This window comes from Salvia splendens, chromosome 19 (genome assembly GCF_004379255.2).
Source record: "Salvia splendens isolate huo1 chromosome 19, SspV2, whole genome shotgun sequence".
Taxonomy (NCBI): Eukaryota; Viridiplantae; Streptophyta; class Magnoliopsida; order Lamiales; family Lamiaceae; genus Salvia; species Salvia splendens.
The window spans coordinates 4,367,174-4,511,352 of NC_056050.1; the positions used below are offsets into that span (position 1 = coordinate 4,367,174).

General features: G+C 39.3%; 14 protein-coding genes and 1 long non-coding RNA gene across 26 annotated transcripts in view; 8 read left to right on the forward strand and 7 right to left on the reverse strand.

Annotated features, from left to right (window-relative positions):
• LOC121778480 overlaps positions 1 to 2,058 on the reverse strand; it is a 5,704-nt gene extending 3,646 nt beyond the window's left edge. The window contains exons 1-2 of one of the 3 annotated variants that reach the window (XM_042175839.1): positions 2,044 to 2,058; positions 1 to 785 (exon numbers count right to left, since the gene is read on the reverse strand). The exon at positions 1 to 785 is cut by the window's left edge and continues 3,646 nt beyond it. In XM_042175839.1, coding sequence (XP_042031773.1) covers positions 1 to 558 — 558 coding nt within the window. In that variant the 5' untranslated portion in view covers positions 559 to 785; positions 2,044 to 2,058. Of the gene's footprint in view, positions 786 to 1,947 lie in introns of all 3 variants that reach the window. The other 2 variants (XM_042175840.1, XM_042175838.1) reach the window with 2 other exon arrangements.
• A 3,682-nt stretch (positions 2,059 to 5,740) lies between these two features.
• LOC121780369 (F-box protein CPR1-like) lies at positions 5,741 to 7,661 on the forward strand. The gene is made up of 2 exons (XM_042177958.1): positions 5,741 to 5,868; positions 6,321 to 7,661. The coding sequence occupies exon 2, from the start codon at positions 6,329 to 6,331 to the stop codon at positions 7,460 to 7,462; it is 1,134 nt and encodes a 377-aa protein (XP_042033892.1). The 5' UTR covers positions 5,741 to 5,868; positions 6,321 to 6,328; the 3' UTR covers positions 7,463 to 7,661.
• Positions 7,662 to 19,570: 11,909 nt separating this feature from the next.
• Positions 19,571 to 20,701, forward strand: LOC121778875 (putative F-box protein At3g10240). Its single transcript, XM_042176266.1, has one exon. It carries the CDS (start codon positions 19,571 to 19,573, stop codon positions 20,699 to 20,701), a length of 1,131 nt encoding a protein of 376 aa, XP_042032200.1.
• A 2,070-nt stretch (positions 20,702 to 22,771) lies between these two features.
• LOC121778876 (F-box protein At3g07870-like) lies at positions 22,772 to 23,884 on the forward strand. The gene has a single exon (XM_042176267.1). It carries the CDS (start codon positions 22,772 to 22,774, stop codon positions 23,882 to 23,884), a length of 1,113 nt encoding a protein of 370 aa, XP_042032201.1.
• A 3,131-nt stretch (positions 23,885 to 27,015) lies between these two features.
• Positions 27,016 to 31,167, reverse strand: LOC121778877. The gene is made up of 4 exons (XM_042176269.1): positions 30,739 to 31,167; positions 30,119 to 30,604; positions 27,119 to 27,238; positions 27,016 to 27,030 (listed from the first exon to the last, which is right to left on the reverse strand). The coding sequence occupies exons 1-4, from the start codon at positions 31,165 to 31,167 to the stop codon at positions 27,016 to 27,018; spliced, it is 1,050 nt and encodes a 349-aa protein (XP_042032203.1).
• A 111-nt stretch (positions 31,168 to 31,278) lies between these two features.
• On the reverse strand, positions 31,279 to 31,710 carry LOC121778878 (zinc finger MYM-type protein 1-like). Its single transcript, XM_042176270.1, has one exon. It carries the CDS (start codon positions 31,708 to 31,710, stop codon positions 31,279 to 31,281), a length of 432 nt encoding a protein of 143 aa, XP_042032204.1.
• A 236-nt stretch (positions 31,711 to 31,946) lies between these two features.
• LOC121778879 lies at positions 31,947 to 32,552 on the reverse strand. Its single transcript, XM_042176271.1, has one exon. The coding sequence runs from the start codon at positions 32,550 to 32,552 to the stop codon at positions 31,947 to 31,949; it is 606 nt and encodes a 201-aa protein (XP_042032205.1).
• A 5,779-nt stretch (positions 32,553 to 38,331) lies between these two features.
• LOC121778880 (probable LRR receptor-like serine/threonine-protein kinase At3g47570) lies at positions 38,332 to 39,778 on the forward strand. The gene is made up of 2 exons (XM_042176272.1): positions 38,332 to 38,671; positions 39,141 to 39,778. The coding sequence occupies exons 1-2, from the start codon at positions 38,332 to 38,334 to the stop codon at positions 39,776 to 39,778; spliced, it is 978 nt and encodes a 325-aa protein (XP_042032206.1).
• A 1,145-nt stretch (positions 39,779 to 40,923) lies between these two features.
• Positions 40,924 to 41,544, forward strand: LOC121778882 (probable LRR receptor-like serine/threonine-protein kinase At3g47570). The gene has a single exon (XM_042176273.1). The coding sequence runs from the start codon at positions 40,924 to 40,926 to the stop codon at positions 41,542 to 41,544; it is 621 nt and encodes a 206-aa protein (XP_042032207.1).
• Positions 41,545 to 58,958: 17,414 nt separating this feature from the next.
• On the forward strand, positions 58,959 to 60,266 carry LOC121778344 (F-box protein CPR1-like). The gene is made up of 2 exons (XM_042175672.1): positions 58,959 to 59,432; positions 59,538 to 60,266. The coding sequence occupies exons 1-2, from the start codon at positions 59,012 to 59,014 to the stop codon at positions 60,128 to 60,130; spliced, it is 1,014 nt and encodes a 337-aa protein (XP_042031606.1). The 5' UTR covers positions 58,959 to 59,011; the 3' UTR covers positions 60,131 to 60,266.
• Positions 60,267 to 81,249: 20,983 nt separating this feature from the next.
• Positions 81,250 to 83,024, forward strand: LOC121779321. 2 transcript variants are annotated; one of them, XM_042176643.1, is made up of 2 exons: positions 81,250 to 81,762; positions 82,325 to 83,024. In XM_042176643.1, the coding sequence occupies exons 1-2, from the start codon at positions 81,379 to 81,381 to the stop codon at positions 82,385 to 82,387; spliced, it is 447 nt and encodes a 148-aa protein (XP_042032577.1). In that variant the 5' UTR covers positions 81,250 to 81,378; the 3' UTR covers positions 82,388 to 83,024. The 2 variants fall into 2 exon arrangements, with proteins under 2 accessions (XP_042032577.1, XP_042032576.1); XM_042176642.1 differs by having other exon boundaries at positions 81,268 to 81,762; positions 82,464 to 83,024.
• Positions 83,025 to 89,425: 6,401 nt separating this feature from the next.
• On the reverse strand, positions 89,426 to 100,376 carry LOC121779312 (probable disease resistance protein At4g27220). 9 transcript variants are annotated; one of them, XR_006045776.1, is made up of 3 exons: positions 100,241 to 100,376; positions 99,863 to 99,957; positions 89,426 to 89,697 (listed from the first exon to the last, which is right to left on the reverse strand). XR_006045776.1 is itself a non-coding variant. In XM_042176624.1 (3 exons), the coding sequence occupies exon 3, from the start codon at positions 97,014 to 97,016 to the stop codon at positions 94,008 to 94,010; it is 3,009 nt and encodes a 1,002-aa protein (XP_042032558.1). In that variant the 5' UTR covers positions 97,017 to 97,362; positions 99,863 to 99,957; positions 100,241 to 100,376; the 3' UTR covers positions 93,617 to 94,007. The 9 variants fall into 9 exon arrangements, 7 of the variants coding, with proteins under 7 accessions (XP_042032558.1, XP_042032557.1, XP_042032559.1 ...); XR_006045775.1 differs by having other exon boundaries at positions 89,457 to 89,730; positions 97,317 to 99,957; XM_042176624.1 differs by lacking the exon at positions 89,426 to 89,697 and adding an exon at positions 93,617 to 97,362.
• Positions 100,377 to 100,573: 197 nt separating this feature from the next.
• Positions 100,574 to 102,841, forward strand: LOC121779320. The gene is made up of 3 exons (XM_042176641.1): positions 100,574 to 100,687; positions 101,335 to 101,852; positions 101,961 to 102,841. Exons 2-3 carry the CDS (start codon positions 101,481 to 101,483, stop codon positions 102,342 to 102,344), a joined length of 756 nt encoding a protein of 251 aa, XP_042032575.1. The 5' UTR covers positions 100,574 to 100,687; positions 101,335 to 101,480; the 3' UTR covers positions 102,345 to 102,841.
• Positions 102,842 to 104,452: 1,611 nt separating this feature from the next.
• On the reverse strand, positions 104,453 to 105,854 carry LOC121779330. The gene is made up of 3 exons (XR_006045782.1): positions 105,219 to 105,854; positions 104,889 to 105,114; positions 104,453 to 104,778 (listed from the first exon to the last, which is right to left on the reverse strand). It is a non-coding gene; the product is annotated as an uncharacterized LOC121779330 (long non-coding RNA).
• A 20,669-nt stretch (positions 105,855 to 126,523) lies between these two features.
• LOC121778883 lies at positions 126,524 to 128,014 on the reverse strand. Its single transcript, XM_042176274.1, has 3 exons — positions 127,496 to 128,014; positions 126,986 to 127,349; positions 126,524 to 126,645 (listed from the first exon to the last, which is right to left on the reverse strand). Exons 1-3 carry the CDS (start codon positions 128,012 to 128,014, stop codon positions 126,524 to 126,526), a joined length of 1,005 nt encoding a protein of 334 aa, XP_042032208.1.
• Between the last annotated feature and the right edge of the window lie 16,165 nt (positions 128,015 to 144,179).

Sequence of the window (144,179 nt, forward strand, 5' to 3'; positions counted from 1 at the left end):
GAGCCCCTGATCCAATGATTCACCCGGTCTGTTGTTTGAGTTATTGTGGAATGAAGCTTTCAACTCTTTCCCGGACCTAATGGTGATCTGATCAAGATTCTCCACTCTTGGTGGTTGCGCTTGAGCAGAAATTCCTCCACCATTCCCACGCATATCATTGATGGATGTCGCCAATTGTGCCATTTGGCATGCAAGATGATCAAGACTAATCATTTGCTCATATTGTTCGTCTTGCATCTCATGCACCACATTGTAATTGGATTGCAAATTGTTTTGCATGAGTTGCTGGGATGCGATTAGATCCTCCATCATTTCTTCTAAGCACTTGGTCGGCATTGGCGGATGATTTGATTGGAGTTGGACGAATTCTTGTGGCTGGAAACACGGAGTGAATTCCTCTTGATCGGGAGGCCAATAAACATGATTTTCGTCTGACCCTTGGAAAGCTTGGTGGTGTCCTTGTGGTGGTGGACCTTGATATTGTTGGTTTGGATTGGTCCATTCAAAATAGGAGTAATCATCCCATCCATGATCGTAAGGATCTGTAAAATGATCCATGATTTCCCTTTAATGGCGCACCACTCTTGTCATTGCCGCTTGAATTGGTTTCCTCTTCGGTTCACTCCGAACCTTCTAACTCTTCAAACTGGACAGTCTGGTGAACTGGGCAATTCGAAGAACTGCCCTGCTTATCTTTGCAAACCGGCTTCCTCCCGCAGCCTCTTCGTCGTTTTCACAATTTCAATATCAAACAGCAGCCTTGGAGAAGAGGACCTGCTCATAAACTAAAAATAAAATAAAGAGAAAAAAGAAAAACAACAACAAAAAACAAGTCAAAACTATATACAATAAGTGTAGAAAAGCATAACAAGACAACAACACCGTTCCCCGGCAACGGCGCCATTTGAAAGGAAGGAATTTTGCACGCGTATCGTAGGCACGTGTTCTTCCTATTCAACAATATTTTACGTTCCCACTTCCCAAAATACTATTAATTAGTATGTGGTAAGTCGGATGTCGATCCCACGAGGAACGGTCGTATCTGTTATGTATTTCAACACTTAAGAGTTTGGCGATGCCGCCACGCTTTAATTTGGGGTTGGGAATTAAACTACGAAATATAAACAAGACTTAAACTAATGTGGGAACTACGAGGGAAATAACATGCAAATAAAAGAAAGCATTTAAACTGGAACGCAGACTGGGCAAGTTGATAAACTGGGCAGTTTGGCAGCAAGATCATAACAGTGGCGAGAACTCTGTAAAATAACATTTTCGAGAATAAAAGGAACAAGAGGAAAGAAACCAGCTTTTGTCACGAAAATTACTAAGTAAAAGAAGCAAAAGGAACTAAGTAGAAGGCTGCTAAACACTTAACTATGCTAGAGAAACACAAGATCAACAAGTTAACTACCTAATTATGCCTTGAAAACACCAAATGAAAAGCTGAAAACTTTAACACTTAAACAAGATGAAATAAGCTTCAAGAACACTTACACATGGTGAAGAAAAATCTAGAAGAACAAAATCAACAAGATCATACAAAGACATGCAAAAAGAAACCAACTAGACGACGAAAATCACACAACCACCGACTACTTGTACATACTTTTACTTCTCTTTTTTGGAACGTTTTTCAACCATGAATACCCCTTAAAATGACTCCTAACATGCTTAGATAACTTAAATAAACAAGGAAATACACCTCAAGAAAGTAGCTTAATACAAACCTAATTTAGCAAACTTGAAAATAAGATTTTTGAACTAAACAAGCAAGAACATCAACAACCAAACATAAATACTAAACACTTAGAGAATTAAATACACCAAAAGCTCTTTAAGATCAGCCCAACAACCTTAACTAGAGAGTTAAGATGTTGGAAAATGAGTACAACAAGGAACTAGATCATTCAAAGCATTAAAACACTACATCACTACAAGCTTCACCTCATGATGAGCAAAAGTGGCAATGGCTGCCTATGGTTCGAAATTTGCTTCAAGGATGAGAGAAAACTAAGCTTAGAGAGACAAAATAAAACTTACTAAAGCTAGCTAAAAGTGGGGTGGTTCAAAAGTGGTTGAAAAGTTAAGCCAAAAGATAAGTTTTGTTGATTTTGTTACACATCTTCCAACCAATCTGATGTGGAAGTCTTATCCACTCCCCATGATGGTAGTTGGCTTCTTTTGCCTTCAAAAGTGTCGCTTGTGGGCGTTGGTAGCACAAAGACTCGTCAACTTTGCTTTGAAATGCGACTTTGAAGAGCTGTCAACATTGCTCGGACACTGGCCAATCCATCAAACTGGGCAGTTTATGTCTTGTGGATTCCTTCCTTCTCAAACTACTGAATTTGCATCCAATTTGTCTCTACTTTTGCATGTAATCCAGAATCCATTCCATTAGCATGCTAGTCGGACCATTCCATTCATTTCCTGCCAAAAAGCATCTTTTTCATGCAAATATTCAACTAATAAGTGCGAAAAAGTGATCGTTTCCGAGTGATGAAAACTAGCCTATCAGATGTCGGTGGTGATTTCTGATGGCAAAATTCGGAAGAAATTACTTCCCATTAGTGGAGAACTCAAACACATGGTAGAAACGGCATAGCAGCGTTTATTTATGAATAAGAATTTGAGCTTTATTAAACATAACTTTTTAGTAAAAAGGATACGCAGTTTATAAAATTTCAAAAGTTAATTGAAAAGCTAGATTAAAATTCTAAAATTGAAAAAGCAAAGGATAAAAATTAAATTAAAAAAAGCAAAATATAAAAGAGTGATTTTATAGCTCCTTTGCTTAATTGCTTCAGATCTTTTCTTATGTTGATCTTTCCTTAGTTTAAATATTTCCTTTTATTCACCATATATTTAATACAAAAACCAAACTTTTTCCCTTTCCTCCGTTTAATATTTGATTTTCTTCCATGGTTCAATTTTTTATGGTATGCTTTGAATCTCATGTAACTTAGAATTTGGATGACAACATAGATTATAAAATTGTGAATTTTACCTTGTTTAATGAAAAATGCATGTGAACTTTTGTGTTTCAAAGTTGAATTACTGCTTACTACGCTTCCGTGTGAGTTTTATATGAAAAGTTTTAAGTGTTATTGTGTTTATCTAACCATAAGATCTGTCAGCTTTGAGAAGTTAGTCAGCTAACTATAAGATTCGTCAGCTTGAAGTTAGTCTAGTATTTACTATGCTTCACAATGCACGTCCCATGTCCGTCTCCTTAGCAAGGCATCCCATAACTATCCTATTCTCTGGGACATCATGGAAGGCAAATCGAGTCAACCATCGATCGTTTCACGATCAAATAGATCGATTTTTCCCATTCAAGAAGTCTTAAATATTCGATCTGATATTTAAAATGTTGGATATTTTTTGTTTGATTTTAGATAATATCCATTGAGTTAAAGTGAAATGGTCTGATCTGGATGAAAAAAGAATTGAAATTCATGCTAGTGTGCCGTGTTACTATTGACACTAGTGGTGTGGTGTGGTGTAATGCCCAATTGCATTAACTTTTGTGGAAATAAAATTGTTATAGCATCGATTTTTAACCTTTTTTTCTGTAGGAATAATTATGTTTGATCTATTTTTATTAATTTAATCAATTAAGTTTTAAAATTTTAAAAAATATAGTATAAAATATTATCTATTAATGATTTTAATAATACAGTTCTACTCTTTGTACTTTAAAATTAAATAGAAGTAATGATCAATGATTAGGGATGTCAATCGGGCCGGCCCGTCGGGTTTCGGGCCAACCCTACTCGGGTGCGGGCTAATCGGGTTGTGATTTTTTTCGGGTTATAAAAGCTCAACCCTAACCCTAAAAGCTCGGATTTCGGGCTAGCCCAGCGGGTTAATCGGGTTGCTACCGATAATATTAACACGCAATCAATGACAATCCAATAAATAATGATTAAAATTACTAATATTCATACAATGTAAAACATTTAATTATGATATATTTGGGATATATGCTTAAACTCAGTCATAAACATGATCAAATACTAATATTTGAGATATTTCGTAGAATGTTAATGCATGTTTTAGAAATTTAAATATTTTTTTTGTGAATTTGAAGTTTTTCATTTATTTATCAATTATTATATTAATAAAATTCAATATATAATTTGTATATTTAATATAAAATTGAAAGTTATTTTTTAAGTTAAAATTAATCAATGAAATGTCGAATTAGGAGTAAAAAAAATAGAACAATAGAAATTTTATCGGGTTTTCAGGTCTGGCCCTAATGGGTTGCGGGTTAATCGGGTGCGGGCTAATCGGGTTTTGATTTTATCGGGCTAGAAATTTCCAGCCCTAACCCATATAAATTTGGCGGGCTATTCGGGCCAGCCCACGGGTTACGGGCTATATTGACATCCCTATCAATGATAACAATGTTTAGATTTGGATAATCAAGTTAAATCAAATCCAAATGTTAAACTGGGTCCATTTTTTATAAGCTTTTTTCTTTATTTCAACTCAAAATTACGTTAGTAGCAAAATTTAAATTATATGATCATTTTGTTGGTAAAGGCTAGCAGTTTCTGGCACAATACAATTATCCGACATGAATCCGCACGAAATTATTGGGTTTGGGTCAAACCTTATTAGGTTCATGTTCTTATCGGGTTGGCCTGTTAAGTACCCGATAATTTCGGGTTGGGTTCGGGTTGAATGCGGATAATTCATTAAGAAATATTGTTAGTATTATTTTTATTACTATTTACAAAAATATATTTTACTTTAATTTTTAAATTTCTTATAAATCAGGTTCAAATCGTATAAAACAAATTTTAATCATGTAAATTAGGTTGAAAAAAATTTTAATCGTGTACTTTTAGATTTAATCGTGTAATAACAGGTTGTTATCGTGTAATACCATGTCCAGATCGTTATTGTGTCGTGTCAACTCAAATTATATCGTGTCATTAACGGGTTTGTGTCAGATGCAAGTCGTCTTTGGATTTGAAGGTAGTAAGTTGGGTTCGTGTTCGAGTTTAGAGTTTTCTTAAGAGCACTAGCAATGGTGACCTATCTCTGGAGCCCATCTGAGAGCCTATCTACATTTTTTTCTATCATGTCAGCAGGCCCATCTCAGAGTCTATCTCCATGCAATGAGAGTCTATCCCGGAGCCTATCACATTTCCACATCATCACTATTTTTATATTTTATTTTTAAATGTTAGTCTGAAATAAATTTTATAACATAGCAAGAAAAATAAATTAAAGACAACTCAATAAAAAAATTCATTAAAAAAATATCCTACATTTATAAAAAATACAAAAAAATATTAATCAAAAAGAGAAGTAAAATGTAGAGTGAGATAAAATAAAATAAAATGGGATTAAATGTGAATAATTGGTGGGGAATGGAGTATATATGGAATATAAAAAATGAATAAAATAAAAAAAAGAATCAGCCTAGCCGATACATCGGCCGAGGCGTGGTGGCCGAAAAGAGTGGCCATCGGCTCCCAGAGCCGATGGGGGAGCCGATCGATCCGCCTCCATTGCTACTGCTCTAACAAGTTGAGTTCGGATTAAATCTTATTGGATTGAGTCGGGTTGACCCGATATAGATCCAATGAGCACAATTTGCCACCATACATTCAATAATATTCTTTCTACACATGAGTTTTTATATTATACGTATACGTATATGGTACTCGTAAAATTTAATACTCCTAAAATTTAATTTTATTTAATTAACAAAACGGATCGTGTGCATAGCACTACTATACGGTAGTTCTAGGGTTTGTTCTCTCTTGCTCTCCACCGCCAAACTGTCGCCACCATAGTCCAGCGGCCGTCGTCGCTTTCCTCCCTCGCCATCCTTCCGCCGCGAAATAGGTATCTATAATTTCCATATTTCGGTTTATTATCTCCGAATATCATGTCAATTTCTATTTTTCTTTAAAATCCAGATCCACCATTTGTGCAGCTCCACTATTCATTCACCGTCATTTTCAGTCATAGAGAGGAGTTTTAAGCGTTGTTTCGCTTTGTCATTTTAAGGCTGTGATATTTATAGGATTGTGTGTGTGATATTTATAGGCTTTGTCATTTCAGCTCCCGCATCTTAGCAAATCAGTGTTTGTGTGTGTGATTTCTGTTACCTTTCCCCGACTGGGAGAAGTAAGCTTTGTTAGCTTTGTCATTTTAAGATTATGTATTCACCAATTAGGGTTGCCCAATTTTAATTTGGTATTCACCACTCTTAGATAGAATCAATTTGGAGTTAGAAATTGATGATGTTGGATTTCTTTTATTAACATTCTAATACAACGTGTCTGTTCTTTTAGGTAGAGAAATGACGAGAGGATTCTTCGTGAATTTACCGACAGAAAACACGATTAATATCCTCTCAAGGATCTCCGTCCGAGACGTTCTGAGCTGCAAGTGTGTTTGCAAGTCGGGGCTCGAGTTACTCAACTCTCGCGAGTTTGTCAAGTCTCATCTTTCTAAATCAGTGTCGGGGTTGGCTGTGGTACGCTCTGGTGTGGAGTCTAACTCGTACGAAATCTTTGAATTTCAAGACAGCCTTGACCTTGAGCACCATAATCTCCGCTACAGTTTGGTCACCAAGTTTGTTTTTCCTCGTGCTGAAGCGCTTCGGGGTTCAGCTAATGGGTTGGTTTTTATGACGGGTGACAAACCTTGTGATCTTTATGTATGCAACCCTGTAACACGAGACTTTATAAAGCTTTGTCCGTATTCTGTCTCTCTCGACTCTTCGTCTAATATAGTTGCATTTGGATTTGGAGTGACCAAAATGACTGGTCAACATAAGGTGGTTCGGGTTGTCTGTGACTATGAGTTAGCAGAGAATTCGTTTAGAATTACAGTTACCAGATCTCACTGTGAGGTGTACACTCTTGGGACACGAACATGGAGAAGTATCGTACCCGGTGACAAGCTAATGTATGATTCGTATGGGGTATTTCTTCATGGAAATCTTCACTGGTTGGTGGTAGATCCACAAGCCCCATCACGAATTTCTTGCTTTGATCTTGAAACAGAGCGTTTCAGCACCTTCTCCCATCCTCCTCTGTTGACCAAAGGTGGGTCTGTTGGGAGCTTGTCGGTTTTGGAGGGTCGTCTATGCTTATGTGATAATTCATCTGAAGGAAAAATCATCATCTGGGTGTTGAGGGAATATGGGGTGGCGAAGTCTTGGACAAAGGAATATGTCATCAACAAAGATGCCGAGCTTTGTGGAGATTACGTGCTTGTTTCCCCTATTAAGGTTTTCAAGAATGGTGACATCTTGTTTAAATGTGATGAGTCCTTGCTGTTCCACTACAATGGCAGGACAAAATCGTTGCAGAAGATTGAGATGTTTGATGCTCATGGTGGAGATCAATCTCGTGTAGATGCAATACCCCACACCTCAAGCTTTCCATCCCTGAGAAATTTTGGAATGGAAGACTTATATTCGTTCTGACCGCGAAGCTTCTTCTTGTTGGACCGATTTCCGTAGCACTATGAGCTTTTAACTTAATGTAGGTAGTATATTTGCTTTATATGTTTATGCTCTAATATGCTCAGACTTCGTGCTGCTGCTAGATGCTTTTTTTAGTTTTAATGTAGCAGATCAACTCTCTAATGTAGCCTGGTTTACTATTACTGTCTTGTGAGATATATGTCCGTGCGAAGTAGCTTTTTTTTTCATGAAACGACGTCGTTGCAATAAGATGGAAGTTCATATTTTTCTTTCCATCTCATTCAAACGACATCGTCTCATCCACTTTGGATGCCATGTGTCATCTCTGACTGTCAGTTGACACTGTTGCCTATGTATTGAACTTAAATTTTGTGGAAGTGAACAAGGAAGAAGTTAAATTGATTTACTGATATAGTAGTAATAAAGTAGTAGAACATAACAAAGATATAATGCTTGTGGGACATAAGCTAAAAGACTAAAAGTAGTTTGTTAAAGATAGTGTGTACACAAAGATGCTTTAGGAAAGTAGATTGCTTTTTCTTTTGTTTCCACTAACCAAATTTGGAAATTAAATGATTGTCTTCGTCTTCATCTTCATTTGAGCTTTCGAAAGATTCAAGCTAATAATGGAGACTTCTTCCCCTCACTTCTCTCTCGCTCTTTTGATCTTGACATTAACCAGCGTTACACTGATCACCTCCTCCTTCCCGTTTGCCAACTCAACTACTGATCGAGACGCTCTCTTCAAAAACGCAATCAATTTGGAGTCCGATTCCATCCTGATCAGCAACTGGTCCGCTAATGCTTCCATCTGTAGCTGGACTGGTGTCTCATGCAGCCTCGCCCACCAAAGGGTCACGGCCCTCAATTTCTGCGGCTTCCTCCTCCACGGAACCATCCCTCCACAACTTGGAAACTTAACGTTCCTTCAGTCTCTGGACATGAGCTCCAACAATTTCACATGTCAATACCCTCAGAGCTGTCCAATATCCAAAGGCTGCACACGTTGAACTTAGCGAGTAATCAGCTTGTTGGTGGTCTACCGAGTGGCATCTTCACCAACATGTCTGTGTTGGTAGAGATCAACCTCAGGTATAACAACCTATCGGGCGAGCTCCCAAGTGATATATGCAGCAATACTCTGAAACTCAAGATATTACTTCTGACCGGAAATAAAATTGATGGAAAATTCCCGAAGAGTATATGCAAGTGCGGAGAGATGGGAGATTTGCGAATATCCTATAACCAACAGTAACAGCCCATGTATCGCCCAAGATCAAAGCAATTGACAGCTATGCTACCTGATCTCACAAATGACAAATGTTTCTGTTTTGCAAGGGGACAAATCTCACACAGAGAGGCAGTTTTATGTGTGAAATGAAGTATATCAGACATTGATTTTAATTTTTCATAGGATAAATGTCCCAATCTTTTGTGCCATACATCAATTCCAGTGACAATATTTGCACAAGGAATTACATAATAGGTTGAAACAGAAATTGAAGAAACAGAAGAAGGAATTGAAAAACCTTGATTCTTTTCTGGATCAGAATTCTCTAGTGTATAGGTTCCCTATTCGGCTACCCCTCCCAATCACAGTTGCCTGAGAAGCTCCTTGAATTTCAAAGGAGTTATGAGTGAAGACAAGTGCATTGAAGTGAGGAAGTTAGAGAACTAATATAGATCAGATTGAAAGTGAAGCTAGGAACACAGAGAACAGATAGGAGAGTTATGGATGAGTTCAAGATGATGGAGCCAATATCTGTGACTGGGGCAGTTGCACCATTAGGAAGGTGCACAACAACGTTGTTGGAGAGAGCATCCTTATCACAAGCATCAAAGCTATTCTCCACATAGTTGACAGATTTTGAGAAACTGCTATCCTTAGCATTGAACTTTCCTTTTCCCTTGCCAAAGCTAGGTGGAAATCCATGCAAAACAAAACACTTATCCACTGACTGATTAGTTTTACCACAATGAGAGCATAATCTGCTTCTGTTGTAGGATTGAGTAGCATTGGCAGAGTATAATTGTTCCCTCCTTGAAGGAGTGGCAATTGAGGTGTAGGATGTATTGCCATCGATGGTACGTTGCATTTCCTCCTGCAAAACAAGAGAGAAAACCTTGGATAAAGGAGGTAAAGGAATCATAGATAGGATGCTCGATCGAATCTATGAAAAACATGAGTTCAGTCTGATCAAGAATTGCATGTCGCACTCTTCTTCTTGATATGTATGCCACTTAGATGTACTATTGCATCGACATGTGCCGCAAACACACCACGTAATAGGTTAAGAATGCCTACATTCATCCCAAAGTATCCTCACATTGGTGAAATATGTGTTTGTAAAAAATCATGGATTAAATATGCCCGGTCAATGGATTTTGACCAAATAATAAATGTGACGAGACATTTAATTTTGTGAAATTAAATGACATAGCGTCGATCTACATTTTACGTAGGTAAATGTAGTATATTCACTTTCTCAAATCCGATTTCCGGTGAGTGAGAAATAGTGGATTAAAGTTGGGCATAATTAGCTTTTAATTAAAGCTTGGAGATGGAGCTTAGGGAATAATTAACTAGTGTTAATTATCCCACATTGGAGGATTAACACATCTTTAATGTGTATAAATTAAGTGACTTTATGTTACTTAATAATTATAGTGGACCAAGATGGGTGAAAGAGCCCACACGCGCGCACACGCGCGCGCCGCCGCCGCCCGCCCGCCCGAGCCCGAGCCCGTGCCCGTGCCCGTGCCCGTGCCCGTGCCCGTGCCTGTGCTCGTGCTCGTGCTCGTGCTCGCGGGCGCGGGCCTCGGGCCCGGGCCCGGGCCCGATCCCGATCCCGATCCCGATCCCGATCTCGATCTCGATCTTGGACTTGGATCTTGGATCTTGGCAATTGGTCTTTGGGCTTGGTGCTTGGCCCAAACTATTCTTTTTGGACCACCGCCGAGTCAGCAATCCAAGTGGCTTGACACGTCGTCAAGCGAGGCACAGTCACGGTTGCCACGTGAGAAATCCACACGCTCCACACACGGATGGCACACTCCTGCCACACGTCTGTAACCGACGTCGGTTACGAATTGCCATGATGACAGCCATCATGGCTGTTGACCCCCTGCAGTGGACTGAGCCTATAAATAGGCCAGCCATTCCATGCATCACTACACAATTCAAAAAGCATTCTGCATCATAAGCTCTCTCCCTCTCCCTGCATAGTTTTTTCTGTCGAAGCTCTGCCCTCTCCTCCATCCAGTTCGCCGGAGCTCTGTTGATTGCGGTGCTGCATCAATAGAGACGTAGCCGTTTTACCTTTGGGGACGACACGCCAAACAGAAGAGCAATACCGGGGCGTATCTCGTCTTGCGGGAAGAGGCCTCCTCGACTCGGCTGTCATAGCATACTGGTTTAGTTGTTTCATTTTCGTTGTAACTTCAGTTCTTTTTTGTATTCCTTCTTTTGGGTTGTATTACGCCCGGTTTTGTTATCTTGTAATCCCAGAAACCAACAATCGCAAGACGAGATAGCTTGCCTTTGAAGGAATTTGAACTTCTAAACTGAACTAAAACTTTCGAAATATTAAACACCTTTGCTGGAGATGTCTACCGACTCCAACACCGCCGCTGCCACCACCGCCGCCGCCATTCCCTCCACCATGGCGACCACTGGACCGGTCAACACTTCATCGGCTCCCTCGATGATGCCAACTCCCGGCTTCCCAGCTGCCTCATCCACCGTCCCTTGGGTTTGGGACAACCCCTTCGGGGCGTCCACTGGTTCCACCTTTGGTGGTTCGGTTGGTTCCACTTTTAGTGGTTCCTTCGGATCCTTTAATGGATCGAGTGTTGGTGCCTTCGGGCTCAATACTAGTGTTGGATCTTTCGGGATCAACACGAATGCTGGGGCCTTCGGGTCTCATGCGGGTGCTAGTCCCTTCGGGGCTGGTACGACCATGGCGGGCTCTATGCCCAACATGAATGGTGGGGGCTCTATGCCCAACCAAGTTGTTGGCTCCTTCGGGGGCAACGGAATTGGTTCCTTCCAAGGACCAACTGCGGCACCTTTGGCACCAAGAATGATGCCACCTGCCGAGAAGCCACCAAAGTTTGGAGGATCTGACTTCAAGCGGTGGTACCAGAAGATGTTGTTCTACTTGACAACATTGGGCGTCGCCAACTTCCTCACGGAGAACGAGCCGCCCGCGCCAAGCGACCAAGAGACTAGGCTCGAAGTCATGGCGGACTATGAAGCTTGGAGAAAAGGGGATTATCTATGTAAAAACTTTATTTTAAGTGCATTAGATGATAGCCTCTATAATGTATACTCCAATGTAACCACATCTAAACAAATGTGGGAAAGCCTAGAGAAGAAATATAGCATAGACAATGCTGCAGGGACTGAACAGGTTGTAGCATCCAAGTTTATGGACTACAAGATGGTCGACTCTCGACCCATCATGGAGCAAGTCCAAGAGCTCCAAATGATCATCCACTCCTTAGTGGCTGAAGGGATGACCTTGCCCGATAAGTTCCTAAGGTGCACGATCATTGACAAGCTCCCTCCAAGTTGGAAGGACTTCAAGAGTTATCTCAAGCACAAGCGAAAGCAGATGACCCTTGAAGACTTGATCGTGAAGTTGCGCATTGAGGCCGACGTGCGCAAAAGTGATCAAAAGGCTAAGGGCTTCACCCCAAATGAAGCCAAAGCCAACCTGTTGGAGCGGGGCGGTCCCTCCAACAAACGCCCTCGCCCAAACCGTCCAAACGACAAAGGGAAGGGAAAGCAGCCTTCAAAGAAGTTTGAAGGCGACTGCTACAAATGTGGCAAACCGGGCCACTTTGCCAAAGACTGCCGCAGCAAGAAGAAGAAGCCGGCAGCCCACGTCGTTGAGAAGGAGTTCAAGGACTGGGATGAGAACGACCTCATTGCAGTGGTCACTGAAGAGGTTAACCTTGTTGATAACAAGGGAGGCTGGTACATCGACACCGGCGCTACTGCTCATGTTTGCTCCGACAGGAGCAAGTTTGCCTCCTACACTGCTGTTGAAGGGAGGAAGATCAACATGGGGAATCAAGCATCGTCAGAAGTCCTCGGCGTTGGCAACGTGATTCTCATGATGACGTCTGGCCTAACTATCACTTTGAAGGATGTGCTGCATGTCCCGGACATCCGCAAGAACCTAGTGTCAGGATCAATACTAGTTAATAAAGGGTTTAAACTTGTATTTGAGTCCGATAGGTTTGTCTTGTATAAGTTTGGAAAATCCATCGGAAAAGGTTATGTAACCGATGGGCTTTTCAAGCTTAGTGTAGCAACTCGAAGTGTTGCGAAGCCATTGGCCAATAAGAATAAAGCATCTACTTCCTCTTATTTGATTGAGTCTTCAAATTTGTGGCATTGTAGATTGGGACATGTAAATTCAAAAGCCATTAAAAGATTAGTAAATTTAGATTTACTAAAGGCTAATGAATTGGATATCCAAGATAAATGTGAAATTTGTCTTGAAGCAAAAATGACTAAGTTGCCGTTTCACTCGGTTGAACGAAGCACAAAACCCCTTGAATTAATTCACACGGATGTATGTGATTTAAAGATGTTGCAAACTAGAGGTGGTAAAAAGTACTTTATCACTTTCATAGATGATTGCACAAGATATTGCTACATTTATCTTTTAAGAAGCAAAGATGAAGCAATAGAGGCGTTCAAAAATTATAAGAACGAAGTTGAGAATCAACTTGGTTGTAAAATCAAAATGATTCGAAGCGATAGAGGAGGCGAATATGTAGCCCCGTTTGAGGAGTTATGCAACGCAAGTGGTATAATTCATCAAACAACTGCTCCATATTCACCACAATCTAATGGTGTTGCAGAACGCAAGAATCGAACTCTAAAAGAGATGATGAATGCACTGCTACTCAGTTCAGGATTACCACATAACATGTGGGGGGAAGCTGTTTTGACAGCAAACTATATCTTGAATAAAATCCCTCTCAAAGGAAAAGATGTTACTCCTTATGAGTTGTGGAAGGGAAGGAAGCCATCCTACAAATACCTCAAAGTGTGGGGGTGTTTGGCAAAGGTGATGGTTCCTCCGCCCAAAGAAGTTACAATCGGACCTAAGACGGTTGATTGCATCTTCATTGGATATGCACTTAACAGTAGTGCATATCGATTTGTTGTTCACAAGTCTGAAATATCGACTATCACAGTAGGAACAACAATTGAGTCGAGGAATGCTGTATTTCTCGAAAATACCTTTCCTTGCAAAGATAAGGAAAAGGTATCAACCAATTCTGAGACAAGAATTGAAGAAGCCACTAGTTCTAAACAAGTGGAAGAAGAAGCCACTAGTTCTAAATCAACAGATGCGGAACCTGAATCGCGCAAGCGTGCAAGGCTCGATCCAAAAGATACAGTACTAAGACGTGGTAATAGAGTCAGAACACCAAAAACTTTTGGTCCTGACTACATTGCTTTCATGTTGGATGAAGAACCAACATCGATAAAAGTAGCCTTTGCTGGCCCAGACGGGCTGCATTGGAGAGAAGCTGTTCAAAGCGAAATTGATTCAATTTTGCTAAACCACACATGGGTGTTGGTTGATTTGCCCGAAGGTGCTAAACCTTTAGGATGCAAATGGGTTCTTAAAAGAAAGTTTAAGGCCGATGGAACAGTTGATAAGTATAAAGCCCGATTAGTAGTAAAGGGTTTTAAACAAAAAGAAGGACATGACTTCTTCGATACCTATTCACCTGTAACAAGGATTACATCTATCCGGGTGCTTCTCGCTATTGCTGCATTGCACAATCTCGAGATTCATCAAATGGATGTAAAGACCGCGTTTCTGAATGGTGAACTAGAAGACGAAATCTACATGGAACAACCCGAAGGGTTTGTAGTACCTGGACAAGAGAAAAAGGTATGCAAGCTCGTGAAATCCCTATATGGATTGAAACAAGCGCCATTGCAATGGCACTTGAAGTTTGATAATGTGATGTTATCAAATGGGTTTAAAATCAACGAGTGCGACAAATGTGTCTACATCAAGAGCACTAATAACGGTCATGTTATAGTGTGTCTCTACGTTGATGATATGTTAATCTTGGGTAGCAACACTCAAGTAATTAACGATACAAAGGCCATGTTAAAGAGAAACTTTGACATGAAAGACATGGGTCTAGCCGATGTAATTCTTGGAATGAAGATTCTAAGAACGAATGATGGAATCATCTTAACACAATCACATTATGTTGAGAAGATATTGAATAAATTCAAAGCCTATGATGGCGCGCCGGTTAAGACTCCAATTGAACTCGACGTTCACTTGAGCAAAAACAAAGGCGAGCCCGTTGCACAAGAAGAGTATGCACGGGTCATCGGGTGCATTATGTACTTGACTAATTGCACTCGACCTGACATTGCTTGTGCCGTGAACAAGTTAAGTCGTTACACGAGCAATCCAAGCAAAGAGCATTGGAGAGCTCTTGTGAGGGTTTTGAGATATTTAAAACACACTCAAAATCTTGGGCTACACTTCTCGAGATACCCCCCGGTGCTTGAAGGGTACTGTGATGCCAATTGGATATCCGATAATAGAGACTCACTTTCAACAAGTGGATATGTCTTTACTATTGGGGGTGGTGCTGTATCGTGGAAATCCACAAAACAGACCTGTATAGCCCGATCAACAATGGAATCGGAGTTCATTGCCTTGGATAAGGCTGGTGAGGAAGCCGAGTGGCTTAAGAACTTCCTTGAAGACATTCCATGTTGGTCTAAGCCAGTGCCACCAGTGCTGATTCACTGCGATAGCCAAGCGGCTATTGGAAGGGCAAACAATGGTTTCTATAACGGTAAGTCTCGACATATACGTCGACGACATAACACCGTGAGACATCTGATCACAACAGGGGTGATTACAATTGACTATGTGAAGTCAATAGATAATCTAGCGGATCCGCTAACCAAAGGGTTAAACCGTGATCAAATGAATAAGTTGCTAGAGGGAATGGGTTTGAAATCCACAAACTAAAGAATTGTCATAGTGGTAACCCAACCATGATGACTGGAGATCCCAAGAACTTGGTTCAAAGGGACAACTAAGCTATGAGAGTTCATGGAAAAACACTCAAACTATATCTATTCCCTAGAGAGCAATAGAGTGTTGGAGAACTTGCCTCGTGGTAAAGGCTAAGTCTATGACTTTTAATGGTTCTTAAGGATCTCAAAGAGATGGAATTCTCAAAGAGACCAAGTATGGCAAGGTACTTGACTAAGAATCACCTACGTAAGTGCGAAGTGTGGTCGCTTCATAAAAAAACGCACTTATGAATCCAAAGTGGTGTCCAAGACCGCAATGGACACAAAACGTGAGAACGGATGAGGTTGAGGTGTTTAAGTGTTAACACCATTGTCTCGGTGCACGCCGTGGGGGATTAGTTCAAAGCATCGCGCTACTAAGCCGCCTGTGTATCCGATGGTGTCGACTATGGAGGGTTCAAAGTCAACAACTACCTATCCTTATGCTTATATACCTCGCGAGGGTTGAGCTTGTGTCAGCATGCATATGCATTCGGCTATTTCCACTCATGTGGGGGATTGTAAAAAATCATGGATTAAATATGCCCGGTCAATGGATTTTGACCAAATAATAAATGTGACGAGACATTTAATTTTGTGAAATTAAATGACATAGCGTCGATCTACATTTTACGTAGGTAAATGTAGTATATTCACTTTCTCAAATCCGATTTCCGGTGAGTGAGAAATAGTGGATTAAAGTTGGGCATAATTAGCTTTTAATTAAAGCTTGGAGATGGAGCTTAGGGAATAATTAACTAGTGTTAATTATCCCACATTGGAGGATTAACACATCTTTAATGTGTATAAATTAAGTGACTTTATGTTACTTAATAATTATAGTGGACCAAGATGGGTGAAAGAGCCCACACGCGCGCACACGCGCGCGCCGCCGCCGCCCGCCCGCCCGAGCCCGAGCCCGTGCCCGTGCCCGTGCCCGTGCCCGTGCACGTGCTCGTGCTCGTGCTCGTGCTCGTGGTCGCGGGCGCGGGCCGCGAGCCCGATCCCGATCCCGATCTCGATCTCGATCTCGATCTTGATCTTGGACTTGGACTTGGACTTGGATCTTGGCAATTGGTCTTTGGGTGGTCTTTGGGCTTGGTGCTTGGCCCAAACTATTCTTTTTGGACCACCGCCGAGTCAGCAATCCAAGTGGCTTGACACGTCGTCAAGCGAGGCACAGTCACGGTTGCCACGTGAGAAATCCACACGCTCCACACACGGATGGCACACTCCTGCCACACGTCTGTAACCGACGTCGGTTACGAATTGCCATGATGACAGCCATCATGGCTGTTGACCCCCTGCAGTGGACTGAGCCTATAAATAGGCCAGCCATTCCATGCATCACTACACAATTCAAAAAGCATTCTGCATCATAAGCTCTCTCCCTCTCCCTGCATAGTTTTTTCTGTCGAAGCTCTGCCCTCTCCTCCATCCAGTTCGCCGGAGCTCTGTTGATTGCGGTGCTGCATCAATAGAGACGTAGCCGTTTTACCTTTGGGGACGACACGCCAAACCGAAGAGCACTACCGGGGCGTATCTCGTCTTGCGGGAAGAGGCCTCCTCGACTCGGCTGTCATAGCATACTGGTTTAGTTGTTTCATTTTCGTTGTAACTTCAGTTCTTTTTTGTATTCCTTCTTTTGGGTTGTATTACGCCCGGTTTTGTTATCTTGTAATCCCAGAAACCAACAGTGTTAATATCGTCATTTCCCTGCGTGAGCGACATGATTCTCTGCCGCAATTGATAAGCTCTGGTTGTATCCAATTGAGAAAACCGATCACGTAGATCAGACCAGATCTCATGTGCATTGTCGATGTACATGATGCTGGAGCAGATCAGGGGCGAAATAGAGTTCCTGAGCCACGATACAACCATGCTATTGCACCGAAGCCACGCCGGAAACAATAGATCATCATCAGCCAGCCGAAGAAGAGCGCCATTGACAAAAACAAGCTTGTTCTTCGCCAGAAATGTCGTGGTGATTGATCTACTCCAATTGATGTAGTTAGAACCGATTAGAACTTGAGGAACCAACTGGAAACTTGGATTATCACTTGGATGAAGATAATACGGACTCGAGCTATCCTCCATTGGAGGAATCTGAGCCGCATTAACACCACGAGGATTCCGAACCATTCCCGAGAAGAAGAAGATAAGCGGAATCAATTTGTTTGTATGAGCTCTGGTACCATGTGAAAATCATAAATCTGCATTCATACGATCCATTTTGGATGACAAAGATAGAGAGAAAAGAAGATTTTATTTATGAAAAATTCGATCAATACACAAAGACTCACAAGCTAGCTATTTATACTACAATCAAGATATTTTGGTTTAGCAACTAACTCCTAACAACCTTCCTAACTAACTCTATGCTGACTAGATGATGAGTCAGCATTTGCATGCTTCATAACGGCCAAATTCCACGTCCAATTTGTCCTATGCATCTCATGCAACAAGGCTCGATTGATCAAGCCATCTCCTTGAACTCGCTAGATCAAGTCATCGCACTTGATCACCGATGACTTGATCAAGTCATCGGCTTGATTGATCAAGCCATCATCGGCTTGGTTGATCTTCACTCTCCATCTCATGCATGAACTTTCCCCTTGCATTTCTATTCACATTGGCCCCACACGCACTATATGTCATTATGATCCACTTATTTTCTATATCTCAATTACTCGGTTAACTAATCCTCTCTCCTACTTTTGATAAATATACTCTCATCAAAAATCACCATCTCTTTATTGTTTGTATACACTATTCATTGCTTAACAATTTGTGGAATTCAATCTATTAATCTTGGTAAAGAGGAATTATTTAATGGACTACTCCTACGAATTCTTAATTAGGAAGGTAAATCAACTTATAAATAAACAAGGAAATAAATCTTCAAATATGAACATGACTCTTATGATAATCTACATACAAATGAAAATAATTTTAAGAAATAATAGAGATACCAATATTGATCTCTATGAGGATTTGATTTTAACATGTTGTATTATTATCTTGTCGGCCTAGTATATATATCGTGGGGGTATTTGTCTATAAATTGAAAAAGATTTATTTTTATGTACTCCACATGTTAAGATTTTGATTAGGGGAGTCCAAACTACTAATAATAATCAGTGCATATTTTTAGTGTCAATAATGTCAGAAACAATTCCGATACCAACAATATGAAATTGATAGATATGGAAAAAGAGAGATAATTGTGAGAATGAGCAATATAAATTAAAGATACATATTGCGATAGTGTCAACGTTGAAATAAATGTAGAATATATTTTTTTTAAATAAAAAGCATACCTTTAAAATTAAATTTACTAGTATTATATATATAGTATATTCATATTTATGGGACTTGAGAATAATATTTTGTTCTTAGATTATAAAGATCATCATTACTTTATGATCTTAGCCTAACAATATTTATACAAATAAAAAATAAACATAAATTCCACAAGATTACTAGTTAAAAATAAAAATAAAAGCAATGAATTTACCTTAAAGATTAACTACTAATCCACTAGCTAATGAATTAGTAATCAGAATTGAGCAAACGAATTAATCTAGGTATAAGAAATTATAGCAATGTGAGAAAAAATACATATTTTAAATTATTAAAGCAAACGAATTTAATATAGCTATATAGCTGTGAGAAAATAAAAATGCTATTCAAAACTATTAAAGCAAATGAATTTATATAGAGAAAATCGAATGAACTCTTTCCCAGATCAAAATGTATATTCAGTCCTTCGCTTCTCTCTCTCTCTCTAGTTTTGGAACGGAAAATGTTTAGGAAATATCTAAAATAAAGGAAAGATATCAAGCTATAAAATCCCTCTTTATGTTTTTTTAATTAACTTTTATGTTTTGCACTTTCAATTTTAGATTTGTAAGTATCTTTTCGTTTATATTTTTGCAATTTTATTAAGATATCTTTAAGACTAGATTTCTAAAAAAAAAAAAAATTATTATCATTAGTACGTGAGTTTGAGTTTTCCATTAATGGGGCGTGATTTCTTCCAAATTCTGCCATCAGAATTAACGTCCAGCATCCTCTCACGCCTCCCATTCCGAAGGGCTGCAATCAGCAAATGTGTTTGCAAATCATGGCTCAATCTGCTCGATTCCGACTATTTCGATATAAAAACCCCTCCCGCCCTAGTTTGCTTGAAGAGTAACCCATCTCATTTCACGATTTTCGAAATTGAAGACGAAGCCGATTTGGAGAGTCACGATCTTCACTATGTTCAGCTAACGAATTTCCACAGCCCTCACGGATGCGAACCAACGGGATGTACCGCTGCGAATGGATTGCTTCTTCTATACACAGAAAGAAGGGATGTTGAAAATCCGGTTTACATATGCAATCCTCTCACTCGTCAATATATCGTGCTCTGCCATCCTAAGAAATACGCCTTCGATGAAACTGTGTTTTATTTTGATTTTTGTGTGAGCGAAATAAGTGGGCAATATAAGGTGGTCTGTATCACTCAGGCCGGTGGATCCCACTATTGTCATGTATACACTCTTGGAACAGGAATATGGAGGCGCGTTGAAACTGGCGTTGCTTCTGGTTTCACATTCTGTTATCTTGTTCAACATGCTGCATGTAATGGCAACCTCCATTGGACGGTAGATCTTATGGATAGACCTTGCTTTCGGATCTGTGGTTTTGATGTTGAAACAGAATGTTTTAGCATCTTCTCTCCTCCTTCAGCTCTAACTCTTCTTGAAGATAGAGTTGATGATTTATATTTAATGCTTAATGTTGTTAGGGACTGCTTGTGTTTTTGTTACACAGAGGATTATGAAATTATCATCTGGCTGATGAAAGAATACAGAGTTGAGGAATCTTGGTCCATAGAGTACAAGTTGAGTACTATTGGTTTTGATATCGAAGGTGGTTGGGTTAACAATTTTGTTTGTCCGATCAAAGTTTTCAAAGATGGTGACGTTTTGATGATACTGGATGGAGAAGACCTTATCTACTACTCCCACAAAACAAGAACTATTCAGCAAGTATGTATGTTTAATGATGCAGATGAGGAGGATTATGCTAACGTTGCCACGATTTTCACTCCTAGCCTTTTCAACCTAAAGAGTTTCGGATTAGAGAATGTGATCTCGTTCTAGATCATAATTTTAGTCTACATTTGTGTTTTTGCCTTATTTACATTATGTCATTATGATCCACATATTTTATTAGCTTCACTTCCTTCATTAATTCTCTCTCCCACTTACTTACATATATACTCTCATAAAAAATTACCATATCTTTCTTATTTTTGTATTATCTATTCTAGGGGTGTCGAAACGGGTACCCGCGGATACCCATACCCGGCGAACCGGGTACCCGTACCCGTTTGTAGTCAAAATCTTTGTCCCGTTACCCGACCCGCACAGTGACGGGTACCCGCCTTGTCGGGTACGGGTATCCCGTACCCGACAAGCGGGTACCCGTACCCGACCCGTTTAAAATATATTGTTCAGTAAAATATTATATAAAGCCAACGTGATGAATATTATTTAGATTGTGTGACCATATTTAGATATGGAGTAAAATATACCTATAAAATCAAATGCAAAGGCAAATGCAAACAAATTCAAACTCCAAATCACCATTCAAAAGTCTAAATATGAAACCAAAACCAATTAACCTAGTCCAAGAGTAACCAACAATGCAGCCAAAAGTCTTAACAAATATCCAAAGTCTAAATATAAAATAAGTAAATAAATGGTTAATTGATCAAGCAATCATCCTTCATTTGGCATGATCGTCACCCTTGCATTCGTTGGAGCCATGGCTTCAATCTTGGTTAAGACTAAACAAATAAATAAAAATAAATAAGAATTCTACTTCTTATAATATGAAAAGGAAATATAAATTATATAAAAATTAGAATTATACTTACCACCATGATATTCCTTTTCTTGTTCTTCGTCATCAACGTCTTCCTCCTCTTTTTAAAAAATTTTAATACAATATTTGTATTTAAACGGGTATATAAGCGGGTATCGGGTATACCCGATACCCGCAAAACCCTGAAACTCAATACCCGTACCCGAACCCGTTCCCGCTTATGTCGGGTAGCGGGTACCCAATACCCGACGGGTAACGGGTCGGGTGTGCGGGTACCCAATACCCGCTACCCGTTTCGACACCCCTAATCTATTCGTTGCTAATTTTGCTTTAACATTTCTGTATTAGTATAATATTCGTTGCTAAGAGTCACACTTTTCCATTTTGGCCCGTCCCCAATTAAGAGTCACACTTCATTTTTACCATAAATGGTCTCACATTCCACTAACTCACTTCACTCACATTTTATTATAAAACCAATATAAAAAAGTGGGTCCCACATTCCACTAACTTTTTCAACCAACTTTTCTTTACATTTCTTAAAACCCGTGTCCGGTCAAAGTGTGACTCTTAATTGGGGACGGAGGGAGTATTATATTGTGTTTGCATATGAACCATTTGTGTTGAATGTTCGTGTGGTGTTCAAATATTACCAATTGTGCATTAAAATCAGTACGATTTCAAATGTTGTTGTCAAAAGGAGTACATATTTAGGCGTGATTTGGTGATATTAGTCATGATTTTATGATATTTATTTTCTAAATCTTAAATAAATCTCCAAAATATTTTCCACATGATATTAGACGTGAGTTAGGCGTAATGAAAATATCCTAAATCTTTCCATACAATATCAGACGTGATTTAGGAGTAATATTTATTTTCTAAATCTTAATTAATTCCTAAATAAAATCATGTAATATTTTTTTTTATATAATATCTTAAATTCACCCTATAATCTTAATCAAATCACGGTTATAATAGTTTTATAGATAAATTTCTAAATCTTTTTCATATACTCCATTATTTGTTTTATTAAATATTCCTTCCAATTTTGATTAAATTTCTAAAATTTTTATGTATATTTTTTGAAATATATCCTACAAACTAATACTCAATACTCCTATAAAAAAAACCACGTCACTATATCCAAATCTTTTAAATAATTTACTCAAGATTTGATTAAGATTTAAGAAAGAAATATCATTACATCAAGCCAATAATATCACCAAATCATGTAGCTAAATCATGCCTAATATTGTGTTTGAGTTTGTGTTATAAAAAAAAGTGGCCTATTTTCGGAAGAGAAGAACCCTGATTCTTAATTTTCTTAATTTCTGTTGTTAATGGAGCTTAATTACTTCACAAATCTACCATCAGAAATCACCACCGAAATCCTGTCACGCCTCTCTATCCGAAGCCTTGCTATCAGCAAATCCGTTTGCAAACCATGGCGCGATCTTTTAAAATCTGATGATTTCGTCGTATCCAAAATCAAAACCCCGCCCGCCCTAGTTCGATTGACGTCGAGCAGATGGTGTAATTCAACTCGTTGCACGATTTTCGAGATTGAAGATGTAGACAATTTGGAGAGCCATGATCTTCACTACCATCCGCTCACAGATTTCAAGATCAAAGGACTAATGGAAGGCTACAGAGTGCGAAAGCACTGTGTCGCCGCTAATGGATTGCTTCTTATTTACTCAAGATTTAGCACTCCTTTTTACATATGCAATCCGATCACTCGTGAGTATACCAAGCTGTACTGCCCTGTGAGACCGGATCATGTGATGCGATTTGGATTTGGTGTCAGCGAAATAAGTGGGCAGTATAAGGTGGTCTGTATCAATTCGTTCCCTAAATCCAACCTTCATTATGTGTACACCCTCGGAACAGGAACATGGAGGCGCCTTGAAGGCGGCAGGATTTCTGGTTTTGAATTCTATCCAGTTGGGTGCACAGTATGTAATGGCAACCTCCATTGGATAGTAGTTGACTCGAGTCATATGCAATGGATTTGTGGTTTTGACCTTGAAACAGAACGTTTTAGCGTCTTCTCCCTACCTCTTGTAGGAATTAGTGAAGGGGAATTATCTGTTTTGAGAGACTGCCTGTGTTATTCTTATTACAACGAATGCCAAGATGAAATTCTCATATGGATGATGAAGAAATACCAAGTCAATGAATCTTGGACCATAGAGTACAAGATGAGTACTACTACTTTTGGTACTAGTTTTTATAGGTATACACCTGTTGAAGCAATCAAACTTTTTAAAGATGGTGATGTTTTGATGTTGCTGGCCAGATCTAGTCTATTCTACTACTCCAATAGGACAAGAACTCTTCAACAAGTTGATATGTTGAAGGATGCAAATGAAAAAAAGGGTTATCCCTTGATTTTCAACCCTAGCCTTCTCTCACTCAAGAATTTCGGATTCGAGAATGTGATCTCGTTTTAGTCCATAATTTTAGTCTCCATTTGTGTGTTTGTGTCGAAGGTCTGTTTGTTTTTGTAGTTTTTGGGTTGTAAGGTTTCTTTGTCTTTCGCGTTTGGCCTTGTCGTGTCGAATAGTAATTGTAGTTTAATTTATCCATTTGAATGAATTCATTGCGATATCATACACAGAGTTGTTACATTAGTGGAATTATCAGACTTCTATTTCTTTTTCTATGAGTCGTTATAAGTAAATTGTCACCCCCGCATTTTCTAAGGATAGAAAACACGATTGATCGCGACTAGGGGAAGATTAAAGAAGCGGGGAAGAAAGGGGAAACAAAAGATGAACGACCAACACAATTGAATTGCAAAACTTGGTAACGATAAAGTACTATGTCGACATATACTAACTAAAAAGAACGAAGACCTAAAGACAAACAATCCAAGAAAATATAGATTTCTAGCGGAAGCGTCAAGACACGGTGCCGAGTATGAAGACACGACACCACCAATATTACTAAATCAGATTTATTCTTCCAAGACTTTGCTCAACATCCAACATGTCCGTCGCCGCCGCTCAATCTGCTTATTAAGAAAAAACAATATGCAGGACTGAGTACTTGATTATTAAGAAAAAACAATATGCAGGACTGAGTACTTGATGCACTCAGTAGACACATGCCAAAAATTCATTTTGTCAAGCCATAACAAGTGATCTTGGGGGTTTTAATTGAAAAGAACCCAAGTACACTAAAAAGCATTTCACATAAAAAGTCGGTTGCGCAACCATTTTCCATCCACATCCACATCCACCATCACCATATCTGAACATACATGACAAGGAACGTGGCCACGAACTAAGTCACTAGACCGGCCAACTCCAAAGAGATAGCACACGATCTACGGGGTGTACACTAGTCCAAGCAGGGTTTGCAGCCTTACTGGGACCCGAATTCGATTAAACATACATGGCATAGCCACTTCAGATAGGTTCATCAAAACACAAAACATGGCAAGACAAACATTTTCCACCTCCTTTCACATAAAAATATATTTAGGACATAGTTCTTATTTAAAAAGAAAGTCCACCTCAAATGCTTAACTCTTCAACACCTTCTTGTTCCAACCACAACAACGTGCACAAGTTCGCCATTTCGAAATAACATGATATGCAAAATTAGACTTTGCAAAATAAATAAATTTATCAATGCATGCATACTAAGTGTGTGCTCCATTTATCCCTTTCGCTTTTCTTAGCATAACCTCATATCTCATACTCGTTCCAATGTCAACTCAAAATTTCAGAACTCGGACTCATCAATTAATCAAAACAGCATCAACAAAATTATACTTCCATCCGTCGGCATTAACTTAACATAGCTCAAAATAAATATCCCATAGCAATCAATTTACTGGCCAACCCCGATCATATGCAAGCAAAATAAAGGAACAAGAAATACAAATTATACTCCCTCACAGTACACGTTTATACTCCCAATCCAACACAAAATGAATAAATAATAACAATCCAAAAGAATTGAACTTAGATACTCCCACAGAAAAGAGGAAAACTTAAAAAGTACTCCAAGCCAACTCATCTCCCTCTTTCTACCTCAGCCAAAACAGACTCCCTATTCTTCACCTTGCAAAATAATTTAAAAAGGTTCACTCATTTAAACCCAAAAAGGAAGGAGATAAGGTACTCTCAACAATATACTTCTTTCTCCTTAAATCGAACAGAAGCTCCCTCTTTCTCTGGTTCTCAAAATTTTCGTCCAAAATCACAAATAGGAAGTACCCATCTCTCTCTTCTAAAACTCACGTCTCTCTCTCTCCCTGCCATTCTCCTACAAATTCACAGAACAGATCCTCTCCTCTTTTTCCCAAGTCCCAATCTTTTACTAAAAATTCTAGTTGTTCGTTTAAAATAGTATGGGCAGGCAGAAGAATTTAGGAATCAGAATTGAAGAGAAACTAAAAAGGCACATTCTAAGTATTAAAGATCGAAGCTTTAGGAGGGAGCATCATTCAACAGTTCCAAGAATTTCAAAAGGAATTTTTTCCCGTGTGTGATTATGCTTACGGAGTTGTATTTGGGCATGAACAACTTTCAAGGTATAACATCTATTTTCATTTTCTTATGTTATTTTATTGCAGTATTGAAACATGCATCTGTTTTATTATTGGAATTCACTTTCATAAAACAGGCAATTCTTATAATTATAATGATGATTAATTGTAGAATTTCGTTGATATGTTATATAAATAACACAATTTCAGGAGGAATTCCCGCTGAAATAGGAAAGCTTTCACGACTAGAGATATTAGACACTGGAAACGCATCTCTAACGGGAAATATCCCCTCTTCCATTTTCAACCTGTCTTCTTTGTCACTCGTGAACTTGGGCTACAACTTATTTGGGAATTATCAATTTTTTTGAACACACGGATGCTATATATATACTCATTTTCAAACTACATTTGTAATTTGTTAAACTCAATTTTGAAAAATTCTGCCTCAACTGTGAGGAACTGTGAGGGAACATAGAGAGTATACTTTTTTAGGATGGAGAGAGTATTTTACGATAGAACAATGACTTAGTAGGTATGTGTTTAATTTTTTACTTTGCATACGATTTCTTCATATTAATTTTATATACCCAATTAGATTTTTTAACATCATTTAGCTTATCACTGTAATGACCACGATGTAATTCCCTTAACGTTATATAATAATTAAAGAAACGCAAAGCGAATGCCTTGTTCTAATTGTTTTGAATACAAAAAAATACACGAGGTTTTCATTCGGTTGCTTGAGTAATGGCGAATAACGATCTAGAAATTAAAGGAAAGAACAAGAATTTAATAAAAAGGAAACATGACCGTTTATGCCTTACATAAATAAGATACAACGTGCTACCACCAGAACTATGTCCTAACTTACAAAATGAATGTTATTAGGAATGAACCAAAAAGGAAATGCATTCTAACTTTACAAAATGATTAGTACATTTTGAGAGAAAAGAAAGCTTGGAAAGGCACAACCCTTTACATTTTAGAATGCTAAGTTTCAGCCCCTTCCATAGACCCGAATTGCGGCTCAATCTTTGACGATCCGTCGGGCCGAACCAAAGAGACGGCAGCCAGAGGAGATCAGCCTCCTTGTCCCTGCCAAATACTAACAATTAGACTAGAATACATAAGAAAATGGAGGGGGTTTAACAGCCTACACTCAAAAGGGAAAGGGGAACATTACCTTTCCAACTATGAAGAAGAGCCTGGCTAAAAGGAAGCAAGGCCAGCCGGTACCACTCACCCCAGCAGCGGCAGATACCCTGCAACGCTGCCATTGACCATCCTGTACCGTGTTGAGCACCTGCCATAACAAACAAACCCCATTACTAGCCGAGTACTAGGCTTTTCATGTGGCAACAAGATAGAGTGAGTGATAACACCAAAATGCCTTAAATGAAAGGCTGCAAGAGGATCAAGGACTGAGTGTACTGCGCATAGAAACAAAGAATTCAGCCTTTATATTTCCCTCATAAGGCCATCCATAATAAGAATAGCCTAGCAATAGCTCAGCCATAGCCTAACCACAAACTCCTCCTGCCACATCATCAACACTAAAAATCCTCCTGCCACATCATCAATAGCCCAGCCATAGCCTAGCCACATCATAAATAGCTCAACCACATCAATAGTCACATCACTAATAACAATTATATAAAAATGAAATAATTAACAATCACATAATATACGGAATTTAATTTACGAGACATATACAAGAAACATTAATAATACTATTAAAATTTTAAAAAGTACAATAATTTTAAAAAAGTACAATAATTTAAAAAATTACAATAATTAAAAAAAAAAGTACAATAATTCACTCCTCGCCTCCGTCGTCGTCTTCTTCGCCGCTGTCGCCACCATCGCCTTCGCCTCCGTCGCCACCATCGTCTCCGCCTCCGTCGCTGCCGCCTCTACTCCCGGCGGCTTCCCTCCGTGCCTCCTCCAAATCCTCCTGCATGCTCAGGAGCAATGTTTGAAGCAAACTCTTCTCCACCGCCGCCCGCCATTCGGCCATCGTCTTGACCATCTGAGCGCGCGTTTGTTGACGCACGAAGAATTTGAGATCCGCTGTGGATTGGCCAAGGGGGGATGCCGACTAGACCTCCTGGGAACCCCCAGCGACCCCCCTCGCCTCCCGTTGAGCCCGCTTGTGCCCAACCGGGTGATTTCGGCGAGCGAACGAACGAGGGGTCGGGACCTCCTGGGCCGTCTCGGGGAGGTCGTGGGAACAACCGCTACTGCCGCTGAAATCACCGGAATAGTTCAGCCGTTGCTTCTTCGGCCAGCCAGAGTCGACTCCTACTCGGAACTTCTCGGAGTCGTTCAGCACAAAATAGCAGTTCCAGTAGGTGAAGTCCTTGTACACCCCCTTCAGGGGAAGGCTTTCTCCGCTATCCTCCTGTCGTTCTCCGTTTGCCTACTGCTCATCATGCGGAGGGCGTGGGTGTACAAGCCCAAAAATCGGGAGACCGCAACCCTGATTCGGTCTCACCCCTTCCGGCAATCCTCCCCAGTGCGTGGCCTCCCCTCCGGGCAAAACCTCTGGTAGGCTGCTGCTATCTTGCCCCACAAGTTGACGATCCTCTGGTTATTCGAAACGAGAGGATCGTCGCAAACACTCACCCATGCCTTGGACAGCGCGACGTTCTCCGCGTCCGTTCACCTCCTCCGTACCGAGCTGTCGTCCTCACCCGGCTGCGAGGACTCGCCGACCCTCTTTCCCTTGCCTTTCTTCTTTGGGGGGCCCCGACCCCGCTCTGCGCCCCCCGTTTGAACGGGAGCATCCGTAACACCGGAAAGATCTAACCCCAAGTCATCGAAGGAGAAAGTGTCAAACTGGGCCGGAGGCTGCACCTCCGTTGGCGTCAATGTGTGCGACGAACCAGTCATAAAATCAAAACTGGGGCGATAGACGTCCCCCGGCGTCCCCTGTGTCGCGGGCGTCCCCTGCATCGCCGGTACCCCCCGGGCATCATCTGCATCCCGGGTGCCCACCCCGGCATCTGGACACTGGGTGCCCACCCCGACATCGCTGGAAACGCCCCCGGCAGACTCCCCCCCGCTGGCATCCCGGGCATCATCTGCTGCCACGGGTACATGTTGTAGTATAGGGGCATCTGACTCCATCCACCTCCCACGGGGATCGGGGGAGTTTGAGACCCGCTACTCCCCGAAGTAGGCTCGTTGTTGAGATCCATTTACCGTTGTTGATCTTGTACAGAAATTTAGATAGGGAGAGTACTCGTTAATACAAGTGGTGCAAATGAAAATGACGTGCAAGTCGCGTATATATAGTGTTTTGAAAAAAAAATTAAAAATTCGCGCTAGGCGGTGCGCTAGGCGATCCGGACGCTGCAATAGCGCCTAGGGGATCGCCTAGCGCTCCGCCTAGCGCCACGGAACCGCCGAGCGCTAGGCGGTTTTTTTTCGCGAAATCCGCTAGGCGGCTGCAATAGATCGCCTAGCGCACCGCCTAGCGCCGGCGCTCGGCTAGGCGGTGCGCTAGGCGCTATTGTGGATGGCCTAAGCACAAACTTGGCCTATAAGAAGAACCTCCATGCACATCAAAGTTCTCCCTACCACACACACTACATTCCAGCCGCACATAGTGAAGCAGGTGGAGCATTAGCGAGCAACAACTAGGCAGCCTCGTTTCATCAATCACAAGAGGTAACCCATCAAAACCATACTTGCATCATGTAGAATGAGGCAATAGATAGCCGAGACCCGAGATTCACAATGAACCCCTCACATCAATAACAAGAAACAAGCATCACATAGGTAGAATCCCGACATGATAAGTAGCAGCCACTAGGATTCGGACAATGCTCAAAACAACCATGGTGTATTGACCTAGCTAGTGGCAGTGTCAAACGAGGATCCAAAGGGCTAAATTCACCCCAGCGAACAACTAAATCTATCTCAACAATACAAAGATCTTCCAAATAGCAAGTTAACATATTCAACTACTTAATCCACACCCAGTGGTGTATACAGGATTTTTGATCTGGGGGTACGAATAAATAAATATATAACATGACAAAAAAAACTAATGAAAATACTATAGTATTCTGAAACAATGTTTAGTTTTAAATCTTTACAATTCAAAATATAAAAGAAAAATACATAACATCTAGTTTATTTTTCGACGTGTCTTCATTACTTCAAAACGTTTGACTACAGCGTCATCAGAAACATATAGAAATATATCTTTCTCAATGAAAGTGACCAAACAATCATTCAAAGATTGATCACCAATCCTATTTCGCAACTTATTCTTCACAAACGTCATTCCGGAAAACACTCTCTCTACACTTGCAGTAGCAACCGGAAGAATCAAAATCAACTTTATAAGCAAAAACACATGAGGATAAGCGACATCTCTCTTTGTTTCAACAAGTTTCATCAGAAGAGAACCAATATCTTGTAAATTTTGAAAGTCACTATCATTTTTCATATCTTCGATGAATATATCAAGTTGGCACTCAATAGCCATCAATTCACAGTTTGAAAAGTCGGAAGGATAAAAAGTGGCAAGTTTAAGTACCTTTTCCTTGTCAAAAGAAGAGAAGTTATTTTTAGGATTGAAGCAAGCCATGCACCTAATCAACTCCATATTGACCTCATCAAATCGGTTATCAAGTTCTTGAAGTAATAAATCAATTACCTTCATAAACACATCAACCCGAAAATGATGGAGATACAAACAACTTGAACAAAACGCTTTGATCTTCCTTGAGGGATATATTGAGCTTCCATATCTGGAACAACAATGCCAAGATTGTTGCAAATTGAGATTACCTTATTCAGTTGAATCTCCCATCTGACATCCCTCATTTTCTGTAACTGGTCCTTGGTTAAAGTGACGAGCCTCATAGCATTAATAATATCTTGATCCCTTCTTTGTAAAGCAAGACACAAATCATTAGTGTACCCAAATATAGTGGTCATTAGCTGTGCCATAAAATTAAAATCAAATGACTCTATTGAGTATAAAACGCCTTGAGCTTTTGCCTTATCATCTGAAGAACCCTTCTTCCCAATTATCACTAGAACGTTAAAAATTGCAGAAAACAAGTCCATGATATTCAAAAGAGTCTTGTAGTGAGAACTCCAACGAGTGTCTCCAGGCCTTTTCAAACCCCGTCCCTGTTTCAACCCCGTCCCTGTTTCAAGTTCGTCATTCTCTAAGGCTTTAGCGATTTTTTGTGCTTGAATTTCACGAATCATTTCCCTTCTCTTACAAGAAACTCCAATTACGTTCAACAAAATTGCAATAGTATCAAAAAGCCAAATACACTCATCGTTCCTTTTGGAAATGGCTACAAGAGTTAGTTGAAGCTAATGCGCAAAGCAGTGGATGTAGTAAGCACTTGGAGTATCTTCCATAATCAAAGTCTTAAGTCCATGTATCTCACCCTTCATATTACTAGCCCCATCATATCCTTGTCCTCGAATATTAGATGGACTCAGTGAATGTTCAGAAAGCAAAGCCAAAATTGCACTTCTAAGAGACAAAGCTGTTGTATCAGCGACATGCACAAGACCAATGAATCGTTCAACTACATTTCCACTTTTTTTTTCAACATAGCGCATGCAAAGGGATAATTGTTCCTTTTGCAACACATCGCTTGATTCATCGGCTAATATAGCAAAGCAATCCTCACCAAGATCATCCACAATTCGCTTAGTTGTTTCTTTAGCACAACAATTGATAATATCCTTTTGAATAATTGGAGATATCAATTGACAATTTCCAGGTGCATTTTCCATAGTCACTTTTGAAATAATATCATTATGTGTCCTCAACCATTTCAAGAGTTCAAGAAAATTTCCCCTGTTAAGGGATTCTTCACTTTCTCTATGCCCACGAAATGCCAAGCCTTGTCGCAATAGATAACGTAAACAAGAAATTGAAGCCCTCAAGCGAATATCGTACTCTCTTTTAATCACATCACTGACATTATCTAAAGAAACAAGAATCGATTTTTTTTTGCAATCCCTTAGGTTCACATATTTCTCATAAGCACGATTATGAGCACTTCTGACCCACCAATATGTTTAATAAATCTATCTGGCTTATTCCATGACTTAAATCCTTTATTCACAAACGCGTCTCCCCCCGCATTAAGTCCAACTTCATTCTTGAACAAGTAGCAAACAAAACAAAATGCAGCATCTTCTTCCATGCTATATTCAAGCCAATCCCATTTATCATACCATGAAGTCATAAATCGACGTGAACCTCCAATTTCTTTTCGGGGAAATTTATGATTTTTTGGCTGACAAGGTTTTCTAAGAATATAGGCTCTTCTAACTGCATCTCGCTCATGTGGAGGATACTCCATTATGTCTTTTCTTTTCCCAGGATCTTGAGGAACGTATTCAACATCATAAATCAATTCTTTCTCGCGAGATGGCACACTAGCATTTGAAGGAGACACATTATCAATTAAAGCAGGAGTGCTTGAAGCTGGAGTGTTTGAAGCTGGAGGATTTGCTGCAGAGTTTGAAGCAGGAGGGTTTGCGGCTCGAAAGCTAGAAGTCGGAGAGCTTATGTCACGAGATTTTCTCTTTTTGGAGATAAATTGTCGAAGATCGGATTGTTTCCTCATTATTAATAATTTTCTGCAAATATATTCAGAATCATTATAAACTAAACTTATAAATAATTGAAGCACAAGTATTAACATTACAAAACAATACAATTAAGCTTTAAATTGAAACTGTATTGTAGTAAATTCTAATATTCTACTCTCTAAAATAATACTACTAAAGAATTGAGAATTACATTCTTATATAGTAAATCACGGCTGTTTACATTCCCTAGACAATAAAAAATAGCTTTAATCTCAATTCTCAAATAATTTGACATTATTGAACTACTATATATAATTGTATTTGGATCAATTTTTCTTGGAAACTGAAATTGATATCGAAAGTCGAAACAATCAAACAAACTTAATAAATTCACCCTCTTTAATACCCATTAATTTACTAACCTTCTTAGTATCTCTCCTGTCTTTGGAGAACCGAGGAGAGAGAAAAAATTCTCAAATACTCAACTGGCGACTCAGCAATTGAAGTAGACCGGAGAGGCGGAGACGACGAACGCTACACTGCACGCAGTCAAAGCGGCGACGCAGAGGAGAAAGCTTTTGCCAAACGCAGTCAAAGCGGCGACCCGGAGGAGAAAGCTTTTGTCAAGGAACTCAATCGACTCTGGAGGTTTTAATTTGGGCGAAATTAATAGGGCTTGATTTTTTAATTTCAATTTTTTTACCTTATGTATTTATTTCCTTCTACAAATTTAATTTAAATCCGAATATCTTTTGAATTTGATTTCTTCTTTTACCTTTGTGTCATTTTTATTTCCTTCTATCTCTTCTGAAATATTAATAGTATATTAATAATTTTTTCCCCAAATATTTAGGGGTACAATATCGATATATAATTAACAAAAATAAGGGATATGTATAATACTAGTATTAAAAAAAATATTTTGGGGGTACGGTTGTACCTCTTGTATCTTACTGTATACGCCACTGTCCATGGCTAAATTTCAAGAATGTACGTCATGGGAGATGATATCCGCCATTTGTACCCGGAAAAAAAACATTTCCAGTGATGGGAAAGACGCGTGAGCCTCTCGCATCTTTGATAACCAAACACGCGAGAGGCTCTTGCGTGTTTAATGATACACGCATTAGGCAAATGCGTGTTTGGTTATCACATCCTCAACAAAATTCCTACTCAGCCGCCAACACTACAATGCAGGCTTCCATGTCTCTCCTCATGGGGAAGGAACAACATCACATCAATCTTGGAAAGGGAGGCTGCTCACCAACGCAGCATGGTGCTGCATGCACCGACTCTATCATGATGGAGGAGTCTATCCTCGAGAAGTGTTCAGCCGCCAAGATCCTTGCCTATACTTGCATGGGGAGTGAGGAAAGTTTAATTAAAATGGCTGAATCTTCATCATTGGGTAGTACACCAAATCAAGAAAGTAACCCTTATTTTATGGAAAAGGAGCAGCAATTGACAGATGGGTATGGGTTTTGTGTCCAAAACAAACACGCATTTGCCTAATGAATGTATCATTAAACACGCAACAGCCTCTCGCGTGTTTGGTTATCAAAGACGCGTGAGCCTCACACGTCTTTCCTATCACTGGAAATGTTTTTTTTTCGGGTACAAATGGCGGATATCATCTCACATGACGTACATTCGTGGAATTTAGCCCACTGTCCACACTCAGTGAAACGCCAAACACGAAACCTCAATACCAATAACATGAAAACACCGAATGTCACATAATCAAACGAATAGAGGAAAGGGAATTAGCTTCGAAATGAGAGATATTCGATAGAAGTTGAACTAGGAAAGCTCACAAGCGACGGCACCGAGATGAGCGGAGGTCAGGTCCGCTTGAGCCCTCGTCGACCGGGCTGGGACACAACAGAAAATATTGGTGGCGCTGCCTCGTGAGGAAGACGGCGGCTGGTGGTAGCACCGCGAGCCGTGCGCGACGGTGGAAGAACGAGACGGAGAGAGCGTGACGCAGCGACCACGGCGGATTCGGGAGCCGCAACATAAGCAGCGACGGAGCGCGACGAGCACACTACAACGTCGGCAACGATGCCGGCTATTTGTTATCTCGAGTGGCGGCGCTTCGTCGAGGGAGGAGGGAGGAGAGTTTAAGGATTTTTCCCTCGATTTGAAAGTTAGTGAATGGAAAGGAGATTGAAGTGTGAAGAAGGTTGAGTACTAGTGTTAGCGGTACACCGGCGACCCAGTGGCTGCGTGTCTCCGAGAGGCCGAGGATGGAGGATGGAGCTAGGGTTAGACGATTTGGGGGAAAGATGGAGAAAAGAAAGGAAAAATTCTTTTTTTGGTAGACCTTTAATGGAATTCCATTTTAATGAAGAGGATTATTTGAATTCCGCCTTAGGGAGTGACGCACAAGGGTTATGCGTCGTTAACAGAGAGACGCATAACCATTATGCGTCGCTAGTGAAAGACGCATAACCATTATGCGTTGTTACGCATAACCATTAGTGACGCATAACCATTATGCGTCACTAACTAACGACACATAATGGTTATGCGTCTTTCGCTAGCGACACATAATGGTTATGCGTCGTGTCATCCGTCGCGTTTTAAAACGGGCAGAAGGTAGAATGAGATAGAAACGAACGACGAAGAAGCAGCAGCCGAAACCAAGCGACGATCCAAAGCAATTTCCGACGAATCCGAGCAATTTCCGGCGAATTTCCACCCTCTTTCAACCATATTCCGGTAATTGTTCTTCAATTTGGCTAAATACATCCTTTAATGCTTAATTTGGGCAGATATTCCGTAATTTAGTAAAAGTAGGGTTTATGATGAAATTGATGGATTTTTGGTATATTTGTATTGTTTTGTTGCATATAATTAGGGATTATGATGAAAGTAGGGGTTATGATGAAAAGTATGGAATTTTTGGTCAAATTTTCGTAATTTGTGTATTTCATATGGATATAATTTAGCAAAATTAGGGTTTATGATGAAATTGATGGATTTTTTGGTCGATTTTATGTAATTTGGGTATTTCGTATGCATATAATTGAATGGGTAGAAGCAAATGATTAAGTTTTTGTAATTGTTTTGTTGGGTGATTTTCCGTAAATTGGGTATTTCATATGCATATATTGCGCCCCTAAGTTGCAATTTAGTTAGATTGTTGAGTTGTTATGAAAAAATTGAATCTTGGGTGAATGTTTTGAAGTAGATGGCATCTGCAAGTTCCGAACAACAGTTATGCTATGGACCTGAGGATCCATCATTACTATTTCATCAGAACGAACACATTTCAGCCTCCTTGTTGGGGAATGGCACAACAAATGTGTTGAGAGGTCGTAGGACGGAGAGTAAGGTTTGGGCATTGCCAATACATGAAAATGTGATGTATTGACTTGATGTATGGGGGTTCAGATTAACACACCAAATCTGTCTTGAATATCAGCTATTATTGAGAAGACCTTGAAATCGGCACATTGTCGCACATGATGTCGAATCAACAGAGCTATCATTGGGGATGAAAAGTTAGCATGATCTCTATTAGCACGATGGCCTATACAAGTATGTCGAGCCTTCCACTTCCTAACTTCCCACATGCGTCATGCGACCTTTGTGTAACTGAAACCTCCCACTTACATTCCCTCGCCTTTTCAGAGTCGGTGGTGCTGATGATGCCTGCCCCTGTTACTGTCGTTCCTGCTGGAAATTTGCATACAGCATGCCACCTTCTTAATTTGCTCTCGACAACCTTAAACTGTTTTTCATTCCACAAACTCCACATAGTTATAGCAGTCTTCACGTGTAGCTTGGAATCAAATTTTGTTCCCAACACAATCCGATGCGGCTCATTCTCATTCCAATACAAAAGGCTGTGTTCATTACCACCCACATCATCCGATACTCCAGAAGGACGACTTGGTAATTCACGAAAGAATCTAAACCCACTAGGATTGTATTCCGGAAGTGGTTGTTCACCTTGCATAACAGGTTTACATGTTACTATCTTATCATCAGAACTACCACCGACATCATCAGCACCATCACCATCACTGAGATCGGGGTCTGGCTCTGTCTCAGATAGTGGCCGTGGCTCATCAAGATCATCTGCAACATCTACCTCATCTACCTCATCATTCAATCCAACACCAACATCAGCAACACCTACAACATCTACAACATCTCTCTGCTCATTCATACTACGATCAAAACTCATTTGGTCCACCCTCGCAGATGATCCAATACCACAGTCAAAACTCATTTGTTCAAACCTCGCAGATGATCCAATACCATAATCAACAACTGGTGGGATTTCTACACTCCTTACCGGTGCATACTCAACAAATAATTCAATACACCCACTTGAATTTTGAGCATTGTTGAACATAAACATTACACTTTCATCATTGCAAATCACAGAACATGTATAACTCATACCGGAAGCAAAGACTATACATTGTCTCCATAATAATTCAATTATGTGTTGGTTCATATCTATTCTCATCGCATCACAGATCATTGCTACCAATTCAGAATAGGAAACACCTGAATTTAATATGATGGAGCTCCTCGGACGAGGTGGTTCATAACCAATACCCATATGTGGTAGTTGAACTACCTACCACCCCAATACAAACTCACAAATACATGCATGATTTCTGCATCAAAAACATTTAAAACAACGACAATTATGGACATTTTTCCTACAACTACCACATATGAAAGCAAAATAAACATGAATAATGATGAATGCAGCTAAATTGATGAACAAATTACCGGATCTCATGGAGAAATCACCGGAAATCGCCTGAAATCGCCGAGAGATGAAGTGAAAGTGTGTTCTGTGCGCTGCGTCTGCCTGCAGGGGGTTAAAAGCCGACTTAACGACGCATAAGGGTTATGCGTCATTAAGGTAAGACGCATAACCCTTATGCGTCGTTAAACGACGCATAACCCTTGTGCGTCACTAAAGAACGACGAATAAGGATTGTGCGTTTCATTAATAACGACGCACAACCATTATGTGTCACTCCCTCATTCAGAATAAATCTATTCTCCTTCATTAAATTGGAACGCATGGGACTGTGTGCTAGCTTTCGAGTTGGCCGGTCCAGTGACCGTCGTGGAATTTGGCCACATTCCCAGTTCACATAAGTTCATATATGGTATTATGTTATGTTATGTGACTGCGCAGTCAAATTTATGAAATGATAAAGGATTTAGTGACCGGGGATTTATTTCTAACAAAAAAAAAACCTCGCTCTCACTCAACTATGGCTGACAACTAAATGAGAACTGTTTTTTGCACTAAGTTCACTAAGTATATCAAGTACTCAGTCCTGCATGTTTCTTTCCTAACGTGCAGGTTGAACATGAATGAGGAGGCGAAGATGTTGGGAAAAGACTATTAATAAGTAGTTAGGTAACCCAAAATAGTATGTCTTCATGCGTACTATTTTGTCTTGGACTCTTCCGCTGCAATAGAATGATGTTCTAGAAACTTATGAATTTGGTCTTGATACTCTGATTCTATTTTGACTATGTTCCATTTGCCTTCGAAACTATTCCCTCAAATCGATTAATTTCCTCTATGTTGAGCCCATGATTGATGAGAATACTTTAGTTACGATATAGCTACGCTCACTAGTACTAGGGAGTTGTGGTCGTGACAATCACCAACTTTCATTTGCCCCTTATTCACTTTCAACATGTTCTTATGATATCTTCACAAATACTACAACCCAAAATGAGATTATATTTTAACTCTTCCATATTCAACCCTTGAAAAAATAAAATATTTCATTCAATGATTGTTTAGGTACCTTTCCTTCAAATATGGGCATTTCACTTCCCAATCTTGAATGGCTTTATTTGGGTTATAATAGACTTGACGGTCCGATTCCAAGCTCCATCAACGATCTCTCTAAACTCATCATGTTGGACTTGGGTGTTAACTCATTCATCGGCTCCATTCCGGACTTTGGTAACTTGAAGCACTCGCAATCCATATATCTCCATCAAAATCATTTGACTGCAGATAAATCCCAAACTCAGGAGTTGACATTTCTCTCTTCGTTAACTAAATGTCGCAATTTGAAGTACTTGGCATTAGCAGACATTTCATTGAATGGTATCCTACCTGCTTCAATTGGGGACTTTTCCTCGTCTCTTCAAAGTATGTGGCTACATAACAGCCACGTCATGGGTGCCATTCCTTCTGAAATCAGAAATTTAAGTAGTTTGTTGTTGATAAATCTACGAGAGAATCAATTGCGTGGACACATTCCACCAACAATTGGGAATTTGAAGAAACTTCAAAGAATGTTTCTTAATGGAAATAAGTTGGGAAGGTCTATCCCTAGTGACATTTGCAAAATGAATAATTTGGGATTGGTGGGGTTTGTACCTTCATAAAAACATGCTTGTGGGCCCAATACCTGAATGTTTGGGTGAAGTTAAATTCATGAGATTCCTTGACTTAGGATACAATCAGTTGAATTCCACTATCCCTTCTAGCTTCTGGAATCTTACAGACCTCTTGGAATTGAGCTTGTTCTCAAACTATTTGAATGGCCAATTGTCATCACGAATCGGAAATTTAAAGTCAATCAACTTTCTAGACTTGTCCTGTAATCAATTTTCAGGTGGTATCCCCAGCTCAATTGGTGGTTGCCTGTCATTGGAGCATTTCTACTTATCAAATAATTCATTGGAGGGTTCTATTCCCCAATCCTTAGGAAGTGTTAGAAATTTGATAACAATATATTTATCTTACAATAATCTTTCTGGATCTATACCCAAGTCATTAGAAGACCTTCATTTCCTTGAGTATTTCAATGTTTCTAACAACAAATTGGTGGGGGAGATTCCAGAAGGGGGTTGTTTTGGTAACTTGAGTAATAAGTCTTTTTCCAACGATCATGCCCTTTGTGGTCTAATAAGATTTGAAGTTCCACTTTGCATAGAAAATCATCATGGATCAAGAAGATTGAAAAAATTTATGGTGCCTTCAGGGGTTTTAGTTGTGACTATGGTGGTGATTGTCATCCTTGTGTTTACAAAGAAATGCAAACCGAAGAAATCACCACTGCTTCCTACTGCTATTTCACCGATGACTGAATATAGAAGAGTTTCTTACGTAGAACTAGAGTGTGGAACAAGTGGTATTAGCGAGAGCAACCTTCTTGGAAAAGGAAGTTTTGGTTCAGTATTTGAAGCAACTCTTTCTGATGGGTTGAAAGCTGCAGTAAAAGTTTTCAATTTGCAATTACAAGGGGGTTGAAAGGAGCTTTGATACTGAAACAGAGATCTTGCCTACTTGTCATTATCTGGAAACTTATTTAGTGGCTTCATACCTGACTTTGGGAATTTGAAACTCCTCCAAGGACTTGGCCTTGCGAAAAATAACTTGAGTGGAGCTGAATTTCCAACTCATGAATTGACATTTTTTTCGTCACTAACTAATTGTCCAAATTTGAAGATCTTGGAAGTATCAGGAAATCCACTGAATGGTTTCCTACCCACTTCAATAGGAAACTTTTCCTCATCTCTTGAGAGTTTTGTAGCAGTATACAACAACATCATTGGTGTTATTCCGCCAGAAATAGGAAACTTAAGCACTTTGCTATTACTATATTTGGGTAGTAATGAGCTAAGAGGACTCATTCCACCAACAATTGGTGAAATGAAGCAACTCCAAAGAATTGATCTAAGTGGCAATCAATTGGAAGGGTCTATCCCAAACGATCTTTGCCAAATAAATCATTTAGTGAGTTGAGCCTTCCTGGTAACATGTTTGTGGGTACAATACCTGAATGTTTGGGTGAAGTTAAATCCTTACGAGTCATCAACTTAGATTCCAACCAATTGAATTCAACCATCCCCACCAAATTATGGACTCTCACAGACCTTGTGACTTTGAGTTTGTCCTCCAATCACTTGAGCGGTCGATTGTCATTTCAGATTGGAAATTTGAAATTAATCAACTCTTTAGATTTGTCATCTAATCAATTTTATGGTGATATTCCCAGCTTAATTGATCGTTGCGAAACATTAGCTTTTCTCAACTTATCCAATAATTTTCTTAGCGGGATCCATTCCTCAATCCTTGGGAAAGGTTAAAGGTCTGATAGCATTGGATTTGTCTCACAATAATCTTTCAGGGTCAATACCCAAGTTCTTAGAAGCGAAGACCTTCACTTTCTTGTAAGTTTTAATGTTTCCAATAACAAATTGGAAGGGAAAATTCCAGATGAGGGCCGTTTCCCTAACTTCACTGCTCAGTCTTTTTCCCACAACTTAGCTCTTTGTGGTGCTATAAGATTTCATGTCCCGCCCTGCCCAAAATATCGTCATAGATCATGGTTAAAGAAACTCTTGGTGCCATCTGTGATTTTAGTTGTGATTGCTGTGCTTGTTCTTATAAGAATGCGTAGAAAGAAAAAAGTAGCACTCTCCACTGATATCTCACCACCAACTACTGAGTACAAAAGAATTTCTTATAGAGAACTTGAACAAGGGACTTGTTCATTTAGTGAAACCAACCTTCTCGGAAGAGGTAGTTTTGGTTCTGTATTCGAAGCAACACTTTCGGATGGGCTGAAAGTTGCAGTAAAAGTGTTCAACATGGAACTGCAAGGAGCAATAAGGAGCTTTGAGGTTGAAACTACTATACTGAGTAGCATTCGGCACAGAAACTTAGTTCGCATTGTTGGATGTTGTTGTGACAGTGAGTTTAAAGCATTGATTATGACATACATGCCAAATGGAAGCTTGGAGAAATGGCTACACTTGGACATGAATCGTCTAGATCTTATAAAGAGATTGAAGATAGCAATAGATGTTGCAGCAGCCTTGGAATATCTTCACCATGGCCATACATTCCCCGTTGTCCATTGTGATATAAAGCCAAACAATGTGTTGCTCGATCAAGATATGACTGCTCATGTTGCTGATTTTGGTATTTCCAAGCTTTTTGATGAAGGGGAAACTGTCATCCAAACACAAACGGTGGGAACCATCGGTTACGCAGCACCAGGTGATGCATGATTCTTGTTTTTTAAAGTTATATATCAGCATATTATAAATTTTTTAACTGATCTTGGTGATATACTGAATGCATGTTATACAATTAAGAGTTTGGAATGGAAGGTATAGTGTCAACAAAAGGGGATGTATTCAGTTTTGGGATACTGCTGCTAGAGATGTTCACTGGAAAAAGGCCAACCCATAATATGTTCAGTGAAGAAGGGAGCATAAAAGAGTGGGTAAGTGAAGCATTAGAGAAAAATACAGCGACTGAATTGGTGGCAGTGGCACCTGCCCTATTATCAAGTGAAGATCAACATTTATCTGCAAATGAGCAATGTGTCGTATCAATATTCGAATTAGCAATGAAATGTTCGGCTTTCTCAATGGATGAAAGAATCAACATGATTGAAGCAGCCGCAACTCTGCACAAAATATATGCTACAATTGCAGCAGGTACAGAAGGACGTCGTCCACGATATGCTTTTCCAGTGAGTATTCGCAGTAACGCGGTTTGATCCGACATCCACCACGTCCTCCACTGGTCCTCTCACGCCTCAAGGAACCATACCAAGCTGGAATCGGATCCGTCGAACTATCACAAGGCACACAAAGTCTTGAGACTATTTATGTAAGGAAAGGCCGCGATGCATGTAGAATAGTATTTTGAAAGGATATGGGCTACATTAGATTAATATGGATTAACTAATTATAGTTGGGCTACAATTATAATAGTCCATAAGCCCAACAATCATGGAACCCTAGTGACTCACAATCTATATAATGGTTATTTATTCTCCATTGTGGGAGAGGAAAGATAGCGTAACATTAGAGAGAAAATACGTAAAGCTTTGTAGAGAGAATTCCTAACTTTCTTCTACGGAGCAATTGTACCGAGGGATCGTTCCTGCATCGGATCAGAATACACGTGGACCTCGATAGTAGTGGATTTAACTTGCAGGACACAATCATAGAAGAAAACAACACAACAAGTAAGATTTAGTTCCGTTGTGTATTACGTGCTCAACTTGCAATATGATTATGAATCTAGATCTGTTATTCTTATCTGCAATTTCCGCTGCGATCATTAGATGAATACAAGAATTCCTAACAATGGTATCAGAGCCCAGGGCTCGATTCTTAATCAATTTTGTTATCTAATTAATTGTGGAATAATTTTAGAAATCAGAATTGTGTGATTGGTCTGCTTTGAATTTGATTTCAAAATTATAAGAACTGGTTTCGTAATTGTTTGGAAGTTGAAATTAGATTTCAATTCATTCAAAAGAATTTTGTGAAAATTACCCAAAATTGCAAACTGATTTTGGAGTTTGACTTCAAAATTTTCGAATCGTTTGGAAAATAAAAACTAAATAGATTTCAATGGTAAAATCCTTTTAAACCATGATTTGTCAATGTTTTTCAAAAACGTAAATTTGTTGGGAGTTTTAGATTCAGAAATCTCCTCTTAGTGTTTTCGAAAATTTATGTTTAAAATCCAAAATTCAAACTTCATCTTCTTCTACACGTCTTATCGACGCTCAATGACTGGGCGTTGGGTTATTCTCATTCGCTGCGCGATGCACCGACACGGAGTTTTGCTTGGCATAACACCGGGACGGCGTGAGTAGCATCCCGGAGACGTTGCTGGGAGACATGGGAGGGTAAAACCCTCTGGCACGCTGCTGCTAGGCAGCAACGGCGATGGTGAGGCGGCGATGGTGAGGCAGTGTAGGGAGGCTCTGGACGTACTGGGTAACGTGTGGAAGAAGATAACTCAAAAGACGAAAGTGGCTTGGCCATGATTTCAGTTTTCTAATAACCTAAATTTTAAATGACGTGCCTATTTCGTTTGGCTATAAGTTTTAATATTTTATTAGTTTAGAACTAATAGTAATAAAATTCCAATTACATAAATGAGCTTATTATTTGATTAGTAAGTCGTACTGCGTTTATCACTTTGGTAATGATAACAGTACATGAGCATTTAATATTAATTTTGAATTATTAATAAATATATATTATATTAATTTAGAATTAGTATAATTATTAAATCCACATTTAATTAGAAAATAAAATTTGATTTTATTTGTTGAGCATTATTTGATATCCTATGTGATAAGCATGCTATTTGATTTATGCTTATTTTATTTAACTATAGTAGTTAGAGACCGTGTTATATTATGTCTGGGTAGGCGGCGCCCAGTATGTGTAGTCCGTGTTATACTGGTAGGCGGCGCCCAGTATTTGTAGTCCGTGTTATACTATGTCTGGGTAGGCGGCGCCCAGTAATTGTTTGAAATTTAATATCAGATATTATATTCACAGAACTAGTATCACACTTTTCCCATAAAATATAAGTCTTGTTTTGAAACAAACGCATCGTCCATCATAATTGTTTGATGTTCCTAGCCTTTTCGACCACGAGTTTTACGCCAAAGTGTTTACTCTAAATCTACAAGGCCTAGGCTCATTCATAGATGCATGGTTGACATCGTGTGATGGGGTTGACTTGCTTAAATTGTTTAGTGACGCCAAAGCGACCTAAATAGTTTATGGATGCATATTAATTGGACTAATAAACCAAGAATTGCAAAATAGTTGTTGCAATTGGCTTGGAGGCCCACCTTGTGATATTATTGTAGTGATCAGCCAAAGCAGGGGCTGCAATAATATAGACTTGGATCTTGGACCACTAAAATTTATATTTGATATAAATTCGTATTTTATGTTTGGGGAACATAATATATGTTAAAATTAGTGGGAGTTAATCAATACAATAAACCTTTGTTTGATTAGTGATACAAATGTGATCTTTACATGCTTTTCTAATTTGCTTTTCGTTTTATTTTTTGTTCAGATAATATGTCAAACTCATCTTATGAATGTATGGTGGAAACAAACAAATTGACTAGGTCAAATTTCACGGAGTGGCAGAGAGACTGCCCAAAACTTAAGGCACAAGGTGCAATGAGTGGGAGTTCAGCTATGTTTTTCATTGAGATAAATATGTCTATGAATAACTCACAATCCTGGGTATTGGATACCGCTTGTGGTTCACACATTTGTAATAATGTGCAAGGTTTAATTGACAGCAGGAAGGTGAGGCCTGGGGAAGTAGACCTATGTGTTGGAAATGGAGCAAAAGTTGCTGCCGAACGCGTGGGAACTTATAGATTAGATCTTCCCTCAGGATATAGATTAGATTTACATAATTGTTATTTTGTTCCAGTTATTTCAAAGAATATTATTTCCATTCCGATGTTGGACATCGAAGGTTTTTCCTTCCATTTTGCAAACAGCAGATGCTCGTTTTCTAATAATGGATTGTTTTATGGAAATGCCTCTTTGGAGAATGAACTATATATGCTTGAATGCAAACGGGATATTCTCAATGTGCAAAATAAAAGACTTAAGCTATGTAATACAGATAATGCTACTTATCTTTGGCATTGTAGACTTGGTCATATCAATGAGAAAATGATAGCAAAATTGAGAAAGTTAGACTATCTAAATTCAATTGATTTTGAATCATATGGTGCTTGTGAATTCTGTCTCAAAGGAAATATGACTAATAAGTCACTTTCTGGGAAAGGGGTGCGTGCTAATGATGTGCTAGAGTTGATCCACACAGATGTGTGCAGACCGTTTCCAACTCAAGCAAAAGGTGGTTATTCGTACTTCATTACTTTCACTGATGATTTGACAAGGTATGGATATGTGTATCTTATGAAACACAAATCTGAGGCCTTTGAGAAATTTATAGAGTTTAAGTGTGAAGTTGAGAAACAACTTGGGAAAAGTATCAAAACTCTTCGATCAGATCGGGGAGGGGAATACTTGAGCCGAGAATTTCTTGATTACTTGAAATCGCATGGAATTCAGTCAGACTGGACACCTCCTGGTACACCACAAATGAATGGAGTATCTGAAAGGAGAAACCGAACATTATTAGATATGGTTCGATCCATGATGAGTTTAGCTAGTCTTCCTTTATTTCTCTGGGTCATGCTTTACTAACGGCTATTTACATTCTAAATAGGGTTCCTTCTAAATCAGTCGAGAAAACATTATATGAGTTATGGTGTGGCAAGAAAGCAAGTCTTAACCATATTCGGACCCGGGGTTGTCCAGCTTTTGTTAAGAAAATGATGACTGATAAATTGGAAACTAAAAGTGAGAAATGTTATTTTGTGGGATATCCTAAAGAAACTAAAGGGTACGATTTCTACTGTCCTGAAAATCACAAGGGGATAACATCAAGGAATGTGACGTTCCTTGAAGACAGTTATGTCTACAAGGAACAAGGTCAAAATACAGTAGATCTTGAAGAAATTCAAGAACCACAAGTTAACAATGAGGATGATGTATTATCCACTGGATTGGACAATAACTCAGTGGGAGTTTTTGATGATCTATTGGGAGGGGAAATTACTCTTAGAGATGACCTTAGAGAGACTCTCGAAGGACCACCTCAAGACAATGAGATGCATCAAAGACAAGATGATACAATAGTTGCATCATCTCTACCTCAAGAAGATCATAGTGATATTCCTGAACCAGAGCAAAACCAACTCAATAGGCCTAGAAGGATTCGTCGTGCACCTGAGAGACTGAATCTAATGGTTGAGAACCAAGATGATGAAGTTGATTTAGATGATGATGAGCCTAAGACCTATACCGAGGCGGTGTCAGACACCGATCGAGAGAAGTGGCTTGAAGCCTTGATATCTGAAATAGACTCGATGTACTTCAACTTAGTCTGGGAACTAGTTGACTTGCCAGATGGGGTTTACCCTATAGGTTGCAAATGGATATTCAAAAAGAAGAGAGATGCAGATGGCAAAGTACAAACCTACAAGGCTAGGTTAGTGGCAAAGGGTTATAGTCAAATCGAAGGCATTGACTATGATGAAACCTTTTCGCCAGTTGCTAAGATCAAGTCCATTAGGATATTACTTGCAATAGCTGCATACTACAACTTTGATATTTGGCAAATGGATGTCAAAACCGCATTTCTCAATGGGGAATTAGAAGGCGATGTCTATATGACACAGCCTGAAGGTTTTGTATCGAAAGAAAGGCCGAATGCAGTGTGCAAGCTAAAGAAGTCCATCTATGGACTTAAGCAAGCTTCGAGGAGTTGGAATATTTGTTTTGACAGAACATTCAAATCGTTTGGTTTTGTCAGAAGCAAAGAGGACCCATGTGTTTATAGTAAACGCGAGAATGGAAAAGTTGTTTTCCTCATCATATATGTTGATGACATCTTAGTTATGGGAAACGATCGTTCCATGATGCAATCCGTGAAAGAGTGGTTGTCTAGTTCTTTTATGATGAAGGATCTAGGTGATGCTTCCTATATCCTTGGAATTAAGATATATCGAGATAGACCTAATAGGATGTTAGGATTATCACAATCCACTTGCATAGACAAGTTGCTAAGGCGCTTCTCAATGGAGAATTCTAAGAAATGTTTTCTTCATATGGGACATGGCATTGTATTGTCAAAGAAGGATTGTCCTTCTAATGACAAAGAAAGAGACAACATGAAAAGGATCTCGTATGCTTCGGTTATAGGATCTATTATGTATGCCATGATTTCTACTAGGCCAGATGTGGCCTATGCGCTTAGCATGACAGGCAGATTTCATCAAAATCCCGGTGTGGAACATTGGAAAACTATTAAGACTATTCTTAAGTACCTTAGAAGGACTAAAGAATATTTCTTAGTCAATGGTGGACAACCAGAGTTATCAGTTACTAGGTACACTGATGCTAGTTTCCAAACAGACCATGACGACTATAAGTCTCAGTCTGGATATGTTTTGTCCTCAATGGTGGAGCAGTGAGTTGGAATAGTTCCAAACAAGGTATAACTCCCGATTCCACCACCGAAGCCGAGTATATTGCTGCATCTGAAGCTGCCAAAGAAGCTATTGCTTTGTTAGAGTTCGTTAAAGAACTGAGTGTCATTCCGAGTGCCAATAGTACAATACCTTTGTATTGTGACAACACCGGTGTTGTTGCATAAGCAAAAGAACCCAGAGCTACGAACAGGAACAAGCATGTTCCCAGAAGATATCATCTGATTAGAGAAATAATTGAAAGATGCGACATAAAATTAGAAAGAGTACCCACTGATGATAATTTGGCTGATCCTTTCACCAAACCGTTATGTATAGCAAAACACAACAAGCACTTTGAGAGCTTAGGTGTTAAGCATGTTGGTAGATGGCTTTGAATCAGTGGGAGTTACAGTTTTATACTCCCTCCGTCCCGCACTACTCGCACGTATTTCTTTTTTGGGCGTCCCAAGTTACTTGCACTCTTTCCATTTTTAGTAAAAATTTTCACCTACAGCCGTCATTTTTGACTTTCCTATACACTCATGCCTTAATCTCCGTGCCGAAAAGGAAATGAGCGAGTAGCTCGGGACGGAGGGAGTATGTCTTAGAAACATTTTGTGTTGAGACAATATTACTTGATCACATTATATGAAAATATCATTTCCTATGGGTTTTGTGCACTTATTGGAATAATTGTTTAAAATGTTTGTATTTATTCTAAATATTTGTTCCCTTGAATTATGACGGTCGTTAATGGTGTGAGACATTAATGATATAGTATAATTCTAAAATAGCTCTAACCAATGATTATCAAGAATGGGATATTGATGATATGTTATAGGTTAGCATGGGGTTTGCATCACATTCTTCGAGAATGTAGTTGTTCTCACAACTATGAGATATTAGATACTCGTGATGGACACATGGTATACTTTGGAGAGTATTGGTATACCCTACTATTAAACTGTTTTGTTACCCTACTATTAAACTGTATTGTTAAGTGTCTACAGTTTATTAGTACATGAAGTATGTAATAGTCCTTGGATCTAAGGTCATTACACATTTTGTTTGTTGAGTGGTGTGCTTTGATCTTGTCCAACGCTTTGCCTCCCAAAGGAGGATTGAGACACGGACTTGTGTTGAGTATATCATAAGATAAATGGAAATGGTAGTTGAGCCAAGAATGAGATTCATTCCTCAATTAGAATTTCGAGAGAACACTCAAATTCTCTATATTACTTGACCATTAAGTCATTGGCCAATGCAAAGACATATTCAATTAAAGTAATTGAATATGATCGAATGGGTCATTTAATAAAGATGAGATAAAGTGATTGAGCTATTTGGATGACACATGACAAATCTTAAGCTCAATCGGGTGGTTCGTGAATGAAAGGATATTACTATAAACTTTGTGTGAAGGTTGTTTAACGAATTCACGTAAACGTCCTTCATATATCGAGCTACGTTGCCAACGCAGTCTAGGAGTTTTGTGCAGACTTCGATTATATCGTCGTCGATAATGAGGGCCTAAAGGGTCACATTATATGTGTATTTTGATCCGCTCAAGGGTACAAAGTTGGAACTGCGTATTATATCTAATGCAAGTCCAAGTGGGAGATTAAAAGGATATGGGTTAGATTAGATTAATATGGATTAACTAATTATAGTTGGGCTACAATTATAATAGTCCATAAGCCCAAAAATCATGGAACCCTAGTGACTCACCATCTATATAATGGTTATTTATTCTCCATTGTGGGAGAGGAAAAATAGCGTAACATTAGAGAGAAAATACGTAAAGCTTTGTAGAGAGAATTCCTAGCTTTCTTCTACGGAGCAATTGTACCGAGGGATCGTTCCTGCATCGGATCAGAATACACGTGGACCTCGATAGTAGTGGATTCAACTTGCAGGACACAATCGTAGAAGAAAACAACACAACAAGTAAGATTTAGTTCCGTTGTGTATTACGTGCTCAACTTGTAATATAATTATGAATCTAGATCTGTTATTCTTGTCTGCAATTTCCGCTGCGCTCATTAGATGAATACAACAATTCCTAACAGTTTTTCATTTTTCTAAATTATATCTTTGCAATCTCCAATAATATCGAGTCTTTATCGATTCCTTCTCTTTTCAGGGTTTCTTTCGGAATTCTTTACTGAGTCTACCAAGAGAGTCGAACCGCATATGATTTTAGAATCCTTTGAATAAAATTCTTGTAGCTATAAAACATTGAGAAATAATAATACATATTTTCTTTATCTTTTTGGAACCATTTTTCATAACCCTTTTAGGAAAGTATTCATAAGTAACACATGTTTATTGGATTTCAATTAAATTCTTTATTATATCTAGACATGGTTGATAAGGCTAATTTCATGCATAGGTCTAGGGGATAAATTATTGTAATTACGGGGTCTAACACACGTCTTAAGCCAGGTGTGTAGAAGAATTTCGCCAGGTCCAGGAAAGAAAGAGGACAATGACATGGTCCGAGGAAACTGGCGAAAAAGTGAGCATTGTGGAGGAAATTGCAAGACGGAGGAAATCTCGGAGCTGAAGGGTAGAATGGAGAATTCTACGAAGGCTTCTGGAAGATTATGTCTGCGCTTATATAAGGAAGGAAGCATGCATTCTAGAGGGACTTTCTCGGTGGAGGCCTCGTTACTGATTGCAGCAAGGAGCTCACTATTCTTTTACACACTTGGGGTTTTTTTTGGGAAATTTAGGGGTTCACGTCTGGGTTCGCTTCCTATTTACTTTAGTTCCATTTGGGTATAACACCGTCCTGTCGAGGGCGAAGAAATAATTTCCAGTTTATTTCTCGTTATTTTGTGGATTTCACCGAGCTTCGCTGTTCGAAGCTCGGCACTCTGTTACCATTTATTTTGAGGGTTTATTCAAGTTATTTTCCATGTTGTTGATGATGTTTGTTTCAGCCTTAATTACTATGTTGTTCTGGAGTTTGTGCTAGTACTTGTTTTGGATGCTTTTCGCATTTGTTCACTGAATCTGTGGAGAATCGTTTGAATTGGTTGTTGATCGGAGTAGATCTTTAGAATCGGAAGTTATGGGGATGAGTTTGGTTGTTGCAGGATTCGGATCGCTTGGATCCGGAGTGGATTAAGCATCCGGCGAGAGATCTGAACATAGTCGGTTTAATTTGATGCCTAACCTTCGTGTTTTCATTTCGCGTTGTCTAGTAAATGTAGATCTGTGTTATTTCCAGTTTGTTGCAAGTTTCCGACGACCAAACTTTTATATTTTGTTCGAATCAGGGTATGTGCTCTGTTTCCTTCATTTTCGTGTTTGATTATGTTAGAGAAGTGCATGTCGTTGTTAGTTAAATTTCCAGTTTGTTATTTGCAGCTTTATGTCGTACCTACTATTTCTGGAATTATGGTCCCACTGTTATTCGTTTTCTGTCTAGCTAAATTTGGTAGTCGTTTACACGGTCTAGGAAGTGAATCTAATATCTATCAGTCATGAGGACGATTGATCTCAGCATGTTTACAGCTTTCTAGGTCTAGGGTTACATTTCCTGCCTAGGTCTAGTAGTAATTATACCTCAACCCAATTTGTGTGGCAGCAGCCGCCTTTGTCAAGAGTCTCTAAATGCTTTCTACGTGTCCGTCTTCATGGGATCGACCCTTGTTTCTCTATACTAATCTATAGTATTCGGGTTGAGGGATCTTTGAAGGGGAGTCTGTGTGTACAACGACAGAGTATTCCATGTTCCATTGAGTTCCCGGACCAAGTGATCTAGTGGATTCATAGAACTTTGCATCTCGACCTAGCATAGCACATCGCATTTTCACAACACAAACACACACCTCTCTCATTCCCTTCAATGGTCAATGCAAATAATCAAATATTAATGCATGGGAATCGTCTATCTTACTATTAGGGATATCAATCAAGCTAGTTCATTAGAGTTAGGATAAGTCTTATAATTAAAGTAGGCTGAGAATAAAGTACGAGAGAAGATTTTTTGCTAAAAAAGGAAATGACTCACTCATGATGAGGCATCCCAAAAAGGAATACGACTCGATCGCTTATCTTGGGACGGAGGGATTATTAATTTTATAATAAAATGCTAGTTGGAATGAGTTAGTGGAAAATGTGGTCCATTATAAAAAATGGTAAAAAATGAAATGCGACAAATTTTGTGGAACAGACAGAAATGGAAAAATGTGACAAAATTTAAGGGATCGAGAGAGTATGAATATATCCAATAGTAAAATTAAAATTAAAGGGTAGAGACCATGACATTCAAAGCAAGAAAGAGAAAACAAACTAAGAGAGAAATGAAAAATAGTACTATAAAATTAACTCCACTTATAAGCAAACTAAAATGAATATACAACTTTTTCGAGAAGTCCTCATGTTGTACTCTTTCTGAATATTACTACCACAAATTATAAATACTCTAGAAAGTAAAAGAATATTACTACCACAAATTATAAATACTCTAGAAAGTAAAAGCTTTAAAACAAGCAATAATTGACATGATAAAACAACATGATACTATTACCACAGTCTAGAAATTGTAAAACAAGCTATGCTTGACATGATAAAACAACATTAAAAGTCTTCAGACAAGAAGAACAACGTCCCTTGTTCCATCACCGTGAGACCAACATCAAGCACCTTCTCTCCAAAGGAGGGCTTTGGCGCCATAAACATGTTTCCAAAACTATACAAAATATTAAGCTTCCCATCCCCGGCCCCATCCACGGTCTAGGTCAACACATTTTCAACCCTAGGTCCGTAGTCGAAGAGACCCTTGACCGATATATTGACCTCACCGATATACCTCTCTCTCAGAGTCCTCTCACTATTGAGCTTCAACCCAACCACCAGTCTCGGATTCCGGAGAGAGGCCTCCTCAATCATGTATTCGAGAGGGAAGTTCCATCTAGGGTTTGTCTCTCCGTCCGTGTCCACAGTGGTAAGCCTGCTTGTGTCGGGTTCTCTATTGATGGATACCTCCGCGTAGACTTTCATCCTCCCAAAGCTCCGGACGTCTGGAAGATTGTCGGCCGAAACAATGATTATTTCGAATTTCTGCACTCCATCAAAATATGTTGCTTGTATTTTGTGGGATTTGTGTTGTGCTTGCTTCTTCATGGATGTAGCAGGATTAGCGTTAGCCTATGGGATGGGCGTCGCTATTGTGGATGCTCTAAATATTAGAGTGTTGATCTTTCACCAATTTTGGGTTCCCTCATGTAAGAAGAAAAAAAGAGAGAATTGGCCCACAAATAATTGAATCTGGGTTAGGCTTCTATTTTCACTGGCCCTCTATACGTATTTGGATTTTGAGCTCTCCTTTTATTAAAAAAAAGTGGCTGACTATTTAATTCTTATGGGCTGTTTTCTTTTATTTAAGTCTTGGACTCTTAAAATTTCATTGCTTAGACTAGGATTGTTTATCCCTATGTAACAAACTTTTCTAGTTTAATTATGTTGTTAATTGCCTGATTAATTATTTCATTGTGTTTAAATCTCCAAAATTAGGTTATTAATTAACTAGATGAAAATAAATCTTCTGACATAATGAATTCTAAAGTGATTAAATCTCCCGATTTAACTAAGTCCCGAGTCCATGTTATCAACTAAGGTGTGATATAATTTTTATTGCCCGTTATTTTTTAGCATTAGATTCTCCCTCTCTCTATTCCCCTCTTTTTAAATCAATCCTTAGTTGCGGTTTCTTTGATTGTTTTATGAATGGAGTTATTAATTGCCTGATTAATTATTTGTGTTGTGTTTACGTCTCCAAATTAGGTACTTAAGTCTATGAAATCAAATCTTTTGACTTAATTGAACCCAAAATGATCAAATCTTTCGATTTAATTAAGTCTCGAGTCCATATCATCGAGTACGTTTTGATATAAGGCCATGTTTGGTTGCCAGGATTCTGTTTGGGAAAGTAATTTGATTTCTTAAATTTTAAATTCCTGTGTTTGTTTTCGTTTTTAATCAAACTAGGAAAGTAATCAAAATCCTGAAACAAGGAAAGTTAGTACAACTTTCTAGGATTCTGAATCCTAACTTTTCTTAGGTATTCTTTTTTCCAGTTTTAGGATTCTTACATATTTAATGAAATATAGTACAGTTTATTATTATTATTATTATTATTATTATGATCATCATCATCATTATTATTATTGTTATTATTTATTATAATGTTTTAAAAATAATTTAAAAGTATAAACCATACTTAATTTCAGGATAATAAATAACTATAATTCAAATTATCATAATTATAACTATATTATTAATATTTATTTTTATTTTTATTAACATAATAATAATAATAATAATTTATTAAATAATTAAATATAATTATAATAATAAGATAAATATTAATTTATAAATTAGTAATTAACAATAAAATTGTAGTGAAATTTTAAATTATAAAATTTATTCAATTAAAAATTGAGTAAATATAATGATAATAATAATAATAATAATAATAATAATAATCTTATTTATTATTATATTATTATATATTATGATGTTTGATCCATATTTAAACTATCCATCGTAATAATAAATAAAATAATATAATTATTATAATTTGTAATTAATAATTTATTAAATAATATAAATTATTAATTTTTATAAATAAAAAATGATAAGTATATTTTTAGTTTAGTGTTTAAATCAAATATATACTTTCAAATCTTGATATTTTCCAAACACGGGAAAGTAAAGTTATTAGAAATCATATTCACGGGATTCATTTTCCCATGAATCATTTTCCTTTCCAACTTTACTTTCCCGCCAACCAAACTTGGCCTAAGTTCTATTACCCGGTATTGTTAGGTTGTTTGAACATTAAATTCTCCCTCTTTATCCTTCTAGGGACCAGAATTAGAAAAAATATCCCCACAAAATATATAAAAAAATGGAAAATATTTAGTTAACTCCTTATTTTCCAGTAAAGTTGTCATTTTAAATTAAATTAACTCCAGTTTCCAATAAATTTATTGGAAATTTATTGAAAATATCCACACAAATTAACTCTTTAATTTACAGTAAATTTATTATTTTAAATTAAATGTCACATATACCCATAATGCAATAGGAATTTAGCAAACTTAAGAACATCTGCAATAGCGGACATCAGCGCGGACATAAGCATGGACTAGCCATAGGCTAGCGGGAAGGGCGTGGGGGATTTATTTTTACCACATTAATTCCGCTCATGGATTTGGAAATCCCTCACGGAAACATAGCAATAATGGAAGGTATCACTGCTAATGGATTGCGCATTGATAAGACTCATTTCATGCATCGGTTTAAGGGTAAAATGTAAGCTGCTCGATCGGTTTATCGCGCAAAACAAGTGTTAAATGTGCAGGAATGCCGCTTGACCAAAGCAGCAAGGCCAAACCGATCAAGCAAGTACAAAAGGCGATAAAAGGCCAAGAATCGGGGGAGTTGATCAAGGGGGAGCGATCAAGCAGTTAGGCAGGGACCGCTGGCTTCTAGAAGAAGAACACGTGAGGAAATGAGCTGGATATGGCGCACCATTCTGTTATCCAGGACGACGTTCTAGAAGGGGACACGTGCTAGCTTATGTGATGCAAGGACGGAGCTGAGTCATGAATCTGTTACTCAAAAGCGTCGTCATTTTAGAAGAAAGGCACGTAGCAATCAGTGAATCACTCATTCTCAGCATGAGCGAATATTCCCTGTCAAGATCGTTATCCAGCTGGAGGCCGAATCGAGCTTATAAATAGAGGGTGTGCCACCACAAGAAAGGGATCCGAGACTTTACTTTCCGTCTAGTTTAGCTTAGCTTAGTTATCTAGTTTAGTTCAGCTCTCTAGCTTAGTTTAGTTCAGTTCTCTAGCTTAATAATAATTAAAATTATATTTAATTATTATAATAATATTATTTTTAAAATAACAAAACTATTAGTAATTAATAAATAATTATAGCATAATTATTTGAATTAAGAATTATATAATTTTATATAATAATAGTAATAATAATAATAATTATTATTATTATTATATTATATTCAATTAATAACTAATCAATATAGTCTTAATAAAAATTTAAAATTATGAATTGTATTCAACTATTCATAATGATATAAAGAGTTGAATATTTTTAGTTAGGTATTCTAAAATGCGTATAAAATAATTTAATAAAAAATATTTAATTGATTTAATTATTTTGAATAATTAATTAAATTAAGTGTTTTGTTCTTGATTTATATTATGAATGCAATTAGATGTATGTATAAAACACTAAAAAGAAAGAAGAAAAATAAAAAAGAGGAAACATAAACTAAGGAGAAAAAAGAAAGAAGAAGGAAGATAAAATACTATAATGAAAGAAGAAAATGAAGAAAAAATAAAGAAGAAAAAACTAAAGAAGAAAAAAAAGAAATAAAAAAGGAAGAAAAAATATCACATTTTTTGTAACGCCCGACTTTTCCCTATTCCTTTAAGTTGCTTTTGGATTATTGTCGAATTTTTTTAGCCAACTATCGTTCCGTTTTATTTTGAGAGCCTATGGAATTTATTTTTTTAAGAAGCCGAAATATTAAATAAAGATTCTATAGAGATTTTCCTCCTCCGTGATCTGCAAATAAATACTCCCTCCGTCCCGCACTACTTGCACTTATTTCCTTTCTGGGCGTCCCAAGTTATTTGCACTCTTTCCATTTTTAGTAACAATTTATACCTACAGCCGTAATTGTTGACTTTGTCTATCACTCATTCCTTAATCTCTGTGCCCAAAAGGAAAGGTGCGAGTAGTGCGGGACGGAGGGAGTATCAAACAAATCCAAATTTATCAAAAAAATATATATAAAAAAAGAAGAATTCGAATTCTGCTTCCCATCAACCACGATTAAAATCGTTTCCCCTCACCCCTAAATCTCTCCCATATCTTTAACCACCCACCCACTATATTATGCACTCCCCAATCTATCTCTCTTCTAATCGTTCGCTGCAAACAAAAAAAACAACAAGGCAATTCTTCTCAACTTTAATCAAGGTAATTCTGCAGAATCTCCCTCGATGTTACACGTTTCTTCTTGAAATCAACTCATCTAATATTTCCCGGCAGAAACCGTGAAACAGGACTCGGAAGACGGAGCTAGCGGTTGTTTCCTCAAACTCTGTTCAAGGTATATTTTTTTCTCTCAACCAAATTTTCGAACCTCATGACCGTATCATATCATGATCATCTTACATCACTCCCACACGTAACTCATTCAACAATCAATCGAAGATCACGAATTGAACATCAATATGCGAATACACAACTCTACAATAAATCGAAAGCTGTGAAAGAACATAACGGAATGTAAAGAACTTATCTAATCGGGGCTGGTTAGGGGTTGTGCGGGGCTGTTCGGGTTGGTTTCGGGATGTTTCGGGGTTGGTTCGGTGATGAATGATGGCTGGAATGGACCGACGACGGATTCAAGTAGCAGAAACAGCGGGGGTGGCTGCCATGTTTAGCTTGTTTGGAGACGCGACTGATAGACTATGCGGCGCGTTAGGAGACGTGCTATAGTGCCTGCGTTGCATCAGAAGTTTGTGGCTGCTTGAGAACAGCAGCGACGATCTCGCGGTGTTCAGTCCGAGCGACGAGAAGTTGGAGAAATTCTCAATTTTGTCGAGAGAGAGAAGTAAAGAGAGAGAGGGAAAGAAGGAGGCGTGAAGGATGGTAGAGTATAGGTTGGTTAGTTGTTTTTATTTCACGGAACGTACTTTTCCAAATGAACTAATTAATTAATTAGTTAGTTAATTATTATAAGAAGAAAAATTATTACTTTTAAATTCATGGTTCGGAAGAAGAAATGGGAAGTTTTGATGGGATCATCAATGGTTATATTGTAAGTATTAAGATATAATTAGTAAGTAATTTAGTTATGCGTTTGTATAATTTTTGAGAATTTATTCCGACATCGTGGTGGAAATACGAGGAGCCAACGGAGGATCGCGGCCGCCGAATAACCAAAAACCGAGAAACGAGATAAACGATTTTAATTAAGGTGCATGCATCTTATTTATTTACTTGATTCATTGTGTTCATTTATGTGTTATTTAAATGCTAAAGGTGATTCCTTGCAAGCGAGACGTGATATCAAGGGAAATGAAATAATTTCGGATTAAGAACTTGAGGTGGGCTTTCTTTATAAATAAGGGCAATGCCCAAAGTATATTTTTATGTGAAAATGATATGAATATTTGTCATACCATATTTTGTTTTATTCTATGGAACCTATCTGATGTGGCTTTTGCCATCAATGGATAATCGAATTCGGGTCTGTCTAGGGAGTGAGTCCCTATTCAGGCTAGTGTACACCTATGGAAATCATGAGCCGTCTTTTGGGTCGGCCGGTCTAGGGACTTGGAATGTGGCCACATTCCTTGACATCAATGGATCAGATATGGTAGCCATCTATGGGAAAATGACTGATCAGTCACGAGTTTTACGATGAAAATGATTTTAGTGTCTTGAGCGATTTCTAAAGTTAAAACCCCATGGTCACTCAATGGTGCCATGATAAATACTTTTTATAAAAATGTTTTCGGCATGAGTCCATTGAGTGCATCAAGTACTCAGCCCTGCTTTTCTTTTAAAAAATTGCAGGTTGAGCGTGACGGTGCGGTGGGTGTTGAGCAAGACCGTTGAAGAAATTAAGTGTTTAGAATGTGTCATGTCTTCACACGTGGCATATTCCTTCTCTCAAATGCTTCCGCTAAGTAGTTGTCCTTCTTTTGAGTTCTTGTATCGTTGAGATACTCTGATTTTTATTCGAGTTATTCCCATTTGTTTCGAGCTATGGTCGAGTTGCGTTGTTTTCCCGTTTCTTCCCCGCTTCTTTAATCCTCCCCTAGTCGCGATAAACCGTGTTTTCTATCCTTAGAAAATGCGGGCGTGACATTTTTGGTACTATTTAATTGAAAAAATATCACATTTTTGGTACTATTTAATTGAAATATCCAAAAATATCCTCCATAAATCACATATTTGGTACATAGGGTTATTTTTGTCACGGGGTACAAAAAATATATAAAATAAAGATCAGGTAGCATTTATGTGCGAAAGTGAAAGATTATGTACCATAACATAGTTCACTCAAACAAGAAAGATAGAGGAAAAAAATGATGGAAGTAATATTAGTGAATTATGGAGTTCATAATGAGTATGGCTAGTATTTATTTTAAACTTTTTATATTTAGAATTAGTAATTTTAGTGGATAGCTCATAATATTAAAATTAATTGATTATTGTGGATGGAAGTATCCCCACAAATATATATTTACCCTTCTAGGGACCTGAATTACAAAGTATCCCCACAAATATATTAAAAATGAAAAATATCAATAATATCCATATTTTCAAATAAAGTCATCATTTTAAATTAAATAAATGTGCATATATACCTATAATGTTTTCATAATTGAACAAATTTATCATTTTAAATGAACAAAGGAAAATTAATTGGTTTATTATTTTACGAATACATTAAAATATTCACCAAGTTTCGAGGATAAATAAAGATTTTGGGCATTCATTTCCAGTTACCTATTTAGCCCCAAATCCAATTCCCAGCTCTGCCCTCTTCTTCTTCTTCCTTAGTGTGATTGATGAGTCCATTAATGGAGCGAGATTTCTTCGGAGATCTACCGTCAGAAATCACGACCAACATCCTCTCACGCCTCTCCATCCGAAGCCTCGCAATCAGCAAGTCCGTTTGCAAACTATGGCTCAATCTAATAAATTCCGACGATTTCCACAAATCCGAAATCAAAACCCCACCCGCCCTAGCCCTCTTGACAAAGAAGACGATGGGCTCAACTTGTTGCACGATTTTTGAAATTGAAGACAGAGACGAATTCGATACGGAGAAGAGCCATGATCTTCACTACATTCCGCTCATGGATCTGGAGATTCCTCACGGAAACGGAGAATTCATGGAAGGTATCACTGCTAGTGGATTGCTTCTTCTGTACTCGCAATCAATGGAAGGTAATCCTCTTTACCTCTGCAATTTGATCACTCGTGAATACACGGAGCTCTGTTGCCCTGAGGCTCAGGTACTCAATTTTGGATTTGGTGTGAGCAAAATAAGTGGGCAATATAAGGTGCTCGTTATCAATAGGCTCCGTGAATCCGACTATGGTCATCGCGTATACACCCTCGGAACAGGAACGTGGAGGCGTGTTGAAGCCGGCGCTGCTTCCGGTTTCAAATTTTTTGGTCAAAACATTGTATGTAATGGGAACCTTCATTGGATAGTATTCGATTTGAGTCATAACATATGGATTTGTGGTTTTGATGTTGAAACCGAATGTTTTAGAATCTTCTCTGTTCCTCCTGGTGGAGATAGAGGTGGGGATTTGTCTGTTTTGAAGGACTGCCTGTGCTATTCTTACGCACACGACAATGAAGTTGTCATCTGGATGATGAAGGAATACCAAGTCGAGGATTCTTGGACCATAGAGTACAAGTTGCGTACTATTAGTTTTGGTTTTGATTTTGATTTGGATTATATATGTGTTCATCCAACTAAACATTTTAAGGATGGTGACATTTTGATGTTGCTGGACGAAACTGATCTCGTCTACTACTCCAATAAGATAAGAACTTTTCAACGAGTCGGTATATTTAAGGATGCAGCTGCGGGTTACCTTACCGCCCTGATTTTCACTCCTAGCCTTTTCTCACTCAAGAATTTTGGATTCGAGAATGTGATCTCGTTTTAGTTCATAATTCTTGTCTACATTTTTGTGTTCGTGGGTAAGGTTTCTTTGTGGTGTAGTTTTTCGGTTCTATGTATGTGAGTCACTTCTATGTGTAATCTTTTTATCGGTGTGGTGTTTGTTCTTTTTATCGGTGTAATCTTTTTATCGTTAGCATGGTCTCTACTTTCGTGGCTTCAATGCCGGTGCCCTCTTCGTCCTCGTCTCTGCGGATGACTGGATGGTCGTCGTTCACCGGGCCGGCGAGCACAGGAAATGGGTAGTTTGAAAAAGGAATTGTAATTATTGTTATACTGCGATATGTGTACAACATAAGTCTATGTTATTATCATTATTATAAGGCAGATAAAAAAAGAGAGAATTAATCGCCATGGTAATATGGTATACGTGTGAAATTGAGTGAATTAAGGATTATCCTTCCGCCCTTGATTTTCATATGTGCGTCAATAAATATTTAATTTCACTTTTACTACACAAATGGACTTCAAATTTCACTAACTCACATTCTTCTAAAACAAGTAGGACTCGTCTTTCACTAACTTTTTCTACCACTTTCTTTTACAAAGTCAAACAATTTTTAAAACTCGAGCCGATAAAAAATGGAACATTTATTGGTAGACGAATGGAGTAATCAGGGCAATATAAATCAGAGCAAGAAAGAGGGGAGACTATTGTGAGCAATATAAATCTTCTTGTATAGTTTAACTATGCCGACATCAAACTGACTCTTCTCTCGTTTAGTTTAATGTTAAGTTGGGACTAAGTTTGATGTTTATCTCATCCGGGAATGTTTCTATCTATGGTTTTGTAAGTTGCATTCTATTTTCAAATGGGTGTTTCATGTTTGTATAATAATATCTTTGTCGTACTTTTGCACTAATTTCCCAGTGTTTTGTTTAAATTTATTAGATCCATCCAGCTAATTTCAGGTTTTACAGTCTGATCCTTCAGATATTAAAGGAGGGTCGATTTCATCAGCATTTTGGTTTGATGAAATATGGAGATTTCTGCCTCAATTATTCTACTATTGTAAAAAGTAAAGTTGTTATTCCTGGTTAAAGAATCTTCTTTTAGTGGAAAAGGCTGGCTGACTGGCTGAATTAATTGGCAAAAATGAGTAAATGCATATTGCCAAACTATATATGTAGGAATCATGTTTTAATGGAAGACAACACGAGATATGACCTTCGATTCTTATATAAATACGCCATAAGCGTTCCAAATTTTATCACGGATAATAGGGTTTTTCGCCGCTGCTGCTTCTATTGCATTTACATAGCACCAGAAGAGGTAAAAATTTCCACCATGTTTTTCTTTCCATTTTTTCCCATTACAATTAGTTTTTTTTTTATCTTCGTATCGAAATAACTGGTCATCCATTACAAATTTACAATTCATGATGTCGCGTTTTATTTTGTATCATCTTTTCATGTTTTGCATTATCCATTTTGTGCCTTTTCATAATCTCCTTCCTCTTTATTCACGTTTGATGTTGTTTTTCTTTAGATCTTGCTACCATGATGTCTTGTTGAGGATTGTCTGTGTCCTTAACTTAATTTATGGTTTGGGATGTTTATTTGACTGTAACAAAGCCAACTTAGTTGAATTCATGTCTGGTTTGTCATGTATAGTTCGTGCTATCGTCCATGCACAAAAAGGCCAACTTAATTAGTACCGAATTAATGCACAATCCATACCCAATTCATGCACAATTTGTGTGTTTTTTTTCCGGTTGACATTTGTCACTGTATTATTGCCTCAGTCCTTACATTACATGAGTATGTATTTAAGATATCTTAGATTGTTGAGATTTTGACCTTGCAATCTATCCTTTTAGGCCGTTATTTGAAAAATGAAACAAGCTAAAATGGAAGAAAGAAATGGGGTCGATCACTTTGCTTGCATCCCAGGATAATACTCTTGTTGATATGAAGCCGGTTTGAAGACCTAAAGCATCTGTGTAGATACTCCCTTGTCTCGAAAGCGTTTTGCTTCGGCTGTTTATGAATTGAGATCTGTTCATTTGACTACGCTCTACTGCATCAGCGGATGAAATCTGTGAATTTCTCCCTAAGCTGGAAGGCTTTACCAGTAAAGAAATGGTTGAATTCATCAATTCATCACCGATTAAGGATTTGGGGTTCTTCTCATTCCTTCGGAACTTCAAGGAACTCAGATCTATTTCGTTGGACTTGACATGTCCCCGTAGCATCTGCAGTTCCTCACATTGGAAAGTGAGGGTGAAATTCAGCAATGGTGGAGTGGAGCCTTGGTGGAACTTTTTCTGGAACTACCAGCGGATGTTCCCGGGCAGGCTTCTTCATCTTCATCTGATGAGGCTTATTCATTTGATGAGTCTTCTTCATCTGATGAGTCTTCATCCGATGACGACGTTGCACCAGCAGACGAAGGAATGCGCAACAACACATTGTTTCTCTTTGGATGTTGCAGTATTTGGTTACTTGTGCTATTTTTGCTCATCAAATGTAACCCTTCGCTTGCGAGTGTTACCATCACAAATCGCAAGAAAGTGGGGACACTATTTGTCAGCAATATAAATCTTCTTGTACGGAGAAACAAGTTGAAAGAAGCACGCACAACTAGGCTCATTGAATCAGACAATTGCTTGGATGTGTGACTCGAAAATCTCGGAATTATGGGACGTTGGATGAACTAGATCATGATTCCGGCATATTAGATGGCGGTGATGTAGTGACTTGGGAGTATACTGGGGACGAAAAGGACTTGCGAGATCTGTTGTTGGAGTTTGTAAGAATCATTTCCTTACAACTGATTCGGGTTTAACTATGCCGGCATCAAACTGAATCTTCTCTCCTTTGGTTTAATATTAATTTTGGGACTAAGTTTGATATTTATCTTCATCTAGGAATATTTATCCAGGTTTAGTACGTTGCATTCTATTTTCAAATGGATGTTCATGATTGTATAATAATATCTATGTCTTGCTTTTGCACTATTTTCCCACTATTTCCCACTGTTTTACACCATTTTGCACTATTTTCGCACTAATTTGGCACCATTTACTCTTTTATTTTGTCACTTTTTTTGTTATTTTAATCTTTATATTTTGTTTTTTCTCTCTGTCTTCCCCCATTTTCCCTCTCATCTCTCCCTTTTTTTTCTATTTTTCTTGATTTCGTTTATTTCAAAAAATAAATATTCTATGCACTCATAAAATTAAAGATCTCAGCAATAACTTTAATTTGATATACATTGATGGGGTACGAACTAAACCCTAATGGCAAGCCCAATAACAGTGACGGCCCATCAGCCCAGAGCCCAAGAAAGAGTATCTGTTCGGCATCAAAGAGTTCGGCACGACCAAAGAGTTCGGCACGACCAAAGAGTTCGGACTCAGCCTACAGCTCGGTAAAAGCCGACCAGTCAAGCTCTCCTCTCAGATCGGCAAGAGCTGATCGGTAAAGTCCAGCAGTTCGGTCTCAGCATTCGATCGAACTAGGAGTTGGTGGACTCACGAAAGGCCTCCACGACCTCCACTATACCCACGATCTATTTAGTGGTATGAAGCAGTTATTGAGCAGTTATTGCTCACCCACGATCTTGTTAGTGGGGCTGCAAACCACGATCCTAGTTCAATGTATAAATAGAACTTAGATCTGATAGAAAAGGGTTAAGCTCTCTAGAGATAAAATAGCATATAGCAAGTCTGTATTGTAAGCTGTATTTTCGCAGATCAAGCAATACAAACCTGCCCTCATTTCTCCCCGTGGACGTAGATTTACCTCAGTAAATCGAACCACGTAAATTCATTGTGTCATAATTCTCTACCAGCATTTACTAACATCAATAATTCGCGGATCCATCACTGGCGCCGTCTGTGGGAAGCAGAGAACAAAATTTGTGATAAAGCGAATTTTTGATCCATTTTTTCCACCCAAAAAATGCATACCAGATCGCAGAATACCCGTATTCCAGCCCGTGAGAACCAGGAGGAAGCCAATCCATCCCATAGGTCGGGAAAACAGCCTAGGGATAAATCCACCACCAGTTCTCATGGCGAAGGAACAAGCCGCTCCAAAAATCGTCCCACTGAGTCTTCCCAGCAGCCCGATTTGAATGAGGCTGTTAAGCAGTTTTTGGCTGAAAAGCAGGAGGAATTCTTAACCTTCCTGCGAAAAAGCCAAAAGCAGCCGGAGACGAAAACGACGGATTCTCCTTCTCCCTCCGCACAAGAAAGTCACTACCGCAGTAGTGTCGCATCTCCCAGGAGAAAGAATCCTCAACCCCGACATATTCCAGCTCCTCCTCGGTACCGGAATCACAGGAGAACTCAATCTCCTCCATACCGACGAGATATCGGATTCGCCGTGTACGGAGCACTGAAGACTCCGTTCTCGGACGACATCACCCGAACTCCCCTACCACAGAACTACCGAACTCCGTCGATGACTTACGACGGGCTCGTGGACCCTCACGATTTCTTGGGGCGCTATCAATATAACATGGCGAACCAGGGTCTCAACGAGGTCCACATGTGCAAGCTGTTTCCCGAGCTGCTCATCGGGAACGCGAGAAGGTGGTTCGATAGCCTCCCCCAGGGCAGCATCAGATCTTACCGAGATCTAATGGATGCCTTCCACAGGAGGTTCTTTCAGAAAGCGGAAGCCCGAATCACTTCGGCTCAGCTGCTTTCCATTCGTCAAGGTCGCGACGAAAAAATTAGCGACTTTATGACAAGATTCCACAAGGAATGCCTGCAAGTAGACGATCTCAACGATCTGCTTGTCATCTCGGCATTCCAAAATGGAATCCTGCCCGGAGCTCTCTACAGGAAGCTCGTTGAGTGCGGTCCGCAGACAGCTCAGGAAATGTGGGACATTGCGGACCAGTACTCCCGGGCCGATGAGGCAGACCGTCGTAAACGGTCGTTAGACAGCTCATCGTCCCGAGGAGACAGAAGGAAGCCCGATCATAGCGATCAGGGGCATCCTCGCCGGACTCCATTTGAAAGAATTCAAAGGGCTCCGGTGCAAGACAGATTGGGACCTCGTCTCAATCCCGAGAAGCCGCCCGCTCAGTTCGTACCGCTGAACAAGCCGAGGGCGGAAATTTTCGAACTGCACTCTGACCTATTCGAAAAGCCAAAGCGGATGACGAAATCAGCCGCGCGCCGACCACAGGATAACTACTGCTCCTACCATCAAGACCACGGTCACGATACTGAGGAGTGCAGAAACTTGGCTGCAGGTATCGATGTTCTTGTGAGGGCAGGGACATTGAAAAAATACCAAAGCAAGCAGTCAAAGAAGAATAAGAAGCAGAGAGGGGCGAACTGCGCTCCTCAGGATCCGAAAAGGCAGCCGGATCCCGAAGACGATGACGAGCCGCAATATGATGGAGTAATCCTGACTATTGACGCTCTCCCTGCCGGGAAGACCAAGTCGTCCCTGAAGTCAGAGCGCAGGGGCTCCAATCGAGAGGAGCCAACGCATAAAAGGCTGAAGCAGGACGAAGTGATTACGTTCTCGGATGCTGATCCCGTCCCGGCCATCTCTCCTCACCAAGACGCCATTGTCATCCAAGCCGGAGTGGCAAACAAACTGATCCACAGGGTGTTTGTGGATACAGGAGCGTCAGTCAGCATTCTTTTTAAAGAGTGCTTCGACAAACTAGAAGTGGACCCAGCTCGGCTCAGCCCGGCTCCGCTTCCCCTGAAGAGCTTCGCCCAGGAGGACACCCGCCCTGAAGGTATTATCAGCCTTCCGATCACGGTGGGGAAAGCGCCTACTAGCTCCAGTACGATGATTGAGTTTTTCGTGGTGAAAGCTCGGTCCCCGTACAACGTCATCCTGGGAAGAGACTGGCTCAACACAGTTCGGGCCATTTGCTCCACTTATCACCTCACCATCAAGATCCCTACTAAAGGAGGGATAGCGGTCATCCGAGGTGACCAAAAAAGAGCAAAGGAATGCCTGCAAATTGCGCTTAGAAGTGCCGAGCAGTCAGATCGGCACCACCAAGCATAGCAATCACAGCAGCCGGAGTCAGAGGCGATGACCGAAGTCATACCGGAGCCGAACTCGATGACAGTTCAGCTGTACGAAGACGATCCATCCAGAACGGTTAAGATCGGCTTCGCGGGAACGCCTCTACTTCGGGAAAAAAACCATCCAGCTCCTCAAGGAGTACAAAGACGTCTTTGCATGGTCTCCGTTGGACATGACCGGAGTGCCCCCCGAGGTAATCACTCATCGTTTAAATATTGATCCTTCGGTCCGGCCGATAAAACAGAAGCAAAGACTCTTTGCGGCAGAACGAAGTCAAGTCATCCATGACGAAGTCCGTCAATTATTGAAGGCGGATGTGTTATTCGAAGTGAAGTATCCTTCGTGGGTGGCCAATCCTGTCATGATCAAGAAAAAGGAAGGAGGATGGCGGATGTGCATAGATTTCACCGATCTAAATAAGCACTGTCCCAAAGATTGCTATCCCCTTCCGAACATAGATAAAAAAGTAGAAGCTCTGATAGGCTTTGAAATTTTTTGTTTTCTTGATCTATACAAAGGATACCATCAGGTTTTAATGGATGAGATTGACGCTTCAAAAACGGCCTTCATTACTGATTTCGGCATTTTCGCTTATAAAAAGATGCCATTCGGTTTAAAGAATGCCGGAGCCACTTATCAAAGGATGGTAGACAAGCTTTTTCGGCACCTGATTGGAAAGGAAGTCGAAGTATATGTTGACGATATAGTCGTCAAGAGCAAAAGCACCTCGGAGTACGAGCACAACCTCAAGTCCACTCTCAACGTGCTCAAGAAAGCCAACCTCAAACTTAATCCCCAAAAGTGTACCTTTTTGGTAGATTCGGGAAAGTTTCTGGGTTGTTGGGTTTCAAAAGACGGACTCAAGGCAAACCCCTCAAAAGTTCAAGTCGTTCAGAACATGGCAATGCCGAAGTCCATACATGACGTGCAAAGGCTAACCGGATGTCTAGCCGCACTGAGTCGATTCCTTTCCCAAGCAGCCGAAAAGCAACTGCCGTTCTTCAAGGTGTTGAAAAAGGCACCAAAGTTCGAGTGGGGAGCCGAGCAGAAAAAGGCCTTTGACGAGCTCAAAAGTTATCTAGCCGAGCTTCCTATTCTCTCTGCTCCAGCCGAAGCCGAAGTACTATTCTTATACTTAGCGGCATCGGATCAAACCATCAGCGCGGTGCTTGTACGAGAAGAAGGCCTAAAGCAGTTTCCCATCTACTTTACAAGCCGAGCATTAAGAGGTCCAGAAACAAGGTATCAACCTCTGGAAAAAATTGCTCTGGCGTTAGTAAATGCAGCAAGGAGACTGCGGCCATACTTCTATGCTCACAAGGTATGCGTCTTAACCGATCTACCTCTTCGGCAAGTTTTGACCAAGCCAGAAGCATCGGGCAGAATCGCCAAGTGGGCTATAGAGTTGGGAGAGCACACAATTGAATATCTACCTCGGAAAGCCATCAAGGGACAAGCCTTGGCAGATTTTCTTGCAGAAGCGAAGTTCGATCAAGCAATTCCTATTATTGCCGAACAGAAGAATTCTGCCAATGCCGAACTAGCACAGCCCTTGGAATCCGAAGTAGAGCCGCCGGACTGCTGGAGCGGATTCGTAGATGGAGCTTCAAACAAGATGGGAAGTGGAGCTGGTATTTTACTTGTCGCTCCCGACGGACACGAGGTAACCTACTCACTTCGTTTCCTATTCCCCACTACTAATAATGAAGCCGAGTACGAAGCCCTCCTGGCCGGACTCCAGTTAGCGCAAAGTCTACTCGTCAAATCTCTCAAAGTCCATTGTGATTCACAAGTCATAGTAAATCACATGTTGGGTACAAGTGAAGCCCGTGACGAGAGAATGAAGAAGTATTTGGACAAAGCGCAAAGCATCAGCCGAAGTTTCTCCTATTTCCGGATAATCCGCATTCCCAGAGCGGAAAATAGCCGAGCAGATACCTTAAGTAAGTTGGCCTCAGATCCGAGCTCAAAGGCGGAAGAATTAATGCATCGAAGCATTGATGAAGCCGAGGTACATTCTGTATCCAGCTCGCCGAACTGGATGACGCCGATCTTGCAGTATCTGGATCAAGGACAATTGCCCGAGGATAAGAGAGAAGCTCGGAAGATCACGTGCCGAGCTCTTCGGTACGAACTTCATGAAGGAGTCCTCTTTAGAAAGTCTTACCTCCAGCCGTTATTGCGGTGCGTAGGACCAGAAGAGACGGACTACATCCTCAGAGAAATTCATGAAGGATCGTGCGGTAGCCACATCGGAGCCAGAGCTTTAGCTAAAAAAGTTCTGAGATGGGGATATTATTGGCCAACCATGGTACAAGAGGCAGTGCAGCTCGTCAAGAAGTGTACGAAGTGCCAAATTCATGCAAATGTCCCAAGGATGCCGCAGACCGATCTATACACTATGCAAAGCCCTTGGCCTTTCATGCAATGGGGCATAGACATAGTGGGACCACTTCCTCAAGCTCCTCGGCAAATGAAATTCCTTATCGTTGCCGTGGACTACTTCACGAAGTGGGTGGAGGCTGAACCTTTAGCTACGATAACGAGCTCAAAGGCATTGGACTTCGTCTGGAAGAACATAGTGTGCCGATTTGGCATACCCCACATCCTCATCTCGGATAATGGGACTCAGTTCACCGACAAGACGTTCAAGAATTGGTGCCAAGAGCTGAACATTCAACAGCGGTTCACTTCGGTCTCCCATCCCCAAGCAAACGGACAAACGGAAGTAACGAACCGGATTCTGGTGAAAGGGTTAAAAGCTCGGTTAGAACAAGCCAAAGGACAATGGGTAGAAAATCTCCCTCAAGTCCTATGGTCCTACCGAACTACACCCAAAACCTCCAACGGTGAAACTCCGTATAGCCTGGTGTACGGCACTGAAGCCGTAATTCCGGTGGAGATCGGCGTACCCAGTCCCCGAACCCTAAATTTCTCCTCAGAAATGAATGACGACGGACTGAGAGCAGAACTAGATCTCGCCGAAGAAAGAAGAGAATTGGCGTGCATAAAAGCAGCCAAGTATAAGGAGCAAGTAGCCCGGTATTATAACCAAAGGGTGAAAAAGCTTCAATTTCAAGTGGGAGATCTCGTCTTGAGAAACAACGAAGTAAGCCGAGCAGAAAAGCTGGGCAAACTCGAACCCACATGGGAGGGTCCATATCGGGTGTCAGAAGTCCTCGGCAAAGGGTCTTATAAATTGACTCACATGTCAGGAGAACAAGTACCCCGAACATGGCACGTCTCCAACCTCAAGAAGTTCCACTTGTAAGAGACAAAGTCCGGTCAGTCTGTCTTGTGTCTAGTTCGGTCATAGGGGTACATGTTTTTATTTGTTTGTTTTTTTTTACTTGTATCTTTTACTTGTCGTTTTATAAAAGTTTAAAGTTTTTTTTCTTTCGTCTTTTTCTTTTTTTTCTCTATGTGTTTTGTCTCTATGTGCTTGTCGTCTCTTACAAATGGTACCAAGGTATATCGTTCTTTAAAGACTGATCCCCTTTTTAGATCGATTATTAAAGACTATTGTGAGTCCAAGCTTCTAAGGAGGATATAAGACCACAATTCAGCTTAACAAGCAGTCCGTCTGAAACGAACTGCAATAAGCCAACGATTGTGCGTCCAAGCTTCCAAGGAGGATACAAGACCGCAATTCAGCTTAATAAGCACTTCGTCTGAAACGAACTGCAATAAGGGAAAGTCCGATCCACGCGATAAACCTCGCCGAATTAGGACGACTGAGTTCGGTCAAAGAAGTTTACCTCATAAGACCGAGGACGACCATGTCTAGTCAAAGAGGTTTACTGCATAAGACCACTTCGGTTAACTGGGAAAGTCCGATCCACGCGATAAAACTCGCCGAATTAGGACAAGGGAAAGTTCGATCCCGGCGACAAAAATCGCCAAATTAGAACACAAACCAAGTCCGGTCAAAGATGTTTATTTCATCAGACCAAAGACGAGTCCGGTCAAAGATGTTTATTTCATCAGACCAAAGACGAGTCCGGTCAAAGATGTTTATTTCATCAGACCAATGACGAGTCCGGTCAAAGAAGTTTATTTCATAAGACCAAGGACCAAGTCCGATCAAAGAAGTATACTTCATAAGACCGAGGACAAGTACGATGAAATTTTTTCGCTAAGCTGTAAATACAGTGTTAGAGGTGGAGACAAAATTTCATTTTTCAAATCTTGTTCAGCATACAACTCCGCTACCCTACTATTACAAAGGACTATTCTACTGTCCGGGGTTGCTAAAGTTGAGCCACCTATTCACAAAATCCTCTGGAAGCCGAGTTCGGTCGTTCCGAGCAGATGAAGAATAAGCAGGTCGACGAGATGCTATCCTCGACCCAACGCCTCTTCCCCGAGCCCGAGAAGTCCTAACACCTCGGCGATGAAGAGTCTCTGCAATAAGCATCTGCTGATCTTGCTCGCTCATAGTCACAACTCCTCGGCGAATTTCAGTCCGTCCCTGTCTTGACGATTCCGGTTGCTCCTGAGCCCGTTCTCGTCTAGACGTTTCCGGCTGTTCCGGAGTTCGTTGTTGACTTGGAGTAGGATTTTGAACAAGGGAACCAGAGGTTTGATCTGGAGTGCGAGCATCTGTTGGCACGATATGCCGAAGGAATCTTTCTATGGGGGGGCGCCGAGAAAGAACAATGTTGTACCGAGAAGCCCAACGCCGTAGTGATTTCACAACTTGTTGGCAAGCCGAGCTCTCCAGCGCATTGTTCCTCCGGAGTACAAGATATTCCTCCCACAGTTCGTCAACTCGACTCTGAACATCTGATATGGTCAATCCCCCGCGCACACGGATGTAATCCTCGTACGCAGTCCTCTCAGCAATGGTCGTATTCAGCTCGGCCTCCAGATCTTTCTTATCGGACTCTATGTCCTTGATATCGGCCTCCAGCTTCACTAAACGAGCCAGAAGCTCGTCATTCTTCGTCTGATCGGCTATAGCTCTTCTCTCAGCTTCGTCTAAAGCCGAAGAGTACAGCCGTTTCCAGTGAAGTATCTCCATCTCCTTGAGTACAAAGCAGCTATTAGTTCGGCAGCTATACCGAGCAGATAGTAAAATACAACAGGAATAAAGGCGAGTACGAAAAGCTATACGAAGACAAATGTAGAGAATTTTTCATTCACAAGGAAAATTTTTTACACTAGGGCTTCAAGGCCATTTTACAAGGAAGAAACTAGACTAAGAGAAGGGAGACGAAATCATACTCCGCCTGCTTCGTCTCCGGCTCCTCGGTCTGGTACAGCTTCCTTCTCCTGGGCTACCTCAGCCTCGGCCTCGCCTCCTGCCGGCCTCGCCTCCGCCTCCTGATCGGCCTCCTTCTCCGGATGCCCGGCCTGATCGACTTCGGCCTCCCGCTCCAGCGGCTCGGCCTCACCCTCTCCGTTGTAAGTCGAAGCGGGTGAAACGGGTCCCACGGAGGCAAAGATAGCCTCCAGGTTCTCGTCCCGATCAGCTCGACAACTCCGGACTCGGTCTGCAGAAAGCAGGACCGAAGATGAAGCGAGCTCCTCAAGGAGCGGCAGATTCTGAAGCCGAGCTGCTATCTCTCGGCTGTACAGAGGCAGCACGACGTCGGCCCCCTGCTCGCCCTTATCGGCAATTAGCCTTACCAGGCTACCGACAAAGGCCGAGAACTGGCTGCTCAAAAAGAGTTTCTCCGTGTAAACACGGAGAGCCTCCCCTTGGGCAACCACGGCAGCGGCATCGCTCCGCTTCGCCTGCTCTCGCTGGATGACGAGCTGGTTTTTGGCAAACTGAGCTTCATCCTGGGCCGAAATCCTAGCAGCTCTGGCCTTCTCAAATTTAGCCTCAGCCTGTTCGGCCCGATGACAAGCAGCCGCCAACTTCCTCTGCATCTCGGCATAGTCATTGGACGCTTTGGAGAGTTCGACGGCGACGAGCTTGGAGAGCATATCATTCCTCTGAAAATGGATAAGGAAAAAAGTTAACAGAGGGCACCAAAAAATACAGGACAGAAGCCAAGCCAAGGAATCAAGAAGACAATTCACCTCGGCGAAGTCCGTGGGCCATAGAAATGGCTCACAGATATGCTCCGAAGGAGGCGCCAAGACCATGTCTTTCTCTGGCGCTCTCGGGGGCTTCTGGGTCTTCCCCTTCCTATTTGCCGAAGTCGACTCCGGCTTCTTTGGACCCGAAGAGGTCTTTTGCCTCTTCGGATTCTTCTCGGCATCAGGCGCCGAGCTGGTAGCCTTCTCTCTCTCCGGCTCCACAAGCTCGGAGGACTTTCTGATAGCCTTATTCAACATGAACACTGCCAAAAAGCAAGAAAGCAAAGTCAGATTTTCTTCGTTAAAGCAGTAGAGCATAAAGATAAAGAGAAATCCTCACCCTCGGCCTCTTCGTCCGAAGACGAGATGTCGAACACGACGTCGCCCTTGACGAGCTCAGACTCCGTGTATTGTTTCCTAACTAGGGGAATCTTGTTGAGCTCGCCGTCGAGCTCGTCCAACGGTTCAGGCCGAGGGTGACGGATAACGGACTCCGGCCCTCTCCAGGGAAAACTAGGAGCCGCGGTCCTATCATAGTAGAAGAAGCGATTTTGCCACTTCGGCCACTTCGTTTTACAAAAGGCCCTAAAAGGCTGTAAAGGGATCAAGTAAAACCAAGACCCCTTCCTCTTAAATTGAAAGAATTTAAGGATCGCCTTCAAAGACAAATCCCTTCCTAACCTACGGAGTTCGGCAGCGAAGGCCGACAAGTGCCTCCAAGAGTTCGGAGTCACCTGGCCTAAAGGAAGCTGAAAAAAATCTAGTAAATCTATAAAGGCAGAAGGGAGGGGGAAACGAAGCCCGCATTCTAAGCAGGCCTCGTACACGGTGACGTAACCCTCCGGCGGGGAGTCAGCCCTGTGATCACCGTCAGGTACCACCGCCTTCCCCCCAGGAAAAGAGTATTTTTCGTAAAGGGATATCACAGTATCCTTACTCAAGATACTGTGAAAATACTCTACGGTCTTCTCCCCGGATTCTTTCCGGCTAGAAGACCCCTTACCCCCTTTCCTAACGCTACCCGACTCCGAAGAAGAAGAAGAAGACATTTTTCTTACTTTTGAAGGTGAAGATAGTCTGAAAAAAATTCTTGAAAGCGGAGAGAGAATTTTCGCAAGAAAGAGAGTATAGAAGACGCAACAGCAAAAGTGCTTCAATGATGAAGAAAGAGCGTATTTATCAGATACGGGAAAGATTTCGAAATCGTTGCGCCGTTTCGAATCCCACCTTTTCAGGAATCAACGGCCGGATTTTACTGTCGCATTTAATGCAGGCATGCGCTAGGCACGTCCCCTGACGTCAGCCTCCCCCTTACCGTTATCCAGAATGCCGAAGTGACTCACCTCGCCGAAGTGATCCACTTCGCTTTTCGGGGGGGGTAGTGATGGGGTACGAACTAAACCCTAATGGCAAGCCCAATAACAGTGACGGCCCATCAGCCCAGAGCCCAAGAAAGAGTATCTGTTCGGCATCAAAGAGTTCGGCACGACCAAAGAGTTCGGCACGACCAAAGAGTTCGGACTCAGCCTACAGCTCGGTAAAAGCCGACCAGTCAAGCTCTCCTCTCAGATCGGCAAGAGCTGATCGGTAAAGTCCAGCAGTTCGGTCTCAGCATTCGATCGAACTAGGAGTTGGTGGACTCACGAAAGGCCTCCACGACCTCCACTATACCCACGATCTATTTAGTGGTATGAAGCAGTTATTGAGCAGTTATTGCTCACCCACGATCTTGTTAGTGGGGCTGCAAACCACGATCCTAGTTCAATGTATAAATAGAACTTAGATCTGATAGAAAAGGGTTAAGCTCTCTAGAGATAAAATAGCATATAGCAAGTCTGTATTGTAAGCTGTATTTTCGCAGATCAAGCAATACAAACCTGCCCTCATTTCTCCCCGTGGACGTAGATTTACCTCAGTAAATCGAACCACGTAAATTCATTGTGTCATAATTCTCTACCAGCATTTACTAACATCAATAATTCGCGGATCCATCATACATTATTTTAAAAATAAATTAGTAATAAACGATTATAAATATTGAAAACATGTTAAAGACAGTTTCATATAAAAATGGTGTATTTAATTGTGGCACTTAATTGTTAGTGGAATGACACGGGTTTTAATGTATAATTGATAAAGTAAAGAGATAAGAAGAGTAAGAGTGAGGGAAAAGGTACTGAAATGAGTGTTAGTGGATTATGGAGTCCACATTTACAATGATGTGTAGGATTAGTATTGGTTGAAAACTTTCTTTTTTAAACTTAGTCTATTTTTTAATGAATCAAAATGGCAAAACTTGTTTATTTTTCGTGGACAGTACTAATATTGCTATACAACAATTGTGGCACCGAATTAGTAAGTACTAATATTGTTAGATATTAGCCAATGTTTAAGGAATATAAATAGCTATGACTTACTTGAAACCTTAGACACGGACACAACTCGTATAACACATGAACACAAAAATGTAGATTAATATTATGAATAGAACGAGATAACATTCTCAAACCTAAAACTCTCTAGCGAGATAAAGCTAGAAGCGAAAATCATAGCATAAGTAAAGTAATGCTCTCCAGCTGCATCTTTACACGTATCGACTGGTTGAATAGTTCTTGTCTTGTTTGAATGGTAGAAGAGCGTCTTCTCGTCCAACAACGTCAAAATGTCTCCATTTTTGAAAGCTTTGATAGGATGAAAAACGACAATTTATTCCGATGGATATAAACAGTTCTGAACCTGTATTCTATGGTCCAAGATTCTTCGACTTGGTATTCCTTCATTAAGCAGATGTCAATAGCTAAAACAAAGGCAGTCCCTCAAAACAAACAACTCACTAGCTCCAACCATCACCGGAGGAGGGGAGAAGATGCTAAAATGCTCGGTTTCAACATCAAAACCACAAATTTGGAATGAGGGTAGAATTTAAAAAGGTATGGTCAAATCATTTACAGTCCAATGGAGGTTGCCATTACACACAATGAGTCCACCGAAAATGAATCGGAAACCAGATGCAGCACCAGCTTCAACGCGCCTCCTTGTTCGTGTTCCTAGGGTGTATACATGATGAAAGTCATACCCAGCGTCCGCATTGATGCAAACGACCTTATATTGCCCACTTAATTTGCTCGCACCAAATCCAAAACGCGTTGTAAAATCAATTGAGATGTATTCCTCAGGGCAGAGGAGCTCAGTGTATTCACGAGTGATCGGATTGCATATGATAATCGGAATTTGAGAAGGCCCTAACTTTGAGTAGAGAAGAAGCAATCCATTAACGGCCATAACTGCCATTGATTCTGAGTATGTGTTAGGGATATCGAAATCTGTGAGCGTCATGTAGTGAAGATCATTGATTTTCGTGTTGGCTTCGTCTTCGTCGTCTTCAATCTCGAATATCATGCACCGAGTTGGATTCAGCTCGGTTGATATTAAGCGAACTAGGACGGGTGGGGTTTTGACTTTGGAGAGATGGGATTTGACGAAATCATTGGACTCGAAGAGATCGCGTCATGGTTTGCAAACGCACTTGCTGACTGCAAGGCTTCGGACAGAGAGGCGTGAGAGGATGTTGGTGGTGAGTTCTGATTGTAGATTCGTGAAGAAATCTTCCTCCGTCAAAGAAGAAGGAGAAGAATTAGGGCTTCTCATCATGATCACTTTTTGTATATTTAATTTTCAACCACATTTTTAATATAAATTCTTGTATACTACTATTACTATGTGAAACCGCCAAGTTTATTTTAATATTGTTAATTAGTGCAGCCCAATGACATGCCGTCCAAAACCAAACTATATTATTTAATTTTTTAAATATTGGCTTTAATTTAAGCATAATATTTTATTCGTAGTAATGGTTCTCTGGTTGGTTTTGATTTTGATTGGGATTGTGATTTTTATTCAAAGTGTTTAAAGGCGGTAATGTTTTGATGTATTGCTGCTTATAAGGAGAGGATGGAAAAAAAATGTTCCACCTTCATTAATTATTTACTATTTTTTTTATTTAAATCCCAATTAATTAGTTATCAAATTTGAAAATGATTATGATTTCCAAATGTTTTACAATAATTAAACGAACTTCAAAATTAATCCATACTGTAATTTTATTTTTACCGACCTGAATTAGAAAAATATCCCCGCAAAATATATTGAAAATGTAAAATAAGGAGTATCAAAATAGTAGTAACTCCTTATTTTTCAATAAACTTATCATTTTAATTTAAATGTGCCATATTTAACAAAAGTTAAATGAACAAATGAAAAATAACCTTTCAGTCTCCAATTTAGCGGCAAAATTCCAAGAAAGGACGCCATGCAAAAATGTATCCGCCATTTGGACCCTGAAAAACAAAGTTTCCAGACATGGTATAGACGCGAGAAGCTCTCGCGTGTTTAACTAAACACGCTTGAAGCTCTTGCGTGTTTTAACTAAACACGCATCAGGCTATCGCGTGTTTAACTAAACACGCGACACGCTCTCGCGTGTTTCGGGTAGACACAAATTCCAGCCCAAACGGCAGAGACCTCACTTTCCACTCGCGAATTCACTTCCAGCTCGCTCAATCTCTCACTCTCAGCGACGGCCAACGTTTCTAGCCGGCGAAAATCGAAGTGAATCCGTGATTTTGTTGCTCTAATTCCTATTTTAAGTGGTGTTAGGTAATTATTGACTATTAATTTCAATTATCATTGCTATATGTTAGTTAGTTATAGATTTAGGGTTTATGGCATTGAACTTGGTATTGAATTTTCGATTTTAATTTTGTTCAATATTTATCTAAGTATGTTGAATTTATAGTATATGATGTTATGTCGCACTTATTTTGCAGGTTTAATGGTGTTTGTGAGTTTATATTGGGATGGGAAAATTATTCAGCTCCCAGGTTTGGGTGTTGCTTATGATCCCCCTCGTGCAAATTCATTTATTATATTGAATGAAAAGATATCATATTATCAGCTTGTATCAATGATATGTGAAAAAATTGGAATTGAGTTGGATGCACATACGATTGATTTAACATGGAGGCATCCTGTGGTTTTTAGTGGAGTGGTGAATTATATAGCTACACCAGTGGATGCTAATTTGTTGGAGTATATGTTTGGTGAAAATCCACGTCAAATTGAACTTTTTATTGAATATACTCATGTTCCCACTGCGGTGCAATTTGAACCACCTATCACTCATCATGATGTTGGAACATCTAGGAGAGATGGTTATCCTAGTTTCGATGTCGGGACATCTAGGAGGGATGATGAATATCATAGCTTTGAATTTAACACATCTGGAAGAGAGGTTGATGAACCACTAGATGTACCAAATTTGACATGTGATGGTTATGATGGTTCTGATAATTGTGATGGTTCGGATGGGTCTGATAATGGTGATGGTGCAGATGGTTCTGATAATTGTGATGGTGCAGATAATGTTGGTGGTGCAGATGACTCTGATTGTGATGGTTCCGATGGTTCTCAACCAAGTGATCTTGATTATAGTGCAGAATCGTGTGAAGATTCTACAGACGATGAGACACTTGATATGATGGTTGAGAAGTATGTACAACCATCTGTTCGTGGGGAGCAATCTGTTCCCAACTATGTGCCTGAAGGGTTACCATTTTTTCGATCATTACCATGTGAAGGCAGCCGTGGTTACTTTTCAGAAGACCATGGATTGGTTGATGAAGATATGTGGTATTGGGATGAGGATAATCCGAGACATATAGATGTGGGAACAAAATTTGATAGCAAATTGCAGTTGAAAACTGCTATCACATTATGGCATGTGGGAACAGGTCGGATGTATGAGGTTATGGATAGTCATTCAAGAAGATGGCATGCAGTTTGTAGGGACCCATTTGGTCCGAAAAGAATAGGCAGGGACCTTGGGCAACGCTACCCATGTAATTGAGAGGTTAAAGCAACATTTAAGAAACGTGATGGTAGCTGGTCTATCAACTCATGGGTTGATCGTCATTGCTGTATGGGAGATCACGATCCAAGTGAACATGTTAATCTTACATCATCCATGATTGCTCTCTGCATTCGAAGTCAAATTGAAAACGATGCAGCATTCAAGCCTTCTGCAGTACATACATATATCAAAGATAAATTTCACGTGAAAATCAGCTACGAGAAAGCATGGTACGCTCGCAGAAAAGCTATTGAGCTTGTATATGGTGGGTGGGAGGGGTCCTTCAGACAACTCCCCAGCTACCTGACTGAGTTGCAAACTCAAAATCCGGGGACAATCGTTGAGTGGTTGCATGACCCTGTATTGAGTCAAGGTAATACAAAGGTGTTCCGCTACGTATTTTGGGCATTTGGGGCCTGCAATAGAGGCGTTCCAAGTAGCAAAGCCGGTCTTATCAGTTGATGGGACTCACCTGCGTGGAAGATTGAAAGGTAAACTACTTGCTGCAGTAGGTTATGATGCAAATAAGAATTGTTTGCCTGTTGCTTTTGCTATTGTCGATGAAGAAACAAACGAGAGTTGGAGTTGGTTTTTGAATCTTGTGAGAGTGCATATTATAAAGCATGATCAGGAAGTGTGCATAATAAGTGACAGACATCAAGGCATTATAAATGCCCTGAAGGCTGATGTGTGGAAAGAGGCACCAGTTGGTTATCATCGATTCTGTTTAATTCACGTTAGATCGAATGTGTTACAAAGACACAAAGTCCCCGGAGTGAAGAAATGGGTATGGATAATGGGTGAAGTGAGTGAGGAGCATAGATATTGGACTGCAAGGCGTGAATTAGAAAAGGTGAGTCCAGAAGCTCTGAGGTATCTCGAAACCACCATAGATAGATCGCAATGGACTATGGCACACGATGAATTTCGTCGATGGGGTGAGACATCTACTAACATGGCCGAGTGTTATAATAATGTGTTGTTAGCTGCGAGGGAACTCCCAATTAGAGCTATCGTTGATATTACATTCTGGCGGACCATCAACTGGTTTGTTAACCGAACGACTCTAGCCAAACAATGTCAGACGCCTTTGACACCGTGGGCTTGGGAGTTATTTCAGAAGAATGACCAACGAGGGAGACGTCATCATGTTAGGACTACAAGCATAGCACGTGGCATCTATGATGTGCTAACCTATCACAGAGGTCCGGGTAGAGGCCATAATATACATGTTGTAGATTACCGTGAAAAGATATGCTCATGTGGAAAGTGGCAGACCTGGAGAATGCCTTGCTCTCACGCTGTTGCGGTGCTGAGAGAACGCAGTGATGACATCTTCAGTCATGTTGATACACGATACCACACAGATGTTTGGATTCACCAGTACGCAGGTATGTTGTTTAAATACTTTGTATTCTTTCATTTTTATCATGTCTTACATCTGCACTTTTATGCAGCTGTGTTCCGTCCACTGAGACACCAAGATTATTGGTATGAACCTGAATGGACACTCGAATGTTCACCAGCACGGCTACTTCCTCGTTCACGTGGGCGATACAACAGAAGGAGGATACACAACCAAATGGATGAGCGCGAAGAAGATGCGCCAAGAGCTTCTCCTCGATGCCGCCTTTGTGGAGAGACCGGCCATAATAGAAGAAAGTGCACTTTAGGACGTGTTATGTAGTTATTTTATGTTTGAGAATCCTGATTGAGGGTTGGAGTTTATTATGTGTTTGAACCAAGATTAAGCCTGAAATGACATTCTTAAGTAATATTGTTTACAAAAAATTCGACAGAGTTTACTTTATTTATTGATCAATCCACCTGTAATAAATCAATCAACATATAATAAGTCAACAGTACATCTCAAATCAATCCACCAGTAATAAATAGACAATACATCTAATGATATTATTCTACTTAAATGACGAAGGTGTATATTTACTCGGGCCTTTTCCTCTGTTGTCCTAGGAGCAACATCATCATCATCATCAGCATCTTCATCATCATCATCATCAGCAGCAGCATCATCATCATCATTTGTTGGAGAGTGCACGATATGGACATCCGAAAAGAATGAATCCTGTGTAGTAGGATTCCATGGTAGCCCAACTCTATCTAATGGAGTCACCCAACTAGACTGTGGCGCGTCTGACCAAGTAGGAAACCAACTAGAGGGATCTGGTGCTGGTGGATTTTGCATTTCGGGCTCACCAGCAAAATTGTCGAAGCGCCGAATATTGAACGAGGTTGTTTCCTGGCCTGCCCACGCCTTGCGTGATATATGACTGTGCTGATAATGCAAAACAGAAGGATCTTCTGGTTCATATCGCGACATCCTAATATAATCAAAATTTAACATGTTTAATTATAAACGAAATTTTATTAAAAAACTTTCACTTAATAAATTCAACCAAATTCAACAAATTAACATCAAATTCAACAAATTAACACCATGTTCAACCATATTCAATAATTCAACAATAGTTCAACCAAATTCAATAATTCAACAAAATATCAATCACATTCACCACATTAACACCAAATGCAACAAAATAACACCAAATTCAACAAAACATCAACCAAATTTAATCACCACATTAACACCAAATGCAACTAAATAACACCAAATTCAACAAAACATCAACCAAATTGAATAATTCAACATCAAATACAACCAAATTCAAGATAAAATCAACCAAATTGAATAATTCAACACCAAATTCAACAAAATGATTTCTACCCCATGAACCCTAACTATTATAACCCCACCTAAAATATACCAATAAAAACGAAAATAAGGGTTGAAAGTTACCTAACAACACTTCAAATTGGAATGGGAGAGCTAATTAGCGGACTAGGCTTCGAATTTGGCTGGTTGGGCAGAATTTTTGCCGATTTTCTTCTCTTCTTCGCGTAATGTCGTATGTTCTGCCGTCTGGAGTGATTTTGTGGAGCAAGGAGACACGCGAGAGCGTGTCGCGTGTTTTCTTTAAACACGCGAGAGGAAGACGCGTCTCTTCTTTAATACACGCGAGAGGAAGACGCGTCTCTTCTTTTTAACACGCGAGATGAATATGCGTCTATACTTTTAAGACACGCGAGAAGCTCTCGCGTCTATACCATGGCTGGAATCTTTTTTTTTCAGGGTCCAAATGGCGGATACATTTTGCCACAACGTCCCTTCTTGGAATTTTGCCCCAATTTAGCCCCAATTCCCAGCTCTGCCTTTTCTTCTTCTTCTTCTTCTCAGTGTGATTGAGCAGTGATTCAGTCCATTAATGGAGCTTGATTTCTTCGGAGATTTACCGTCAGAAATCACCACCAACATCCTCTCACGCCTGCCCATCCGAAGCCTCGCAATCAGCAAGTCCGTTTGCAAACCATGGCTCAATCTAATCGATTCCGACGATTTCCACAAATCCGAAATCAAAACCCCACCCGCCCTAGTCCTCTTGACAGAGAAGACGATGGATTCAACTTGGTGCGCGATTTTCGAATTTGAAGACGAAGACGAGAAGAGCCATGATTTTCACCACATTCCGCTCATGGATTTGGAAATCCCTCACGGAAACAGAGCATCAATGGGAGGTATCACTGCTAATGGCTACCCAAGATTGCATAGGCTCTTGTACTACTCCAACAAGACAAGAACTATACAACAAGTCAGTATGTTTAAGTATGCAGTTGCGGTTTACTTTACTGCCTTGATTTCCACACCTAACTTTTTCTCCCTCATGAATTTTGGATATGAGAATGTGATCTCGTTTTAGTTCTTAAAATTTAGTCTACATTTGTGTGTTTGTGTTGATACATGTTTTTGTCTAAGGTTTCATTGTCGTGTAGTTTTTGGGTTCTAAGGTACCATTGACATCTAGTGTTTGGTTTTTCACTTATTCTGTCGTTCCAATGTTCATACACTAGTATATGTAGTTTGGGATGTTGTCTATAAATTATAATCTCATTGTAGTTCATGAGCCTAATCTAAATGAACATGAAGAAATGAAGAAACGAAGAGAGAAAAATGATGGAACTGATGAAGGTTCTAAATTGATAATTTCTTCATAAAGGCTATGAAAAGATGATTTCAGATACCTGCATCCCTGTAAGGTTGAATTTTTAATAGGGTGCCTAAATTCAAAAGAAATTTAGAATATTCAAGAACTATTTCTCCAGTATCGAAAATTAAATACTTTATTGTTTTTGAATTTCTTTTGCCTATGTTAGATGGTACATCGAAGATTGAATTTGCTCGCAACATGTAATATCAAGAATCCATTTGGCTATTGATGAGGCTCGTTTCATGCATGTGTTCTATGGTAAAACTACATCAAATCCTGTAAATTAACAACCAATTTTGAGCCAGGAGTGTGTGAAAACCGTCATATTCAGAAGAAGGAGCATATCAGTTGGGCGGACGAACGGATCAAGAAAAGAAGGCAAAAACTGCGGCATTGAGTTGATCAAGTCAAGAATTAGATGGAGCCGGCAGGAGTTCCGCATGGGAGAAAGAGCTAAAGACCCCACCACCAACTGTGAAGGGCAGGAATGACATTTCAAAGATGATGGTACCCTAGGGATCAGAGCCCCACTACTCTCTATATAAATGAAGCCCAACACAAGAAAAAAAAGGAGGTTCCCAAGTTTTCGGTGGGGGGGTCTCACAAGCGCTTAGTTAGAACATCTTTAGGAATTCAACTCTCTTCTAGGGTTGAAATCAGAGCTCTTATTACCTCATGTTTCTTGATTCCAGTTACACGCACTTGGTTCCATTTTAGTTTAGTTCAGTTGGTGTTTGGTGCTGGTTTTTACGTTTTCAAGTGTTGGTTCTGTATTCCGCTTCCATGAGAAGCGATGAAGCAATTACCTGCTTTCGTTGTTTATTTTCAGTTTATTTGTTTTAGTAAATCCAGAGTTATGTTTTCAAGTTGACGTGTTCTGTTTTTATGCATGATGTTTCTGATCTGTTTTCGGTTCTTCTTTTATGTCGCATGTCTTAGCTCAAAAATGCCTCGTTCTTTTTTTATTGGCTCAGATCTGATGTTTTGAGTTTGAGAGTTTTCAGGATGTTTAGATCTAGCAGCTTATGTTTCGTTTCTGCATGATTATGGGTTAGTTTTCTTGTTTACGTAGTCGTAGCTTAGATTTTAGGAGTAGATTTAATTTTATGTGCTGTTATGAAGTTTCATCTTCCTTAACTTTTCAGATATGTTCTTTACTCTGTTTTCCATGTTGATTTCGTGAAGAAAATGAAGTTGTTTAAAAGTTTTTACTTTATCCTACACTATGCAGGGGATAGTCCCCCGTTTATTTTGTTTGTCCATTTATCGAAAATTCAGTTAAGTTGGTCAAGTAGATTTAGTAAAGTCATGTCGTGTTGAATAGAAAATGTAGTTTAATTTATTCATTCGAATGAATCATTGCGATTTTATACACAGAGCTGTTACAACAGTGGAACTATCAACTTCTAATTTCATTTTTATGTGTGGTTGTGAGTAAATTATCTAACACCATGAAATTATTAGCCATACACATACAAATTAAATATAAACAGTGTTTCAAAAATTGGAACGGACCGGCTGAACCAGTTAAGGCGGGCAAACACATCTTTTATTAACAACTAGTATCACGCCCGTGCGATGCACGGATCATTTTAATTTCTTCATATTTATTTCATTATGCGAAATAAAATTTGTGAAATAATAAACAAAGGAATATTTGACATATTCTTACTTTGAATTATACTTTTTCAATCACAATAACCCCACATTGCCACAAGAGTGCGTTTAAATGCTAAATTTTCTTTAAAATGTCAATACGATCACATTAAAATTTCAACACTTATTTTTGCTGACATTTAAATATCGGACTTAAAATTAAAAAGTATTTTAATTCTGTGAAAATATGAATTAACCATTGAGTTATAACTGCAGGAGCAAGTTTACGTTGCAATAATTTAAGATTGCACTGGTGAGACACTTCCTAGTCGAGCTTCATTTCATTGCAATATAGTGACCCTATACACTAAAAACCCAAACCTTGAAACCTAAATCATAAACCCTTAACTTTAAAATATACTCATCATGACCAACAAATGAGGCAAATATCAATAAAATTCTCCCTCCGCCCCAGTTAAGAAAAATTTAATATCAGACCAACTATAATTAAATTATTTATATTTTAGTATATATTTGATAACTCAATAGCAATAAATTGAAGAGTTTTTAGATACTGATTTTAAGTTATCATATAAATAATAGTAAGTGTTGCTCTACCTCTTTTAAAATGTCGATGGTACATATACGTTGCTTTGTCTAATGCAATTCCAATTTTAGTGTTATTTCACATTTTCACATTTTTAAATAAGGAATATTCATTGTATTTGTACACACATTTTGTTAGCCTTAACTATTAAATGCGCAAAAACATAGTAATTTACAAACATAAATAAATCAACAGCTCAAAAAATCAATAGCTTTTTTATAGAAATAAAATATATTACAAATATAATTGATAAAAAAATGTCAAAATACTAATTATTGGAATAAAACATATTACAAATCAAGAAATTGAATTTTTTTGTTGTTACAACCAATTATAATTATCTATTTTTAAAGCAAATATAAATACTAAAAACTCTCAATAATTATAGCTTTGGAAATTTACACTGAGAGAAAATAAAATACAACAATACATTTGTAACAACTAACACATAGCTAGCATGCGATCTCACGGATTATTCTGCAAAATCAAATCTATACTAATCAAATCCTAAAATCTATATTAATTAAATCAATAAGAAGGGTAAGTCATTAGTGTGAAAACTAATCAATCACAATTTCCTACTTAAATATAATTATCTATTTTAAAGCAAATATAAATACTAAAAACACTCAATAATTATAGCTTTGGAAATTTACACTGAGAGAAAATAAAATACAACAATACATTTGTAACAACTAACACATAGCTAGCATGCGATCTCACAGATTATTCTGCAAAATCAAATCTATACTAATCAAATCCTAAAATCTATATTAATTAAAGGGTAAGTCATTAGTGTGAAAACTAATCAATCACAATTTCCTATTTAGTGGGGTTATCAATTACCCACGCTAATTAATCAATCACAATACTTTTTTTAGTATCACTTACCACAGTTAATACCTTATAGTATATATAAAAGTTTAAAAAATTTGGATGCCCTATCTGCCACGGCACCACCTCTCAGCCATTCTACATGTGACGTTCTACAATGGCACGCCGCTTGTTCTATGCAATATATTTTTCCAAACATTTCATCGCCATTTTGAGTCGTACTTCCAGGTTCGATCTCATCTCGACTCTACTTTTCTTGCCAAAATCATGGCGGATGATGCTAGCACAACGATCATTAATTCGAGAAAGTTCTTGTGTTTTTCTCTAGTTATTTTTAGTCGTGAAAGTAGAAATGTTTGATGATGTATGATGATTCTTAAAATGAGAATATTTATAGGGAGAAAAAATGTAAGAGCAGTATATAAAATTAATAGGGTCAATAAATGTTTGAGAAGAAGAAGAAATGGCTGAGAATTTAGAGAGTTTTGTAACTTGCTATATTTTTATGTCTAATGTAATTCCAATTACATTTAATTCTTAGTATCAAATTGTCATTATGGATTTCAAATACAATAACAAATTGTCAATATATGTATCAATTACACTTTTCTTAGACAACGTATATTATTATTATTAAGAAATTTATGTTAAATTTATAATTGAATGTTTAAAGGAAATAAATTATATGGAGCCCATTTTCCATTGTCAAAGGAATTGAAACCATTCCTTCCACTTCAACATAAATTTTATGATTTCCATGTAATGAATTTAAACATGTGAGGAAGCTAAAGCGTGCAAAAGTAAAAATTTAAATTGAGTTGTCATTACATTTATGAGCAATATGGCAGTTACAATTTCATGATTGAATTCAACATTTATATGTAAACAACTTAAATAAAAAATTACATTCAAAATCCAGAACTTTTAACTATTTAACATTTTGCCCAAATTTTATGAATATTTAAAATATGGCCAAAACTCTCCTTTTATATGTATAGATTATGGTCCACGTTTACAAATCATGGTTAAGAATTTTATGGAATACAATATGATATTTGCACCTATGGACCATATATTTATAGCTATGAATTTAAATAGGATAGGTTAATTCTCTTTAGTTTAATATTTTAATTAGTGCAGAACCGTTACAATAATCATTTAGAAGTGAAGTGAAAATTTGTACCCAATTACTTATTTTATGTTGATATCAAACATATCCAATTACATTAGTTAATAATTGAAAATCACAAACACGTAAAATAATTTAAATGTACAATCCCAAAATCATAAATAAAGCAATTGTAGAAATCAACCAATCATATACACATATTTGAGATAATTATATGGAATTTACATTGTTCATAAAATTAATCAAGCTTCCAATGGCTACAATTAAAGTACTTTGTTCATCTCTACCACAAAAACAATAATCATAATTTCGTATATGTGTTCGTCGTATATTCCATTTTGTATCCATTTCTTTATGCAATTAAGAACAATTAAATACATGCAAAAATTGACTTAAAAAATCACAATTGGGGACGTGATAGAATATATTGTTACTACTACTACTAATACTTTACTATGCTAAATAAGTTATTATCAAACGATACATATATCAATCAATCAGCATTTCTATAAGAAAATCTAAAATCAATTTACACAACACATACATAAAGTTTGTAGAATGAAATCATTCCTCCTCTCAGTTCATCCATCTCCAATTTCGTCAGCGCCGAAGCTTCTTTCAACCTCTACTTTCATCTGAAACATTCCAAGATTAACCCCTCCAATCTAAACTAAGAAATCTTTTAAATAATAGGCAGCGGCAATAACAGAATTCACCTTTCGGATTTGTCACTTCTTCTTCCATAACTATCATTGACGATCTCTCATCCTCTTCTTCTTTCTCATCCTCTTTCCACCACCAATGTTTTCTTCCATTGAAATGGCACCACCGCATGCATTGTCCATAATTTTTTTTAAAAGAATTATCATGTGGTGACTATTTATAGAGATTTTACTTTATTTCATACCAAGAGACAAGAGTCTTTCGATTCAACTGACTTTTGATTCATTCTTATTCATGTATTAATGAACATTTATGATATAGCAAAGAGAAAATTAATGTGTTAATACCAGTAACGTTTCAATGAAGATCAGGCCAATAGATATTTCTTCTATTGGTAGCTAGCTATTTTTATTTGATTTTATTCTTCATAATGACATTAAATGTGATTAATATGTCCTAGTAACTGCCCCATTAATTTTAATTTGTTTCTTTTATAAAATATTTATAGTACGTATATGATATATGGTCAAATAAGATGCCTAAATAACCTAATTATGATTCCCAATATTTAATCCCCAAACCAAAATTTTTAATTCCCAAAATGCCCCCAAAACTCAACTTTTATATATGTATAGATGTACTCCCTCCGTCCCAGCTAAGACGACACATTTCTTGGCCGGCACGAGATTTTAGGAGTTATTGGTTAATGTGATTAATTGGAGTGAGAAAAAGTGGGTGTAAGTATTAAAATAGAGAAATAAAGAAAGATACATATTTTAATAGGAGTGAGAAAAAGTGGTTGGATGTATTAATGAGAGAGAGAAAATTACTAAAAAAAAGGAAATGTGTCGTCTTAGTTGGAACAAACTAAAAAGGAAAACGTGTCATCTCAAGTGGGACGGAGCGAGTACAAAATAACTGTCGCATTGATATATATTATCTTATAATTGAGCCGTCCTGAATCTTTAAAACAGGCATGTTCGGTGTGTTCGTGTTTAATGTTTTTCTTATGAACTGGTGTTGAGCTTCAAGATTGCTCTGGTCAGGTGGCAAGATACCTTGTGATTTGTGAAGATTTCTTGATTAGGTAAAACAAAGTACCATTAATGCTATTATTTTTCGTTGAACATAAGCCAATGTACATGTAACTGTAATCACTGGATGGGCCGTCCCCACGCCCTAACAAATGGGCGGTGCCCAGAATCACAGCTCAACCCATTGAGATGGGTTGGTATGTCAAATTTGGATGATTTCTTGTATTGGACAAGTTTGTATTTTTTTTATTTTTCAAATGGAGAGTTTGTATTTGGTTATGGGTTTATATAGTGAGGATGGTGTGGTTTACCAACTTTCTCCTACAGTGGAAATAGTTGACTATTTTGGAGAAAATTCAAACGATTTTATTCACTCACAGTAGTAAACTAATGTGATGTAATGAACCTCCTGGGATGATCAGTAAATACTAATAAATATTTTATTAATAAAACACTTCACACAATCTATTCGATTTAAAGTTTCTCAAAAATTTAAACAAATTCAAATTCAGAGTGTGATGAAGTAATAAAATAAATGGAATGAAGTAAATAACTACAGCAATGAAGTACGAAATCTACTGGAATGAAGTAATAAACTACAAAGAAATTAATGAAATACGAAACCTGCTAGAATGAAATAATTTTCTACTATAAGGAAATAAGCTCATCTATCTTCTCACAATTCTTGAATCATGCCGACCAACCTCGCCAAATTTGGCGAATTTACGGCCAAGCTTGGACATATCCTTTATTACTTTCTCAAGGCGTGAAACTTTCCGACTGCTGCAACCCTTTGTGTTGATGACATCAGGAGGATTGACTTCAATTTCACTAGGGACTTGCGAACCATATAAATTCTAAATCATCTTTCTCTTGTCACTTTAGGACAAGAGAGCCCCCTCGCTAAGTACTTATTTTTTCATTTCAGCAATGATATATTTTAATGAACTGTTTGATCAATATTGCCCTCAATAAGCCATGCAACATTGTAAAAATCTGCATATCCACCACCACCACAACAACAAGAATCATCATTCAACCAGAATTTAAGTTCATTCGTCCATGCTATTACTTCATTTATAAAGGTAATTTAGTTGATTATAAGTACTATTAATCACGTACTTATGCATACAATACACTTCAGATTATCATTTCATATTAACCGAAATTAAGTTCATTCAAACATGTTATTACTTCATTCAACTAGATATTTGGTTCATATTAACTAAAGCTTTATGCAAACTTATGTATACAACACAATTTAGTTCACGATACTTCATTCAACCCGCAGATTACTTCATTCAGCCAAACTGTTACTTCATTATTGATTTGTTTATACTACTGGCATGAAAAAATCGAAAAAATATTCATCAACAAGGTTCAACAAGAGATTGTTCATCACATTGGTTAAAATACCTTATCAATGTTAAACACATATCAGGTATCGAAAAAAAAATAATCGAAAAAGTAATGAACCATCAAATGAGTTGTCCTCTTCTTCTGGCTTATATGAATCTGTTTAAAAAAGTGTCATCTGGTATTGTAGATTATCCACAATTGAAGCATTACTTTCTTCATCATTGGTCGTAGGAGTAGATCCATATCTTCAACCACCGAATGAGTGGGTGTAGTTTCAAATCCATCAACATGTTATCAATTTTCATATCATCCATGCTCTGAGATGTTGAATTCACCATGGAAGTTCAGAACTAAGCTTCAAAAGAAAATCAGAATTACCCACGCACAAAGTAATCGAACTAATTAAACTTCTTTGCGTCGGGCTCATTGTGCAGATCTCTCAAGCTTTATATTCAAAGATGAATCACGATTTGATGAAGATTGCAACACAATTTGAGGAATATTGAGAGGTGAAGATAGAGATTTAAGATCATGAGAAAAATCGCTGCAGAGAATCACGTTGTATGGAAAAAACATGCTACTTTCCATTAATACCCTTCAACTATTATTTTGTGAATAAATTAATAAAATATTGGTAAATTAAATTTGACCACAAGATTATACTAAGTCAAGACCAGATTATGAAAATGGGTGGACAAGATTTGGTCTCTAATTCGGTCTTTAAAATTGGTTCGACATTGATAACAATTCTGTGCAATCACGAAAATAAAGCATTAGTATATATATATAATGAAAACAATCATCATTCTAACTAAATTCAATTTGAAAGACAAAATTCACAAATATCTCAATTCACGACATCTCTTAAAAATTTGTTAATTTTTAAACACATTAGACATATCACATGTATAGTTCTATAATTAAAAAGAATTGTCTAAAACAACCAAAAGTTACAATTTCCAAAGGGTACAATTAGAGTAATTCACAAAATAATTTTACTTTGATTAAAATTGTTCATTAAGAAAAAAAATAGAAAATCCCACAGTTCATGTATTTAAATTAGAAAAAGGAAAGTTTAGGGAAAATATTAGAAAATGTTAAAAGTTCGTATATTTGCACGATAATAACATGTCACATTAATTTTGCCACGTAGATGACAATATGGTAAGTGTATTCCACATCAACTTTAATTTGGCTGGAATTGTTTGCCGGGGTAAAAATTAGAAACATTCAAAGTTCATGTATATTTATATTCAAAAATAAAAGTTTAGGGAAATAAATTTTTTTTTTGGAAGTTCGTGTATTTACTAACAAATAACTCCTTATTTAATAGTATTACAAAATATTCATTGTTGTTTTACATCTTGTACATCGTGTAGGCAATAAAGTAATGAAGTCCAAACAACCTGACGAAATGTATTAAAATGAAACGCAAATGAAACCCATTGCAAACTTCACACTTTCTTGTTTGATGATAGTGATAGTATTGGTTTTCTGTTAGAAGTCAGTGTATCATCAATTTCTTGAACTTGTGGAAACTGGGTGTGCTGACGCATAAGCAAAGGGCATGTGATACGATCCTATATCTCATTATTTAGTTATATCTTTTGATTCACCAAATCCTTCCATATATTTGTTATCTTGGTCAATAAGTTAGGGTATAGTATTTGAGTATTATAAATAGGGATAGATGGTTACTATTTGCATTCATTCAATCAATAAAATCGTTATTTGTCCAACATATTGTGGACTTCTCTACAAACCCTAGTTATCGCGTTGCCCGACGGGAAGAACCCGCGCACAACTCGAAACTATTCTATCAAGAAACTCTAGCAAGCGTGCTGCCCGACAAGAGCTCTCGCGCGCAGCAGCTTCTGGATTCCGACGACCCCGTGTTGAGGGCGCCGGACGTGTGTTTGATCGACGAAAAGGTTCGTCAAATTGTGGTTAAGGGAAAGAACCCTTAACAATTGGTGCTTTCATCGACGTACTCATGAGTCGTTTCACCAACAACGGAAACTCGGCGTGGGGCGCCCATCGCCTGGACACGTTTCCTAATGGGGCTTCACGTCGCCCTAATTTCAACAATCGACGTCACGGGGTTTTCCAGCGTTCACAGAGGGAGGACGGTGTGAATGGGAAGCTGGATCGATTACTGGACAAGATGGATAAATTTGAGCTATGGAGGGAGGAGACGGATCGTCGCTTTGATGGTCTGGATCCGATCTTGTCGAGGGAGACGGAACCCCCCCTAGGGTTTGATGATGCGGATGAGGGGGAGTATGAGGAATTTAGGCGGAGGAAATCGAGCGAGAGGGGAGGTCGCGCCAGAAACCTTAATTTTGGCATGCGCGATGTGTCGATGGACGAGAGGGGACGTCGCGGGGTGAGGAGCAGGGGTGATTCGGCCTGGGTTGCCCTGGGAAACCGATACGCTCGTGCACAAGGCGGTGGTTTTCCGCAACAATGCGACACGCCAACGTCGTGTTGGGATCCGCCCCAACGTTTTCAATCAACTGCTGCGGGGTTCGACATGAATCTGGTTTCTATGAAACCGCCTCATTTCGATGGGACAAATGCATCAAATTGGATATCGAGGGTCCATTCTTACTTCAATCATTTGATGATTCCCGATGCCCAACGATTGCACTACGCGGTCATGTTATTTGATCAACCAGCGGCGGATGGGGTATTCAACTATTTGGCGACTAACGATTTCGTGGCGTGGCAGAATTTCTTGGAGGATGTGCGTGATCGTTTTGATCGTGAAGGCCATAAACCAGTTATGAAGGCGTGACTACAGTTGCACAGACCGCTGTCCTCCGCGGCTGCTATGGCACACGTACTGGAGCTAACGGATACTCATGTAGATCGCACCCTCCAGCCACCGTCGTCGACGACTTCTCGTCGCCCCTGGCAGAACAGAGAGGGTAGGGGTCAGGTGGAGAGTACTCCGGCGCAACAGTCATCGCAACCTTTACCGACGCCGTTTCAGACCCAGGGAGATCCGGGACGTGCGGTTGATCAGGCAAGGCCGCCGAGGGTCCGGGTTTCGCAGGCAGAAAAGGCGGAACAAGCTCGGTTGGGTCTGTGTTATTACTGCCCAGATAAATGGGTGATGGGTCATGTGTGCAAACAGCGTTTATTGTGTTACGTTGACGAGGATGATGAAGATGAATATGATGAGAATGATTTAGATGAAAATGGTGAGAATGATTTAGATGGATCAAATTTATCCTCGACTACTACTGACAGTACGTCCAGTGAGGAACACTTGATTGTTTTAGATGAATCGGATACATCGTCATCTACTGACAGTGCTTCCCGTGGGAAAAACATAAGCAATTCCTCCATGTGTAGTCAAAATTGTACTATTATTGATCACTTGGAGGAAATCATCGCCGATGCAAGAAATAATAAGAAAACATTGTTCATGGAAATGGAGTCTGTCATCAACTTGATGAAGCAAGTGGAGGTGAAGGAGCATGCTGCAGAACAGGCCAAAACGGAAGCTGCAAGAGTGGAGATGGATGCGCAGAATGAGATGAAGGAGCTGAAAATAACGATCAAACATGCGACGGAGGCGAATGACATGCAAGGGCTCGTCGGGGTATATGATGAGAAGATTGGTGAAGAGGAGGAGACATGGTTAGAAGATAAAGAGGAGACATTGCTAGACGATAAAGAGGAGAGTGGTTGTATTGGTAAAGGAATCAAGCCGGGTTTTGGTACTTACAGCTCGAGTTTAGATGGTGCTTGCAGATATAACAATGGAGAAGTGATTGAGAATGTTTTATCTTCTATGGCACAGAAGGGGCTTATCTTGAAAGGTCATGCTTCGGATTATGATTTGATCATCAAGAAGCTTTGTGGTGTGGGGAAAACGTTCGCAATGGATCTCTCCCTCAAGAGGGCTAGCGTTGATAACGCAGAACTAGAGCATGCTACGTATGAGTGTATGTTTATGGCGCTGCTGTGTGAGGGAAGTTATAAAGGAAGCCATTCAACTGTTCGATATGTGTTTGATCCCGGAGGATACGGATCGCCAAAGCTTTCAACTATCATCGTTGCTTCGTGGTTTCCACCTTGAGGACAAGGTGGATTTTAACCGGGGGGAGTTGATACGATCCTATATCTCATTATTTAGTTATATCTTTTGATTCACCAAATCCTTCCATATATTTGTTATCTTGGTCAATAAGTTAGGGTATAGTATTTGAGTATTATAAATAGGGATAGATGGTTATTATTTGCATTCATTCAATAAATCAATAAAATCGTTATTTGTCCAACATATTGTGGACTTCTCTACAAACCCTAGTTATCGCGTTGCCCGACGGGAAGAACCCGCGCACAACTCGAAACTATTCTATCAAGAAACTCTAGCAAGCGTGCTGCCCGACGAGAGCTCTCGCGCGCAGCAGCTTCTGGATTCCGACGACCCCGTGTTGAGGGCGCCGGACGTGTGTTTGATCGACGAAAAGGTTCGTCAAATTGTGGTTAAGGGAAAGAACCCTTAACAGCATGCATCTTGTTTTTACACAACATTTGCGCCAAAATATGTGCATTATTACACAAAAACCTGATCAGCCTCTAAAGAAACGAGAGAGGTTGGGATCGTCCGACATCAATGATTTCCACAATTCTGGTTCAACTTTTTTTTACAGTGTCGAGGCACAACCAAATCCACATCCACAGGAACTTTGTTCATCAATCTTGGGCACTTTGTTACTGAGATACGTTCAATAGAGTTGCAAATGATGGCCGCTGTTCCCTTGCATAGGCTCTTCAGTTTCGGAAGCTCATACAAGTACAACTTTGTTAATTTGGGCAGGGTTAGGATACGACTTCCTTCATCATCAAACACATATTCTATTTCTCCACACTCTGTCACATAAATACATTCAAGGTTGGGAACTCCTGATAGTATCCCCACCTTCCTCAGTCTTGGTAGCTCCCATAACACTAAAACTTTTAATTTATGGAGAGTGAGGGAACTTGTTCCTTCATCTTCAAATATCTCTTCTATTTCTTCACAATCGCTGATATGAATAACTTCAAGGTTGGGAACTCCAGATAGTGGTATCCTCATCTTCTTACACTTGTCAATTATTAGCTTTGTCAGAGAGGAAAACACAGGTTGTGCAAGTGCAGCTGATGCTCCTATTTCCCCCTTTTCGATCAACCCCTTCATAGCATCCAATTCAACCAGTTCAATTTCTTCAAGAGTAGACATTTGAGATGATAATCCTACCTCACTCCTCCAAATGTACTCTATTCCTCCACAACTTTCAATTCTCAATGTCTTCAATCCATCCACAGAGTATATGCTCGGATCCACACATTTACATTTACTGATTGTTAGCTGTACAATTCCCTCCGCAAATACTCTCTCATCTTCAAGGTTGCATTCGGACAGGATCAAATCTTTATTATGACATACTCCTCTTCCTTCATACGGATACAAATTTACTTCATATGATCCCACTCCTATTGTGTAGCAAGTGTCATGCACCCGACTTTCCCAACTTGTTATAAAAGAATTAAATTCATTAACATTTTTCACTCTTCCACTAAACTCCTCTAGCAGTTTCAGATTCTCAATTTCTTCAATAACTACTTGTATATGGAATGGTAATTCTAAGTGCTGAAGATTCCCAAGTTTAAGAAACAATCCTCTTGGAAGCATCTGCAATTCACGCGCATCCAATGCGAGGAATTTGAGATTGAATAATTCCCCAACTCCTTGAGGGACTTCCTTGATGGCTGTATACGAGAGGTTTAACTCCCTGAGTTCATTCATCTCTCCCAAGTATGGCACATTTTCTAGCTTATGACATGACTCAAGGAGCAATGCCTTGAGGCTCTTCATGGCACAGATTGAGTTTGGCAGCTTTGTTATGTTAGTCCAGCTCAAATCAAGAGTGCATAGTCCTTGCATTTTAGAAAAGAACGAATCTGGGATTAACTCCAACCTAAATTTAGATGTTAAAAGCAATGTTGAGAGCTTAGGACAATCGGGAGACATTCCTTCTTCAATTCTCCTTATGCCACTGTCAATTAAGGACACCTTCTCCAGATCCTTTGCCCATTCTGCTTCTTTGGGAATTTTCTTCAAATCACCACCTGCTTTTACCATATATTTCCCCTCACATATCTTCAATGCCATACTTCTTACAAGATCATGCATCTTCACACATTCCGTAGGACCAGGACCGACACAACTTTCCAGTAGGCACACATTCACTAATTTATTCAATATGGAATGTCCTTGCACAACTTGCGCTCTCCTTGTCTTTCTTTTATCCACCAAGCCTCCTGAAATGAACTCTCTAACCAAACGCTCTCTGTTTATTTTTTTATCTTCAGGATACAACGCACAATGCAGGAAACAATGTTGCAATGTATTGAACTCATTACCCTGGCTATGATGATTCCTATTCAACCTATCAAAACTATATTTCAATACTTTATAAACATCACCATCTCCCATGCCATCATTACCTGAGGCACGTTCTGTTAGTTCTACATAAGCATTTCTCCATGTATGAATGTCTCTCTCGCCCCTCATGCTTCCAGCCACCGTAACAATTGCTAGGGGCAGACCACCACACAATTTTGCCACAGATCTGGCAATTTCTTCTGCCGAAGAATCAAGTTCTATCTCATTTCTTAGAGTTTCATTGAACAATTCCCATGCCTCATGATGATTTAGTGTACTCACTTGAATCTTTTTTTGGCAACAGATTTGACGACACACTTCTAAGGAGCGAGTAGTTATAATAAGCCTACAACACTCGACAGAAACTAGACATCCAACCTTTAATAGATCCATATTTTCCCAGACATCATCTAATATCAGAACTGAATTCTTCATCTGAGACAAAGTTTTATGTAGTCTCGATGCCCTTATGTCTTCATTATCCTCACCCACAAGATCCACACCTATAAAATGAGCAATTTTATCTTGTAAAGTCGTAACACTAAATTCTTGAGAGACTGTAACCCAAATCACACGTCCCTGAGAATGTTGGAGGAGTCGATTGTGAATGTGCTTTGCCAGTGTCGTTTTGCCCACACCACCCATACCATAAACACCAATGCTCGACACTTCCCCACTCTCCAAAAGTTTCAAAACCATTTCCAAATTTTCATGAAAAGCTTGACCAACCATCCCATTTGTCAATAACTTATCTCCCCCACTTCCACAAATATCAAGGACAAGTTCACCAAAATTCCGACTTTGCTCAACAAGTGTGTCAACCTCTTCAATTAGTTTAGCTGGCAACCCTCCATCCATCAATCTCATAATAAATCCTTCAGATTCCACTTGAGTGCCCAACTCAACAACTTGCTTTTCAATGGACCTGACTTCTTCCAACCACTCCTCAACTTCCCGTCTCCTTTTCTTTCGACCAGAAAGTTCTGAGTTCTTGATTTCCTCCTCAACATCAGATGCCTTAGCACACAATAACTTCAACTTTTTCTGCAGAGCTTTTAGATTAAGCTCAAATTCCTTTATACTCTTCACATTATTGTGTGCATTATCTGCAATTAGTTCCACCACAATTGACAAAAATGACTCGAAAATCCGGCTTAACATTTTCGCCACCTTCGCTCTTCCCAGAGAAAACATAAACCAAAAACAAGAATTATTTGATGAGAAAAAAAGCTACAATCTCATTTTTCTAGCAATCATTTATCCAGTCTGAAAATAAATTTGCAAGTAATGAACAAAGTAGAAATCCAATATATGTTGAATATGTGAACATGATGCTATAAGTAAAAGAGGAAACGCTAGCAATCTACAAGCAAGATGATAATTCAAAATTAAAACTTTCATTTCCGGAAGCCTTGTTGTAATATTAGGAAGATCATGTCAAATTCTAAACAAACAAATAAAAGCATAGATGTAAATTAGTACGAGAATTGTTACCTGAGAGATATGAAGAACTGAGCTGAGATTGAATAGATTTGTAGGTCTAGAAACAGAGAATCACAAGATGTGTAAATATGACCGTGCAGAAAGGAAGAGAGATTCACTATATGAAGTTGAATTGGACTCCACTAAAACTTTAAGGTAATCAAAGGAGCATTGGACATTTACAATTGGGGAAGAAGATTTTCAAATGTGGTTTAGAGTATCCACGATAGTGTGGACACTTCCACCCGCCCGCCACTTTTTTTTGTCCACAGCCCCTTCTGATTTGTCCGCGGAATAAAAAAAAGTTTCCACAACAATAGTGGAGACTTTTTTAGCCACATTTCAATTTATTTTATTTTTTATATTTTAATTCAATTATATTTAAAATTATCGGACTGATAATTAGAAAACGAGATAATACTAAAATTTAAAAAAAGTATTGAGACCAAATATTCATTGTATTATGAATACGGGAAAATTATACAACGAACATTTTAAAAAAAACAAATAAAAACACCGCCACCGTCTACTCGGTGGCAGAGTCGGAATCCGCCACCTCTTCTCCACCGCTTCCACATGAGTGCGTAGTATATCTCCTTGGTGATCGGGTCGGTTGTGGTCTCGTAGAAACGACTGTATTCTTGCAGTTGTTTTATCAACTGCACATCTAGGTTCCTGTTCAAGACCTCATGGGGAGCAGTGCCCGCGAAGTGCGATCTAGAAGCGGGCTGCGAGATGAGCGATCCAGACGCGGCCGACGAGAAGCGGGGAGGAACCTGCAGATCCTCTAGCGTTTCGGATAGAGGCATGTTGCCCCGGAGGGCGTGGGCGCCTAGTGTGTGTAGCGGATGGCTCATGCGTTTGGGCGTCGTTGAGGTCGATTGATTGTGAGCCGCTGCCGCGGCTGTAGTCCCCGGCTCTGTTATGTCTAGTTCGCTTCGCCCCAGGAGGATGCTCCTCCGCACATATGGCCTTGAATTTCAGGCAGCTATTGAGAACGAGATACTCCTCCCAGAAGTTGAACTTAGGAAAGCCTTAAGTGTTGAATTGGGCCATAGACAACTCCTTCACGCCGGCTTCGCCGCGGCCACTCTCAACAGTGAGTAGGTTGTTCTGGTATATGCCCTCGAACCTTTTGGTGGCTCTCAGAATCCTAGACCATTTTTTGCGGATCGGTTCCGCGTCACACGGTTTGGCGCCTCTCGGCTTGAACTCGTTGTAGACCAACAGAACGCGCTTCCAGAAGCTTGTCTCGGTCTGATCGGTTCCAACTATGGAATCCGATGTGACTGCATTCCAGGCCCTCGCCACAGCAATGGACTCCGCTTTGGTGTTGTGCGTGGACCGATTCGCTGCCCCTACCGCTGCCGGCACAGCCCCCGCCGCTGCCGCCTCCTCCCCCCACCGTCATCGCAGCTTCCACTCGCCCCACCGATCCCACCAACTCCACCGACTGTCGTCGGAACCGGTGTAACCACACTTGCTGGTGGAGTATCCGGTAAGCTCGGACTCAGCAAACCCATCATCTGCTCCAGGTCGAATCTATTTGCATCAGACAAAGGAGATTGGCTGGGTTGGAAGGGGGTATCCGGTCGCGAATGGTTGAGCGCATCCATGTTGGGCTTGTAATCTCCGAACGCCAATCGACCCAAATTCCTCTGAAAAGAGGTCTGACCCCGAAATTGGGTCTGTTGCCACGGCGGGGATGTCGGCGACCACGACTGGAATGGAAGGGGAGTGAGACTCGATCTCCACGGCTAAGATGGATGGGAGTTGGACTCGATCTTCACGGCTGAGATGGAGGATAGTTGTCATATCCCGATTCGTCGGTGCCGGGTGATTCTTCGTATCTACGGTGCATTTTTAGAGATAGATAAATTTGAGAGTGAATAATGGATAGAGAGTGAAATGAGTGTGAAGATGTGTGTGGAGGAGGGGTATTTATAATAAAAATTTTGAAATTAATAAAAAAATCCGGCGACCGTCGCGCCGGATGACCAAGCAATAGGCCAGCGCGCCTATCGCCGCGCCGCTCAGAGACCGGTGCGTCCTCGGAAAATACCCGGCGATGCCACTTCCGCCCCTGAAATTGCGTCCGCGCCGGGGCGTACGCTTCTCCCACTATAGATAGCCGCGTCCTCGGCGTTTCCGGGGCGGCCGGCGCGCCGCCCCTATTATGGATGCTCTTAGTACAAAAGAACTTAGGTCACACCCCCTCCATCCATATAATATTGTCTTAGTTTGACTCGACATGAGTTTTAAGAAATGTGAAAAAAAATTAGTCGAAAAAGTTAGTGGAATAAAAGTCTCATACATATATATTAGCTTTATAATAGAATGTCAGTGTAAGTGGAAAGTGGAGTCTATTTACTAAAAATAGAAAAAAACAAAGTCAACAAGAAATTAAAACTTTCATTTCGAAATTTCCTTCATTTTACATATAGTACAAGAAATTAAAACTTTCATTTCGAAGCCTTGTTGTAATATTAGGAAGATCATGTAAAATTCTAAACAAACAAATAAAAGCATAGATGTGTAAGTAGTATGAGAATTGTTACCTGAGAGATGTGAAGGACTGAGCTGAGATTGAATAGATTTGTAGATCTACAAAGAGAGATTCACTATATGAAGTTGAATTGGAGTCCACTAACTTCTGCAGAGATCACATAAACCAAAAACAATAATTATTTGATGCGAAAAATAGCTATAATCTCACTTTTCGAGTGATGAACAAAGTATAAATCCAATATATGCTAAATATGTGAACATAATGATTCAAATACAGATGATAATTCAAAATTTCCGTCATTTTAAATGTAGTGAAAGAAATTAAAACTTTCATTTCCAGAGGCTTTACGGTAATATTCGCAAGATCGTGTAATAATCTAAACAAACCAATAAAAGCAGAGATGTAAAATTAGTAAGAGAATTGTTACCTGAGAGATGTGAAACTGAAATTGAATAGATTTGTAGATCTCGAAATAGAGAATCACAAGACGTGTAAGTATGATTGTGGACTTGTGGTCTGTGGAGATTGGAAGAAGCCAAAGACTTATCAGGCATGAAGTTGACTTACTTGACTTAGCCTATAATAGAAATGCTTAAGCCAGAATATAAATTTGAATAGAATCCATATTTTAGGAAAAATAAGTTTATATCCATACGTTTGATACTCTCTGAATATATTTCAGAATAACTACACGTGTTTGATACAATTGGAGTATTATTTCATGGAAGTATATTCCCAAATTTACCCTTCAAAACCCTAGCAGCAATAAGGCTCTACATCACGCTTCAGACAAATTAAGCGCAGCCCACACTCCTCTTCTCTTCTTCACTGAAGCGGCGGACAAAGACGGAGGAATCAAGAGTTTGAACAACTGGTATTTCACTCTGATTTTCTTCTTCCTACAAGCTTTGTTGAATATTTTCTTGAATATTGAAGTTACTCGTCTAAACTAGAAGTCACAAATTGGTTAGGGAAAAAATGGGATGTATGAAGAAATTTTAGAGTCTCGATACAGTGTACTTGTTTTCTAAGCTTGATGTCACTTGAGTAAAATGTGAAATGGTTTTGTGTATAGTTTGTCAAGCCAACACACCCTGTAATATTTTGGTTGAATGTTGCCTGACTTAATGGAGTTCGATTTAACTGGACTTGTATGTCTCTTCTCGTTGTGACGGTGTTTCAAACTTTATTTTGATTGCCATTTTGTATTTTCTCAAAATATATCAGGGAAAATAAATATGCTTGAATTTAGGCAGAATAAAGGACATTATTCCCAAATCAATTAATCTCTCAACAGTTGTTCTGTTTCCAACCAATGACTAATTACCTTTGATGTAATTTTAGATTTATTTAAAACCAAATATCTCATGAATAAATATTCTGATTCTATCATATTACGGTCATATTATGAAGAATGTATACATTCTTTCATCCATCTCAAAGAGTCACATTATAACAATAAAAAGTTTAGTGCAATAAAATAAAACCAAGTTTGACCCTCAACATTTTCACTTCTTATAGGTACGCTAACCATGGAAGACTCCTACCTATCCCGTGACAATGACGATCCAGATCAGACTCACAATGGTTAGAGTATTGAACTTCTCTTTTATACTATATGATATGATATGATTTGGTTAGTAGCATGAATATGGCTTGGATGTGTTATGATTATAATTGATGCAAATCTAAACAAGGGGAGGGTGGCACACAAAATGAAGATTGATCGTACTCGTAGAAGTTGGTCTCCTCGTGAAGAGGAGGTGCTACTGTCAACCATGAAGGGTCTCGTTGTCACTGGATGGAAAGCGGATAACGGTTTCTGTGGCGGCTACCTGTCTCGTATTATGGAGGCGTTGAAGCGTGAATTCCCTCGTACTGACTTGAAGACAAGCCCCCATATCACATCCAAGATTTCCCAATGGAAAAAAAGTTACAACTCTCTTTGTGGAATCCTCGGACGAAGCGGTGTAGGCTTCAACCTGCATAATGACTACAAGATTGACTGTGACGACGACCAATGGGAACAAATCATTACGGTATGCATCGTGATGGTTATGTGAATGCTATATTTTTTCATTGAATTTATAACATGGGCAGTTAATACTCATTTGATCAACTTACATTGTTTACTACTGTGGTGTTAGGCGGATAAGGAAGCCCGCAACATGCGTTTCAAGTCATGGCCTATGTGGGATGCATGGAAGGAGATATTTGGAAAAGATCGTGCCGTAGGCACTACTGCTGCGGATCTGGGTGAAATGTCTAAAGAAGTTTGCTCAACTGGTGTCCCATTCTTGAAAATGGAGACAGTGAGTATGTTGCAAGTACTGGTGCACCTTCTGGTGCCAATCCACAAAATACTAAGAGCTCTCCTCAAGGCTTGGATCAAACTGCAAGTGACAATGATAATGAAACTCAGTCAGCTCAGAAAAAGAATAAGAAGATTAAGGTTGTTGATAGGTCTGATATCCTTCTGGAGATGCTTGCTAAAAGCAATGAAAACATTAACTCAAGGCTTGATAAGTTGACCAATAGGATTGGCTATGAGTTTGATGTTAACAAAGCAAGGAAGGAAGTTTTTCCAATTCTCAGAGATATTCAAGGCCTCACTCTTGGGCAACAGCTTGATGCCGCTGGGATAATTCTTGAGAAGGTGCAGTGCTTGGACTTGTTCATGTCTCTTCCGGAAGCTTTTCGTCATACGTACGTGGTGCGTATGTTGGAGAAACACACCTGATGCAAGGATGTAGGTGATGACCTACTGTGTTATTTTGTGTAACAAGAACATGTACTCTTGTTTGTAATTTGCTTTTGGTATGTAAGCCTAAAACATTGGCATTCTAGTAATCTGTAATCCTCCAACTCCATTGTTGCTTTTGGTGTGTAAGCCTAAAACATTGGCATTCTAGTTTTGTTGGAGTTGATGTAATTACAGAATTTAGAAAATGTCAACATCGTTTGATAATATCTGATCTGCATGTAACATCTATTATTATTTTGATAATCATGATCTTGATTCTGTGTCCTTATTTTTAGATTTGAGAGATATAGGCAGGACATAGATAATGGTGAATTGGAGGATTCATAACAAATTTGTTCGCCATCATCGAAAATATTGGTTTGTAACAAAAGGGGAACTGAAGGTGAACTCAACTCAAGTTGCTACAAGAGCAGAAATGATAATAAGCTTACATACTACTTCAAATCCATGTCTAAGGATTGTCTGACACCTAGCTATAGAAAAACCAAGTATGAAAGTGGTAAAATTTCTTTACTTTACTGCCTTTACTTAAAAAATATTACAATACTCTACAACATACAATGATCCATGAAAGCTTATTAAATTTTTTAATAAACACTTTACTAATAAAGCTCCCAAAACAACACATGATCTGAGAATTATGTATTGTAAAATTTACTATGTAACAAATGATCTGAGAATTTGCATTTATTGACTACCTCTGCACATTGAGAGCTTACAAACATGATACATGTGGATTAAAGCTATGCAACATGCTATGACATAAAATCCCAACAAAAAGCAAGCAAATTTCCATATGCCATAACCAACCAGAGTTATAAAGCTTCTATGAATTTTCACTTTTCACTGTAAAAAGTAAATCTATTGTCACTACCCAATAAGTGTAGAGTACAGTTACACTGATATTCTTATAATTCAACATAGGCATCAATGATAAACTTCAGATTGAGAGACAACTCTATGGAGTTGTGACCGACTTGACGAATCAATGCAATTTTTTTGAAATACGACCTGTCTAACTTTGGATGTATTCGTAGAGTAGTCTTTAACTTGATAAGGCTTTACAATTTCAGGAAAAAGACACCACACAGTCAATACTCATATTAGTTCCATGTGCTAAGAAATGACAAGTCATGAATGAGCAAAAGGCTGCATAGCTGATAATTCAAGCCAAAGTGACAACTGTAGTCTTCTATGTGACAACAAAACTAATAGATATATAAATATGATAAATCAAGCTGCTAAATCAGTCAACAATAGGTGTAATGTATGTGGATCAACATCAATTAGGTACAAAAGTTAGGAGAAACAAAGCATCCAAAAGGCAAAATGCAAAGGGCTGCATAGCTGATAATTCAAGCCAAGATGACCAATGTATTCTTATATATGACAACAAAACTAATAGTAATATAAATATGATAAACAAGCTCCTGATTCAGTCAACAATAGGTCTAATGTATGTGGATCAACATCACTTAGGTACATAAGTTAGGAGAAACTAAAATACAAAAGGCAAAATGCAAAGTCTACAACATCTTTCCAAGGATAACACCAAGCAAAGAAAGATTCATGCTCATGCACTGTGGGGCATCATCGTCATCATGAACTTCGTGGGACTTCATCATGTATCAAATAGGGTATACAATATATATTATCCACGAAGTGATTGAAAGATTGAGATGAGCAACAAATGTGTATATATTGTGCATGTAAAAAAACAGGGAATGTGCTTATCAACACTTCAAATATATGCCCCAAGCACCCACATATCAGCAGCCATTTGACCATGTAGGTCATTCCATTGAGGCGTTGGTTCAATAACATCTACATACACTAAATTGTCATGATCTTCTTGCAATCCAATATCATCTACATTATTATCCACTAACTCCTCAATTGGATCTACAATCATCTCACCTCGAATGTAATTATGTAACAGAAAACAAGCCATAATCAACCTGATTTGTATTTTTATCGGGTAGAATGATGGGCTACGGAGAATGCTCCAGCGCATTTTAAGTACCACAAATGCCCTTTCAATAACATTTCTCGCACTGGTATGCCGCATGTTAAATATTTCACGAGGATTCTTGGGCCTCTAGTGTTTGGACCCCATTATTTTAGGTGGTATCTAACTCCTTTATAAGGTGTTAAAAATCCTTCACTATTTGCATATCCATTGTCACATAGATAATAGTGACCTACGAGTTAATTTCAAATGGTCAGTAGAATGTATACCCTTGCATAGGGAGAAATATGTAATAAACACAAGTGAAATCTAGAAATATTTTGAACAAATTAGAAGTGATACCTCTAGGCACTTTAAGTCCAAATTCGCGTGTCACGGCGTCCTGTAGGACTCGTGCATCACCAGCCGACCCTTCCCACCCAGGCAACACATATGTAAAACGCATGTCTCTAGTGCATGCAGCCAGAGTGTTTGTCGCTATATGCCCCTTCCTAGTTCGATATCTTGGTTTGTCAGCCATGTCTACTCACACAGTGATATAGGTGCCATCTAAAGCACCCAAACAACCCTATAAGACAAACAAAACAACACATAGTAAGGACTAATGCTATTCTAAAGGTGGGTATGTGCAAGAATATTCTTCGCTCAAGAAAAAAACCTAACTGTATGTACCTTAAACCATTTCCACCTATTGTCGACACAATCATCTGGTACTGGAGTAGGTTTCACAACAAACAGAGCATGAAGTTTTATTAGGGCGTTGAGGACTACATGTACATAGTGTGAAACCGTATGCTTGGAGGGCAAAAATTCAAAGCTTACTATCCTGTTTTTTTTATGGTGTGCTAATACACATAAGAAAATTGCTACTTGTTCTTCCACTTTAACAAACGCTCCGTCAACCAACCCAGCTCGTTCTCTAAAAAGTATACAAAGCCTCCCAAAATAATTACGATCCATATGCAGATTATCTAAGCAAGATCGGTCAGAGACACCTGCTAATCTATTTAAACGCCTCACTTGGGTGGGGATGCGGGCTAAACGACGAAATAAACATCGTGGATTGTTTGCTCTCGACCGCCTACCAACATTGTTCAGTTGGAAAAACTCGTGGAGAATGACAGAGGTTTGTTGTTGGTGTGTGCGAATGATGTCCTGAATTAGCAAAAATAATTCCTCGTTCGACGGGAACTGTGTACTCATTCTAAGTAACTAAAATTCTTTTCAAATGACCGCTATTCCAAACTCAGCTGCAAAAATGGAAGAAACATTCATATTCGAGAAAGATGGTACATCATGTAAGGTTGTCAAGCATAACCAGAACATAAACAAAAAGCAATCAAATTTCCTAATGCCAAAACCAACCACAGCAGCTACTTGATTTCATGATTACATAACAACATTCCATCCCCAATTCCAGTTTGAGAAAATTCCTATGCCTAAAAAAGAGAAACAAACAAAAAAAACAATTGCTGAAGTTTGAATTTGGAAAAAACAATTGCAGAAGTTTGCAAAAAAAAATTCGAAAATTTTTTTGAAACAATTGAAGGACATAATGCTCTCTTATGGAGATAGAAGTTTGAAAGTCGCTCTATTATTTTGAATATGGTGTTTATAGAAGTTTGAATTTGGACAACAAGATTTCAAAAACAACATATCAGCCAACAACAATTGTAAACTAGTGAAGAATTGTAAGAATTGTCAATAAGAGAAGCTTTTACCTATGGAACCTAGAAAGTTGCAGAAGGCCAAGTGTCACGCCCGCATTTTCTAAGGATAGAAAGTACGGTGGGTCGCAACTAATGGGGGAATTAAGAAGCGGGGAAGAAAGAGAAAACAATCAAGGGGGTTCGACATGTAGATCAAAAGGTGAAACTTTATTACCAGATAATAGTCTGAAATCACAAAGTATCAAGTTTATATGAAAATAGTTCCAACAGAATACAAAAACATAATAGTTTTAAACTTAGAGTAGCGGAAGCAATTGAGAGTTGGCTACTACTATGTATGAAGACACAATAGCAACCAGAACATTTATTGAGTACGGTCTCTGTCCAATGCTCAACATCCTCCGTCCCCCGTCCACGCTCAACCTGCACATAGGGAAACCACATGCATGGGCTGAGTGCTTGATGCACTCAGTGAACTCATGCCCGAAATACATTTCATCAATAGTTATGTCAAGCCCTCGTTGAGTGAAACTCGGGTTTTACTTTAAAAATGCCGAGAAACACTAAAATCATTTCCATAAATAGAAAGGTTTCTGCAGACAAATATCATCGTCATCCTCCATCATGTACCATATCTGAACCATCATGTGAAACGAGAATGTGGCCACAAACTCGATCACTGGACCGGCCGACCCAAGGGACGGCTCACGATCCCCATCAGTGCACTAGCCTAAGTAGACCCGAATTCGTTAACCATCAAAGTCTAGTAGAATATTATTCTAGTAGACAATCAGATAGGCAATTCAAAACATAAAATACGGCATGACATAACATTTAAACCACCCTGATCTCACCATATACATATCATTGCAAATAAAGAGTTTAAGTAATACAGCTCACCTCAAAAGCTTAGTAGTTTCCTTAACAACTTCTTGATCCGACTTTAACGAGCGTGCGAACCACCTTTTGAGAAAATTAAAGTACACATCACTCTCAAGAAAGAAAACATTTAGAATGCATGCACTCTAATTAAAGTCTTTTATCTCTTTTCTCGGTTTTCGCACATTTTCGATTATTCGGCGGCCGCCCAAGGCGTCGCGGGCGACGCCGCTCGGCCGCTTACACCAATACTTCCTCCGTTGGCTCCTCGTATTTTTCTCCACGATATCGAATTACAGAACCCCAAAATTATTCAAGCGCATAAGTTAATTATCGCAACCAATTCTCATCGTACGTATTTTTATCTCGGACTTGGAATTGTTCTGGAAATTAATTAAATAATTTCCCAACGTTAAATTATTGGCCCAAGGTTAAATTAATTGACCCAAGACTTAATTATTTCAACCCCAAAGTACAAACAAAGTCAACCCACCTTATTCCTCCATTTTATTTGATGAGGCCAAACTGAAATAAAAATTAGGTGGCATAAAGTAAAGAATTAGAGGGAGAGACCCAAATTACTCCCATTCACAACATCTCTGTTAACTCTCTCCCTCTCTTCTTCCCCAAAATTCTCCACCCCGTCGCCTCTGAAACCCCATCATCACTGCCACCACCGCTGCTGTCTTCGTCGGCGGGAATCGTTGCTGCTCGCTGCAATATTCGTCGATTGGCCAACGCCACCGTGGAGTCACCCCAGTCGATCACCAGCGCCGAGTAGGCACCTCGCTGTCTCTGCTCCGCCGCTACGTCCCACCGTCGCCGCTGTGGGTAATCAGCCGCCGGTTGTCGCTGTTGTGCACCAACGCCGCGTGCCGCAGCCGTTCGCCGCGCCGATGGCTGTTGTTCGGCAGCCCGTGCACTCCCAGGTTGTCACCGCAGGGAGCCGCTGCTCCGTCGGTGGTCGTGCAGCCCCGAAACCAATCCGAACAGACACCGCGCAGCCCCGAACAACTCCGAACAGCCACCGCACAACCCCGAAAGATAAGTTCTCACACTCAATTTTGTTATTTCGATTTTTATTTTGGCCGAGGGAAATTCCAATTAGGATTGTTTGATCCATTGTTGATTGGATTATGCGTGTGTATGATGTACAAGATGCTAAAAACATGAGTTGCAAATTGGGAAGGGATTATACTTAAAACCGTTTGAAGAAATGTGGTGCAACGGTCCGAAAGAGAGAGCTCCTTGGATTTGGAACTTTCGATTTCTGTCACAAGTTTTACATATGTTTGAAAAATGGAATGGAATTGAGTAGTTTGAGCTATGATTTGATGAAAGAATTTACCTTGGCTTGTTATGAGATTGAAGCAAAACAGGGCAGTGGCTTTCCTCAAACTCTCGGCTCTCCCTCTCTCTCTCTCTGTGATTTTGCTTGAAAATGTTGAAGTGAAAGGGTAGGAGAGGAGATAAATGACGGATTTTGATGTATTAATTTGTGTGACTTTTGATTTTAGAAATGAATGTGGAAGATGGAAGATAAAGAGTATGGAAGATGGAAGCTCATGGAGTTGGCCTTCCATTTCATGTGAAGGAGGGATTGGGCTTGCAAAAAAAGAAAGCCTATGAAGAACTTGAGCTCAAAAGACATCTCCTTTAATTTAGTTTATTTGTTGAAGTTCATAGGCCCAACATGTTTTATTTTGTCGTAAATAAATCAAGCCTAAACTTATTTATTTTCCATAGAACTCTTCTATTTTCCATGGCCCAAAGCCATTTTATAAAAACATTTGGACTCCAATTTTATTTGAGAAGCCCAAGTGTATATACTTTACATTCTCGCATGCCTTTTTATTAATTAAAGTTCACGGAAAACTTTAATTAATTTCGTCGTTCCCATTTCCAACAAAGATTAAGATAGCCCATTGTAACAATTAGTATTTGAAAAGTACGGGCGTTACATTCTACCCACCTTAACAGAAATTTCGTCCCGAAATTTGCTCATATCTAACGAACACCTCCGGGTACTTTTCTTTCATTTTATCCTCGAGTTCGAATGTAGTCTCCTCATGACCATGATGTTTCCAAAGCACTTTCACAGAGGCAATTGATTTGTTTCTCAATTCTTGCACTTTCCTATCCAGGATAGCTTCGGCTTCTCCTCATAACTCAAGTCGGGATTCAAAATCATTTCCTCTTGGTTATATCGATGCCTCTAGTTGATGTATCACTTTTATGCATGTCTGATTATAGAAACTTATTCACCGTGTGAATTCGAAAAGCTCAACCTCACTCTTTCGTCCAAGTCTAGTATCAAGAACTCGAAAAATTGATCAAGCAGTCTTACTTGGATATGAACTGATTTCAAAATTGTAGCAACACTGCTGAAAGTGTCTTAATCAGAAAGGCTGCAGAATTAATCAAGAAAACAAGAACAACATTTCTAGCTTGGCTCTTTTAGATCTCATCACCAACTTGCAAAAAAATTGGTTTGAAGAAAAATAAAGCAGGGTCTAAGTTCCATTGAACTTATCATTTTCATTATGGGAATTAAGGTTTCAGATAAACTCATAAAGATTGAGACTTTACTTCTGATGAGAGCTCGAAAGAATATGAGATGGGTCTTAAAAACGGGATGAAACTGAATTATGTCTCAAATTCCATAGTAGGTTGCCAAATAAGATATTCCAATTGTTAAATCAAATTTGCAAAGTTTCGGTATCAATGAATGATGGTTCAAACATGTCATGACATGAGATGGTCAATCGTGGGAGGGTTTAGAAGCATAGACAAATGTCATGAAGTAGCACTGATCATGGTTCGACGACATCATGTTGTTGAATAATGAAATCACATCAATGAATTCACCAGTTTGTCAAGAGCAACCAAGGTGAATTGAACTTTTTAGGAAGATCGGCTAGATAAAAAACGTTATGGAAAAAAGAGAACATGACAGCCTTACCTTGGTGTTGCAGGAAGAAAAATCATTGCATGAAACAATATATGTAGCGAAACTGAGTTAAGAAGAATTTCACTTCTGCAAGAAAGGACTTGCCACATGCATAGTTACGAAATAAAAAGGTGTACAAAAGTTCCAAGAAGAATATTCCATCCTTTGAAGAAACATGTATGGAGATGTGATCATATTGAAGGTCATAACTACAAACAACTTTAGGAATGAAGTTCAATGACGGAAGCTCATAAGGTTAAACTATTGTCCTTATGAAAGATGAATTAAAGATGACTACTAATCAAGATGTCCGAAGTTACAAAGGCAAGCACCAATTTTCAAGAACTGAAAGTGAATCATGACTCGATATAGGAAAAGAAATAATGGGCATTACTTACGAATTGTGAGTCGAACAAGGTCTTAAATAGACAAGGGGCTCACCGTTAATTGAAAGGTTTCAAAAAAAATATTTCTTAGAATCCAAATAAGTACTGTTGATTAAAATCATTCATTCTAGCTACGAAAGTCACACTCCCTCGCTCGTCTTTCTGAGGCCGAACATGGTAACATCGTTCTGAGAAACCGTGGATTCCAAGTTGATATTCATAACGTCATTACAACAAAATAATTGAAGTCAGTCAAAAGCCATATCTTCATAATATTCTTGCACGTAATAACAGTCATTCTCTAAACGTTGGAGTTATACTCGCGCTCTCAACATCGCCACTTTTGACATCAGATTGGATATATCTTATTAGATCGCAAGTATGATCTCTACTTCCGTTGTAGGATTACATCATTTCGCATCTCTTCTTGCCTCGAACATTTTCTCGTTTGGAACTTCTCTTCAATTTGCACTTCTTCTTTTCTTACACTCTTTATCATGTACTACGTCTTTTCGCATTCTCCACGTTCTTGTCATTCAGGGAAAACAATACTGAATTTGTAATCATTCAATAAAGTTCGAGTTCACACCACATATTCCATTTGTCCTATCACTCGGAAAAGTGATATTGCAGTTGTCAACAACTAAATTCAATATCGTTCAATCTAACATATACTTCTTAGGCACTCTATGTTCGCATACAAAGTTCATAGCGTCATATTTCACTCCCACCTCTAATTTCGTAATATACCTCATACTTCAACGTCAATAGACCATCAATTAACACATGTTTCACACATTAAGCTTGCTCTAACAGTTCGCGTCATCCCAAGAAAAAGTTTCATGGTCCACCGGCCTCCATTCGTACTCTCGATCACCATGCCTCATCGTGCCTTGAAAAAATAGGGGTTCACCCCAAATCTTTCATATTCTCGTTCGTGGAGGTCTAAGGTTCAAATCGTGTTGGGAGCAATTTTGTTTCGTCACTCGAGAAAGTGATTGATTAATTATCAACTTACAACTATGGTTCGTGCAGGTTCCATATAGCTTAGTCTTAGGCACTCTAAGTTCACAACACATTTCACCACCTCATAGACCAACAAATATCACATTTAAAGTCATTCATACTTCAAATAACAAGTATAATACACAACATTTCGCTTCCCAAAACAAAACGCTTTCACATTTCACATCTACTTTCAAAATAACCATTTTCTTCAAAACTCACACTTTTCTAAAAATTTCAACATCTCACTTTCAACTTTGAAGTACAAGTTTTGGCTCAAAACTCAAAACATACTTGAACATCAACTTTCATCTTTCATGTAAAAATAAACAACCCGTCGTCCCTCATCAAAAGTAGTTCTTTTCTCAAACATCAGCAAATACTCTTCTCAACTCGAAATTAATCCCTCACGGAAAGATTCTACTTCATCATTCTTATAAAAATTTTCTCCTCTTTCTTTTTCAAAAATTTTCTCGTCATTCCTTTCTCCAAAGCATTCTCATAAAAATTTTCACATAAAAATGTATTACCTCTTTCTTGGTTGAGCGTGGCGAAGCGGGATGTTGAGCCTTCCAAATTTAACCTTATTTTAGTCTAGCGAATCGAATCTAGACTAAGACTGAAAAATACTCTCGGGTCCAGAGCAGAAAGAAAAATTGCTCTGATACCATTTTGTCACGCCCGCATTTTCTAAGGATAGAAAGTACGGTGGGTCGCAACTAATGGGGGAATTAAGAAGCGGGGAAGAAAGAGAAAACAATCAAGGGGGTTCGACATGTAGATCAAAAGGTGAAACTTTATTACCAGATAATAGTCTGAAATCACAAAGTATCAAGTTTATATGAAAATAGTTCCAACAGAATACAGAAACATAATAGTTTTAAACTTAGAGTAGCGGAAGCAATTGAGAGTTAGCTACTACTATGTATGAAGACACAATAGCAACCAGAACATTTATTGAGTACGGTCTCTGTCCAATGCTCAACATCCTCCGTCCCCCGTCCACGCTCAACCTGCACATAGGGAAAACACATGCATGGGCTGAGTACTTGATGCACTCAGTGAACTCATGCCCGAAATACATTTCATCAATAGTTATGTCAAGCCCTAGTTGAGTGAAACTCGGGTTTTACTTTAAAAATGCCGAGAAACACTAAAATCATTTCCATAAATAGAAAGGTGTCTGCAGACAAATATCATCGTCATCCTCCATCATGTACCATATCTGAACCATCATGTGAAACGAGAATGTGGCCACAAACTCGATCACTGGACCGGCGGACCCAAGGGACGGCTCACGATCCCCATCAGTGCACTAGCCTAAGTAGACCCGAATTCGTTAACCATCAAAGTCTAGTAGAATATTATTCTAGTAGACAATCAGATAGGCAATTCAAAACATAAAATACGGCATGACATAACATTTAAACCACCCTGATCTCACCATATACATATCATTGCAAATAAAGAGTTTAAGTAATACAGCTCACCTCAAAAGCTTAGTAGTTTCCTTAACAACTTCTTGATCCGACTTTAACGAGCGTGCGAACCACCTTTTGAGAAAATTAAAGTATACATCACTCTCAAGAAAGAAAACATTTAGAATGCATGCACTCTAATTAAAGTCTTTTATCTCTTTTCTCGGTTTTCGCACATTTTTGATTATTCGGCGGCCGCCCAAGGCGTCGCGGGCGACGCCGGTCGGCCGCTTACACCAATACTTCCTCCGTTGGCTCCTCGTATTTTTCTCCACGATATCAAATTACAGAACCCCAAAATTATTCAAGTGCATAAGTTAATTATCGCAACCAATTCTCATCGTACGTATTTTTATCTCGGACTTGGAATTGTTCTGGAAATTAATTAAATAATTTCCCAACGTTAAATTATTGGCCCAAGGTTAAATTAATTGACCCAAGACTTAATTATTTCAACCCCAAAGTACAAACAAACTCAACCCACCTTATTCCTCCATTTTATTTGATGAGGCCAAACTGAAATAAAAATTAGGTGGCATAAAGTAAAGAATTAGAGGGAGAGACCCAAATTACTCCCATTCACAACATCTCTGTTAACTCTCTCCCTCTCTTCTTCCCCAAAATTCTCCACCCCGTCGCCTCTGAAACCCCATCATCACTGCCACCACCGCTGCTGTCTTCGTCGGCGGGAATCGTTGCTGCTCGCTGCAATATTCGTCGATTGGCCAACGCCACCGTGGAGTCACCCCAGTCGATCACCAGCGCCGAGTAGGCACCTCGCTGTCTCTGCTCCGCCGCTACGTCCCACCGTCGCCGCTGTGGGTAATCAGCCGCCGGTTGTCGCTGCTGTGCACCAACGCCGCGTGCCGCAGCCGGTCGTCGCGCCGATGGCTGTTGTTCGGCAGCCCGTGCACTCCCAGGTTGTCGGCGCAGGGAGCCGCTGCTCCGTCGGTGGTCGTGCAGCCCCGAACAACTCCGAACAGACACCGCACAGCCCGGAACAACTCCGAACAGCCACCGCACAACCCCGAAAGATAAGTTCTCGCACTCAATTTTCTCAATTTTGTTATTTCGATTTTTATTTTGGCCGAGGGAAAGTTCAATTAGGATTGTTTGATCCATTGTTGATTGGATTATGCGTGTGTATGATGTACAAGATGCTAAAAACATGAGTTGCAAATTGGGAAGGGATTATACTTAAAACCGTTTGAAGAAATGTGGTGCAGCGGTCGGAAAGAGAGAGCTCCTTGGATTTGGAACTTACTATTTCTGTCACAAGTTTTACATATGTTTGAAAAATGGAATGGAATTGAGTAGTTTGAGCTATGACTTGATGAAAGAATTTACCTTGGCTTGTTATGAGATTGAAGCAAAACAGGGCAGTGGCTTTCCTCAAACTCTCGGCTCTCCCCCTCTCTCTCTCTGTGATTTTGCTTGAAAATGTTGAAGTGAAAGGGTAGAAGATGGAAGATAAAGAGTATGGAAGATGGAAGCTCATGGAGTTGGCGTTCCATATCATGTGAAGCAGGGATTGGGCTTGCAAAAAAAGAAAGCCAATGAAGAACTTGAGCTCAAAAGACATCTCCTTTAATTTAGTTTATTTGTTGAGGTTCATGGGCCCAACATGTTTTATTTTGTTGTAAATAAATCAAGCCCTAACATATTTATGGCTGCTCACTCATAGGAGGTATAGAAGAAGAATTAGAACCATCTATAGTTCGTTGCCTTTCCTCCTGCAAAACAAGTGAAAACACTTTTGATAGAGGATGAATTGGAACCATAGAAAGGATATTAGAATGAATCTGAGAGAAGATGGGATTTAATCCTCTCAGAAATTGCATTGTGCACTCTTGCTCTTGATGCTCATGCCATTTCAACGCACTATTGCATCTGCAATTGGCACATATGCACCAAGCAACATGTTGAGAATGCTTGTACTCATCCTAAACGATGCGTAGATTTGTGAAATAAGCATTAACATCATCTTTGCCTTGATGCAAAGACATGATCCGCTGCTTCAACTGATAGGCTCGAGCAGAATTGAGCTGAGAGAATCGAAGACGTAGATCTGACCAGATCTCATGAGCATCATCGAGATACATGATGCTAGAGCAAATCTAAGGAGAAATGGAATTCCTGAGCCATGAAACCACCATGCTATTGCACCGCAACCATGCTATTGAAGATGAAGAAGGAGATAAAAGGATTGAGAGTAGCGGAAGAGAAAGAGTTTACATCTGATACCATGTGGAAAGTAAACAATCTGGATCCATATGATTCGAGAGAGAGAATAAAAGGGAATCAATCTTATTGATTGTAAAATCCAAAAATTACAAATGAGATTCTCCCTTATTTATACAAAGATCTATGAGCTAAGATATTAAAGAAAAAACTCTTAACTAACATTGTAACTAACTCTTGTAACAAACTTATTAACTAATTAACTACTTAACCGACTCAGCACCAAAATATCTTGTGCTGACATGGATTGCCGGAGCTCTTCATGTTGATAGCAGAAGCTACACTTGCATGGTTGCATGGGAGAAAACTGAGGTTGAGTTCATCATCTTTCACAGAGAATTTGAGAAAAATGGCTAGAGAGAGAGTTTGGTTGCTGAAAACAGAGAGAGAGAAAGTGTAGTACAGTAGGGTCCAAATCCTGCAATTTACAGAGGGAACCATGGTGGGAGCCGAGATTTGTGTTTCTGTTGTTATGAGGATTGGGGCAAAACTGCACAATCAGTAAAGCTCGGTGATTGATTGCAGCTCGGTGTTAGCCGAGCTTAATCGTGCTCGGTGATTAGCCGAGCTTGCTGGTGCTCGGCATTAGCCGAACTTAGTCGAGTTCGGTGTTGACCGTTGTTATTAACTGATGCATAGACAAACGTGAGCCGTCGGATGCGATTAGTTAGTTAGCTTAAATGACAGCCGTTGGATTTGTTTTGGTTGTTAGATTAGTGTTAGTCAAATAGAGTGCATAACCGAGCTGTGCAAGCAGAGTGAGAGAGAAAGATTTTTCATCCAATCAGTTTGTAATCTTCCACAGAAATTGAATAAAAGATTCCTCATCGTTTTCTCATTGAGTTCTTGGTTTTCCTTCGTTAAACTCATTTCAATCAATTGTGTGTGTTGTCGATCTTGCTATTCGTTCTATTGTTGATCTTGACTGTGTTCGAGATTTGATCGCGTTACATCAGAGTTCACAAATTGGCGCCGTCTGTGGGAACGGAAGAAGACGACACATTCGACAATGTCTACTGCGAAATTTGATGTTGAGCGTTTTACTGGCGAAAATGATTTTGGCCTTTGGAGATTGAAGATGAGAGCTGTTTTGATGCAGCAAGGGGTCTGGGATTATGTGAAATCCAAGACGGATAAGAAGGGAACGCAGGAGGCTGATGCGGCGAAAGCACAAGAAATGGAATACAAGGCTTATAGCTCCATCGTCTTGTGCCTGAGTGACAGGGTACTCAGGGAAGTCCAAAAGGAGGATGATGCCGCAGGGGTGTGGGAGAAATTGGAAAAGATTTATATGGAGAAGTCAATTTCGAACAGATTACACCTTAAGCAAAGGCTGTTCAATTTCAGATTCTCTGACTCCAAGAATCTTGGGGGTCAACTTGAAGAATTCAGAAAGTGTATAGACGATCTTGAAAGTGTGGATGATGCCATGAAGGATGAGGACAAGGCTTTGATGTTATTGAATGCTCTGCCTCCAAGCTTTGAGCAGTTTAAGGACTCAATACTACTGGGGAGAGATTCGAAGGTAACTTTGGAAGAGGTATTCTCTGCTTTAAAATTGAAGGGAACGCAGAAAAGGGATTTAATTGTGGACTACATTATTTTAAATTCATGAGTGTCTCTTGTATGTGAGACTGATACCGACGGGTAGGAGTATATTTTTGCTGATGTTGTTTTGGTTAGTTGATGAGTCTGAGTTCTTAATTTTCGAGTTGATTGTGGAACGAGTTGGAGATATGTGGTTTTCTTTCTAAGAAAAGTTAAAAGAATGAATTGAGCACACACATATGATGCATGCATTGCTTTAAATTAATTTGTGTTGCAAAGTCTAATTTCGCATATCATGTTTTTCAAAAAAGGGTGAACTAGTGCACGTTGGTTGCGGTTGGAATAGGAAGTGATTGAGGGGTTAAGCTTTGGAGGTGTGCTTTCTTTTTAAATAAGGACTATGTCCTAAATACTTTTATGTGAAAGGAGGTGGAAAGTGTTTGTCTTGCCATGTTTTGTATTTGAATGAACCTATCTGAAGTGGCTTTTGCCATGTATGGTTACTCGAATTCGGGTCTGACTAGGGAGTGAGTCCCTACTCAGGCTAGTGTACACCCCGTAGATCGTGCGCTATCTCTTTGAGTTGGCCGGTCTAGTGGCTTGGAATGTGGCCACATTACTTGTCATGTATGTTCAGATATGGTATGGTGATGTTGATGATGTTGAGGTTGACGATGATGATGTTGGTGAGATGTTTTAGTGACTCGGGCCCTTTCAAAGTTAAAACCCCGAGGTCACTCGTTAATGGCACGATAAATATTTTTATTGAAAATGTTTTCGGCATGAGTCCACTGAGTGCATCAAGTACTCAGCCCTGCATGTGTTTTCCCTATGTGCAGGTTGAGCGGTGCCGAGCGCGGTGGGTGTTGAGCATGAAAGTGAAGAAAATACTAAATAAAATTTTTTGAATATATTATGTCTTCATACATAATAGTATTCTACTCTCGAATGCTTCCGCTAAATATTGTTTCTTTCGAGTTCGTGTATTGTTGAGATATTTCATTTGGAGTTGTCAATTGTTGAGAAGATACTCTGATTTTATTCGAGCTATTCCCATTTGTTTCGAGCCATGGTTGAGTTGTGTTGTTTCCCCCTTTCTTCCCCGCTTCTTTAATCCTCCCCTAGTCGCGATCAACCTTGTTTTATATCATTAGAAAATGCGGGCGTGACAAAATGGTATCAGAGCAATTTTTCCTTCCGCTCTGGACCCGTGAGTCTTTTTCAGTCTTAGTCTAGAATTGATTCGCTATACTAAAATAAGGTTAAATTTGGAAGGCTCAGCATCCAGCTTCGCCACGCTTAACCAAGAAAGAGGTAATATATTTTTTTTATGTGAAAATTTTTATGAGAAAGTTTTGGAGAAAGGAAGACGAGAAAACTTTTGAGAAAGAAAGAGGAGAAAATTTTTATAAGAATGAGGAAGTAGAATCTTTCTGTGAGGGATTGATTTCGAGTTGAGAAGAGTATTTGCTGATGTTGAGAAAAGAATGAGTTTTGATGAGGGACGATGGATTATTTGTTTTTACATGAAAGATGAAAGTTGATGTTCAAGTATGTTTTGAGTTTTGAGTCAAAACTTGTACTTCAAAGTTGAAAGTGAGATGTTGAAATTTTTGAGAAAAGTGTGAGTTTTGAAGAAAATGTTAGTTTCGAAAGTAGATGTGAAATGTGAAAGCGTTGTGTTTTGGGAAGCGAAATGTTGTGTATTATACTTGTTATTTGAATTATGAATGACTTTAAGTGTGATATTTGTTGATCTATGATGTGGTGAAATGTGGTGTGAACTTAGAGTGCCTAAGACTATGCTAGATGGACATGCGCGAACCATAGTTGTAAGTTGACAAGTAATCTATCACTTTCCCGAGTGACGAAAACAAAATTGCTCCCAACGCGAATTGAACCTTAGACCTCCACGAACGAGAATATGAAAGTTTGGGGTGAACCCCTAATTTGTCAAGGCACGACGAGGCATGGAGATCGAGAGTGCGAATGGAGGCCGGTGGACCATGAAACTTTTTCTTGGAATTGCGTGAAACTCTGGAGCAAACTAGGTGCGAACCATTTTATCTCTAGTTGGATAATTACTATTTCCTATAGTTTTCCCTAAACGATAAGATCAAAAAGAATACGAGGACAATTTCAAGAAGAGGAAGATCACGTAGACGAAATGATTTCAAACACGAAAGAGGGTGCAAGACAAGAAGATTGGTTAGATGATGTGTCCATGCAACGACGAGAGATCGTAATCACAATTTAAATTAGTATAGTATCTTGCGTGATTTCCTAAAAGTAGCAACACGATGGAGACGGCCTTTATTGGAGGCAGAGAAGCACACAGATGATTAAAATGTTTTAAGAGAATGATTGTTATAATATGCAAGAATATTTTGAAAATATGGCTTTTGACTGACTACAATTTCTTTGTTGTAATGACGTGATGAATATCAACTTGGTAACCACGGTTTCTTAGAACGATGTTACCATGTTCGGCCTCAAAAAGACAAGCGAGGGAGTGTGACATTCGTAGCTAGAATGAATGATTTTAATCAACAGTACTTACTTGGATTTTGAGAAATTTTTTTTGGAACCTTTTAATTAACGGTGAGCCATTGTCTATTTAAGACCTTGTTCGACTCACAATTCGCAAGTAATGCCCATTATTTCTTTTCCTATATCGAGTCATGACTCACTTTCAGTTCTTGGAAATTTGTGCTTGCCTTTGTAACTTTGGACATCTTGATTAGTAGTCTTCTTTGATTCATCTTTCGTAAGGACAATATTTTGAACTTATGAGCTTTCGTCATTGAACTCCATTCCTAAAGTTGTTTGCAGTTTTGACCTTCAGTATGATCACATCTCCCATACATGTTTCTTCAAAGGATGGAATATTCTTCTTGGAACTTTTGTACACCTTTTTATTTCTTAACTATGCATGCGGCAAGTTCTTTCTTGTAGAAGTGAAATTCTTTTTAGCTCAGTTTCACTACATATATTGTTTCATGCAATGCTTTTTCGAACCATGATCAGTGCTACTTCATGACATTTGTCTATGCTTCTAAACCCTCCCACGATTGATCATCTCATGTCATGACATGTTTGAGCCATCATTCATTGATGCCGGAATTTGGCAAATTTGATTTGACAATTGAACTATCTTATTTGGCAGCTTACAATGGAAATCGAGATATAATTCAGTTTCATCCTATTTCATGTTCTTTCAAGCTCTTACAAGAAGTAAAGTCTCAAGCTTTATGAGTTTATCTGAAACCTTATTTCCCAGAATGAACATGATAAGTTCAATGGAACTTAGACCTTGCTTTATTTTTTTGAAACCAATTTTTTCAAGTTGGCGATGAGATCTAAAAGAGTCGAGCTAGAAATGTTGTTCTTGTTTTCTTGATTAAAATCTGCAGCCTTTCTGATTAAGACACTTTCAGCAGTGTTGCTACAATTTTGAAATCAGTTCATATCCAAGTAAGACTGCTTGATCAATTTTCGAGTCCTTGATAATAGACTTGAAGGAAAGGATGAGGTTGAGCTTTTCGAATGCACACGGGGAATAAGTTTCTATAATCAGACATGCGTAAAAGTGATACACCAACTAGAGGCATCGATATAACCAAGAACACGAGGTGTTAATTTTTCAGCTTTTACGTACCGCTTATAGCAAGCTGCTAATGGATCGAACATTATGCTATACATCTAGATATTAGATCTTGAGAAACAAATTGTGGTGAAAATGCTTTTACGACCAATAACCTCTTAGTGCTATACGAAATATCTATATAAGTGGTTGATTGATACGAGATTAACGAATGAGAGACGAAGTATTTACGAACAGTGGTATACAATAACATTATAGAGAAAATTTTGATAACTACCGTAAGAGAAAGGAAATGGAGCCCTACGATCGAGAGCAATATAGCCCGTAATCATATTTTGAATTATGAAAAATAAAAAAATTGAGGCTATCATAGATTGGATTGTGCAAGAGCTGATAATTAAATTCGTTGAAACCGTGAAAGTGATGTATGTGGAAACATCGTGAATACTTGGAAGTCGTTTGAGAATTGGATGACAAAAAGAATTTAGGAGATGATACTATTTCAGCTATAGTTATTAATTTTTAAGCGATACGAGGAAGCTGCTTGGAAATTAGATTACAAGTTAATGGAGAAATATTTTTATTCGAAGGATATAAACAAATTTCGGGACGAAATTCTTGTTAAGATGGGTAGATTGTAATATCCCGACTTTTTCTATCTTTTTAGTTGACCAATTTTGAGAAGCCAAAATATTAAATAATTATTCTATCTCCTGCCGTCAAATTTTAGTCAAATAAATTTCTCCCAATCCCATTACTATACGGTTTCCTCCATATCTCCTTCTCTTCTTAAGAATCTCCAACCAAATACTCTCTTAACTCTATTTATACATCTCCTCCCACAATCTCAGCAAACCGCCGTTCCTGCAGCTATTCTTCCCTTCATTGAAGGTAATTTCTTCTTCTCCCTTTGAGTTTGAAAATCTGCATATTGTTCGATTCCATAATCAAAATTCTCGAAATCAGAGTGTGGAGGAGAAACCCAGAGGGTTGTGATCTTTTTCAATAAGTTCCCTTCTGCAAGTTCTGCTTCTTCCGTGAAGGTAAATCCACTATTTTTTTTCCACTATTTTTTTTTTCTGAATCCTCTGCGTCCCATTTCATGATTTAGTTTCACATAATCACACACGGGAATAAATCCCTTTTGAAATTCTCGAAACTGTTGAATGATGGATTCATGTGAAAGCCTCGATCTTTAACACTATTAGAAGCTGCCCTTTTGTTTTCCCTTCAATTCAATTCTTGGAAAATATTTCTGCCTACCCACTAATAATTGGAATCTGACAATCAGAAATTTAATAAAAGTTTAGATTTGGGAAAAGGGGAGAGCGAGAGCTTACCGGTTGTGAGAAACGGCACTGCCGACGGAGGAGCTGGGTAGCGACTGGATTGAAGTGTGATGGCGACGATGGTGCTGAGACAGTGACAGCGGCAGTGGGCTGCTTGTGAGGCGGCGCCGAAAACAGAGAGAGAGAAAGTGTAGTACAGTAGGGTCCAAATCCTGCAATTTACAGAGGGAACCATGGTGGGAGCCGAGATTTGTGTTTCTGTGAAAGGAGAATTAGAGGGAGAGAAGGAATAGTATTGAATCTTGTGGAATTAGAGAAGAATTTGAGGGAGCTGCTTCTGATTTTAGGAGTGAAAATTTGAGATAGAGAGAGAGAAAGTTGCTGTTTTTGAAAGGAAAAGGGAGAGAGATACGTTGATCATGGCTGGGAGGATATTAAGTTGCAGATTCTTATTCTTTAAGTTTGGATAATTGAAATTATGTGTTGATTTGGAAATATAATAATATGTGTGTATACATGTGTTGTGAAAGGAGAATATACGTGTGGTGGTAGGGAGTCTTTTTCTTCAGTTTAAGTGTTGGGTTTTTTTTAAATACTTTTGTTGGGCCATGATTTTCCATGGTCTATGGGCTAATTGGAGTTTAATTGAGAAAAGGGATTTAATTCTGGACTACATTATTTTAAATTCATGAGTGTCTCTTGTATGTGAGACTGATACCGACGGGTAGGAGTATATTTTTGCTGATGTTGTTTTGGTTAGTTGATGAGTCTGAGTTCTTAATTTTCGAGTTGATTGTGGAACGAGTTGGAGATATGTGGTTTTCTTTCTAAGAAAAGTTAAAAGAATGAACTGAGCACACACATATGATGCATACATTGCTTTAAATTAATTTATGTTGCAAAGTCTAATTTCGCATATCATGTTTTTCAAAAAAGGGTGAACTAGTGCACGTTGGTTGCGGTTGGAATAGGAAGTGATTGAGGGGTTAAGCTTTTGAGGTGGACTTTCTTTTTAAATAAGGACTATGTCCTAAATACTTTTATGTGAAAGGAGGTGGAAAGTGTTTGTCTTGCCATGTTTTGTATTTGAATGAACCTATCTGAAGTGGCTTTTGCCATGTATGGTTACTCGAATTCGGGTCTGACTAGGGAGTGAGTCCCTACTCAGGCTAGTGTACACCCCGTAGATCGTGCGCTATCTCTTTGAGTTGGCCGGTCTAGTGGCTTGGAATGTGGCCACATTACTTGTCATGTATGTTCAGATATGGTATGGTGATGTTGATGATGTTGAGGTTGACGATGATGATGTTGGTGAGATGTTTTAGTGACTCGTGCCCTTTCAAAGTTAAAACCCCGAGGTCACTCGTTAATGGCATGAAAAATAATTTTATCGAAAATGTTTTCTGCATGAGTCCACTGAGTGCATCAAATACTCAGCCCTGCATGTGTTTTCCCTATGTACAGGTTGAGCGGTGACGAGCGTGATGGGTGTTGAGCATGAAAGTGAAGAAGATAATATATACAATTTTCTGAATATATTATGTTTTCATACATAATAGTATTCTACTCTCGAATGCTTCCGCTAAATATTGTTTCTTTCGAGTTCGTGTATTGTTGAGATATTTCATTTGGAGTTGTCAATTGTTGAGAAGATACTCTGATTTTATCCGAGCTATTCCCATTTGTTTCGAGCCATGGTCGAGTTGTGTTGTTTCCCTCTTTCTTCCCCGCTTCTTTAATCCTCCCCTAGTTGCGATCAACCGTGTTTTTTATCCTTAGAAAATGCGGGCGTGACAATATCCATGGAGAATGAAGATTAGAGGGGAAAAACATATCTTTGTTGCTTAGAAAGATGAAATTTTGAAAATATGTGTTCCTCCTTGAATTCTTGAGCAAAACCCACAAATTAAACGGTGAAATTCTTCTAAAACACAAGCACAAGTGATGGGTGGAGTGAAATGTCATAAAAATGGGCTGTCGGGCCTGGCCTGTTTTACGTGATACGGTTCGGGTGCCATTGTTCACGAATTGTGAATTGGTAATTTTGGTTCAAAATCGTTAACAATCGGAAAAACAATATTAATACGTCTCATACAAACACAGACATGATAACAGTACAATTTAATTCGTGTTGACACGATTCAATACCGACAAAATGCAGATTAACATTATGAAAGCATGAACATATCATGAATGTTAGACATAAGAAACCCGAACACCACACCATAAATTCGATACAAATACAACCAAATAATAATACAAAACACAAATGTAGACTACCGAGATTATAGACTACATCCCAAAATATATATGCTAGCTAGTGTCTGGTCTACACGATAAGGCCAAATCCGAACACTACAAACAATGAAACCTTAGATATGACCACAACTCGTATAAACACGAACTCACAAATGTAGACTAATGTTATAAACTAGAACGACAACACATTCTTGATCCCTAAACCCTCGAATTATAAAAGGCTAGGAGTGAAAATCATGGCGAAGGTACACTTTTTAGATGCATCCTTAAACATATCAACCTTTATAGTAGTTCTTGTCTTGTTGGAGTAGTAGATGAGCTGGTTGTTGTTTAGCAACATCAAAATGCCACCATCTTTGAAATTTTTGATAGGAAAAACATAAAGAATTTTAGTCTTATCAAAACCAAAACGAGTAGTACTCAATTTGTACTCTATGGTCCAAGATTCCTCGACTTGGTATTCCTTCATCAACCAGATGACAATTTCATCGTCCCATGTGTATGAATAACAGAGACAGTCCCTCAAAGTATCCAACTTCCCATTTAGATGGCCACGTCCATATATAGGAGGACGAGGAGTAGAGAAGATGCTAAACCATTCCGTTTCAACATCAAAACCACAAATCCACATTTTTTGCTTCGGATCACGTAAGGTCCAATGAGGGTTGCCTTTTAATGTAGATTGTGCCGTAATAGAAGGGAGATTGAAACCAGAAGGAGCGCCATCTTCAAGGTACCTCCACATTCTTGATCCGAGGGTGTATACATGATGGGATCCGGAGAAAGTATTGATACAGACCACTGCCCGCTTATTTTACTCAAACCAAATCCAAAACTCAAATAACAAGTGTATGCCTAAGGCAAGTCGAGGTAGACATATTTACGAGTGATCGGATTGCATATGTGAAAACAACATGTAGGATTTGAGTATGTGGTTACAAAAACCAATAGAAGAAGCGATCCATTAGCAGCGACACCTGCTATTGATGATCCGTGATATATTTTGGAATCGGTGAGCCGATTGAAGTGAAGGTCATGGCTCTCCAGATCGGCTTCTTCTTCGTCTTCAATTTCGAAAATAATGCAATGTGACAACCAATTATTCGACGTCACGCGAGCTAGGGCGGGTGGGGTTTTGATTTCGAAATCGTTGGACTCAAGCAGATTGAGCCATGGTTTGCAAACGCACTTGCTGACTGCAGCGCTTCGAAGAGGGAGACGTGAGAGGATGTTAGTGGTGATTTCTGATGGTAGATTTGTGAAGAAATCTTGCTCCATTAATGGAGACAGAGTTTCTGATGTTCAAACACGCTGAAGTAAAAGAAAATAAGGTAACAAACAGACTTCTTGTTATTTTTCTTCTATATTTTCCATTTATTTTTCTTTTACATTTTCTATTTTATGGTGAAACATGTTTTTTTTTTGAAACATTGTTATTTACAGCATTCTGTATTGTAGATTTATATTGTAATATGAAATAGGATATTCTATATATTCACTTCTAGTCAAATTGAAAATGTTGTTTATTTTAAAAAAAATAAATATCAATATAACTTATCTAGTCAAAATTGAAATTGATGACTACCATAAAATGATGATTATATTATGAACATATAATAATAGGCATTAAATTGGATAATGATTTTTCGTATTTTAATCAAGGAATGAGATTATATTTTAGTTATGCACTAAGGACTAAGGGTGTGGTGCATCCACAAATAATTTTCGTGCCCAAATTCATGAATATTAAGCACATTATTGTCCATTAATGGAGTAGTACTTACTACATGCATAAGGAAATCTAAAAAATGAAGATAATATTTTTGTGGAGAATCAGTGGAATGTACGAAGCAAAACTCCACTCGTATATTCTATATAGTCTTAAATCTAGAACATCACTAAGTAAGTTCAACATAACATGCAAATAAATGTTAAGCAAACAACAATACTGTAAAATATACTACATTGAAGCTCAACCTTGTTATCCTTGTGGTGCCACATTTCTTCTATGGCTTCTCATTTTTATCTTGTAAAATCCATAGAGCCAATCCAACAACCATTTAGGTCTTCCATACCCAAGAATCAGATAACCAACAATCGCACTGATTACGAATCCACATCCATATCCGGAAACAACAGCCTGCCAAAAGAATCCCTCTAGAATACTCCCTTTATCGCACTCAAGATATCCACATTCTTGAGTAGCACATGATTTTGGGAGGAATTGTCATGGAGAATAGCGAGAGAGAAAAAAGTAGTTGAATATTTTAATGAGAGCGATTTATTTCCAAATATAGAAAGTGAACATTTTGACCGGGACAAACTAAAAAGGAAAGATGAACATCTTGAATGAGATAGAGACATTACTTGCTTATTTGATCACTTCATGAGGGGTCAAGAATCCGTGGTCGAGATTTGATGATCTGTGGTCGAGATTGAATCCAGTTTACGCTTTACGTGTAAATACATATATTGATTAATTATGTGATTATATGCCCGCAGGGGCGTAGCGCAGTTGGCAACGGAGGGGATCTTGATGCAATTAATTATGTGATTATATGAATGAATTGCGTATGTTATTATAACAAATATACATGTTTAGATGTATGTCAAACAATCATATTGAATAGATCTTCCGCTGTAAACCCCCACAGCAACGACAACAATGCTATAAACACACCACCACCACCACCATCAGTGCCAGCACCGCCATTGCTGCCTGATGCCACTTCCACTCGATGCTTGACCCGATGAAACCAGCAAGGACCCTCCAGGGGCTATATATTGACGCTATTGTGAGTGCCCATAATTTTTAATTTCGCATTAAAACCCGTGTTATTTCAAAAGTTCATGTTTGTTAGGAGTATGTTGTAAATAATGAGTTATATACTAGCTAGGCCTGCCATATAGTGATTGCTGGGCCGACACAATAAGGCCAAGCCAGAAAACCACACAATATATAATCCTTGAACACGAACACAACCAAATAACGATAAAACACAAATGTAGACTAACATTATGATTTAGAATGAGATCACATTCTCGAATTCGAAACTCTTTAATGAGAAAAGGCTAGGAGTGAAAATCATGGCATTAAAGAAATACCATGCATTTGCACCACTAAACATACCTACGTGTTGAATAGTTTTTGTCTTGTTGGAGTAGAAGATGAACCGATCTCCGTTCAACAGCATCAAAATGTCGCCATCTTTGAAAACTTTAATAGGATAAACAAAATTTTCAACCTGAGGATCAAATTCAAAACCAATAGTATTCAACTTGTACTCTATGGTCCAAGATTCCTCAACTCGGTATTCTTTCATCAACCAGATGATGATTTCATTGTCCTGTATGTAACAAATACATAGACAGTCCCTAAAAACAGTCAATTCAAAATAAAACTCCTCATCTCCATCTGCAAGAAGAGCTAGAGCTAGAGCTGGAGGAGGAGAGAAGATGCTAAAACATTCTGTTTCGACATCGAAACCACACAGCTGAAAGGAGGGTTGAACAATATGAAATCAGTAACAATACAATGAAGGTTTCCATTATATTCAACGTGTCCATAAATACATAATATGAAACCGTAAGCAGGGCCGGGTTCAACGCGCCTCCATATTCCTGTTCCGATGGTGTATACCTGAAAATAGTCGTATTCAGAGGGGGTCCGACATAAACAGACCACCTTATATTGCCCACTTATTTTGCTCACACAAAAAGCAACCATATAATCAAATAAGGTGCATTGCTTAGGACAGCAGAGCACGATATATTCACGAGTGAGAGGATTGCATATGTGAAGAGTTTCGGGATCATCGATATATGAGTGTAGAAGAAGCAAGCCATCAGCAGCGGTAAATCTCATTGTGCGGCTGCTTCTGTGAGGGATATCGAAATCTGTGAGCGGAATGTAGTGAAGATCGTGGCTCTCTAGATCGACTTCGTCTTTGTCTTCGATTTCGATAATTGTGCAACGAGAAGCGTTCCCCTTCAAGCAAACAAGGGCGGGTGGGGGTTTTATTTTGAAATAGTCGGAATCGAGCAGATTGAGCCATGATTTGCAAACGCATTTGCTGATTGCAACGCTTCGGAATGGGAGGCGTGAGAGGATGTTGGAGGTTAATTCTGATGGCAGAATTTGGAAGAAATCACGCCCCATTGATGGAGAACTCAAACACACGTAGAAGAGGTTTATTCTGTGAGTAAAAAATTAGGGTTTCAATTGCTTTATTTTTTTGTAACGAACTACTTTGCCCTAAATAAATTGCAAAAACATAAAAGATAACTAAATTAAAAATCTAAAATTGAAGACGCAAAACATAAAATTAAAATAAAAAAGCTAAACATAATAGAGTGTGATTTTATAGATTGATATCTTTCCTTTTAGTGTACGGAAAAGAGATGTCCATTATCTTTTTAAATTATTTTATATTTGTAGATTTGCTGGGGCCAACGCAACAGTAGCAGCTGGACCCCGGCTGCCGGCGAGGCTGCGTGACGACGATGATGGACTCACAGTTGGAATGCGACCTGCGGTGAAGCCTCGATCCAGCGCCGGAGAGAAGAAGAGAGAGAAATTCCAATTTGGGGAAGAAGGAAGGGGAGGATAGAGATGGGAGAGAAGAAGATAGAAGATAGAGAAAGTTGCAATTTCTTATTATTTTTTATTTTTAAAAATTAATTATGCATTAGTATATTAATTAGGTCAAAATTTCACTAATCAGGCGTTGACTGTCAGTATTTAACAAAACTGTTAAAATATGACCACTTCGACTATGATTTTGATTTTCATATCGTGAATGTTTGTACCAACTTCGTATTTCGGTCATATGTTTAGGATCAAAAATTTTCAACGAAGTTGAGAATTAGAAACAGCATATATAGAAATCAGAAGCAGCTAACATTCTCCATTCCAAAGCTCGCAGTGTGAAGCACTGACTCAACATAGCTAAACATTTCGATCAACGAAATAGTTCTTGTCTTACTTGAATAGTAAAAGAGGGAGAACTCACCCCACGCCATCAAGTATCCATCTTTGAACACTTTGATTGATAGTCACCCTTATTGACCCCACTTTTTCTAATCACGTCTTTTCTCCACGTTTTATCGTCTCCATATTCCTTCATTAGCCAGATAACAATCTCGTCTGCGGATGAGCTATCACGTCTATAAGAAGCCCTCCTCCTTGATGCGGAGGAGGAGCTGAGAATACGCGAAACATCTCTATTTCAAGATCAAAGCAAGATATCACGGCTTGTCATCTAAATCAAGCACAAGCCAGTGAAGATTTCCATTCAGAAATGCCTCGATGGAACGACAGCTGTAAATGAAACGCCCCTTGTCAGTCTCCTTAACAACGCATCCCACAAATCCAATCCTCCTATTCCAGAAGACTTAATAAATATTTGGTCTGATTTTTAAAATGTTGGATGAAATACCAAAACTTAAAAACACTCTAGTATCTGTAAATTTGGCTTCAGACAATTGCTTCGTTAGTTGCTTATCTTCCATCATTCACAAAGTGTCTGCTACTAGATCTGCATGAAATCTATATAAAAATTGCTCTCTTTTTATAGGCATCATGTCATGGCGGGTGAAATACGTCTATAATTGTAGCAAAAATGAGTCTATTCCCATATATAGACAATAAGACAATGCCCCATAATATATATACTCCACTAGCTAGACAAGATATAAACACAGTATCAAAAGGTCAAATCCGAACACCACACGATAATAAACATTCAATACATCTTGTACAAATGAAACTCAATAGCAACAAATAGTTTACACTAAAACAGAAATGTTAAGCAACGGACAGATAATACAAAAACAAGAAAGAGATAGTGATTTTTGATGAGAGTATATTTATCAAGAAGTGGGAAATAATTAATAAAGTAAGAGACAGAGAAAATAAGTGGATCATAATGTAAATAATGTGTGGGTTCGACAAGATAAGGCCTAACCCAAAAACCGCATAAAAAAGAAACCTTGTAGTGTTGAACCATAAACACGACCAGATAACGACAAAAAACACAAATATAGGTAACATTATGATTAAGGACGAGATCCGATTCGAAACTCTTTAGAAAGAAAAGGTTAGGAGTGAAAATCATGGCTAAGGTAGATAATACCACGTATAGCAACATTTCATTTTTGTACATCTATAAAAATAAGTCTATTTCCATTAATTGAGAGGACTCCACTGTAAAAATAAGTCTATGTCCACTTATAAGTCGATTATGACTCCTCTATTGTCTACTTATAATGTTTCCATTGTATATAACTTCATCATAATGATGCAATATTTTCATTACGTACTTACAATATTTCCATTACAAACATACAATAATACAACAATGTTTTAAAGAGCATTTAGGACAAAAAAAAGCCCACAGGTGGTAATATTTCAAAGTTTAAAGACAAAAAGGCCGGTCCCGAAAACACCACAACAAAGAAACCTTGTACACGAACACGACCAGGTAACGACAAAACACAAATGTAGACTAGCACTATGATTTAGAATGAGATCACATTCTCAAATTCAAAACTCTTTAGTGAGAAAAGGCTAGGCGTGAAAATTATGGCATAGGTAAAGTAAAACCCCGCTACTTGTTGCGTTGTTCTTGTTTCGTTGGAGTAGTAGATGAGTCGTTGTCTGTGCATCAGCATCAAAATGTCGCCATATTTGAAAACTTTGATAGGATAAACCCAACATCCACTGATAACAAAATCAGTATAACTCAACTTGTACTCTATGGTCCAAGATTCCTCAACTCCGTATTCTTTCATTAACCAGATGACGATTTCGTAGTCTTGTGAATAACAAATACACAGGCAGTCCTTAAAAACAGTCAACTCTTCATCTCCAGGAAGACTGGGAGGAGGAGAGAAGAAGCTAAAACATGTTGGAAATATTGCAGCCTTTACACGGGCAACCCTTGCTATTACAAAAGAACACAAAACTGGAAGGTAAATAAAACAAAGTAAATACAATAAAAGGAACAAGATGCAAACTATATTCGTCTACAAGTCGAGTCGAGGTGACCCTCTCTCCGCAAGACGAAATACGCCCCGGCTAGTGCTCACAGATTGGCGTAATGTCCCCAAAGATGAAACGACTTTCCTCCTATCGAGTTGAAGAACCTCAAACTCGTAGGCTCCGGCGAACTTGAATTGGAGGCGAGAACCGAGTAATGCAATGCTCCTAAGATGCGAACTAGAATGCTTGAGCTAGAGAGAAGAGAAAGTGTATGTTGTGTGTTTTCCATCTCTCAAAACAAGCCTATTTATAGGCTAGGAAAAACAAGTGAAAGGTCTTGCAATTAGGGCACCTCATAAACATTTGGAGGTTACACCATATGAAAGGCCAAAGGCCTAGCCTTTTGACATTTTCACATGTGTTTTCCTACAATCCCCCACAGTGGTTAAGAGCGCTGCAAGCTCAAACCAACACCAGACACAAATGCATGCATGCAGACTCTATGCTCAGTTCTCAAGAAACGATACTGTATTTGGAGAGGTAACTTGTGGTTTTGAACCTTCCATAGTCAACACTATCGGACATACCGGCAGGCTAGTGGACGCGATGCCTTGAACTATTCCTCCTTGATGTATGCCTAGTCAATAGCATCAACACAATATTGTCTCAACTCCATCAGTTCTCACATTTGTGTCCGTTTCGGCCGTGGAACACCTCTTTGGAATTCATAAGTGACTCACACACACGAAGCGGCCTCACTTCTCACTTACATATATAGGTGATTCTTTCATGAGTATCCTGCCATACTGCATCTCCTTTAGATTTCAAGAATCATTAAAAGTCAAAAGACTTAACCTCTTACCACATGCAGGTTACAACACTCAATGCTTTCTAAAGAATGAGCGAAGATTAAAATCTTCTGAGTGTTACAGCTAGATTTGTACAACTTTGTTTTCCCATTGAACCAATCCCATGGGATCTCCAATCGTATGGTTGGGTTACCACTATACTCATCTTTTAAGATGTGGTTTTCAGTCCCATTCCTTCAATTTATGCATTTGATCACGGTTTAAACTTTTTGTTAACGGATCCGCTAAGTTATCCACTGACTTTACATAGTCAACTGAGATAATGTCACTTGTGATCAACTTACCATTATGTCGCCGACGAATATGTCGTGATCATCAGAGTTATTATAAAAATTGTTAAACCAAAGTTTAACCTGTCTAAACATGCTTAATAATTCAAACTAGGGGGCGGCAGAATACACATGCCTAACTACCGAAGCTCAAACTATGATGTTTTACTCTCTGCACCCCGTCTCCTTCCTCTTGTTTTTTTCTCCCCAATCTACGTGTACATATATATAAGCATGCTAACTCGGTTAAAAAATAATAACTTAAGGCTACTGATTAATATAAATAGTAACTTGCATGCTATATAGTTTATTTTTTTGACATTTATCATATAATATCAGTGGCACTATCAACTACTGACCACGTACATACTAATATATTTGTATTTTCAAACTATGCTACTACTATTATATAATATTATATTAGTTTAGGATCACTATCATTTTCTATTTAATATATATATATATGTATGATGGGGTACGAACTAAACCCTAATGGCAAGCCCAATAACAGTGACGGCCCATCAGCCCAGAGCCCAAGAAAGAGTATCTGTTCGGCACCAAAGAGTTCGGCACGACCAAAGAGTTCGGCACGACCAAAGAGTTCGGACTCAGCCTACAGCTCGGTAAAAGCCGACCAGTCAAGCTCTCCTCTCAGATCGGCAAGAGCTGATCGGTAAAGTCCAGCAGTTCGGTCTCAGCATTCGACCGAACTAGGAGTTGGTGGACTCACGAAAGGCCTCCACGACCTCCACTATACCCACGATCTATTTAGTGGTATGAAGCAGTTATTGAGCAGTTATTGCTCACCCACGATCTTGTTAGTGGGGCTGCAAACCACGATCCTAGTTCAATGTATAAATAGAACTTAGATCTGATAGAAAAGGGTTAAGCTCTCTAGAGATAAAATAGCATATAGCAAGTCTGTGTTGTAAGCTGTATTTTCGCAGATCAAGCAATACAAACCTGCCCTCATTTCTCCCCGTGGACGTAGATTTACCTCAGTAAATCGAACCACGTAAATTCATTGTGTCATAATTCTCTACCAGCATTTACTAACATCAATAATTCGCGGATCCATCACTGGCGCCGTCTGTGGGAAACAGAGAACAAAATTTGTGATAAAGCGAATTTTTGATCCATTTTTTCCACCCAAAAAATGCATACCAGATCGCAGAATACCCGTATTCCAGCCCGTGAGAACCAGGAGGAAGCCAATCCATCCCATAGGTCGGGAAAACAGCCTAGGGATAAATCCACCACCAGTTCTCATGGCGAAGGAACAAGCCGCTCCAAAAATCGTCCCACTGAGTCTTCCCAGCAGCCCGATTTGAATGAGGCTGTCAAGCAGTTTTTGGCTGAAAAGCAGGAGGAATTCTTAACCTTCCTGCGAAAAAGCCAAAAGCAGCCGGAGATGAAAACGACGGATTCTCCTTCTCCCTCCGCACAAGAAAGTCACTACCGCAGTAGTGTCGCATCTCCCAGGAGAAAGAATCCTCAACCCCGACATATTCCAGCTCCTCCTCGGTACCGGAATCACAGGAGAACTCAATCTCCTCCATACCGACGAGATATCGGATTCGCCGTGTACGGAGCACTGAAGACTCCGTTCTCGGACGACATCACCCGAACTCCCCTACCACAGAACTACCGAACTCCGTCGATGACTTACGACGGGCTCGTGGACCCTCACGATTTCTTGGGGCGCTATCAATATAACATGGCGAACCAGGGTCTCAACGAGGTCCACATGTGCAAGCTGTTTCCCGAGCTGCTCATCGGGAACGCGAGAAGGTGGTTCGATAGCCTCCCCCAGGGCAGCATCAGATCTTACCGAGATCTAATGGATGCCTTCCACAGGAGGTTCTTTCAGAAAGCGGAAGCCCGAATCACTTCGGCTCAGCTGCTTTCCATTCGTCAAGGTCGCGACGAAAAAATTAGCGACTTTATGACAAGATTCCACAAGGAATGCCTGCAAGTAGACGATCTCAACGATCTGCTTGTCATCTCGGCATTCCAAAATGGAATCCTGCCCGGAGCTCTCTACAGGAAGCTCGTTGAGTGCGGTCCGCAGACAGCTCAGGAAATGTGGGACATTGCGGACCAGTACTCCCGGGCCGATGAGGCAGACCGTCGTAAACGGTCGTTAGACAGCTCATCGTCCCGAGGAGACAGAAGGAAGCCCGATCATAGCGATCAGGGGCATCCTCGCCGGACTCCATTTGAAAGAATTCAAAGGGCTCCGGTGCAAGACAGATTGGGACCTCGTCTCAATCCCGAGAAGCCGCCCGCTCAGTTCGTACCGCTGAACAAGCCGAGAGCGGAAATTTTCGAACTGCACTCTGACCTATTCGAAAAGCCAAAGCGGATGACGAAATCAGCCGCGCGCCGACCACAGGATAACTACTGCTCCTACCATCAAGACCACGGTCACGATACTGAGGAGTGCAGAAACTTGGCTGCAGGTATCGATGTTCTTGTGAAGGCAGGGACATTGAAAAAATACCGAAGTAAGCAGCCAAAGAAGAATAAAAAGCAGAGTGGTGCGAACTGCGCCCCTCAGGATCCGAAAAGGCAGCCGGATCCCGAAGACGATGACGAGCCGCAATATGATGGAGTAATCCAGACTATTGACGCGCTCCCTGCCGGGAAGACCAAGTCGTCCCTAAAGTCAGAACGCAGAGGCTCCAATCGAGAGGAGCCAACGCATAAAAGGCTGAAGCAGGACGAAGTGATTACGTTCTCGGCTGCTGATCCCGTCCCGGCCATCTCTCCTCACCAAGACGCCATTGTCATCCAAGCCGGAGTGGCAAACAAACTGATCCACAGGGTGTTTGTGGATACAGGAGCGTCGGTTAGCATTCTTTTTAAAGAGTGCTTCGACAAACTAGAAGTGGACCCAGCTCGGCTCAGTCCGGCTCCGCTTCCCCTGAAGAGCTTCACTCAGGAGGACACCCGCCCTGAAGGTATTATCAGCCTTCCGATCACGGTGGGGAAAGCGCCTACTAGCTCCAGTACGATGATTGAGTTTTTCGTGGTGAAAGCTCGGTCCCCGTACAACGTCATCCTGGGAAGAGACTGGCTCAACACAGTTCGGGCCGTTTGCTCCACCTATCACCTCACCATCAAGATCCCTACTAAAGGAGGGATAGCGGTCATCCGAGGTGACCAAAAGAGAGCAAAGGAATGTCTGCAAATTGCGCTTAGAAGTGCCGAGCAGTCAGATCGGCACCACCAAGCATAGCAATCACAGCAGCCGGAGTCAGAGGCGATGACCGAAGTCATACCGGAGCCGAACTCGATGACAGTTCAGCTGTACGAAGACGATCCATCCAGAACGGTTAAGATCGGCTTCGCGGGAACGCCCCTACTTCGGGAAAAAAACCATCCAGCTCCTCAAGGAGTATAAAGACGTCTTTGCATGGTCTCCGTTGGACATGACCGGAGTGCCTCCCGAGGTAATCACTCATCGTTTAAATATTGATCCTTCAGTCCGGCCGATAAAACAGAAGCAAAGACTCTTTGCGGCAGAACGAAGTCAAGTCATCCATGACGAAGTCCGTCAATTATTGAAGGCGGATGTGTTATTCGAAGTGAAGTATCCTTCGTGGGTGGCCAATCCTGTCATGATCAAGAAAAAGGAAGGAGGATGGCGGATGTGCATAGATTTCACCGATCTAAATAAGCACTGTCCCAAAGATTGCTATCCCCTTCCGAACATAGATAAAAAAGTAGAAGCTTTGATAGGCTTTGAAATTTTTTGTTTTCTTGATCTGTACAAAGGATACCATCAAGTTTTAATGGATGAGATTGACGCTTCAAAAACGGCCTTCATTACTGATTTCGGCATTTTCGCTTATAAAAAGATGCCATTCGGTTTAAAGAATGCCGGAGCCACTTATCAAAGGATGGTAGACAAGCTTTTTCGGCACCTGATTGGAAAGGAGGTCGAAGTGTATGTTGACGATATAGTCGTCAAAAGCAAAAGCACTTCGGAGTACGAGCACAACCTCAAGTCCACTCTCGACGTGCTCAAGAAAGCCAACCTCAAACTTAATCCCCAAAAGTGTACCTTTTTGGTAGATTCGGGAAAGTTTCTGGGTTGTTGGGTTTCAAAGGACGGACTCAAGGCAAACCCCTCAAAAGTTCAAGTCGTTCAGAACATGGCAATGCCGAAGTCCATACATGACGTGCAAAGGCTAACCGGATGTCTAGCCGCACTGAATCGATTCCTTTCCCAAGCAGCCGAAAAGCAACTGCCGTTCTTCAAGGTGTTGAAAAAGGCACCAAAGTTCGAGTGGGGAGCCGAGCAGAAAAAGGCCTTTGACGAGCTCAAAAGTTATCTAGCCGAGCTTCCTATTCTCTCTGCTCCAACCGAAGCCGAAGTAATATTCTTATACTTAGCGGCATCGGATCAAACCATCAGCGCGGTGCTTGTACGAGAAGAAGGCCTAAAGCAGCTTCCCATCTACTTTACAAGCCGAGCATTAAGAGGTCCAGAAACAAGGTATCAACCACTGGAAAAGATTGCTCTGGCATTAGTAAATGCAGCAAGGAGACTGCGGCCATACTTCTATGCTCACAAGGTATGCGTCTTAACTGATCTGCCACTTCGGCAAGTGTTGACCAAACCGGAAGCATCAGGCAGAATCGCCAAGTGGGCTATAGAGTTGGGAGAGCACACAATTGAATATCTACCTCGGAAAGCCATCAAGGGACAAGCCTTGGCAGATTTTCTTGCAGAAGCAAAGTTCGATCAAGCAATTCCTGTTATTGCCGAACAGAAGAATTCTGCCAATGCCGAACTAGCACAGCCCTTGGAATCCGAAGTAGAACCGCCGGACTGCTGGAGCGGATTCGTAGATGGAGCTTCAAACAAGATGGGAAGTGGAGCTGGTATTCTACTTGTCGCTCCCGACGGACACGAGGTAACCTACTCACTTCGGTTCCTATTCCCCACTACTAATAATGAAGCCGAGTACGAAGCCCTCCTGGCCGGACTCCAGCTAGCGCAAAGTCTGCTCGTCAAATCTCTCAAAGTCCATTGTGATTCACAAGTCATAGTAAATCACATGTTGGGTACAAGTGAAGCTCGTGACGAGAGAATGAAGAAGTATTTGGACAAAGCGCAAAGCATCAGCCGAAGTTTCTCCTATTTTCGGATAATCCGCATTCCCAGAGCGGAAAATAGCCGAGCAGATACCTTAAGTAAGTTGGCCTCAGATCCGAGCTCAAAGGCGGAAGAATTAATGCATCGAAGCATTGATGAAGCCGAGGTACATTCAGTATCCAGCTCGCCGAACTGGATGACGCCGATCTTGCAGTATCTGGATCAAGGACAATTGCCCGAGGATAAGAGAGAAGCTCGGAAGATCACGTGCCGAGCTCTTCGGTACGAACTTCATGAAGGAGTCCTCTTTAGAAAGTCTTACCTCCAGCCGTTATTGCGGTGCGTAGGACCAGAAGAGACGGACTACATCCTCAGAGAAGTTCATGAAGGATCGTGCGGTAGCCACATCGGAGCCAGAGCTTTAGCTAAAAAAGTTCTGAGATGGGGATATTATTGGCCAACCATGGTACAAGAGGCAGTGCAGCTCGTCAAGAAGTGTACGAAGTGCCAAATTCATGCAAATGTCCCAAGGATGCCGCAGACCGATCTGTACACTATGCAAAGCCCTTGGCCTTTCATGCAATGGGGCATAGACATAGTGGGACCACTTCCTCAAGCTCCTCGGCAAATGAAATTCCTTATCGTTGCCGTGGACTACTTCACGAAGTGGGTGGAGGCTGAACCATTAGCTACGATAACGAGCTCAAAGGCATTGGACTTCGTCTGGAAGAACATAGTGTGCCGATTTGGCATACCCCACATCCTCATCTCGGATAATGGGACTCAGTTCACCGACAAGACGTTCAAGAATTGGTGCCAAGAGCTGAACATTCAACAGCGGTTCACTTCGGTCTCCCATCCCCAAGCAAACGGACAAACGGAAGTAACGAACCGGATTCTGGTGAAAGGGTTAAAAGCTCGGTTAGAACAAGCCAAAGGACAATGGGTAGAAAATCTCCCTCAAGTCCTATGGTCCTACCGAACTACACCCAAAACCTCCAACGGTGAAACTCCGTATAGTCTGGTGTACGGCACTGAAGCCGTAATTCCGGTGGAGATCGGCGTACCCAGTCCCCGAACTCTAAACTTCTCCTCAGAAATGAATGACGACGGACTGAGAGCCGAACTAGATCTCGCCGAAGAAAGAAGAGAATTGGCGTGCATAAAAGCAGCCAAGTATAAGGAGCAAGTAGCCCGGTATTATAACCAAAGGGTGAAAAAGCTTCAATTTCAAGTGGGAGATCTCGTCTTGAGAAACAACGAAGTAAGCCGAGCAGAAAAGCTGGGCAAACTCGAGCCCACATGGGAGGGTCCGTATCGGGTGTCAGAAGTCCTCGGCAAAGGGTCTTATAAATTGACTCACATGTCAGGAGAACAAGTACCCCGAACATGGCACGTCTCCAACCTCAAGAAGTTCCACTTGTAAGAGACAAAGTCCGGTCAGTCTGTCTTGTGTCTAGTTCGGTCATAGGGGTACATGTTTTTATTTGTTTGTTTTTTTTACTTGTATCTTTTACTTGTCGTTTTATAAAAGTTTAAAGTTTTTTTTTTCTTTCGTCTTTTTCATTTTTTCTCTATGTGTTTTGTCTCTATGTGCTTGTCGTCTCTTACAAATGGTACCAAGGTATATCGTTCTTTAAAGACTGATCCCCTTTTTAGATCGATTATTAAAGACTATTGTGAGTCCAAGCTTCTAAGGAGGATATAAGACCACAATTCAGCTTAACAAGCAGTCCGTCTGAAACGAACTGCAATAAGCCAACGATTGTGCGTCCAAGCTTCCAAGGAGGATACAAGACCGCAATTCAGCTTAATAAGCACTTCGTCTGAAACGAACTGCAATAAGGGAAAGTCCGATCCACGCGATAAACCTCGCCGAATTAGGACGACCAAGTTCGGTCAAAGAAGTTTACCTCATAAGACCGGGGACGACCATGTCTGGTCAAAGAGGTTCACTGCATAAGACCACTTCGGTTAACTGGGAAAGTCCGATCCACGCGATAAAACTCGCCGAATTAGGACAAGGGAAAGTTCGATCCCGGCGACAAAAATCGCCAAATTAGAACACAAACCAAGTCTGGTCAAAGATGTTTATTTCATCAGACCAAAGACGAGTCCGGTCAAAGATGTTTATTTCATCAGACCAAAGACGAGTCCGGTCAAAGATGTTTATTTCATCAGACCAAAGACGAGTCCGGTCAAAGATGTTTATTTCATCAGACCAAAGACGAGTCCGGTCAAAGATGTTTATTGCATCAGACCGAAGACAAGTCCGGTCAAAGATGTTTATTTCATCAGACCAAAGACGAGTCCGGTCAAAGAAGTTTACTTCATAAGACCGAGGACAAGTACGATGAAATTTTTTCGCTAAGCTGTAAATACAGTGTTAGAAGCGAAAACAAAATTTCATTTTTCAAATCTTGTTACATACATAAATACTAGTACTACATGGTACACATGCGCACACATTTACGTAACTAATATATATATATATATAGGGGAGCATTATTCTCCTTTTCATCCCTAAGATCCTTTTTCCTTCTTAATATTAGGCGTTAGATCTTATGCATCAACGGACTAGATTGATGCTACAAATCTAATTCCGCGTTGCATTATAGGGGAAGCCATTATGCATTACAGGGGTAATATAGTCACTCCGTGGAAAGTGAACCGCCAGATTTTGGAAATTGCAAAATTCATGGGATTTGAAACAATCCGTCTATTCATCCATTCTCATTCATTACTCACACCTCCAAAACCACTCTCTCCACTCTCTCCACTACGGAAAACCCTAGCTCTCGCCGCCATTCGTCGTGTTTGAAGGTTTAGCAGCAACTTTCCAAGAGATCGGCGACAACTATCCACCGGTGCTAAAATCTACCCCAAACCACCTACCCGTTTCGACTAGGTATTTTTGAAAATTGATTTCGGCACCTATTTTTTGTGATTATGTTACCCGAAAATTAAAAATTGAATCTTTGAGTATTCCGCGGCTCATATAATGCAGAAATAACTTGTTGTGTGTTTATGGTTTTCTCTGAATCTGTCGTGTAGACATTGGGTCGGGTTAAATAGGCATGAATTCCGGTTTCTAATGTTTTTAGTTTTCTGCCAGATCCAAAATGCCTAAGAGAGGTCGACAGCGCATTATCCATTTTAAAAATGGAATAACTGGACCATGTTCTCCAGTGTTGTTGATGAAAAGTGGTGTGTTAAAAATCTGTAGGTGTTTATGGTTTTTGAATATGCAGTGCATTATGTACATGTGTAATGTAATTATTTGCAGTATAGCAAGCATTTTAGGGGTATTTTATGTAGTGCTTGTGCAGTTTAGTCAAGAGTACATGCGTATATTGTTTGGTTTGATTAGTGCATTATGAGTATTTATATGTTTAAAGAGTCATTATATGCATTATATTATGCATTATTGGGGGTATTATGTATCTGGCTTAATCAACTAAATTTCATCATAAATATGTGCATTATTTACCCGAGTCTGTGCATTATGTATCAAGTAGTTATTTGTCTAGGGTTGTCTCTGATTAGCACTGGTAGTCATTGTGTTAGGTTAAAAAGGCATGGATTCAGGTATCTTATCTTTTTGGTTTATGCCAGATCTAAAAATGCCGAAAAGAGGTCGTCCGCGCTCTCAAGCAGCACATGATGCAGGTATATTTCCGTCGTTACTTGTGCATTTCAATATAGTATTTGTTGAGTGTGAGGAATGGTATTTGCATGTCTGTTTGTTGCTCATTATGCATTGTAAGATTTCTGTGTGCATTTTTTAGGCAAGACTGTGCATTATGGACCATGATGTATGCATTATGTTGCTTTTAAAATTGGGTAATGTTTGTATTGGTTTGTTGCCTCAGATTGTTACAGAGAATTCAGTTTCATGATTAGATAGAAAATGTTTAAATGTGAATTAACAATGATTATTATTTGCTTTAGCTTATGCATTATGGGTAAGGTTTTATGCATTAATAGTTCTTACTGCATCATGTTGTTCTTGCTGTACGTATTTATCCCCACTGATCTCATCTCATGTTGTCTGTTTAATATGCAGTGCATTATATCAAAGTATAATAGCATACTTTGCAGTATATGTTGCATTTTAGAGGTGTATGTAGTGTATTGTGTGTTTTAGAGACTAAAATCATGAAAATTTTTTATGTGCATTATTTTACTTAGACTTTGCATTGGTTGTTGAACATTATGCATTATTTGATGAACATTATGCATTATTTCCCAATGAGTTTTACAGTATTTTCAATGTCATTACAGTGGGCATGAGAATTTCGTCTAGTGAATTTCATTGGTATATTAGGCAAACCAGATGTAGTGTTTGTATCTGTGTGCATCCCCAGATAATAACATAAATACCAGTTTGTTTTGCCAGATTTAAAATGCCTAAACGAGGTCGTCCGCGCTCCCAACCTTCACAAGCTGTAGGTATATTTGTGTCGCTAATTGTGCAATTCAAAATCATATGTGTTGAGTGTGTGGAAGGGTAACTGCATGTCTGTTTAGTGCGCATTAGGCCATATTAAAACCGCATTGCAGATGCATTGGGTTGCATTATTGGAAAAAAATTTGATTAATGTACCCGGATTTGTTGTTGTTGTGCGACAAAAGTGGTTCCTGAATGAATTTTATATGCATTATTTTGATTTGTATGTGCATTATTTTATTTATGAAGTGTATTATGAACATGTTTTTTTGTCATAATCTGCAGTATATCATGCATTTTAGGGATATTGTGTGTATTGTTTACGCAACTCAGTCAAGAGTACATGTATATATTATTTGGTTTGAGTAGTGCATTATGTATATATTTAAATTGTCATTATGTCCAGTAAATTATGCAATATGTAGGGTATTGTGTGTTTTAGTGACTAATCACAGGAAATATTATATATGTGCATTATTTAGTTTAAACTGTGCATTATATACAATGATTTATGCATTATGTTGAGTATATTATGCATTAATAAAGGTACTGGCTGTGTTGGTTAAGCAACTCAGTCAAGATTAAATATGTTTATTATTTGGTATGGGTAGTGCGGTATGGATATGTAATTATGCATTTGTTGGAGTATATTGTACATTTCGAGTGGTATTCTTTATATGGGTTAATAACTTTTGTATGTAATACATGTGAATTTTTGGGTTTAGACATTGCATTATGTACCATGATATTTACATTAAGTGAAGTAAATTAAATATTATCAAAGGTAATTTGTATCTGTACTTACATTGTGAAGCAAGTAGTGTATGTATCAAATGTGCATTACTTGCCTTGTCCGATGCATTATGAATCATTTTTAATTCATAATTTCGCATGATTTATGCATTATTTGATATGATATATGCATTAATCCTTAAAAAGCTAATAGCTTTATGTATTCTGATTAATTGATAATTTTCTGATGTATTATTTTGTTTGTTCCATATCAGAGAAGCAGCTTAGATTAGACATAGACGATGCCGTCGACGAAGTTATTCCCGTTGCGCTGGCGAAAAAGTTTAGGGATAGGTTGGCCGTGGGAGGCCCTAGTACGTCTGGAGATGATGGTGCGCAGACACATACTAAAGGACGAAAGGGTGATCGACTGTAATGTCGACGGACCCCGTCGGAATAGTTTATGGATAGTTTATGGTACTTTTGCACTTCGGAGATTAGCCGTGACTTTGCAATATTTATGTTCTGTGATACATTGTTTGTCAAAATTGGATGTAGCTAAGGGATATGGAAATGTGCATTATTTGAATTAAACCTTTCATTATTCTTCGAGCAATTATCATTATTCAGCAATATACATTGTGCATTACGTTTTTTTAGCTCTGCATTATGTATAATTAAATTGTCATTATTTGCAATATATTATGCATTATAGGAAGTATGGGGTATATGGGTGAATTGGTTTAATATTAATTACCATGCGTGTGTTTTTGTATTGTTTATTAGGTACTTTTGGTAATTGGGATATTAAAGTAGTAAACTACCATTGTGGGCATCAGTCAAACAAACGTGTACATTATTTATGTTCAGGGATGCATGGTATATTAAAAGTGAATATAAATTCATCAATAGACAGATAAGTGCATTATTTGACTAAAACGTTGCATTATTTACCGAGAAATTATCATCATTTAAAATGTTGTAAGTAATACGACCTATCAATGGGCTACATTATTTAATCAAATAAGTGCATTATTTGATTACAACATTGCATTATAAACGTAAGACAACCATTATTATTTATAATATGTACATTATGTAAATCAATCAAAATTAGTCCATAGCCGCGATTATAACAAAACACTAGTTTTATAACTCAAACTAGTGGTCTTTGTTAACGTTGTTATTAATGTGTACATACTACACCCTAGCCCCTAGGCTTGTTAAACACTTAGGGAAAACAAGAAACGTGCGCCAAACATCGAAACACGTCACAACTTAAATTAAACGGGCCAGGATAAATGTTCATTACATATCACAAATAATGCATTACAGAAACTAAACTACGCATTATACTGCACAATATGTAAATTATGTACATCTGTTTTAAAAAATACCTACGCGCTATGCATGTGCAACCTCAGACGAATTACTGCAACTCGTGTATTTGGACAACGTTTTTTAGACTTAGAACATACTACACCCTAGCCCCCAGGCTTGTTAAACCCTTAGGGAAAACAAGAAACGTGCGCCAAACATCGAAACATGGCACAACTTAAATTAAACGGGCCAGGATAAATGATCATTACATATCACAAATAATGCATTAAAGAAACTAAACTACGCATTATACTACACAATATATAAATTATGTACATCTGTTTTAAAAAATACCTACGCGCTATGCATGTGCAACCTCAGACGAATTACTGCAGCTCGTGTATTTGGACAATGTTTTTTAGACTTAGAACATACTACACCCTAGCCCACAAGCTTGTTAAACCCTTAGGGAAAACAAGAAACGTGCGCCAAACATCGAAACACGACACAACTTAAATTAAACGGGTAAGGATAAATGTTCATTACATATCACAAATAATGCATTACAGAAACTAAACTACGCATTATACTACAC

Bases quoted from the DNA above. Each gene is read 5' to 3' on its own strand.
- LOC121778876 (XM_042176267.1), top strand. From the start codon at position 22,772: ATGGAGCTTAATTACTTCACAAATCTACCATCAGAAATCACCACCGAA.
- LOC121778877 (XM_042176269.1), bottom strand. From the start codon at position 31,167: ATGATTCGTGAAATTCAAGCACAAAAAATCGCTAAAGCCTTAGAGAAT. The intron at 30,605-30,738 runs GTAATCTCAATT...GTGTTTATGAAG, and splicing joins GGGAGATTCAACTGAATAAG to GTAATTGATTTATTACTTCA. The intron at 27,239-30,118 runs GTAGTCAAACGT...TTGTTATGGCAG, and splicing joins TATATGTTTCTGATGACGCT to GTGCTCAACACGGTACAGGA.
- LOC121779321 (XM_042176642.1), top strand. From the start codon at position 81,379: ATGGAGCTTGATTTCTTCGGAGATTTACCGTCAGAAATCACCACCAAC. The intron at 81,763-82,463 runs GTCAGTATGTTT...ATTTTGAGCCAG, and splicing joins AGACAAGAACTATACAACAA to GAGTGTGTGAAAACCGTCAT.
- LOC121778882 (XM_042176273.1), top strand. From the start codon at position 40,924: ATGCGTAGAAAGAAAAAAGTAGCACTCTCCACTGATATCTCACCACCA.
- LOC121778344 (XM_042175672.1), top strand. From the start codon at position 59,012: ATGAGTCCATTAATGGAGCGAGATTTCTTCGGAGATCTACCGTCAGAA. The intron at 59,433-59,537 runs ACACGGAGCTCT...GGCTCCGTGAAT, and splicing joins CAATTTGATCACTCGTGAAT to CCGACTATGGTCATCGCGTA.
- LOC121779312 (XM_042176624.1), bottom strand. From the start codon at position 97,016: ATGTTTTCTCTGGGAAGAGCGAAGGTGGCGAAAATGTTAAGCCGGATT.
- LOC121778878 (XM_042176270.1), bottom strand. From the start codon at position 31,710: ATGGAAAATGCACCTGGAAATTGTCAATTGATATCTCCAATTATTCAA.
- LOC121778880 (XM_042176272.1), top strand. From the start codon at position 38,332: ATGGGCATTTCACTTCCCAATCTTGAATGGCTTTATTTGGGTTATAAT. The intron at 38,672-39,140 runs GTATGTGGCTAC...ATCAATTTTCAG, and splicing joins CTTTTCCTCGTCTCTTCAAA to GTGGTATCCCCAGCTCAATT.
- LOC121778883 (XM_042176274.1), bottom strand. From the start codon at position 128,014: ATGGGGCGTGATTTCTTCCAAATTCTGCCATCAGAATTAACCTCCAAC. The intron at 127,350-127,495 runs GTATACACCATC...CCCTCCTTTCAG, and splicing joins CTGAATACGACTATTTTCAG to CTGTGTGGTTTCGATGTCGA. The intron at 126,646-126,985 runs GTATGTTTAGTG...CACTCACAATAG, and splicing joins AAAAACTATTCAACACGTAG to CGTCAATATATAGCCCCTGG.
- LOC121778879 (XM_042176271.1), bottom strand. From the start codon at position 32,552: ATGAGGAAACAATCCGATCTTCGACAATTTATCTCCAAAAAGAGAAAA.
- LOC121778875 (XM_042176266.1), top strand. From the start codon at position 19,571: ATGGGGCGTGATTTCTTCCAAATTCTGCCATCAGAATTAACGTCCAGC.
- LOC121780369 (XM_042177958.1), top strand. From the start codon at position 6,329: ATGACGAGAGGATTCTTCGTGAATTTACCGACAGAAAACACGATTAAT.
- LOC121779320 (XM_042176641.1), top strand. From the start codon at position 101,481: ATGATTATAATTGATGCAAATCTAAACAAGGGGAGGGTGGCACACAAA. The intron at 101,853-101,960 runs GTATGCATCGTG...CTGTGGTGTTAG, and splicing joins AATGGGAACAAATCATTACG to GCGGATAAGGAAGCCCGCAA.